The sequence below is a fragment of the Phodopus roborovskii genome, unplaced genomic scaffold (assembly GCF_943737965.1).
Source record: "Phodopus roborovskii unplaced genomic scaffold, PHOROB, whole genome shotgun sequence".
NCBI lineage: Eukaryota > Metazoa > Chordata > Mammalia > Rodentia > Cricetidae > Phodopus > Phodopus roborovskii.
The window spans coordinates 23,114,441-23,238,630 of NW_026125391.1; the positions used below are offsets into that span (position 1 = coordinate 23,114,441).

Below are 124,190 nucleotides of genomic sequence, written 5' to 3' on the forward strand. Positions count from 1 at the left end.
ATATCTATATATGTATGTAACAACAATTTTTTAAAAAGAAGTCATTAATTTGAAGGAGGAAAGGGAAAGGAGAAATGATGTAATTTATTAATCGCAAAACAATTTTAAATGAAAGAGAAGAGGAGGGAGAAGTTGATGGAGGGAGTTGGGAGTGGATTTGATCACGATCCATTGTTGACAGAGGGATTCAACACTCTGGCTTCCTCAGGTACCTAATTCATGTGCATATATGTCTATATGCACATACACACTGTGGCGGTTTGAAAGAAAATGGCTCCCAAAGGGAATGGCACTATTAGGAGGTGTGGCCTTGTTTGAGGAAGTGTGTCACTGTGGGGGTGGGCTTTGAAGTCTCCTATGCTCAGGATACTGCCCAGTGTGTTAGTCTACTTCCTGTTGTCTGCGTACCAACATGTGGCAGCTCCTTCTCCAGCACCAGGTCTGCCTGCATGCCACCATGCTCTCTTCCATGATGATAATGGACTAAATATCTGAAACTGTGAGCCACTACCTCAAGAAAATGTTTTCCTTTATAAGAGTTGCCATGGTCATGCGGGGTGGTGGCAATGCGCGCCTTTAATCCCAGCACTGGGGAGGCAGAGACAGTTGGATCTCTGTAAATTCCAGGACAACCTGGTCTACTGAGTGGGTACCAGGACAGGCTCCAAAGCTACAGAGCAACTCTGCCTCGAAAAACAAAAACAAAACAAAACAAAATCCTGACTAAGACACACACACTAATAGTTAAAGAAATGAATTTCTGCTGGTGGAGAACATAACATTCCCTTTGGGCTTTTGAACTATAAATAAAAGCATGTTGTTTTGTGAATTTATTACATTAGCCATAGGAAATGAATACAACTAGGTTTATCTTAGGGTAGAAATGCAAGGATACTTTAACATCTAAAATACTTCACCGCATTAATAGATTTAAAGCAGAAAAGTCTCACGACCCTCTAAAAATGCAAAGTCTATGTAAAAGTGAATTTCAATCATAATTTTTAAAACTGAAAATAAAAATATTTTCTTCAACCTGATAAAAGTATTGAAAAGCAATAGCATAATTACCATAATAGCATAAATCCAACAGTCACCTTTAAGAGGCAGAAGGTTGTTTGGGAAAGGACATACTGGAGGCTCCTAGATACTGGTAAAGAAAAACAAAACTGTTTCTTGACCCTTCTGGGAGATTATGAAGTTTGTTTTACAAGAATTAGCTTTCATGCACTTTCCTTTAACTGTACTGTTCCTTCCCAGAAAGAACCATTGTCCTCTCAGCCCTGGAATGGAACCCAGAACCCTGCCAATGCAAACTCTCTACCACCAATGGGCATCTCCAGCCTTTGATTTTTATTTTATTTTATTTTTATTTATTTATTTATTTATTTATTTTTTGAGACTGGTACAGAGAGACTTGATGGAGCAAGGAGAATAGCCTAATAACCACATGCAATAAACCTTTGCATGGGCTACGGAAGAAGAGTAGAAGCCACCTTTGCTCACACGGCTCACCATCAACACTGACAGGACTTTACAGGAAACTCTTGCATGGGATGATGATCGGTGCAAATAATGTAGTTAAAGAAGATTCGAGACCAAACCATTTAAATGAACATTACAATTTTTTAATGGCTACAGTTTATTCTCTAGGACTGTCTTGCCCTATCTAAAACTCCTGAACAAATTGTACCAAAATTCTCACCTGGTCTTAAGTCTTCTCTTTGGGAAATTAAGATAAACTTCACACCATATCAACATCCTTTGTTCTCCCCATTCTAGAAGCTCCTATGACCTTTTCAGGTTGTATTCTTTCCCAGAAAACGTGAATTTGAGATCAGTCTGGCCTACAAGAGCTAGTTCCAGGACAGCCTCTAAAGCCACGGAGAAATCGTGTCTTGAAAAACAAAACAAAAAACAAAAATACCAAAAACCCAGCCATGTCTGGAGAGGTTCCTGTTCTGCCTGGTCCCTCAGCCAGTTAACTCCAAATAAACACACAGAGACAGTTAACTATTTTGGCTAAGGTTTAGGCTTCTTATTGGCTAGCCATCTCTTAATTATTAACCCACTTCTGTTAATATCTGTATCACCACAAGGCTGCTGCTTACCGGTAATCCAGCATGTTACTCCTTGGGCAGCATGGTGTCTCTTCCCAGCCTTTCTCTGCCTCCCTTACCCCTGCCTTCTCCTGGTCTGGTCGTCCCACCTATCTTCCTGCCTGGCTACTGGGAAATCTGTGTTTTATTCATCAACCAATAAGAGAAACATATGTACAGAAGGACATCCCCCATCCCATATCAGACTTGAGTTACCACAGAGCTGTCTTGGTATTTTCAGTTGTGGAGGTCATGAGAACCAACTGAGGCCCTCACTTCAACTGCATTAAGTTACTTTCCTGACACCAGGATAAAATACATGACAGGAACAACTGTATAGGCGGAAAGATTGCTTCATTTTTGATTTGTGGTTTCCGATGGTTGCAGTCTGTGGAAGCTGGAATAAGTGGAGAGGTCTCTTTGTGGTAGCACAACCTTTGGGTATCCATAGGCTGGTAGGACAGGAAGCCTGGCTATAATCTTCAAATCATCCCTCACCAGTGACCTAGTTTCACTTGCCATGCCCATCCCCCAGAGACACCACCACTTGTCAGGGCACAAGCCTTTAACAATGCAAACCTGTGGAGACCTTTCAGATTCAAACAGTAACACAGCCTGAGACTCCCGACTCAGAAACAGTGTGTCTCTCTGAGGCCCTGGGACCTGGAGTATTTCTGACTGAAAGAATGCATAATGGGAGTCTTGCATTGGGCCCAAGCACCTTTAGCTTTCCTTTTTGAATTCCCCATATAGTGACTCTGTTTTGTCTAATAAGAACATTTTATGATCTTGTTGACTGGCTGGCCTGATTTGTTTCTCTTTAGGATGTCTGCCTTTGTGTGTGTGTGGTGGGGGATATGGGTGCCGGGAGTGTTGAGACAGGGTTTTTCTGTGGAGCTTTGGAGCCTGTGCTGTAGACCAGGCTGGCCTTGAACTCACAGAGATCCTCCTGCCTATGTGCACCAGCACCACCTGGCTGGATGTCTGCCTTATTAGCAGCACTACAGCTTGTTTGTCCCTGTTCCCGCCATTTTTATTGCTTATCCACAGAGATGAGAATCTAGTAGAGAGGAAATGTGTGGATCCGATGTGCCAATCCTAACTTGCCATGGGGCAAATTTTGTCTTTGTTCAAAACTTGAAGAGAATGTTCCTTGGGCTTGTTTCATTTTGCCCATGTACCCTGGAGAATCTTTCCAAATGCTTCTCCTGCAGAGAACTACTGATTGTTTTTGCCTGAGCCTCTGAGACATACAATGCACCGGCAACCAGCTCACCATTTGCAGGCTCTCATGCATTTGTCCCTGTGTAAGTCTCCCTTGCTTCTTTTCTTTTTTAGAAATAAAGTGGTTACCACACTGAACTTCTTATATGAACAAAATTCATCAGAGAGATGATTTAGAACAGAGGGAAACAAAACTGTCAACATCCAGGAGTCTAGAGTTAGGGTTAGTCGTCTTCTCTTTCTTTTTTTCCTTTCTTTTCTTTCCTTCCTTCCTTCTTTTTCCTTCTTCTTCCTTCCTTCTTCCTCTTCTTTTTCCTTCTCTTCTTCTTCTTCTCATTTTTATTAGCATAAGCATCCAGAAGGAATCAGATTCCAAAATTATTCATGAATGGTTCATTAACCAAAGCAAAACAAAAACATAAACAGCAAACTCTCATCTTTTAGGCCACCACACATCGCAGCTCAAACCTTCTATTCTCCTTCCACCCCATGTGCCTCAGCCCTGTCTATCTCTCCTTCTGCCCCTCCTTTCTCTTGGATAGCCAGACACCATTAAAACAAAACAAAAAACAAAACAAAACAAAAAAAAACTTGCCTCTTAAAGATAATCTTTCATCAGAAGAGAAGGGGAAACAATCTCTATGGTACAGTTACATTACAGTTTCATTCATGAATTTAGAATTGTTTTGAGAATGTATCTTTAAGATATATACCAATTAATTCATTTGCTAGTTGGTACTTCTGTATGTGGAGACTTTTCTCTGTCGTAGCCTGGTTCCACCAGTTGGGTTTCTTTCTGCCCACACAGTCCCTGCAGCCACTTAGAAGATAACCAGAGACTTAGTATATTTGTAATTGTTTGGCCAATGGCTTAGGCTTATTTCTGATTAGCTCTCTCATAAATTAACGCATTTCTACAAATCTGTGTATCACTATAAGGTTGTGACTTACGGACGATACCCTGGTGTCTTTCTTCCCGGCAGCTACATGGCATCTCCTCAACTCTCTCTCTGCCTGGCTTTACTCTGCTTAGCCATTGGTTGAAAGAGCTTTATTCATCAACCAATAAAAGCAACACTTATTTGTAGCACACAGAAGGACATCCCACATCATACTTCAAATGCAGAAAGTTCAATGAAAAATCAAAATAGGAAATCTTCTAAAGTGACTTAAAAGAAATTAAATTTTATTTTAAAAAATTGAATTTTATCTAAAAAGTTTAGAAAAGCTATGGGTGTTAGTCAAGGCCTTCAGAAGGTCATCTTCATGTTCGGGTAAGAGAGGAACCTTCAGGGAGAGGCCCTTGGAACCTGACTAGAGAGCATTCAGTAGGTCAGGAAGCAGGTGCATTCTATCTGGTCTGTTTTTGTGACTAACTTCAAACCATAAAGAGAAGATGTGAGGATTTACTATGCAAGCAGAAACTAGAGTGAGAAATAGCCCTATAGCCAGACCTCCCAAACCAGGCAGCGTATTTTAAGAGACCGGGAATCAGAAAAATCACAGGTGAGAGTGTTCACGTTCCCATTTTATCCTTAAGCCCCAGAAGGAAACATGTCTCTAGAAAGATAACCTTACAAATTCATGATTGAAATAGGTACAAATAATAAAATAATCACTCTCCACAGGTCCCAGAGTTTTGCAATTCTTATGTGCTCGAAAACCCTCAACACCTCTATTTTTCTTCTCTAGAGGAAATCAACACTATATATGGGTTTCTGTGCCTTGGAGTCCACTGAGGTACACCTCTCCTTTTCCCAAGTGTCCAACCAAGAACTCAAGGGTTATAATGTTCCCAGGGACTCTTCTTATTCAGTATGTGGGTGACTCTTTCTTGCATCCCCCCAAAGGAGGTGAGCTGTAAGCCTGGCTCATCCCTGTACTTACTTAGAGTGCCACAAACCAGTTAATTTCTAAGGAAAGGCAACATTTATTCCATAGAGGTAAACCCTTCATTCTAGAAAACCAGGCACTGCAAATGTTCTCAGACAAACTAGAAAAAAGACAATGATGAGGATTCTTGGTTCAAGAAAAGTAACTTTTTTGATCCCATCTTTTCAGAATTTTCTATGTTGTTAATTTGACTTAACCAAGTCCTTAGTAACCTTTCCCCAGTGGATACAAGCATATATAGGCTTTCTGTGAGTTAGGATTAGCTCTCGATGCTGTATGTTTCCAGGCCCACCTAAGTATCATAAACCTTTCTAGGTCCAAGTGTATGAGAGGTCTCATCAAGCCCTTACCTTCACAAATACCATCAGTATGCTTTTGCAGACTTCTTTGCATTTCAGGGGCAAACCCTTTTCCTTGTCTAGAGATAGCAGTCAAGTTTGCAGTTACATTGGCTTTCAGGTCTGCTTTAAGTCTTATGCCATAGAGTTTTTGTTGCTCACTAAAAAAGTACACACTTTTGCTCATTGTGGTGGTGCACACCTTTAATCTCAGCTCTTAGGATGTAGACCTCTGAGTTTAAGACCAGCTTGGTCTACACAGTGAGTTCCAGGCCAGACAGGTTCCCTTCCATCCCATGAACTTCATTTTCTTTCTTTTTTCTTTCTTTCTTTCTTCCTTCCTTCCTTCCTTTCTTTCTGCCTTCCTTCCTTTTCTTTCTTTCTGATTTTATTTCTTCCTTCCTTTCTTCTTTTGATTGTCAAGACACAGTTTCTTTGTGTAACAGTTCTTGGCTGTCCTGGAACTCATTCTGTAGACCAGATCAGCCTGCCCCTGGTTCCTCAATGCTGGGATTAAAGGCATGTGCTGCCCCCACCCCTCCCGCTAAGATTTTTGCAGTGTATCCCTGGCTGGCCTATAACACATTAGTGTAGCCTTGAATTCTCTTGATTCCCCCAGCCTCTAGCTTTCAAAAGCTATGATGGCAGGTGTTCACCGACACATCCAACAACCCACCAGTTTGCTATCTGCCTTTCCCCTTGGCAGATGTTACTAATACAGTCCCAGCTGCTCCTTGTTCTTTTTGCTGTAGGCTTTCACTCTCTTGAAAAATGTCGATTAGATCAGGGTCTTGGCTCTGCTGGGAAAGAGTCAGACACTTGGAGGAACACTAGCAATAAATCTGAAGACAGAGCTCCGTGTCCTCCCAGATACCTACACACAAACTAATGGCAGAGTCAGAGAGCCAAGCAAAGATTCTCTCTGCAGCCATTATCTAGTGTTTGCCGTCCCGGTTGACAAAAGAAAGAGGGGATCTTCTTGTTTTTGTAAGACTACCTCCATTCTGCCAATCCTGCTGTTCACTGTCCCTACCCTGGAGGTGACTCCCAGGAACAATCTGCCTGGGCAAATAGTGTGTTCTCGGGCCACCCAGGTCACGTTTTCACTCTCTGCCTCCAGAAATCTAGTTGTGCCGAAGGAACCACCCCAGGTGCGCAGGGCAGCACAGCACACAGGGGCGGGGAACCTTTGTTTTCCGGGAAGGAAGGGGGCTGCGTTTAGATCCCAGGGAAGATAACCGCGGAGAAGCTGTTTTTTGGATAGGGACTTGCGGTGTGATGAAGGGCGTCAGGAACCTGGGCTCTGATAAACTTATGTCTGTCCTGAAACCTGAAGTAGAAGGGCACAAAGTGAGAGGACCTCCGGAGAGGTTTCTGGGAGTCTACTGAAAAGTATGCCTTACCCTCGGAAATCTTCAAACTGGGACACACAGTTAGTGACTTAAGTACTGGTCTTGGGGGTTTCCAGTGTTAGTTGTAGTCTGAGTGACATCCTCAATTCCCATGAAGGACTAACGGCTCCAGTCTCACCGAGCGAAAAGTGAAGATGCAAGCTCGCTATCTGGCCTGCATAGTCCTGGCCCCTCCCTCCAAGCCCCGCCCCAAGTCCTTTGAACTTGTGGGCACTGCTCGCCTTAGAGTCTAGCTGAGCTGAGTAGGCGCTACCTGGAGCTCTGATCAGTTTCTAGACGCCAAAATGAAGTAGCAGTTACTGTTGGGATCCGTGTTTAAGAACCCGGAGCAGCCGGACCGTGGTGGTGGTGCATGACTTTAATCCCAGCACTTGGGAGGCAGAGGCAGGAACCTCTCTTGTGAGTTCGAGGTCAGCCTGGTCTACAAAGTCAATTCCAGGACAAGCTGCAAAACTACAGAGAAAAACCCTGTCTCAAAAAAAAAAAAAAAAAAAAAAAAAAGCAACAACCTAAATCCAGCCACCTACAGTAGGAAGTCCTCCAATGGAAAGAGGAGTCCGGCAGTTAAACACAAGCCTTCTCCAAGCCAGGCGCGTCCGAATAGCCTAGGTACTTGGCCCGGCCGGTTTGTTCCCAGCCCCGTGGGCGCAGCGCGTTGCATCGGGCAAGCTGGGATCCCCAGGAGCTCGGGACCCGGGCTGTCCTGTCGGTCGCTCCTGGGATTTGTGACGTGCGGCAGGCAGCGGCGGTGACGGGGCCAGCACACAAAGCCGGGCGGTCCGGGCGGAGAAGCCCAGGCCGAGAGTCCCTACGGGATGGGGGGAGGGAACGGGGAGCGAGGCGCCCCCGGGCGCCCGGGCTCCCCGCAGCATTAAAGTGAGCAGCCAGACAGCGGCGGGGGGCCGGCGGAGGGCGGGCCGCGATCGCCCGGCGCGCGCCTGGCTGCTGTGGCCTCGCCGACCGCCTGCGCGCCTGGCCCGGCGGGGAATAGCCACGCCCACTCGGGGGTGGAGCCGCGGTCCCGGGAGGCTTCGCAGCTGGCGACGCCCAGGTCCCGGGCGGGGGCTGTGGCAGCAGCTGCAGCAGCGGCGGCGGCGGCGGCGGCAGGAGCTGCTGCAGCAGCGGCGGAGGCTGCTTTTGGATTCTTTGGGGTCCCGCAGTCGCAGTCCCAGTCCAGAAGCTCGGGGCGGTGCATTGGGCGCTGCCGCCGCTGCTGCTGCTGCTGCGGACCCCCGGCCGCCACCCGGGGCCCCGCTGCCACCGGGGCCCCGGATGCCGTCTGCACTCCAGTCAACCCTGCCGGAGAGTGTGCCCCAGCCTGGACGCCGCCCCCGGCCTGGTCTCCACTTCTCCGCCGCACCTCCCATGACAGCTCCCGCACGAAGATGGCTGCGAAGGGCGCACACGGCTCCCACCTGAAGATGGAGAGCGAGATGGAGCGCTGCCGCGCCGAGGGCCACTGGGACCGCATGTTCGAGCTGGTTCGGCATCTGCAGACGCTGGGCATTTCCGGCGGCGGCAGTAGCAACCGGCGAAGCAGCCCGAGCGGCAGGTTCATTTCTCTGGACACCGGTGAGTGAAGGAAGCTGGGCAGGTTCGCCGGCTGCGAGCGCGCGAAGGGCACGGCCTCCTCCAGGAAGCGCTGCTGCTGCTCGACCGACTGTCTCGAGCGCTACCCTCCCGCAGACCAAGCAGTTAGGAAAGCCTTCTGCCCAGATGAGAGAGAGAGAAATGGCATGCAGATTGGGTGTTTGGAAAGAAGAGAGAAAAAAAGCTTGTGCTCTCAGCCCTTTAAGGTTTCGTAGGTAACCCTACGGTAACCTGGAGGCATCACAGAAGTGCATTGGACGGGACTCTTGCCACCCTAAACTGCCTACACTCCCTCATGCTGAGTTTGTTCCTCTGTGTCTTCTCTTATTTTCCCCTCAAATAGAGAACTGAGCTCTGTCCACAGCAGACTTTGACCGAGGCTTGTTGAGCGCGAGGGTAGGTCCGGGGAGAAGCCTGCGATCCTCAGTTTCTTCTCCAGTGGCGGACACTGGCCCTCTCCAGCCCTGGCAGGGGCTTTGGTAGTAGGGCTGGTTTAGCTGGGCTGGGCTCTCTCTCGTGCTGGGGCGGGAAAGCACCCCGCCCAGTCTCCAGCCCCAGATCCTGTTTCGGGTGCCTTGTACTTGCCTTGAGAGCGGTTCAGAGCACCCCCCTCCCCCGCCGCCTCCGCGCGTCGCCTCCCCGCGTGTACACACCTACTTTTTCTGAAAGAAGCCTGGATGTAAAGAGTTTCCCAACACCACCCAGCCCAGGACGCCTCTGTAGGAGAGATGGAATGATTATAATAACAGAAATAGCCTATGCCATTGCTTACTGTGTCAGACGAGTCCTCGGGACTTTAATCAAGCTATCACTCCTCACAACTGTTCCTATTTGCCGTACTCTATAGGTAAATAATTTCATCATCCAGCTAGGAAGTTGTGAAATCTGAACCCGGGATCTTGAGTACATCTTTTCGTTTGTGCTGTGTTCTCAAAGATGCCTAGAACAAACTTTCCACCCTTGCAGAGTGCCCAGAGTGGGTAGCGGGCAGGATGGTGCGCAGTTATGGATTGGACTGTAGAGCTCAGAGGAAGGGCAGCGAGCTTCAGAGAAGCTGCAGATCTTGCAGCAGTCCTGCGTGATGTTTGGGAAGAGCAAGGAAAGTGCAGCATGCAGGGATACAAGCTGTCTGAGCACGCCCATGGGGGAGCCTGTCAGTCCTTCCCTCTTCCAGGGCCCAGCAGGAAAATTGCAGAATCCCTTCTGGTGGGGCTGGTGAGGGGGGGGGGAACTAAGAATTGATGCCCACGGGTAGTAAGGTGTGGGAATCTGAGTGAGGCTGAGCTCCACCAAGCAAGGTGCTGGACCCAGACAGACAGGAAGCAGGGCCTCGGAGGAGTGCTGCTTTAGCCATTCCAAGGGAGGAGGCTCAGCACTGGGCTAATCATTGTCCCAGGAGGAAAAAGACTAAGGAGCCAAGAAGGGAAGGGAATAATGGATTCAAAGATGAACTTTAAAATCAGACAGCAGGACCTCTGGACATGTCTGTAGTCCCACCACCTGGGAGACAAAGGCAGAGGGCAGTTTGATGTCTCTGGGCTGTGTCTTGGTGAAATATTTTCACACACACACACACACACACACACACACACACACACACACACACCTAAGAGGTTGGAGCTGAGTGGTGGAGTCCATGGGTTTGATGCTCAGCATCTGCTCAGCACCGACGGTAACCAGGAGCAACTTTGAATACTTACCAGATTCTTAATGTGCTTGCCCAATGTGAAATGAAGGCAAAGTACCACATTTTCTAAACCTAACCAGATTACCTTCTACAGAACCCCTTTGGGAAATAGATACAGTTAAACTCTTACTAATTACCCTAAAGTTAGGGGTTTTCTCCACCATCTTTAATGTGGGGACACCAAAGGGAAGAGGTCACATAATGTGCACATTGGTAGAGCCTGTTTATGCATGAGTCTTCACCAGGAAGCTGGCATTAGTGGTGGAGTTGGGACCTGAAGCTAGAACTGACCAGTATAAACGGAGAGACTGACCAGTAAAGACACATGGCCTCTCCTCAGCTCTGTCCCAACCTGTGCACATGTGTGCACATACATACATGCGGGCACCAACCAGAGGAAGGAAAAAACAAAGAGCAAGAACATCTTTGGATTGACTGCTATTTCCATTCTCTTTCTGTGGATTTCTTAGCTGCTCAAGAGAATGGGGCCCTATTTAGGGGGAAGAATAATGTTGGTGTTAATCCCCCTAACTGCATAGGAAGGATGATCTTTTTTGGTTTTTCGAGACAGGGTTTCTCTGTATTGCTTTGGGAGCCTGTCCTGGAACTAGCTCTGTAGACTAGGCTGGCCTCGAACTCCTGAGTACTGGGATCAAAGGGCTTGTGCCACCAATGCCCGTCTAGGATGATCTTTGTATTGTTTATTTATCTATTTATTTTGTGGTTGTAATGACATACATCTTTATTCTCAGCACTGGGAAGAAGGCAGAGACAGAAGGATCTCTATGAGTTTCAGGCCAGCCTGGGCTACATAGTGAGACCCTGTCTTGAAAACCAAAAACCAAACAAAAAAACACTTCACCTGCCCTGCCAGACTCTTTCAGTTGCTGACCTGATGGCAACATTATGTGGAAAAGGGCAGAAGGTCCTAAGGGAGGGTGGCTGAACCCCAGAGGTCCCAGAGCTTTCTGTAGAGGCTGAGTGGCCTCAGAACCTAGATGCCAGGAGGTGAGGAAGAGGGTGCTGGCTCCTGGGCAGGCTGGCTGAAGGTGCAGAAGCTGAAACAGAGCACACCCCCCACCCCCCATACCCCCCCCAGCCTTTTTCCTGACCCAGGAGGCTGCTCCCACCGTGGGGAGATGGGGAGGTACTCCAACCTTTGTGTGTGTTCTTCAAACTCACATCCGGTGTCGTTTTGGTGAGCTTAGGAGAGGAACTACAGAGCACCGCCTGTGGCCTGAGGTCTGGTCCCGTGAAAACAAAGCCGCCCTGGTATTGATTTGTTTTTGGGAACAACTCTTTTCATGACTTCATTCAGGTGTGTTTGAAGGCAGAGCGTTCATGCAGAAGCCAGATCCCTTCTTCCACCATTTAGGGTCTGGGGATCTAGCTCAGGCATAATAGCAAGTTTTACTTGAGCTGTCCTACAGCCATCCAATGTTTTCATTTTGTTAACACCTCATTATGAAACACATTTACAAAATATTTTTAGAAAAAAGAAGGAAGCTCATCTTATTAGCATCCAGCTTCAGGGGTTATGAACTCATGAACACTCTTACATTTTAATTTGGTGTGTGTGTGTAGGTCAGAGGACAGTCTGTAGGAGTCAGTTTTCTCCTCCCACCATGTGGGGCCTGGGGATCAAACACAGCTTGTCAGACTTGTTAGCAAGCACCTTTCCTTGCTGAGCCATCTTAATGATCCTGGTGAACTGTGGTTCCTCAGCTCATTGCTATCTCACACTTTACTAATGCAGTATGCATTAAAAAGATAACCACTCTACCATTACCTTCTCTCAAAACCCCCATCTGTTGGTTTTGGGGTTTTTTTTTTTAGCTGAATGATTTTTCTTTTCTTCAAGTTTTAAACAACTGCAGTGTGAATGTATGAGCAGGTGTTCTCTCCTTCCTCTCACAAGGCTGATCATGGAAGAAGGCCCCAGTCACAGCAAGCCTTTGGGTAGAAGCCACAGAAACTCCCTTGCCAGTCGGCTGTGGAGAGAGAGAGGGCTCCCTTGACCCACACTTCCCAGCTGCAAATGTGCACATGTGTTTTCCAAATGTGAGGGCCAGGTAGGAGGCATTGGCTTCCAAAGGGCATCCTGGGACCTGCCCCTTGACAGCTCAAGAAGCCTGGGTGGAGAGCAGCTATCACAGGTGTTCAGAACAGTCAGGGGAGATGTGGTGACCCCTCAATGAGGCTTTCTTGCCTCTGCTAAGGGCAAGCATGGGGTGGGGTTGCCATAGGTCTGTCAGGAAACCAGCTTCATGACCTTGACAAGAGAAGCTGAATGCTCTGACCCAGGCCTGAGCGGGGAGCAGGTTTGGCCTTTGGAGGACAGGTGTGTGCTTATTCACCCAAACTCTCACTTGACGCTGAAAACTGAGGACCTGGGGTTCCCAGGTGCCTTTAGTTTTGTAGAATTATCAGTGAAGAACTGTAGGATGGGTAGAAGGGGAGGGAGCAAGGAGACGAGGAATTGAGCAAAGGAAATAAAATGAATTCTGACCTCCGCTGAGAGAGGAGCTGCTAAGCCAACAGATTTGGTGGTGGAGGCAACTGAGAGGGAGGACCCCTCCCCGAGGAACAAAAGTAGACAGCTAGAAGGGCTGGAGGTACAGCTCTGATAGAAGCTACTTCAGTATCAACCCCTAGCATCACACACAAAAACAACGCTGACTCTGGGTAGTAAAGTGCAAGCTGCTTGCCCCTGCTGTGGGATTTACTACTAGCTTTCAGTTTAATCATGGAAGATTACAGACTATTTTTTAGCTCCGGGGACTAAAGGTGCTTATTGTCCAGTCTGATGACCTAGGTTCTATCCTTGAACATATGTGGTGAAAAGTGAGTCTCAAAGGACTCCGTACAGGTTGTCCTCTGACTTCCACAAGCCAGACATGGCCAAAGGTCACCCCAGTCTATGAGACCACCCTCACATATATTAAGTAAATGTTGTTGTTTTTGTTTTAAGTTATCATGATCTCTGTTCTGAGATGCAGGAGTGACTTCTTGTTTGCCTGTGTTGTGCTGTTGGTTACAACCCTAACAAAACTGCTTCATGAACTACAATGGGGGACTATTACCTACCTTCTAGGGCTATGCAGGTTAAATAAAACTATATGATAAAATGCCTGGCACTTAGTAGGATCACGACAAATACGCAGTCCCTCAGAGTTTAGAGCACCACTCATCACTTTGGAGGGGGGTAGTTTTTGGTTAAGTTTCATCTCCGCTGATCTTTCCCAAAAAACAAGGCTCTATAAAAACGTAGAAAAAAAAATACACAGTTTTTCCACCTTCTTTCTGATTTTTTAAAATAATCATTTGATGCAGTCAATTCAACAGTGCTTTGTCTGGTTTCTACACATGCACTCCAGTTTTCGAACACGTGGAGGGGGTGTCATAAGCCAAGACCTGCACCGGTGCACACCACCCTGGGCGGGCAGTTTTAGAGAGTGCTCCCATTTGTGGAGAGGGGCAGTTCTGGGAGCGAAGAAGCAAGTTTCTTTTGTCGTGAAAGGTGTCCAGATGAGGGGCCAGGAGCTCTGGGACAGCTAGGTGAGTAGCAGAGGCAGCTGGCACTGAGCGGAGGTGCTGAGTTAAGCTTCAGAGGGTGGAGACGCTCCTGGGGCTAAGGGGCGGGGCCCTCTCACCCGGAGAAGGGACACAGCTTGCTTGGAACCCTGCTGTGACTTTCACAAAGCAGGGCAGAGCCCTGAGCAATGTGCGTCTTTGCTAGACTTCCGCCGCGCCTCAAAGCTGAGATTTGGAAATGAAGGTTGCCTTCCAGCCCTAGTTGATTTAAATTTAAATTTAATTTTTGAGTAGGTAGTATACTCACGAAGTTCAAACCTACCAAAGGTGCCCCAAGAGTGGAAAGCCCCACTGTGTCTCCAGCCTGTTCTCAAGGTTTTCTGGTGTGTGTGTGTGTGTGTGTGTGTGTGTGTGTGTGTGTGTGTGTTTCTGTCACTTGAATGGAGAAACAACGTACAGTGAGTGGCTTATGACTACCGGCATTGTTGTGTGCACTCCCTTTTTCTTTTCTTTTTTCTTTTATGGGGCAGGGTCTCACAAAGTAGCCCTGATTGGCCTTGAACTTGCAGAAATCTGATGCTGTTCTGTCACTATCATGACTTCACCCATGTAACTCGTGCTGGTCTTGAACTAGCTATGTAGACCAGGGTGACCTCAGACTAAAAAGAGATTTGCCTGCCTGCCTGTTCCTCACTCTGCTTTGTTAACAGTTTAACTTGAGGTCCCTTCCACAGTGGCACAGACTACGCTTCCTCGTTCCTTTTTTTTTTTTTTTTTTTTTTTTTTGTGGCTGCAGGCCACATACAGAATTCCATTGGTGGACTTACATTTTGTCTACTTTTTTTTTTTTTGTTAGTGTAAATGCTGTTGAGTGAGGAGTTACGAATAGGTTGTTTTACATGTGCAAAGGCATCTGTAGGGTGTTGCCAAGTAGTCCCTTATAGAAGTTTCTTCAACATTTGCTCCATTTGCACTGGATGATAGTTTGAAAGGGGCACATTTATAGGCAAGTTCTCAAAGTGTTAATTTTTAAAATCTTGAAGTTGGTAGCAAAGGGTCTGGTGATGCTAACGACCCTCATGTGACTGACTGTGTGCTAAAGTTTGGGTCAGGTGCGATGTGTTTTACAGGAGATTGAGCAAAGGCAGTGAAGTCTCAGGACAGAGCCAGTGTGGCAGCTGAAAGCAATGTGAAGAGGTTGGTCAGAGTGGATGTTGTTAGACACACTATGGAATTGACATAGCTCCCTGCATCCGTTGGCGTTCTCTCCTGAGATCTGGGATCTGATTCACCAGACAGGCATTTATTAGGCTCTTCCATTGAATAGTTCCTCATCCTAGGCTGTTGGACTTTAAGCTGCACACCAGACATCTGGCTCCCTGGGAAGTGTGTGTGTGTGTGTGTGTGTCTGACTCTGTGTATGTCTGTGTGTCTGTGTATGTCTGTGTGTCCGCCCCTTTGTCATAGGTGGCAGGAGTGTGGTAGTGACAAGATTGGGATTTCATCGTGGTCGGGGGAAAGCACCACTAAAGCTAATTGCCAGGTAATGAGGTATGCACGTGAGCTCCTATGTGTGAGAGGACTCTTGAAAATAAAGTCCTGGACATGTTCAATGACCTGCATTCACTCATTGCTCTGGCTGCTAGGTCACCCCAAGCCATACAAATGTCACTAAAGATGGGGCAAATCAATCGCACTCGACTTCAGAAACTAGGAGAGCGAACTGTGTTGTTAAGACACACCATACAGGTTCCCTCTTCCATGGCTTAGAACTCCCTGCAGTCCTCAAAGCTTATGGGAAATGCATTTCTTATTTCTTGGAACAGAGCCATTCACCTGCTGGGTAGGGGCAGTTAGGGACCACTGTGCACGTTCGAGGACTCAAGGATGTGTCCTGTTTTTCAGATGACTTCGGGAAATTGCTGCGAGCAGAGGCCCTCCTGGAGCAGTGTTTGAAGGATAACCATGACAAAATAAAAGACTCTATCCCTTTGCTGGAGAAGAATGAGCACAGGCTGACCGAAGCCAAAGATCACCTGAGTAGCGTCCTGAACAATGGGAAGCTGCCGGTGAGTCTACAGGTTATCTTGCTCCAAAGGTCAGGGTGGGGCCGGGGTCTCTAGGCACCAGATATGCTCAGGTGGATTCCTCTGATAGAGACGGGGCGGGCAGTCCTGAGGTGCTTCCTCCTGTCGTCTTGATGTTACAATCTGGGTGATCCTTGAAGTCCTGGCTAGCCCAAGTCTGTGGAGATGAGTGAATATTAGCCACCATGCTAACTTCTATCCACTGGGCTCAGGAACTGCAAGCATTTATCAAGGCTTCCCAGATACTTTTTACAATGACATGCTGTTAGCTGGGCTTCTGTGACCTGGGAGAGGCAGTCACGTAGCAAATATGGCTGTATCTGCTGTGACATCTGTAGCTCTGATGGGACCCACTACTTCTGGGTGCTGTCTCCTGGCAAAAAACTAGAGTAGAGATACAATGACCACAAGACTTGGACTAATTGAAGGATGGCTTCTCCAGGCTTCACTTTCAGAGTGAAATGCTTTCTCGTCCGTTCTTTCCTATTGGGCATCTTTGGAAGGGTATAGGGACATGAAGCAGAGACAGGACAGGCAACTAAAGATCTGTTTAGCAGGGAGATCTTTAATCTAAGCTGAGGAAGTCTTACAAGTACCCTTCCACTTGTCCAGGATTTGTGGTTCTGACTGTTTAGGTCAACAGTCCAAGAACACTTCAAATTCAGTCAGGGTAGCTGGCTTTCAGTGTTGCCTAGTGAAGACAAAAACAAAACAAAACAGAAGGGAAAAAAAAAAAAAAAAAAAAAAAACCCTTACGATACAGCAGTGGGGTTGTATGGTTACCATTGCTCCATAAGAGAGAGACAGCTTGACAACAGAGGTCAGGATGGACATACTTCCTGCCATCAAGAGCAGCTTTTACAGTAGTAAATATTTCATTTTAGGATGCTGTCATTTGTGCTCAGGGGTCTACCAGCAGCCACACCCACACATCATGTCCTTTCCAGCAATCACTGCCCATGGCCTGTATTTATCTTGCTCTTCTCTCAGGGTCAGTTCAGAGCTTTGCCCTGCTAATGTCCTTAGCTTCCTGACATGGGAAGCAAGGCCTGGCTGTTATTTTCTTTCCTTCACCCACAGGGAAGATGGGGCTGGGTGCTGAGGACATGAGCCTATAGCTTGAGACCAGCACGTGGAAGGGCAAAGACCTGTGGGCTGGATCCCTCTGGGGATGTATCACCTGTGACCCTAACTGAGGAAGTGGGTGGTCCCTTTGGGGAAACTAACAAATGTCCTTAAAAACAAAAACAAGACAAACCAACAAACAAAAAATAGCCTTTGAGAGTTAACTGTAGTCAGAACAGGATCCTTCTCAAGACATTATGAGGTGTTGTTTGTTTTTATTCTTTTAACTCTTTTTGGTGTTTTGCTCTTTTTGGGGGCCCGCCATCTAGCTTCCACATAAATCACATGGAGGCTTATGTTTTCTTATAAATGCCCGGCCTTAACTTGGCTTGTTTCTTGCCAGCTTTTCTTAAATTATCCTGACTACCTTTTGCCTCTGGGCTTTCTCTATTCTGTATACCTTTCTTCACTTCTCCGTGGCTGGGAGCTGGGGAGGCTTCCAGGAGGAGGTGGGGCTGAGGGAACAAATGACGATGTGGACAGGCATGGGAAAGGTTCTGAGTGAGTGAAGGCGATGAAAGAATTCTCCAAAATCAGAGAGAGTAGTGGGGATGGAGAATTTGGCTTGTGAGGGGCTTGGTTTTGCCTCACCCTGTGTGTCTTACTTGGACTCTGAGGGAGGATGATGCTTAGACTGATGGAGGCATGCCCTGGGATAAAAATACCTTGACTTACCTACCCACTTGCAGACTGGAAATCACCCTCCTGCCAGTGGGGAAGGTTAGGGCCTGGAACCAGAACTTAATTTTCAGAGTGCCCTTGTGCCAAGGGCAATGGCCCAAACCTGGTGTAAAAGGCCTGCTGTGCACAAGGCAAGCACTCTTAAGAGGTGGAAATCTTCAGAATAGAATAGACTCACATCTAAGGCTAGAGCTTATCATTCAGGGCTCCTGGCCAGCCAGACCAGCTTAGCCCCTCTCAGTCAGCACTACTGGCTGAATTAACAGTGACATCCCCTGCTAGGATAGTTTAGCCAGGGCCAAGCAGACCAGCTGAGCCCCTAAGGAGGCCCTGAGAGTCCTCTGAGTGGGTGGAGACTTGCATATAAACAGCGCTCCAGAGAGCAGGGTTTGGATTAGGTATTTTGGGTCTCCCAGGCTCCATACTTAGCCCTACTTCTGATAAAATGAGCATGGTGACCCAGCAGGTCTTCACCTCTTGTTGTCTGTCCTGTCTGCTAATGTCGCTGGTCCCCCTTCTAAAAGTCCTGCTGTAGGGGTGTAGGTGCCAATTTCAGGGTCCTTGTGGACTCTTTCTAAAGCTTTTCACCTAATTTCAGCTAAAACACACCACACACACACACACACACACACACACACACACACACACACACACACACACACGCCACAGTGTAGACAGTGGACTCAGCAGCTGTGGAGGCCATGGGCACAGGCATCATGGAGGACTTCATGGAGGAGGAAGGAGAGCTCTGAGCAAGGTCTTAGGCAGTAGGATGGCATGGTAGAAGCTTTGGAGCAGAGACCGCTAACGCATCTTTGTCCTTGCAGCCACAGTACATGTGTGAGGCCATGCTGATCCTGGGCAAGCTGCATTATGTGGAGGGCTCATACCGGGACGCCATCAGCATGTATGCACGGGCTGGGATTGATGACATACCCATGGAGAACAAGCCCCTGTATCAGATGCGGCTGCTGGCAGAGGCGTTTGTCATCAAAGGTAGTTGTGCACAGCTGTTTGGATTCCCTCACTGCCCAGCTGGTCCACTCTGGTCTCAGGTGTGCTAGAGCAGGCAGCGGCATTGGGCGGTGGGCCTGCAAGGTGGCACCCGATGTTAACCCCAGGCCGTGGCTACACACTGCTGTTCAGGGAACACAGCCTGGGTCTCAAGGGATTCTGTGAACTCTGGTTCTTAACCTGGGCTTTGTTGAGAACTAGTTATCAAACTGGATGCCCTTGGGCAAATTGCCTCTTCACCTTTCCTGGCTTCTGTTGACTTATTTGTAAAAGGAGGTTGCATACCAGCCCTCCCAGGGTTCTCATGACCAGCTGAGTTGTGTAACCAGGTCAAGAAGAACCTTACAGGGTGTGCCAGTTCTTGTCAGGCCTGCCCTAGTAACTGACACTGCTGGAGTCTATCACTCTCCAGGTGTGGGGCCCCTGTTGTGAGCAGAGAGGGGCTGCTGCTGCAGAGATCCAGTGATAAGGGCTTCCTGTCCTGCAGGAGTTCTCAACCCTCCCAGGGCAAAGGCCCAGGATCAGTGAGAGGAGTTTCATGAAGGGGACTGGCTCCCAGCTGTGTTCTCTCTCTCTCTCTCTCTCTCTCTCTCTCTCTCTCTCTCTCTCTCTCTCTCTCTCTCTCTCTCTCTCTCTCTCTCTCTCTCTCTCTCTCACACACACACTCTCTCTCTCTCACACACACACACTCTCTCTCTCTCACACACACACACTCTCTCTCACACACACACTCTCTCACATACACACACTCTCTCTCTCTCTCTCTCACACACACTCTCTCACACACACACTCATCTCTTTCTCTGTCACGGACACACCCACACACACTTTCTCACACACTCTCTCATCCCCCTCACACACACATATAGCCTGTCTCTCTCTCTCTCTCTATCTCTCTCTCTCTCTCACACACTCACACACACACACACACACACACACACACACACACACACACACACACACACGGCACACTTTGTGCCCTGGGAAAGGCCTGCTGTTTGTTAGTCGTAGTGAAATCCCTACCTCCCAGAGTGCTGATGAAATTCTGGGATGTTTGACCATCTCTCTGTTCCAGTAAAGTCAACCCTCAGAGAAAAGTCTAGAAAAGCCACCTGTATTCCTATTGGATTTGGAGCCTGGCACTGGTAGAGTAAATGTTACTGTAGTTCTACACGGGGAAACTGAGGCCTAGAGAGGAAATGTACCTTGCACAAAATTCCCCAGATGGATTGAGGACCAGGACCTCCAGTCTGTGATGCTGGCATTGGAAAATGAGTGTTCCCTCCCTGTCCAGACACAGGCACGCTCCTCTGTGGGCTTTGGGTCCTCATAGGAGTAATTGTAGTATCTATGGACGACCTGGACTCTGGCTGGAGGGACCCTGAGGTTTTTCTTTCCCTACTGAGCCCACATCATCCTAGAAAGCCTATGGCGTTGTTCTCCCTGGGCAGGTGGGCTGGAGGGCAAGTACCCGCATAGTAATGCCCAGTCTGAACTGGTCTTTATCTCCTGCTTGCTCCCCTCCTCTGTGCCCGTGGCACTGGCCGGTCTTGGGAAGGAGTCACTTTCTGGTGCTCCGGCCTTCGGGGTCTCTTGGGAACCACCTGAACTGTGGGTGTTCTGACTGAACGTTCTCCCTTGGGGCTCCTTTTCAGCCCTGTCTCCTATCAGCCTTGCTCAGTACATATTGCTCTGTGTCCTGCTCTCTACTCTAGCATGCCTCCAGCTTCTTGGGGGAACACAGTCCTGGTGGTCAGAGGTCCTGCCAGGGAGGTAAGGATCCGCCATTGCTCTCATGGGCTGCATGTGTCCCGCCCCTGCCCCTGGCCTGACTCCTCTCTGCTTGTCCTCCCTGTCCTGTTGCAGTGACCACACCTGCTGCTTGGCATGTTGGGGTTCGCCTGAGTCTGTGTGCCTGAGACCATGCACCAGGCCATCAGTGTGTGCATGCTGTGACTTAACCCAATCTGTGGGGTCTGGTGGGTCTCTTCACCCAAAGGGCACCAATGAAGATGGGAAGGGCTGGTTGTTGGGACTGACTTCATTTGCAAATATGAGTGTATTGACTGCAGGAGCTCCAAGCGCACTGAGTAGTGTACTAATAGCTGTTGCATCCTCACTCCAAGTCAGGGATGGCCTCACATGAATCTGCGGACCTCTGAGTCAGTGCTCTCTTCTTCCCATGTTACATGTAAGGAGCTGAGGTTGGAGCAGGTGGCTCCTGTCAGAGCCCCCAGCAGAGGATTGGAACCTGGGCAGCCAGGCCTCCCAGACAACCAACCCCTAGGTGGAAAAAGGTTAGACCAAATCCTTGTGTTAAGAGTTAAGGAAACAGGTTGATGAAAAGGAAACTGTTTACGCAGTACATCAATTAGCGTCTATTGGCAAGCATCTTCCATGCCCCAGAAGCCTATCAATTTTTGCTCTTTCTGATTCTGGGTGACCTCTGAACGAGCCACCCTGGCCCAGTTCCAGGACTTGTGGCTGTCAGATTATAGTTTTTTTTTTTTTCCTTTTCCATGTCTTTGTGCTCGTGTTCGTGTTATATGCATGCATGTGTGGATGTATGTTTGAGTGTATGTGGGTCTTCATAAGTGTGTATGCATGCATGTATATGGGTCTCTAGAGTTAATGGTGTTGGGAATCATCCTCAGTTGCCATTTTCATGGAGGCAGGGTCTCTCAATTAAACTCAGAGCTTGCCCTGTCTCTACCTTCTGAGATTGGGATTGCAGGCAGGCTGTCATGCCCACCCAGTCCTTCTGTGGGTTATGGAGATCCAGACGTTGGCTTTTATGTTTGTGCAGCAAGTCCTTTAATCACTGAACCAGCTCTGCAGCCCAGGACAACACCCTCACGACCCTTTTGAGGGGCTTCCATTTGGTGCTCCCCAGTGCGTGCCTGGCTAAGAGGGAGAGCACAGAGCTTCTGTGTTAGAGGGGAACCTAAACTCACCGGCCTGGGAGACTTGATGGGGACAATGAGCTGCTGGTCTTCTGGGGTTCCAGACAGGCTCCTGAGCTCTCTATCCCATCCTCCAATTGTGAAAGCGCACCCAGAACTTTCCCCTTCAGAGCAGAGAGACTTGGCAGTTTAGCCTTCAGAGCATCTAGGATATGAGGTGCACCTTCTTATCAGACAGAGGGCTCTTGTTCCTGGGGAGGTAGAGATGCTGACCTTAAACCTCACTAGGGACCTTGAGAGAGGGCTGGTTGTAGTAGTCTTGTGTTTCTGTTGTTCAGAGAGCAGCATGTGTAACACATAAATGTCTGTGGGATGGGGAATGCATGGCCATTCAACTTCTCTAAGGGTAATCTATCCATGTCAGATTCATTTAGGAACAATAGAGGACTGGTAAGGTGGTCCCTCTGGACTTTTCTATTGCCGTAAAGAGACCATGACCAAGGCAACTCTTACAAAAGAAAGCATTTAATGGGGGCTGGCTTACGGTTGTCATCATGGTGGGAAGCATGGCAGCAGACAGTGGGCTGGAGAAGTAGCTAGGAGCTACATCCTGACCCTCCGGACAGAGCCTGAGCCCAGCATGAGCTTTTGAGACCACAAAACCCACCCCCAGTGACACACTTCCTCCAACAAAGCCACACCTCCCGATCCTTCTAAACCTTTCAAAGAGTTCCACTCCCTGGTGACCGAGCATTCAAATGTGAGCCTAAGGGGGCTGGCCAGTCTTATATGAGCCCCGACAGCTGATGCCCTTAGTTTAGTCCTGGGACTCCCATGGTGAGAGGAGAGACTGCTGACAGTTGTCCTCTGATTTCCATGCTGTGTGCACACAGATGATTAAATGTGTAAAGGAGCCAAGAGCGATACAAACATACATTTCCTCCATTAAGATAGAAGGGTGTGTTGATGGAAAGAGATCCATTTCTGAAACTGTCCTTTTGCTTCCTCTTGAGTCATTGTCCCTGCCAGTCACATCCTTCTCTCTTTACGTTATGCATGAACCCCAGCATTGCATTTGGACAGTTTAAGTGCCTTCCCCCACCCGCACAGGAGTTTCCTGGGTCATTCAGCCTATAGCCTCTCCTCCACCAAGCTCATTTGGAACCTTTCGTAGTGTGTTTACCCTCCTCTGTCCTCTCTGTGGGCTCTTTCCTCTGGCCCCTACTGATGTTTCTTGAGGTCTCTGGCGCACATCCCACTAAGGAAGTATTACTTGCCAGCAGTTGATTAAGCAGGTGCCTGTTGGAGATGCCACAGGTGAACAGCTGGGTCCATTCCCTTGTGGGGACAGTGGGCAGGTGTGATATGCATCCTAAGAGGAGGAAAATTTGCCAGAACTGGTGGCAGGGACTTCCTGGTGCCACTCCTTCCTGCCCAGTTCTTAGCTTAGGAGGTCTTAGTATCAGCATCGGGGAGTGTGCCAATTCTAGTAGAGAGTGGGAAATAGAAACCCCAGAGAAGGTTGTCTGTAGATTATCTGTAGGTTCTGCATGGCCATGATGTCTTGGCTACTTGGCTGCTCCCAGGCCTGGTTTCATGAGAGCCTATGCCGTGACTCTCAGCCTTCTGGACATTTAAAGGGACAGTTTGTGAAGGGTGGGCTGCTGATGCTGGGAGGCTCTCTTAGTGTGGATGGAAAACCTCTGATGGTCTTATGGTCTCTGTGGAGGCCTTGTCTGCAATTTGGGGACTGTATGGTTGGCCTTTAGCAGTTGGCACAGGATCCATGGATGAGAAACCCAAGCCACTGTCTATGTTTCTAAAGTCTGTTGGATCTATTTCAGACCAAGCAGTCTGCCTCAGCAGCAGGCCTTGGAGCTTCTCTGAGCCTTTAGCTCTTGCTTGACTACATAAGCTAAGGCTGGGACTAGAGGCACATGCCCGTTTGCCAGGCTCCTTGGCTTCAAGCTCTCACCTATAAGTAACAGGGGCTACATGTCATCCCATCATACTGGGGCTATGTATCTGGAATTCCAGTGGCTCTGTTCATGATGGGATTGGGGTGGACGGTAGGGGTCCTTTAGGATCAGCACTGCCTTGTGTTTAACCAAGCTGGCTTCATCTTTCCTGTCCAGCTTTGGGCAGGCCAGCTTGTCGGCTCTGAAGAAATGTGACCTTTGTTCAGGTCTAGTTAACTTTGGGGGAGGAAGGGGGGAAATGAAGCAGCTGTGAGGGCTCTGATGCCTGGGCCCTTTTTCCTCCGCAGGGTTTTAGGTGTGGCAATGGTGGTTTCTATTCACCCTCTGCCAGGGCAATCCTAAAGCACTCTGTTCTCATCAGGGATTTTATTTTATGGCTTATTAAACTTTTTGAAAATAAAAGAGCACCAGCTCCTCCCGGGCCAGGGTATGGTAGCATATCTGGTTTTTGTTTTGCTGTATTTTGCCCTGGTATGGCAGGAATTAGGTGTTGGCTTTGGCTCCTTTCCCAAGGTGTAGGCTGTCTGGCTTGTGGGGAAGAGATGCACCCTGTGTGCTGCTGCCAGGGCCCCAGGCTGTGGGCCTCAGAGTGAGAGGCTGGTTTCCAGCTGCAGAGGAGGCATCTCGGGAGAAGGTCGGGTGTGTTCACTGCTGGTTCTCCAAGCATGCACCAGGCACACCAACTGGGCTGAGACACCACAAACAGGGTAAAGCTGCATCTTCTGCTGACCATGGTAGTTATGGCAAGATGGCCCCACAGGAGGGAGGCCATGGGTTGGGGAGGCAGAAGCTATGCAGTTTTCCTGCACTGTGTCCTGGCAGCCCCACAGAAGCAACCTAAGGGAGGAGGGGTGTGCTTTGGCCTCTGGTATGAGAGGGTGCAGCCTGCCACAGGAGGGATAGTGTGGCAGAGCAGCTTGGTCCATGGCGGCAGGGGCTTGCTTGCTCATACTGTAGCGGATCAAGGGGTAGAGAGCTGGACTAGAATTGGTGCTAGGCTAGAATCCTGAAGGCCCAGCCCTAGTGGTCTGTGTCTGGCAGCTAGGAGCCATTTCGTAAAGGTTCTACAACCTCCTGATGGCACCACCAGCTATGGAGAAGTGTTCAAACACAGGAGCCTGTGGGGACCTGTCACATGCAACCCATACTCCTGTTACTGAAGCCTTCCCTTGGAAGTAGTTGGGGGTGTGGATATAGACAGGGCTTAGGGCTTGCATTTGAGAAGTCAGCATGCACACATGGACCTTCCCCACCGGCAGGGTAGACAACTGTAACTCAGCTATCAGATGCTCAAGTGATAGATGGAGAAGAGCCTGGAGTGGATGCCACAAAGGAAGACACAGGAGCTGAGCTGAAGGCGGAGAGTGTTAAAGCCAGAGGACTGGTGTCTCCTGTTTCTGGCCCTTGGTCTTGGAATGAACCTGTTCCCCCCTGAGTTAGGGCTCTCACCCATGGGCCTGGAGAGCTGTGTGCTTCCTAGGAGGACATTGTGAACACCATAGCAAAGCCTCTCTCTTTCTTATTCTTTTTTGGTTTGGTTTTTCGAGACAGGGTTCCACTGTGTAGCTTTGTGGACCACGCTGGCCTCGAACTCACAGAAGCCTGCCTCTGCCTCCTGAGTGCTGGGATTAAAGGTGTGCACCACCAACATCAAGCTGCAAAGCATTTCTTTATAATACTTCATTTGTTTACTCAACATGGCTTTGATATGAGCTAGGCTTTATTGGTAATCCCCCCTTTTCTTTTTGGTTTGGATAAACTAGGACCTCAGTCTCTCTAAACATTTTGAGAAATATCCTTCCAGTCTCTTTCCCTCACAGATTTATATTTATTTTGAAAAATAAAAGCAAGTCCATAAGCTGTGCTTTGACAGCTGCTGCTAAAAGTTAATATTTTACAAGGTATGGTGGTCCTTACCTGCAATCTCAGTTGCTGGAAAGGCTGAGGCAGGAGACTTGCAAACTGTCTGAAGATTAGTTTAAAAATATTTTGTGAGAGACTGGGGAGATGGCTCAGTGGTAGAGATCACTGGCTGCTCCTGCAGAGGACCTGGAGTCTGTTCCATGCACTCACATGGTGGCTGACAACCACCTGTCACTCCAGTCCCATGCCCTCCTCTGGTGACCACAGGCACCAGACATGCTTATACTACATGCATGTAAAAACATTTATATACAAAAACCAAAAATAGATACATCTTTTAAAAAGTGATGTTAGGGCTGGAATGTAACTAACTGTTGGTAGAAGGCTTACATAGAGGCTCAGGTTTGTTCCCCAGCATTGCATAAGACCGGATGGGCATGGTGGCACATCCTTGTAATCCCAGCACTTGGAATGTGGAACCAGGAGGACCAAAAGTTTATGGTCATTCTTGAGGCTAGCCTGGGCTACCTGAGCCAAAAGACAATATACGAATTATGTTAAAACACATTGGCGCATACACACACACACACACACACAAAGACACACAGATGATAGTTTATATGTTCAGTGGTGGAGTCATACTTAGCAAGACCATGGGTTTAATTCCCAATATCAGATATAAACAGGTTCATATATATCATAAAAATTCCAAAGGCATGATGGCACACTTTTGTAATGCTAGCATTTGGGTGGTAGAGGCAAGAGGACCAACCAGGGGCCCAAGGCCATCCTCAGCTACATAGCAAGCTAGAATTTGGGATACAGAGACCCTCTCTCTCAACATTGAAAACCCAAAGCATGCATTTTAGTGTCAGTCACACAGTGCTATGCAGCCGATCTCTAGAATTCTTTTCCTTGTAAAACTGAAACTATGTGTTCATTAAACACAAAAAATAAGAACCCAGAGGCAGATACAGAAGCTGATGATCAGAAAAGCAAAGCAGCCGGTCACTAGCTCTTACCTCTACCTTAACTTGAAAGGGCTGTCCTGTATCCATGCATCCTCAGAGGGAGGCCAAAGCTCTCTGATCTTGTTTTCTCCTGCCTTATATTCTTTGTCTCTGCCTCCCTAGTGCTGGGATTAAAGGCATGAGCTATGTTACTCTTCACTTTTCTGTAGGTCATGGTGGCCTTGAACTAACAGATCCATCTGCCTGTCTCTTGAGTCCTGGGATTAAAGGTGTGTGCCACCACTGCCTGGCTGTATGGCTAGCTAGTTTGGCTGCTGGGATTAAAGTCGTATATCACTATTGCCAAACCTCTACAGCTTGTGGCTAGCTTTGCTTTCTGTAGCTTCAGGCAAGCCTTAATAAATCATTAATATGTCACCACACTTCCTCTTTTCTCCCATACTCCCTTCCCCACCCCCATGAACATTCTTTTATTTATTTATTTATTTTTATTCTATGAATTTGAATTCCCTTGAGTAGAATGCAAAGTGTGTGTCTTGTCTGTTTCTTTGTGTGGAACTAGCTCTAAACCAGGCTGGCCTGGAACTAACAGAGATCCTCCTGCTTTTGCCTCCCAAGCACTGGGACTGAATAAAGGCCCTTGGAGAATTTCCCCATTGGGGCTTTTATAAGCAGTAGTGCTATGAATCTGGATATATAAAAATTTCTTCGAGACCCAGCTCTCATTTCAGTTCTTTTGACTTTGCTCATGCGGGCAGACTCCTGCGACCCTGGAGTTTGTAATGCTACTTGCTAGATAGGCGCCTCATCCTATTTTCTACCATTCCATACTCCCACAGTTGCCCACCTTTTGCTTTTGTTTCTTTGAGACAGGGTTTCTCAGTGTAACAGCTCTGGCTGCCCTGGAACTCACTTTGTAGTCTAGGCTGGCCTTGAACTTACGAGATCCACCTGCCTCTGCCTCTGCCTCCGTCTCCCAAGTTTTGGGAATAAAGGTGTGCACCACCACCACCTGGCAGTTGCCCACTTTTGAGTGTGGTCTGTGACAACCATTACCCACCCGACCTTTAGGTTAAAGAATAAATTAGGTTTCTTTTCCTCTCCCCAGCCACTCAGGATGCCTGTGCTTGGTTAAACCCAGGATTAAACATCTTCTGTACATACTGTGGGTACTCCCTCACTGGCAGAGTGGGCGAATGGAGGCTACCTGTAGCTGGATTTCCTTGTCCTGCCAGGTCCCGCTGCTTCAGCCCCAAATGAACATACAAAGACCAGGGCTAGCCCAGTGGCTAGGGCTTCTTATTGGCTAGCTCTGTCTTAATTATTAACCCATTTCTATAAATTTATGTATTTACATGTGGTCTTGGCTTACCAGAGAATGTCTGGTAACAACTCCTGTGGTGGCTACATGGTGTCTCTCTCTCAGTGCCTCTCTTCCTACCTTTCCCAGAATTCTCCTCGTCTCCTAGTCCTGCCTATCTTCCTGCCTCTATTAGCCAAACAGTATTTTATTCATCAACCAATAAGAGAAACATACATACATACATACATACATACATACATACGATATCCCCCATCAGCTACCTTTTTGGAAAGGGAGTTTATTAGCAAAGGAAGCCTCCTTTGCTCTGCCCTCCACTTCTGTATCCAGGCCCAAGGCTTCAAGGCTCCAAGGGCGGGTCTTGTTGGAAGGGCTGCTACAGGGATGAGATGAGTCATCTCAGACTGAAGGCCCTGCAGCCAGCCCGATGCTAACGCCAGGGCTGGACCTGAAAAATGGAGGGCTCACAAGTTCCTTTGAAAGGGAGCGCTTTCCTTGGCTTGTTAATGTTTTCTTCACAGAAAGTCCCCATCCGCCAGTGGGCACAGGAAACAGTGTCAGGGAGCTGTTGACTTCCTGCTTAGGCTGCGGGGTTGGTCCACAACCACCAGGAACCTCTGAGGTGGGTTCAAGAGCTGCCTGTCTCCATTTGGACCTGGTGCTGTGCTGTTGTTTGACCACTGTGCAGAAGGATTTATCGGGCGAAGGAGAGAACTCTCAGAACCGGTGTGGGTTTCCAAACATTGTGGGCAGGAAGTAGGCCTTCTTGGCAGGTAGACCTAAGGATTTCTGGCTCTGGGAAACTTATTGGACTTAAGCATGTTGAAAGTTATCTTACAAGGGCTGGAGGGAGATGGCTGAGTGGTTAGGTGTGCTGACTGCTCTTCCAGAGGACCCAGATTTAATTCCCAGCATCCACGTGGTGGTTCTTAACCATCTGTAACTCCACTCCCAGGAGATTTAGCACCCTCTTCTGGTGTCCCTGGATACAGACATACATGCAGGCAAAACACCCATACACATAAAATACAAATATTATTTTTAAAAAAGTTATCCTACAAAGGATCACCTCAACGAACATATCTGCTTGACTTCCAGCTTTTATTTCTTTTTTTAAAAGATAGCATCTTTTCATTTTCATATAAAATTGCATATTTGTGAGCTCATATGGATTTTAAGTGTCTAATTTGATGATTTGGAGCTATCAGACTAGTGAGAATACCTTCTACATAGCTAAGTAGAACATTCCCTCCACCCTAGCAGGTTTCCTAGTACCCCTTCCCAGCTGACCCCTGAAACTCTTTTACTCATATACTGAATATAATACAAGTGAAATCATCTTTTTGATGGCTCACTCAATTTGAATATTATAATTTATAAGATATTAATCTGTGTGTGTGTCTGTGTTTGTGTGCATGTGTGTATTTTGTGACTGCACGGGTGTGTTCTGCAGATGCGAGTGCATGCCAGGGGACAGTCTTGGGTCTTAATTTTTAGAGACCATTTACCTTTTTTTTTGAGACAGGGTCTCTCACTGGTCTGAAACTCACCAAATAGGCTAGGCTGGCTGGCAAGAAAGCCTCAGCCATCTGGCAATTTGTTAGTGAGTTTGTCAAGAAGTGGTTTTTAAATGGAGGGCGGTGCCTCTCCCTGCCAAGGGCTCTACACTCAGCATGCCTGACTTTGCTCATTTCCATGTACTTTCTAAACAACAGGCTTTGAGCTGTCACTGGGCTGGAAAGATCAATTAGAAATAGCATGGTGACAACCCCAGGGTAAAGGTTTATGAAAGGAGATATGGGGCTGGTGATTTAGAGCATGGCTGGAGCTCCTGCCTTGAGTGCACCAGTCTGAGTTCCATCCCCAGAGCCACCCAAACAAATGAAGCACAAAGTAGGAAACACAATTAAACATTCTCTGCTGAGTCAGAGGGAGGGGAACTAAACAGCCAGGAGAGGGTATTAGTTAATGCTTTCCTCATTGCTGAGCCAGACCCTTGACAAAAGCAACTCAGGGAAGGCGGGGTTTATGCCAGCTTAAGGCTTGAGCAGAAATCCACCGTGGCAAGGGAAGGAAGGCATTGCTAGTCATGTCACGCCCTCTGTCTGTAACCCCAACCCATAGAGCAGCCCTGCCAACATCTGGAGTGGGTCTTCCTACCTCAGTTTACCTAGTCCAGAAAACCCTTTCCACAGACACGCTCAGAGGTGTGGGTAATTGTCCATCAATACTAAACATCACAGAAGATCTTGGGGAGGAGGTAATTTTGCATTGAGCTTACTAGAAAACAGGGCTTAGAATTCTTGGGAAAGCATGGTGGCAAGCTCCGCCTGGATAGGGAGATGGAGGTTGGGGGAAGAAGGCAATGGGGACAATTGTAGCACAGGGAGGAAGGTGGGGACCCACACCAGTGTCCTCAGTTCACCTTTGCAGCAGCCAAACCGTGGGAGACTTGAGCCAGCAGCCTGACCGAGAAGTATGCAGAAGGTAGGTAGTCCACTCTAGCTCATCTCGGAGCAGATCCACTCTACCTCGTGGACTTGGCTGGGTCCTGTCACCTGCAGCTAGTCTTCTGGGCTGAGCTTCTGGAACAGCTTTGTTCTTGTTCCACCTTTTTGCATGGTGACATGCAGCACACCTGGGGGGGCAGGGGGGAAGGTCTGGGCCAGCTGTGGAAGAAGGAGGTTGTGGAGCATGCCTCCTACCTCCTCTTTCTGTTCCTCCTCCCTGGTCCTGCAGAGTGAAGGCTTTCCGTTCTCCATAGTGAGTCACTTGGCAGACACCATGTTGACACTCAGTGACCTGGGTAACTGGGTCTTTGTGTTGAGCAATGGTCTTCACATTCTGTGCCTACCTTCCCCCCGCAGGCTGAGGCTCCTGGCCTTTGGACATAGTCACACCCCAGCCTGGCAAGAGAGCAAGGTCACTGAATCTGTATGTGCTGACATAGTAGCCAAGAAAAACAATGTTAATTCCTTTCCTTTTATTTGGAGAGCACTTTGTACTCTGTCGGCCATAATTGGGCTGCTTTTTTCTGCCCAGACAGCCTGTGCTTATCTGGTACCTACTATGTGTCAGGGACAGTTGGATACCATTAAGCAGGTGTTAGAAAGAGCCTGCCATCTATTTTAGAGGTCATATGAAAAATGAACATAAGAAATAGTGAGACATGAGAAGTATAAGCCAGGACCAAGAGGAGAGAATGGTTGGTTTGTTTGGAGGGTCCTGGGAGAGGAAGTGGCATTCAGTAGGTCAGAAAATGATTGGTAACTGCATGGCCTTTGTAGGGTGGGATGCAGGAAGCAGGTAGGGTAAGAACAGAGAAGTTGGAAAAGTGATCAGGATAAATCTTGATGGGCATGGGGTGAAGCAACCCTGGTTTAGACCTTCTCTGTAGCAGGAAGCACCTCTGAGGACTTTGGAAAGGTCCCCTTGGAAGCAGTGTGCAGTTGGGGTTAGAGTAATGTGAGACCATGGGTAGATTAGGCCACTGTGGCCACCCTTTGGAGAGATGCAGCTTGGAGAAGGGGTGGGAGTTGTGTTCTTAATCCCTTCCATGAATAAGTTGTCTTCGGTGTCTGTTACACACAAGTTAACGTGGGGCACGAAGATGAGGGACACATTGGTTCTGCCCTGGGAAACCCTAGTTGCTAATCAGGTCTATGCTAGCCTCAAGCAACAGAAATAGTTCACTAACCTGACCTCGACAAAGCCAAGGCAGGAGAAAAAGGAGTGTATGTGGGTGGGTGGGTGGATGTTGGCTCATACATGGACATTTCTAGTAGGTAGAACTTCTGAGACAGTAGCATCCTGGTGGTCCAGCACTGTACTTTGGAACCTAAACTTTCCCATCATTGTCTGATTGTTATTTTATGTGAACTTTCTCCCTCCCCCAACCCCAATACATCTAACAATGCTTTTCCTTCTTTGTTTTTTTGCAGATTGGTTTATTAACTTTTGTGTTTGGCCCTTGGAGTGATATGCTTGTTAATTTAAATACATTTTAACTGCGCTAAAGAAAATGACATGACAAAATTTTGTCATTTTAACATATGTGGTGGAGTAGTGTCATTTATATTCACTCTGTGTGGACGTTATTTTGGTTGTTGGGTTTAGTTTTCCTCTTATCTTGAGATATGAGGTCTTAGTAAGTTGTCTCAGGTAGCCCTCAAACTCCTGATCCTCCTGCCTCAGCCTCCTGAGCGCCAAGATTACAAGCATGTGTCACTAAGTCTGGCTAGATGTTAAAAGTTTTTTAAAAGCGTCATTTATGATTTTATGTGTATGAATGTTTTGCTGCATGCATGTCTATGTTCTGTGTGTGCCTGGTACCTGCCCACTGATGTAAGAAGAGGGCATTGGCTCCCCTGGGACTGGAGTTAATAGAAGGTTGTAAGATGTCGTACAGGTATTTGAATCAAACCTTAGCCTTTTGGAAGAGCGACAAATGCTCTTAACTGCTGAGCCAAAGTTCCAGCCCCCCCCCCATATATATATTTATTTTAAGGCAGACTTTTTGCTAGCATTTCCAGGTTAGCAGCTGGCGTCAGCTTAACAATGCCAGTGACATGAGTAGCACTCAATGAGACTGGTTTCTATTGGCCCACATTGGGCCATGCTGCTACCCCTTGCTTGTCACCATGTCCTCATGCTGAGACAATAGAGGGTGGTCAGAAGAAAAGTGGGGTGTTGCTGCTGACAGACAGAGGCCAGAGCAGCAGGGACCCACTGCAAGCAGATAGCTTGTCAACACAGATCATGCCCCGAGGCGACAGTCGGCTGCTTGGGACTGGTCTTGTACTGCAGGGATGGGCAGGCGTGGCACAGTGGGACTCCTCTTGTGGGCCCTGCGCCTTCTCTTGGCTCATCGCTTGCTGCCAGCTGCTGCTAACACCACTGTTGCTTCAGCTTCCCCCTCCCTTCCATGGGCTTCAGCCTCCCACTGGCTGCTCCATACCATGCATCCCCTCAGGTGCACCTACCCTGTGCCCACGGGAAGGGCCTGGAGTCCAGGCCTCAGCAGGGCGGGTCTGAGGCTCTCTGTTTCTCCCGCAGGCCTCTCCCTGGAACGCCTGCCCAACTCCATTGCCTCCCACATCCGCCTGACTGAGCGGGAGGAGGAAGTGGTTGCCTGTTTTGAGAGGGCCTCCTGGGTGGCTCAGGTATTCCTGCAAGAGCTGGAGAAGGTGAGCCGGGAATAGGGGTGCTATGCCAATGGCTGCGCTCTCTTGGTCACAGACCTCTTACACGTCTTAGAAGGCGGCACCTCCTCTCCCAACACACTACTTCTTTGGCTGGAGAACTCAGGTGCGCCGGTTTTGCTAGAGACTCTTTACCTCAAGAGGAGACTTTTAATCTAATAGGTGGGTCCACAACATATGCGTGGGAGCAGGAACCCCATGGTGAGCTGAACTTGTAGGCCATTTGTGACAGCCCCTGTTTGTACCTTTTCACTTGATCACGCCTGACAACAACCCTGGGACAGATAGAGGCGTCCCGGGGAGCCCTGTAGCAAACGAAGCTTAGCGAGATCAAACCGCTGGTCTCTTGGACAGCACAGGGTCAGGCTGAGTCTTGCCCTTTGTCACCCTTCCCTGCCTCCCGGACGTCAGGAGAGAGAGCTTCGCTGAATTTCCAGGGAAGCTGGGCAGTAGGACCCATTCTCCAAGCCTTTCGGAGGAGGCGAGCAAGTCCTCAGCCCCGCAGCTCCTACCTTCCCATGGTGGGCCTCCACCCCAGTGTGCCTCCTGGAGGGTCTCAGCTGCTCCCTGTATTCAGGACCTACGTTCATGCCATGCCGTGCTCTGAGGGACTCACGTGCGTTCTGTCACTTGACCCTCTCAATGAGGGAACAAAATAGGTGCGGCTGTTATTCCCATTTTACCCATAAAGAGGGTTGAGATTGGAAAGAAGTTACACAGCCTCCCAAATTCATGTGATCATTGGCAGGAGCACCAATCTCAAACGTTTGTGTGCACCTTTTTTTTTTTTTTTTCCGAGACAGGGTTTCTCTGTGTAGCTGTAGCTGCCCTGGAACTCACTCTGTAGATCATACTGGCCTTGAACTCACAGAGCTCCATCTGCCTCTGCCTCCCTAGTGCTGGGATAAAAGGCATGTGCCACCACTGGCTGACAGGTGGAAGGTTCTGTGGCAGAGTGAGTTAGAATTGGCATACACAGGAGGGGGTGGATGGGAGCTGAGAGCCATGATAGCCCAGAAGACACTGAAACTTTTTTGCTGTGTAAATGACAGCGTTAGCTGCTCATAATGGACCCTCCAGAGCAGTTCCCCTTGGGCCAGTCATGTCACTAATCAAGGGACTTTTGTCCTCAGTGCTGCTGACTTTTGAGGCTGAAATTTTCTTTGCTATGAGGGCCACACTGGTATTATATGATGTTAGCAGCTCACACCCCAAATTGGAACAACTAGATACCCTCTGAGGGCCAAATCACCCCGTCCTGAAGCCTCTCGGCTTGGTTGGTTATTGGTTATCAAGAAAAGAGGAGAGATTACAGTCAGGCCTCAGTACTCGTCTTCTGGCAGAGGCTGCGTAGAGATTTGGTTGAGTTGACCCTCGCAAAGGTCACTGGGATCATTGATAGACAGCTGTGTCAGGAGCTCCTTACATGTCTTTTTTCCATAGAAGTCCACTCCAAGCCGCATGCTTTTCCAATGTAGAGAGCACTCGTAGATGACCGCTGTCCCTGTACTCTTCCTCCTCAGGCCTCAAACAACAGCACATGGAGGCACCTCAAAGGCAGTCCCTCAGTTGACTATGAACTCAGTTATTTCTTGGAAGCTGCCCTCCAGAGTGCATATGTGAAGAACCTGAAGAAAGGGTAGGTGGCTGTTGGCCTAGGAAGCCCCGGAGATTCTCTCTGAGCCTGGACTTTCCACACTGGCCCTACTCTGTTCTCTCTCTCTGTGTGTGTGTGTGTGTGCGCGCGTGCGCGCACGAGCGCACGCCCCCCCCCCCATGCGTGCGTGCGCGTGCCCACTCTCATAGAAAATTGTATAGAACTGGCTTGCTTGGGTCATGCCCATGTCAGATGGAGTGTTCAGAGACCAAATTGTAGGAGCAATTGAAGCAATAAAGCCTGGGTATGCACAAGAGGAGCCCAGACAGGCATGGGTAGAGAATCAGGAGTGGTTCTCTTCAGAGGGACCAATGGGAGCCCAAGACCTAGAGACTGGTGGTGAGGGCAGAGAGCCAGCCCGCACTGTCCCCATGGTGGTTACTGTGAAGTTATGGGCGAAGTCATTTCTTTCTTGTAGGTTGGTTCTTGCTCACTTTACTTCTCAGCGGATCATGAGGCGTGAAGGGAGGGACAGCCACAACAGAAGCTCACATCATTTGTCAAAGAGGGAGCCTTAGGGTCCCACAATATCAGTCTTTGTCGTCATCTGCTTGTGTGCATACTGAGGGGGTGGCTGGTGTTCTGTGCCAGACTGGGAGTGCTGCCTTCTGGGGTGCTGTGGGTGACCCTTGTAAGGGAGGAAGTTGTAGGCTCAAGAACGTGCCCTGCAGGCAAGCATGACTCATAGGTGGCCTGCAGGCTTCCGCTCATGTGGAGCTAGGGGTTGGTTCCTGGGTGCCTCTGCTATAGAGATTTGGGGCCCCCTCAGCTCCTCTCTCTGCATCATTACCATCCATCCATCCATCACTGTAGATGCCGATCACTAAGAGCAGGTGCCAGGTTACCTACAACCTTTATCCCACAAAGCTGCAAGCTACAGCTTCCATGGCCTGTTCTCAGGTTCAGTGATTTGCTAGAGCAGTCCAGGAACATAGGAGTGGTTTGTTCCTAGATTACCTGCTTCTCACACAGTGATCCAGAGGAGCAGATGCATCGGCACGGCCTGGAGGCTCCACACCATCTTGACAAGCCACCCTCTGTGTGTCCTGCAGCCTGAAAGCTCCTTATTTAGTTCTGTTGTGACACCAGCATCCTGGTAGGTGCTCACTTATGGCTGATACCCACAATGCTTTGAGACAGGCATGGCCCTTCCCACTATTTCACAAGCAAGAGAAACCGGTTTGGCGAGCTTGGGGACTTGCCCAAGAGTGTGGATTCTGGCTGTAGGGCTGTACTTCCCACCCTGGTGCCCTGCCAGGCACGAGGAGCATACCAAGGTAAACTGTTTCCACCTGAGACCCCTGAATCCTGTTCAGGAATTCATGCAGTACTCCCCTCTCATCAAGGGGGGGCATAGGTCTCCCTAAGCCCAGACCACTTGCTTGCCTACATCCATCTCAGCTGCTTCTACATCTTAGGTGTCTGGCCTTACTGAGCCAAGCTCCAAAATCTGGGAAAGGACTCTCTCTCTCTCTCTCTCTCTCTCTCTGACAGTGTTTCTCTGCATAGCTCTGGAGCCTACCCTGGCACTCACTCTATAGACCCAGCTGGCCTCAAACTCACAGAGATCCTCCTGCCTCTGCCTCCCAAGTGCTGGGATTAAAGGCGAACGCCACCACCGCCCAGCCTCTATTTTTTCTTATTCCAGGCACTGAGGACAGAATTCAGAGGCATCCCACATCCTGAAAGGGATGCAGTTTTGTGCAGGGCTGCTTGTTTGAACAGGGATACCCTTGGACAGAAACAGTGACCCACTGCTGTGCTGCTGGCCCAGGGTACTTGGAGCATCCATGCACCAAGTGATACCTGCAAACAAGAGTGTCTGGAGATCTTTACAGCCTTTGCATCCTCCCCGAGGTCTACCACCTGCTCTGTTTGGTCTCTAGTCTCAAGAGTCTGTGTCTTTCAACTTATTGTTTCCTAAGCTTGTGTAGCCAGAACCCTTTTCCTTGAGATAGGCTGTCCCTGATTCTTGTGAGCCTCTGCTTAGGGCCTAGCTAAAGCCTGCTGTTTCCAGCCGCAGGCTGCAGGCCGCAGGCCACAGGCCGCAGGCCATTGTGCGTCTGTGTTCACCTAGCCCTGGGTTGACTCTAGTAGTATCGAACTCAGTCATATTCCCCTCCACCCCAACAGTAGGCAACTTCATGAGAATGGAAGGTGGCCAGGAACACGAGAGGCTCACTCACAGCTACGAGCAGCATGTACTTCAGTATTTTGTTGTTTTTAAAAGGGGAAAAAATAAATCTATACCTGTATGTGTAGGTAGGATTTTCTGTCCCACCAGCCACTCCCTAAATAGCCATACAGAGACTCATTAATTATAGAGGCTCATCCAATAGCGTAGGCTTGTCTACAGCCAGCTCTTATAATTTAACCCATTTGTATTAGTCTATATGCTACCCCATCTATGTTTACCTCATCTATGTATTTCCCATATCACTTCTTCCTCATCTGGCTCACGATTCTCATGACTCCCTGATTCTGCCCTTTCTTCTTGCCAGCGTTCTCTCTGCCCCCAAAATCCTGGCTAGCCATCGGCCAGTCAGCTTTCTATCAACAGTGAGAGCAACACATCTTCACAGTGTACAGGATTATTCCACAGCATGTATCATACACAAAAGAACTCAAAATACCCTAGTGATTATCCAGGGCAGGGGCCACAGGTTTTCTCCGTCAGTGAGAGGCTGAAGGTTGAGTTGATCACCAGTTTTGACCAGTCATGCTTGTTTAATGGACTTCATAAAACCCCCATCCCTGGAAGACAGTCCACACGCTGCAGCCAGAGCTCTTGTGGCCATGAGCAAGCCTCCTCTCTAAACCTGTTTCCCTTGCTTGTAAAACAGTGGGGAGGACCATGCCCGCCTTGCAGCATTGTGGGTATTAAACCACAAATGAACGCCTGCCATAAATGGTATCACATCTGCCTAGACCATCAAAACCAGGAACACCGTCTGCTGTTTTTAGTATTTTTTTTTTTTCCAATTTGGTTCATGGTTGAATAGGTTGCTAGTGTAAGTATAAATCTTACACCTTTAATTTTTCTTATTTTAGTCTTGGGAATACAAGGCCAGGCAGTGTTGGTGCCCTCATTTGACCACAGACGTGTGGATCCGAAGACCCAGAAAACCCAGGCAGCTCATTGCTCAGGGTGTGGCTGCCCACGGCCCTGGACTCCCCAGACCACCTGTGGTGGCTATGGAGGGGCCCCCAGAGTACACAGAGACTCCGAGGCACCCAGTTGTCCCCACCCGCCACCACACCTGTTTTTATTTTTTTGGTCCCTTTTTCAGTTGCTGATCTAAGTTCAGAGAGAGTGGCATAGCCCTCTGCTTCCTGTTTTTACTGCCTAGAGATGTAGCTTGGGTCTGCTGTTGTCCTGGCCTTGCTGTGTCTGGAGTGTGGCCTGACATCCCTCCCCTCTGGAGCCTCTCCAGTTGCTAGTTGGAAATTCTCAAGGGCAAGAAAAGACGATGCCACCTTCAGACCCCTGCCTTGGAGATACAAAGGGAGTTGAGGGTCATTTGTTTCAGGCTGTGAGCCCCTTATGAAGCTCGACAGATTGACTATCACCTATTTCTGTAAATAAAGCTGTCATTAGAATAGCCACACTCATTCATTCATTCATTCATTCATGAGTTGTCTCTCTGCACAGACCTTAGATCAAACCTGTATTCACCATATTTATTTATTTATTTATTTATTTATTTATTTACTTATTTATTTTGGTTGTGTTGGTGGCGGTGTTTCAAGATAGTCTCACTATGTAGCTCTGGCTGTCCTGGAACTCCCTATGCAGACCAGGCTGGCCTCGAACTCACAAAGATCCATCAGCCTCTGCCTTCTGAGTGCTGGGATTAAAGGCACACACCACCACTGCCCAGCTAACCTGACCCTTGTTAAGTGCTTGCATGGTTCAGTCCTTGTAACAGCTCTCTGAGATCATAGTTAGCATCTCTACTTCCTCATACAGGAAACTGAGGCAGAGGGCAAAAGTAATTTGGCTGAGATCTGTATGACTGATATTTGGAGCTGGCCTTCCTTTTGAACTTTATGCAGGTGAGGATGACCTTGAACTCCCGACCTTGCCATTTCCTCATTCTGAGTGCTGGCCTTAACAGGTCTGTGCCACACACCCAGTTTATGTGACACTGGGGTCCAACCCACTGCTCCATGCCTGCTGAATGAGTGCTGTACCAACCGAGCTGCATCTGCAGCCTGTAGCTGGCACTCTTAAAAGTAGGCTACACTCCTGCATCTTAGTGATGGTTTCCCAGAGCCTGCCCATGCTTGGCTGTTGCTGCTGCTGGCGTCTGATGTGAAAAAATCAGTGGGTGCTAGAGAAAGTCATGAGGGGACTGGAATTCAAAGGCCATGATTTCCTTCACTCTCTGTCTCCACTCCCTACCTCTACTCCTTTTCCTCCATTTGTCATCTGGGGACTGTAGGGGGTCATGGAGAGGGAAGGAAGAGCCTTATCTGGCTGGGGAGGTACTGCTGTTACCCCCCCCAACACACATATACTCCATGATATCCTTCCTCCTCCCCCATTTCTGCAGGTGTAGAGAGGTTAAAATAGTAAGGACAGCAAGGAAGGAAGGAAGGAAGGAGAAAGGGTGTGGCTGCAGGCTTCTTGTCCTGCCTGGTCCCACCGCTCTTGAGCCCCAAATAAACAGACAGATGCTATATTAATTATAAAATTGTTGGCCGATGACTAGGGCTTCTTATTGGCTACCTCTGTCTTAATTATGAACCCATTTCTATAAATCTTAGTATTTCTACATGGTCTTACCAGAGAAGGGTCCAGACCTCTTATTCCTTTGTGATCCATGAGTGGATCTTTGGTGTGCTAACTTGGTTCCTTTTGCTGCTCTGTGACTGGGTCACGTGATCAGAGGATAGCTCTGGCTGCAGGTCCTCCCTTCTCTACCATACCCCAGTCACGTGTTTGTTCCCATCTGCATTCTGCACACTCAGGCAGGAAAACAGAACGAGAGCATGCATCCGAGATGCTCCCACCGCAGGTGGAGGCGTTAAGTTGTCCACACTCCCTGGAAAAGGGCAAGTCAGTTCACATGTTTTTCTGTTCTGTGGAACTCGGCTCCCCTCTCTTCATCACTTTTCCCCCTGAAGCACACATGGCAGTTCTAGAAGCCAAGACACTGGCCCCACCCTAGCCACAGCACATAAAGAGGAATGGAAACTAATCGTCATTCCGTGCCAAGTAAACAGCCGGAACGTTTAAAGTTTCTGAGTGTGGGTAGAAGTCCCCAGGACATACGGCAGTTACTCATTCCTCTGTCAGTTTCCTGTGGCCTCATGCAGACCAGCCATGGCATGTGAATTACATTTAAAGCAGGGTTTGCAGCACTCTGGGCCCACCTGGGTTACAAATTATTTCTTGAAACCCTTTCTCATGCTATTAGCTAATGTTTTCCTCACTGCATGACAGGCAGAACGGTGTTGCCCTTCTGTGTAATCTTGTGAGGGAAGACCAGATACAAATGCCCGTTTTACCAAAGCAAAGAGGAGGGGAGGAACTTGTGTGAAGTCATAGGCCATTGATGGCAAAGCCTTGGAAGCGGCATATCACCTAAATCCATCCAAACCCTCCACCTACGACTGTGCTCGTTACATAATCCCAACCCAGTAGTCTGCATCAGACCTTTGTAATTACCAGTTGTTGTCAACCTTTGGTCAAAGAACAAAGGTTGTATGCTTGGGGAATCACCAGTATTAATTTTGTTCTTAGCAAATATATGTTCCCTGAGCCCAAAATTTCTCTGCCTTAGCACCGTTTTTGTGTTAGTTTTGGGGACTGTCTGGGCTATGGTAGGTTTTATCAACATCTCTGTCTCTGGCCTTTTACCCGTTAGATACCAAAAGTATCCCCACCAAGAATGACAACCAAAAATGTGTTCACAGGCATTGGTAAATGCTGGGGTGGGAGGGCAGACAGTCTCCAGTTGAGAACCATTGTCTTAGCTTGAAGTGCAGAAGTTCTAGGGTCGAGGGGTAGCTGGATTGTACTACAGCTGGTTAAATTATAGCCCTGCAACATGAATTTGTGGGGTCTTTGGAAAATAAGAGACATCCTTGTCAGTGTGCAGGAGGGTCCCAGACCAGTGGAGAAAGGGGACTAAGGTCCCAGGACAGTACAGAGACCAACCCAGAGAGTCCCTGTTACCTGCTGTGTGTAATGAGTCTTTGTCCCCCCAGCCAGCTCCCAAATAATGACATGGAGACTTAATATTAATGATGAAAGCTTGGCCTTTAGCTTAGGCGTGTCTCAACTAGCTCTTATAACATAAATTAACCCACAAAGCAGCTGCCTCAGGGGAGTCCACCCTAGCCCCGCCAAGGATTTGATATTATTCCCGAGACTGGCCTTGTCCGCTGCACACAGTAGGTGGTATTCACTTGATCCCCACAGTTTCCCTTAGTCTGAGCTTGCAGAAGCCCAGGCCCTTTTCATGCTGGCTAACTCTCATGTGTCTGAGAGAAAATCACTTTTTCCAGGGCCTTTGCCCTGTTTATTTAGCAGCTAATTCCTCCAGGTGATCTTTGTGCTATGGTGATATTGTTCCTAACCAAATGAGCTAAATTAGAAAACCGGAACTTACAAAGGCAGTGTTAACAGGGTGGGAGCCAGGAAGCCTGGGGCCTTCACTTCCCCCACTCAGCCACTGGAGGGCAGGCGTGGATTCCAGTTGGCGCTTGGCCTCCAGGAGGAGGGCACTGATGGCCAGCCAGACCCAGAATTCTGCCTGTAGAGGCAGCTCAGGAAGGAGCTTGGGTCTGCAAGGAGCAGCTTCAGTGGGGAGGCCGCAGAGGACAGTGGGCTGGGCAAGGTAATGCAATGAGAGCCCAGAAAGCTGAGCCATAACAGGACTGAGGACCCCAGATACTTGCCAAGAACAGGAACTAAAGCCAACTGGGCTCCGTCACGGGTCGTGGACAAAGGGCCATTTCTCTTTGGGTTGGTGTTTCCCCTTCTGCCTAGAGCTGGCAGAGCCCACTCTCTGCTCAGAGCTGGGGTGAGTTTGAGCCACGCCGGCTGTATGCTTTGTGCTGATTCTCTATAATGTATTGTTTTCAGTACTAAGGCAACATACACGTAATCAATCAATCAATCCCCTCTCCACAAATTGCCTACCTTGTCTGCCAGGTGCTAATTTGAAGGCAAAGTGTCATTTTATTTTTGTTAGTAATGTTGTTTGGTTCGCAGCAGCCACGTGCATACCTGTAACTGCAGGGCCTGGCGGAGGGGGGCATTGTTATCAGTGACCTAAAAGGCCCAATGCCGAAGCCGGTGCTGTGTGCCCCAGCTCTGCTCTCCAGGCACAACTTTCATTTGTTGTTTGTGCCCACTTCTGCAACCTCCCCCAGCTCTCTGGAAAAGAAAACTCATCTGCCTGGGTGGACTCTGAATCCGCCATCATCTGTCTGCCTTGCTGGGCCTGACTCTGAAGGTGGAGATTGTTTGCTTTGGAGGCAGATGGTTTGGGTCTGTGGTGAAAATGAACAGCTTGGATAACCGTTGAGCTTCACCTGACCTTGTTCTTGGTGGCTGGTGGCTGCCGCTTTGTCACGCTCTTCTGGGTGCTTGGCTGGGACTCTCTCATGTGTAATGCCAGCCCTCAAACGGGGACTACATTCCAGCTGTGTGAACCACTGTCCTCTCAACCAGTCCTATCTAGCTTGTCACTTTATTTCAAATCAACGCCCTCATCACTAAGCACCTACTATGTGCAAGCCCTTTTGGTAAGCTCCTAGAAAATCAAGAGAGGTTAGTTTAACAGGCGTGGGTGCCTTATATGCAAGGCCATGGGTGAGCTATTCATTCACTCAGCCTGTCTTCCTTTACGCCGCAATGATTTATCGGCCACCAGTTACAAGCAGGACAGCTGACCAGGTACACATGCAGAGGGCACTTTGTAATGACGTAGTGAACTGAGTTCCAGAAGTTCTGGAACTCAAATGGCCAGGGGAGGAAAGTGTGAGTGTACAGATAAGACAGATGCTGTCTTTCTCCAGGGTCTGAAAGTGCTGTGTCAGCCTATGGCCTTGGCAGGCAGTGCCCAGAAAGACATGCACCTTCTAGGCTTTCCTTTCCCATTAGAAGGGGTTAGAGTGGGTTATTTTATTTATATTAGTTATATTTGATGGTGTGGGTAATTTCTTTTCCTTAAAAAAAAAAGTTAACTAATTAATTACTTAATTTGAGACAGGGTTTTTTCTCTTCCTGGCATTAGCTCTGTAGACCAGGCTGGCCTCAAACTCAGAGATCCTCCTGCCTCTGCCTCCTGAGTGCTGGGATTAAAGGTGTGTGCCACCACTACTGCTCCCAGTGGAAATGTAAGGACATTGAATACGGCACACGTCTGTTTAAATTGGTGTGATGTAGTCTTGGGAAAATTTGTGAAGACTGGTGGTCACGGTCAAGGGCTTTGGAAAACGTGCACCACCGCTGAGTAAGGTGGGAATGGAGGGCCTTGCTGGTCTACACAGTCCCCCTTCCACCTGGAGTCCTCTGTAAGCGGAGCTGTTATCCCCTCCACTCCGCCTCTCGGCCAATTGGACTTGACTTTAGTTGGAATAATTGGCTTCCTGGCTTCTCCCCATGCAGCCCGTTTCTGGGCCAGGGTTTGTTTGAGACTGTTTGGATATTGTTAAAAGTGGGCAGCTTAGCTCAGAAAGGTCAGCAGGAGAGATCAGAACAAAGAGATCTTTCAAGCTGTTTTCTCACGGGGCAACCAGAAATGGCCCGGGAAAGCCCCAGTCCCACCTGGCGCAGGCAGCTGCAGGCTGTGCTGGGATTGCTCAGGTTGTGGCCATCTGGGCCATTTGAGAGCCCCCATCTAGACATTTATTTCTTAGAGGGGCAAGCTGAGGCAGAGCCAGGCAGCCTAGGCTAGGAATTGGGACTTTCCCTGTGTGGCCATGGCCATGGGAACCTCTTGTGTGGATTGTTTCTTTAAAGACAGTCAATAAAAATTGGGATTGACTCAAAACATGCCTGAGGGTGATGATTTACTCTGCAGAAGAATTCCCGGGAGCCAGTTCAGATGCCCAGATCCCTAACAGATCTGAGAATGATTGAAAATAAACAAACCAAGAACTTGGGAATACAGGATCATGTTAGAATGCAGTACTAGTTTTTTACATGTACTGGAGTGGTCAGTGCCTGGGCACCAGTGTCCCTTCCCCCGCTTCCAGGAGTGGCCTCTCTGCGGCTTGAGGGACATGAAGGCTCCTTGGCAGTGACAGAGATGACAGTCCCTCCTGTGGCAGTAGAAGGAGCATTAGGCACTCTTGGCTCCAGCCTCCTGGTCACAGTCTGAGCCAGGCTGCCTGGGAAGAGGCTGGCAGGTCGCCCATAGAGTGGAAAATCACCCATGGCCCCAGGAGTGGCCAGCCTCCTCTGGGCCTCAGGGCCCTAGACAGCCCTGGGGACCAGCCTGCCTCAGCCTGGGGGCTTAGCTGTCAAGATGGTTGTCTCCTCTATGCTGGGAGGAGACATCCTCTTTGTGATGGGGAATCTGTTCTGCTGGGGGCTGGGAGAAGGTGGCTGTGTGCCGAGGTCCTATCCCTCAAGCTCCTCTGCCTTCTACTAGTAATAATTATTATACTTGAGCATCCATGTAAAGTATAATGAAAGTGACAATGTCAGGAACCCAGACTCCTTCAGAATCCCTGTTAGGAGAAAGGAGAGTAACTCACAGTGTGACCCCTGTACTGCATGCATTGGTATACTTGTGCCTGTTTTACCACTTCCTCAAAAGCTCTGGAGACATCCTGGCCACCTCTTATTCTCTGGGGTGTGGCATTTCCCTGTCCAATTGCCCCTTCTGGAACCTGGCTCCCAGATTAGGAGAACATTGGGCCCAACGCAGCCAGTGGGTCTCAAACTTGAATGTCCCCTGGTTTGATCAAGGCCAGATTCCCACCCGAGTCTTCCATTACAGATTGGAATGGGGCCTCAGAACTTACACTTCACACGTATGCCTGCATGTATGTCTGCATGCTTGTATGTATATGTAATATTTTTTACTAATTTGAGAATTTCATACATACATATAATGTATTTTGATCTTATTCACCTCCTCCTCCCCTAACTACTCCTAGGTTCACCCTCCTTCCTAACCTGATTCCCACTTCATGTCCTTTTATTTCTTTATGATCCACAGAGTCCAATTTGTATTAATATATTCTCCTGGGTGTGGGAACAAACCAGGAGCCACACCCTTAAAGAAAACTGATCTCCAGAAATCAGCTGTCAATAACTCCTCAGTGGGGGGGGGGGATCGTGGACTTCTCCTCCATCCGTCCCCCATCTATTATAGAGCACTGACTGGCTTGATCTTCTGCCAACAACCACAGCCACTGTGTATCCTTAGTGTAGAGGCCCTGTCATCTAGAAAACACTGCTTTGGTTTGGTCCTCCATGACCTCTGGCTCTTGTGGTCTTTCTGACTCCTCTTTGGCAATGGTTTCTAAGTTTTTTGTGGGGTAGGGTGGGGTGGAGTAGCATAGGACTTGCCTGCCTGTTTCTTCCTTTCTTTGTTTCTTTTGTTCTTCCTTTTTCCTTTCTTCCTTCCTTTTTTTAAAAATTTCTTTAGATTTATTAATCTTTGAGTGTTTTGCCTGCATGTATGTATTACCCTGTGTTAACCTATGGAGGTCAGAAAAGGGGGCCTGATACCCTGGAGCTGGAGTTATGGATGGTTGTGAGCCACCTGTGGGTACTGGGAACTGAACCTGGGCCCTCTGCAAGAACAAGTGTTCTTAACCATTGCACCATTTCTCTAGACCTTGAACTGTCATTGCTAACAAGTTCTTGGGATGCTGAAGTTCCTGGGACATTGAAAAGCTCTGATCTGAGTCCTCATTTCCTAGCTGGAGGCTGAGGGCCTTTAGTGATAAGCACAATGGAATTAAGTAGTACACACACTAGCTTGTAAAAATTCTGTGCTTAAAAGTACTTCTGTGCTTAAAAGTACTTCTGTGCTTAATGTATTTTGGAAAACAAAAACAAAAACAAAAACCCACAAGGGCTGGAGAGATGGCTCAGAGGTTAAGAGCACTGGCTGCTCTTTCAGAGGCACTTGAGTTCAATTCCCAGCAAGCACATGGTGGCTCACAACCATCTGTAATGAGATCTGGTGCCCTCTTCTGGCTTGCAGGTACACATGCAGACAGAACAGTGTATACATAATAAACACATAAAAATCTTTTTAAAAATCCACAAAAACCAACTAGCACAACTGTAGAGAGACACCAGTGCCATTCCCAAAGATGGCGCCGGTTTCCTGTTCATAAGCCAGCAAGGCGCGATTGTGCGATCCACGTCATGAGGTGACCGTTACGAGCGTTGCGGGCTGCACCTGTCAGTAACGGACACGACTCCTCTGAGCATATATAAGCAGAGTTCTTTTTCCTCCTCGGGGTCTTCCCTCAACTTGCTGTAATGAGCTGCGCAATAAACATAGCTGCAAAAGAATCCTGTTGTTGAGCGTCGTTCTTGCAGGCAAGGCGATAGCGCTCGACACACAACAAACCCGTAATTTTAAGTATTTTAAATTAAAGTGAGATATCTACTAAGTAAAAAGAAGATATAAGCAAAAGTATTACAGAAATAATAATGGTGATGAACTTGTAGTAAAATCTGAGAATGTGGCATGCCGATAAGGAGTCCGTAGACACTGAACTGAGCATAAGCCCATGTATGCAGATGAGACTGGGGGCCACAGAGACCTAGGACTGAGGGACCAGGAGGCTGATGATCCTTGCCTATTCTATGCCCATTTCTTCTGTGAACAGGGCAGGTTAGGGGAAGTGTGTGTGTGTGTGTGTGTGTGTGTGTGTGTGTGTGTGTGTGTGTGTGTCCTGACCTTACTCTAGGTGTCTGTCTACATTTCGAGGCTCACAAAGGCCTGCATTTATAGCCCTGGGAGTGTGTAGCTTTCCGGGCTTCCCTGAAGGCAAAGGACTTGAGCTGCACCGTCTTGTCCTATTGTAGTTTATTGTAGTTCCCAGGCTACAAAGCCGGGAGTGGGTGGGGGTGGGGGTGGGGGTGAGAGGTGTATGGCTGAGAAGTTGGGGCAGCAGTGGTTTTTCCTGGCGACCAGCAGCAGTTTGTCAGTCATCAGTCCTAGGCCTCCAGGGTCCTGGAGTTACAGCTCTGGCTTTCATTCCACTGATTGACGGTGCTCAAAGAAAACCCAAGAGGATGGGCCACGTGGTAGGTGCTGGATAAGAAAGTTATCTGTGGAGCTTGGTTAGCAATGATCTCGCTTTTGCTGGCCTCTTCCAGGAACATTGTGAAAGGCATGAGAGAGCTCCGGGAGATTCTAAGGACTGTGGAGACCAAAGCAACGCAGAACTTCAAAGTGGTAATGTGACTGACTATTGGCTGTGGCTGGTTTATGCAGAGCTCAATTTGGGTGGGAGATAACACAAGCCCTAGCAAGACCCCTGGCCTAAGAGATATCACATGCATGCCTATGCCCATCCTCCTCTGCTCCCAGCAGACATCATTAATTGATCCCAGCATGCTTTCCCACCAAACTCCCTGTTCAATCTCATCTTCTTCATCAGGTCACTGAAGATGGCTCCTAGCATTAGAACAGAGTTGAAATCTACCACCAACCCTTACATGAGCAAAACTATCCTAATCGTGTGTGGCATTGTTCATTTCGTCATGATCATAATAAATGCCATTGATTCCCCTTTTGTGTCCCAACTCAGGTCTGTGTTAGACCTTTGTTCCTCCAAAATCGGAGCCATGGCTGTGTCTCTCACTAGGATTTTGGGTTGACTGTCAGTCACCAGAAGGTGTCTGGTAGGGAGGGAGCCTCCTGTACCTGTGGCCTTCTGCCTTCTCCCACCTGGAAGGGAGCCAAGAGAGAAGAAATGGGGTAGACTATGCAAGGCCATCCATGGCAGAGGTGGTGGGCTTCCATGATAGGGGGACTGAGGAATGGAGCTGTGGGGCCCTCCAGAGGCCCAGCACTGCGTGCAGTGGGCAGATCTGCTAGTTAGGAACCACATAGGCAAGCAGAAGAAGTTTTACCCGCAGCCTGAATCTCTCCCTCTCTGCCAGATGGCGGCCAAGCACCTGGCAGGGGTTCTGCTGCATTCCCTGAGTGAGGAATGTTACTGGAGCCCCTTGTCCCACCCGCTGCCTGAGTTCATGAGCAAGGAGGAGAACTCTTTCGTCACCCAGACCCTTCGGAAACCTCACCTCTACGAAGGAGACAAGTGAGTGCTGCCTGCCCTCACGCACCTGCTGGTGGCTCTTCACCGTACCCTGCGTGCCTAGCCTCCACCATGCCCAGTGCCAGGCTTTCTTAGAGACTAAGGAAAGATGGTCTCTGGGGGAAGGGGGTGAGGAGAGAATTCTTCATGACTCCCGGAAGCCACACACTTGGAGCTTGCCTGTCTTCCCAACACACCTCCTTTGATGTGCCAGTTGAAGGTGGAGTCTATAGTCACCATCAGGGGCCTCTTGCTTTGTCCCCATGCCTCATCCCAGGCTGGGGATGGATGGGCCCTTTCTTCTGCAGGGTGGGAGCAGCCTTTCAGGTTCAGAGGGGCCAGTTAAGAGCTACACATGGTATTCAGTACCTGTGAATTATGCAGAAGAGGAGTCACCTTACCAGGCTGATGTTGACTCAGGACACAAACTGTCCCAGGGGCCCAGAGGTGCTGTTGGTGTGGGCTGGGCTGCAGCCAGGAATGCTGTTGTGTTTTCCAGCCTCTACTGCCCAAAAGACAACATAGAGGAGGCGCTTCTGCTGCTGCTCATCAGTGAGTCCATGGTAAGCCCGGGCTCCACTGACCCCAGGGGATTGGGGCCGTGGAGAGTGTTGGGATAGATGCAGGCTATCCATGGCCTAGTCAAGCTCTACCTGCCAGGGATGCCCTGAAGGTGTGAGCTTCTTGGCCCTGACCCCTCTCTCTCTCTGTCTCTCTCTCTCCAAGTCTGGCACATCAGTCTTGGGTTTGACCACACTAGCTGTGCTGGGCTATGATGAGAGACCCGATGTCTGTCTCAGGTGGGTAGGGACTGAGTGCATATGAAATCATCTTCTGGGATTACAAAAAATTGATCATCACAAGTCAGCAGTGAGCATTGGCCAACTAGATGCTGTGACTGGTGTGAGAGAACAGACAAGGCCAAATATTGCATTTGGAGACACAAGACCTGGATTGTGACACGTTAGCCGAGGGTCGGGGACTCAGCAGTCATTCTTTCTGAGATGATGGTAACTCGGAAGTAAGTTTGTATAGAATTCATGTTCTTGCAACAACTATTGATTATCTGTCCTGTGCCTGGTTCCATTTTACAAGCCAGACATGTGGCTGTAAGTGAAATGGAGGCAGGGCCCCTGTCCTTATGGAGTTCACATTTTGGTCAGGGGTGGTAGTAATGAAGTAGTAAATGATTCCAGTATCCAGGCTGTCTGTGTTTGCATTTGCATACTATGAGAAAATAAGACAGGTACATATGCGAGAGTGTGCGTGCATGCATGCCCATGGTGACTACAGTTGGACAGTGTGTCTTCAGAGTGCTTTGGAGTTGCTCCTGGAAGGAGAGCATGGTCGGGTAGCCGTGGAGGTGTGAGTTGAAGGGTAGACCTCTTGCACCAGGGGAAACCCATGAAGGGAGGAACATGGATTAGAGAGGCCAGGAATATAAGGGGGTGTGTCTGCATAGCTGAGTCCAAGTCCTTCAGCTCTGGAGTCCATCGGTGCGCAGCTGAGAAACAGTTCTCTTAGACGATGGATCTGAGAACTAAAGGTTAAGAAAGCGACATGCCCTAAGCTGGACTATTCAGCCATCACAAAAGAGTGTTTCTTTGGTTGTCTGTGTGGATAATGCCGGGGCTTGTCTGATACACTTGGGTGAGTGACCTGTGGCTGCACACGTCTCCTGGTAAGTAGACATGAGGAGGGAGACTGCCCTTCCTCAGCCATGGGAGCCATTCTAGATCTGAACGTTACTGCCTAAAGGGCATTTGGAACCTGGGTGCCAGCTGACAAGGCATTGTCATAAAAGCCATGCATACTTGTGCAGTGGGCAAGTGTTGCTTCACAGGGAGGGACACCGAGCTGTTAGCCAGATTAGCAGTCAGAAGTACCAAGTGTCAGGTTTGTTCTTTGGGGAGCTGGAAATGGCTTCTTTCTCTGACCAGGGACTGAATCTCAGTTTTAAATTTTAGGGTCTTGTGTAGAACTCTTGGAGTCCCCTCCACCTGGCCATTGCATCACCTGTACCCTCCTGTGAGACTGACTACACTAGGGTCACCTGTCTCTGGGGATGTGGGCAAATGTCACCGTGTATGCCAAGGAGTCCAGTGTAACTTCTATGTAGACAATAAAAAGGTCAAAATAAGACCTTTCTCTGCTAGGGGCCAAGGTGGCCACCTCACTAGGTAAACATTATGTTGAAGTATATGAAATTACCTATTTTCAATTACTTACGGCTTACAAAAACAAGTGCCGGGGTTGGGAGTGCCCCTCTGTTGGTAGAGTGCTTATCTAGTATTCACAAAGCCCTGGGTTTGTCCCCCAACATGACATGAAACCTGGCTTTTGTCTATTTTCTCAGCCCTCAGAAGGTGGGCTCAAGAGGGGCAGGAGGATCAGAAGTTCAAGGTCAGTCTCAGATTAAAACAGAAAAGGGGGGGCTGGAGATATGGCTTAGGGGTTAAGAGCAGTGACTGCTCTTCCAGAGGTCCTGAGTTCAATTCCCAGCAACCACAGGGTGGCTCACAACCACCTGCAATGAGTTCTTCTGGCCTGCAGTCTCTGTATACATAATAAAAATAAATCTTAAAAAAAAAAAAAAAAAAAAAAGAAAGCAAAAATTTCTTAAAAAAAAAAAAAAAAAAAAAAAACCAGAAAAGGGTTTGGGGTCAATGTGGGCTACCTGAGGCTCTGGCTCCAAAAGAAGGAGAAGTAAGGGGCACAGATAGTTTCACGCAGGTCACACTAATACTAGTGTGTCCCCATTTTACAGACAGAATGAGGGAAGGGCATGGATGAGCATGCATGTTGGTCAAGGTCACACAATAATCTTTGTTTTTGTGCTATGAACCATGTACCTCTAACTAACAAGTTTCCACAAACATGAAGGCCAGGCCCCAGGTCCCTGGATTTTAGTCACAGGTCTGCTCATTAGCTGCTCTGGTCCTTGTTTCTTTCGCCCATGAATGGGCCAGTGAGGTAGTTTTGAAAATGCAATGTATGAGGTCTTGGGGGAGTCTGTTGCCAGGCCTGGGCCAGAGTCACTGTTGTCTGTGTCCTCAGAAGAGAGTAAGGCGATTGGTTTGGCCAGCTTGACACAACCCAGAGTCATCCGGGAGGGGAATCGCAATGTCCCGATCAGAGTGGCATGTGGGGAGGTGGGGTGACCCGCCCATTGTAGGTGGCATCATTTCCTGGCCAAGGGGTTGAGGGCTCTGAGACTGAAGCAGATGAGCTGAGCTGAGTGCTGACAGGCATGGGTGTGTTCCTCAGTCTGTCATGACTGTGTGTGTGTGTGTGTGTGTGTGATGTGACCAGTTCCCTCAAGCTCCTGGGGCTCCAAATTCCCTACGGTGATGAAGGTCTAACTACTATAGCCCTGGCTGTCCTGAAACTCAACTCTGTAGACCAGGCTGGCCTCGAACTCACAAAGATCCATCTGCCTCTGCCTCCCAAGTGCTGGGATTAAAGGCGTGCGACACCACACACCACTAGCCCTCTCTCTCTTTTGTTCTTGTCACTTACCCCCTCCCCCAACACACACACCAATGGCTTCTTCTGGATCAGAGCCCAGGACCAGGGTTCGGGTGGCTGTCTCTTTAAGGTTATTGGCGCCACTGGCCCAGATACCTTAAGCTGCCCTAACTCTCAAAGCAGAGAGTGGCCTGCTACTAGACTGTGGCCCATTCCCAGAACCTGTGAATTTCCCTGCATATAGACCTTTTTCCAAGTGTTGCCTTGAGTGTAGCTTGCTTACCTGCCCTGGAGACACAGTGCCCCACACTAGCTAGCTTGTAGCATGCTGGGTAAAGAGGCTGCATGGTTTGACTTGCATGGTTGCTAGGAGGAGGTACCTCTTTGGCTTGGCTGGTTTGTTTCCTCTTGTCCACAGCAACCCTGCCAGACATTTGGAAATGAGGGAGTTGACAACCTTCGTTATCATATCTACTGAAACCTTTCTCCCTTCCCAACAAATCTGGCCTCTGGGGCTCAAAGCGGGTTCTCAGAGACCAAACCTGCCTTTCTTTTATACCTTCCTTCCCTCCAGTTATGTTCTTTTCCTTTTGTTTTGTTTTGAGACAAGGCCTCACTCTGTAGCTTTGACTGGTATCTTAGGGTTTATTGCTGTGAAGAGACATCATGACCACAGCAACTAAAAGCATTTCATTGGGGCTGTCACTGTGGGAAGCACGCAGGCAGATACGGTGCTGGAGAGGTAGCTGAGCGTTCTACATCTGGATCCACAGGCAGCAGGGAGAGAGAGTGACACACTGGCCTGGCTTGAGCTTCTGAGACCTCAAAGCCCACCGCCTAGCGGCACACCTCCTCCAACAGGGCGACGCCTACTCCAACAAGGCCACACCTCCCAATAGTGCCACTCCCCATGGACCTATTGGGGCCATTTTTATTCATAACACCACAGCTGGGTTGGAACTTACTATGTAGACCAAGGCAGGCATTGAACTCACAAAAATCTGCCTGTATCAGCCTCCTGTATACTGGGATGAAAAGCATGCACTACCATGCCCAGCACATTCTTTTTTATTAATTACCTTATTTTATGTATGTGGGCATGCACACATCATAGTGTGATTAATGGAGGTCAGAGGGTAACATGTGGAAATCAGTTCTCTCCACTGTGTGGGACCTGGGAATCGAAATCTGTCATCATTGCCAGGCAGTGGTAGCACACGCCTTTTACCCCAGCATTCGGGAGGCAGAGGCGGGTGGATCTCTGTGGGTTCAAGGCCAGCCTGATCTACAGATGGAGTTCCAGGACAGCCAGTGCTGTTGTTACACAGAGAAACCCAGTTGTGGGGGGCAGCATCAGTCATCATATTTGGCTGCAGGTGCCGTCTTGTCTCCTCCAGCTGATTAGCGAGAATGTGAACTGAACTACGGGTTCTATCAGCTCCTGCTCTGATCCCTCAGTTCCATTCCCTAAGGTTCCACGAACTTTTAGCATGGCCTCTGTGCGTGAGGGATTTTCCTCATCACTGCAGCTGGCTCGCTTTAGCTGTGGATGACAAGCTTGTAGACAAGCCTCTAGAGCAGCAGCTGGCAGCCTTGGCTGTGACTCTGCAGTGTTTCGTAGACTGCGGTAAAAGCTGCTCCTGTAGTGCCAACCCACAGCCACTGTCGCCATTGCTCCTCACCTCCGGCATGTCCAGAGCAGCCACCTGGCAGAGGGTATTTGTGGATCCCTGAGTGCCGTAGCCCGCTTTTATGGTTAGAAACTCAGAGTAACTGTATGGGGTCTGTGTGTATGTCTGGTGCCAGGATATGGCATTTGTTATGTGCTAACCCAAGTGGTCAGATGATGGAACGTGTCTTCCAAGCGATAAACAGAAATCACCAATGTTTTCCCAGTAACATAAGGGATTTGATTTATAACTGATTAAGATCTATGTTTTGGGCACACTTTCTTATCTTGAGGGCTGAAAGAGCATTTCAAATTCTACTCACTCATATCTATACATCTACCAGACTACCCACCAGTCAGTCTCTCATCCATGCGGCATGTTTGCCTGCCCACCTGTCCATCCACTCACCCAACGTCTTTCCAACAATCGGTTTATGGATTCAGCACTGCTTGTCACTTAATCTCACTGGGCAGCGGTGCTGTGCTGGACTACACTCAGCACCGTATATAAAATAATAGCCTGAAGCCCTTGTCTCTAGTGCACTCATATGTAGTGCAGGAGTGAGGGAACCAGCTAAATCCTCCATCCTTTTTTGTTGAGCCTGGAAAGAATTCATTGCTGGTGTGGCCTCTCAGAGAGGTACTTGATATGGAACAAGTGTGGGAGGTTGGGGGTGTCTCTGGGACTGGGACCCTGCGCCTTAACTAGCTCTGCGCTGTACTCGGTACCAGGCACCTGGCTCTGTACTTGTCACTCATAGCAGAGCTAGAGTCTTCTCTCTGTGAACTTGTTTGTTCATCTGTGAGATGGAGTTAATGAGGCCTCTGTGGAAGGAGTTTGGGTGGATAAAGTAAGAAAATGAACACAAAGCTATCTCTTTGGGTTGTTCGATGCATGTTTTTGTTCTGAGGGCCAGAAAAGGATTGATTCTGACTGAGTTGTCTTTGAAAACATGTAGCTTGTAATCTAGTTGGAAGATTGAGGGCATTGGTCTGCTATTTTAAAGAAAAGGGCTTCTTAGGCATGGCTGCATTTGGGACTCAGCAGATAAAACACAGTGTCCTAGCTTTTGGTACCGGCTTTGCTCTGACTTAAGGCCTTGCTCTGCAGAAGGCTGCCATCTCAGAGCCTGTGTTTCAGTACCCATGACAGGAAGACTGTGACATCTGCCACAGGAACTGTGTCGCTGGGTAGATGAAGCCTGTCACAGAGCATGGTAGTAGCTCTTGGCTCTGTGAACTGGCTGTTCAAGAGCTGTTGGTAATCGTGTCTGCCAGTGGAGGGCGCCAGCAGGAGCCACACATGATGGTCCTCCAGGGAGGGGGAGCCTAGCACTGGACACACAGATGCTTCCTAGGTCCTTCTTTCTGGGGTGACTGTCCGGGGGTCGGCAGGCCCTGAGGCCTGCTTGCTTGATGGAAAGGCTGTCTCTGTGAAACCTGAGCAGGGCTTTGGGCATCTTGCTTCAAGAACCTATTCTTTGCAAAGAGACAGCACCCAAGACTTTACTGGGGAGACCCTGTCTGCATTTTGCTTTAGGTGCTTCTCCAGCCTCTGATGGTTATCAGTCAAGACTACCAGATATGCTCCCAGAGGAACCTGGAATCGGGGAAGCAGCCAGGGTGAAACCAGGATATCTGGATTTCAGTGAGGTCTTTTCCCTCTGTGTGTGTTGGTCAGTTTACTGCCGCCTCCCTCGGTCTCCTGTAAAATGAGAGTAGACAAGAGGGTGTGGGAAGGATCAGATGCTACTTTTCTGAAATGTTCCATTCCCCCATTTTGATGGGGACTCTAGCTAGGTCCAGGATTAAGTGGAGGACGGGCTCTGCAGGGGTGCCAGCTGAGCCGCATCTGGTGGAGATTGGGAACTGTCTGGGTAGTTGATCTGGTGTGCAGGAAAGCCACAGGGCCTTGAGCTGGCTCTGGATGTCCATCTCCGAGGGCTCAGAGCCCTCCCCTGGGAAGGTCTTACTGCACTACTGTTGGGGTTCCTGGGCCAGATAAGTTGACAGGTGTGAGAATTCCCTTCCCAAGGCCTGCACCTAGGGAGTGTTCCTCAACAAGGGTGTGCCTGCCAGAGGCAAGGATGACTCCTGGTTTTGTCTGGGGACATTTGTCCAAAGGTTAGTGGTAGGAAATGGTGAGGGTGTTGAGCTGTTAGATGACTGGAGTGTGGCTGGTCTCTTGACAGTTAGAAAGATCTAGTCTGGAACAGATTACCCTGGGGGAACCACCAGAGGGACAGAGGTAAGGAATAGGGACACCTCTGGGGGTCCTGCTGGGGACCAAATGCTTGACTTAAATAAGGGCAGAGCATCCCATAGCAGAAGCCAAAAGCTAGGGCACAGCAGGGCGAGCAGGGAAAACCCAGGGAGAATATTCGTCCTTCTCCCAAGAACAGCATAGGGGACGGTGGGTGACAGTAGGGAGAGCACAGAAGGCAGCTCGGTGGCTTTGTACTTGCTCTAACGGATGCGTTCACGTCACTGCTGGATCCGGAAGTCTCTTCCTGATGAAAGCAGGAGTCTGAGGTCATGTGTGTGTGGAGCAAAGGGAAAGAATGTGGTTGGGACTAATGGACAGGCTCCTTGTGAAGCCTGTGGGCCTGTGTGCCCTGAGGGCCATGAGCCCAGGGAAGAGGGTTGGGGAAGGCTGGGGCGCCGCGGGGGAGGAACTGTAAGCTTAGTGGTAGTGCCCCCCTGACTCCGAGGTTTGTTCTGGCTTCAGAGCCACGCATGAATTCATGCCCTGTGTGGCTTACCAGCCAGCCCTAGGACTTCCTTTTTTCTACCCCAGTTTCCCCACCCAAACCCATTACCATGGTTACATACACAGGCACTGCCCAGCAACCAACACTAGGGCTTTTGGTAACCCTGCCCCCCAAGCTATGATAACAGCTGGGCAGACTTCTGCTTCAGGCTGCCCTGTGGGAACCATGTTCCCCTCTTGTACAAAAGCACTAAGGACCCCTCAGAGCATGCCCTCACCACTGTCTGTCTGTTAAGGGAGCAGGCCATCCGGAGGACTCGTCCTGCTTATGTTTCATGTGCTCAAATAACACCCAGTTCTGAAAATCCTCCCCTCCTTCCCCCCAGACACACCCAGAGGCCTGTCCTCTTAGAGGGCAAGGCCTAGGGTAGACAAAGAAGGAGTTTCTGGGCCAGCCCTCGGCTGTCTTCCTGGGCTGGCACACAAAGGTGGATTTATGAAGCGCTTTAACGATTCGAGGAGCTCAGTCTAGAAATGGCATGCCCCGACACAAGGAGTGATGAGCCAGCCGGGGCTGCCAGGACCCTGGAGTATACCCGCGCGGCAGAGAGGTGGGTGGGCTACAGGACAGCAGCCACCCGAGCTGGGAGTGGCTAGCAGGCTGACACAGAGGGCTACAAAGTGCCCAGACTCAGTTGAGCCTTGAAGATAGGAAACAGCGGGGCAGGCTGTGCAGCCAGTGAGAAGTCTCTTAGGAGGGCAGCCAGAGAAAGGAGTTTGTCACCCTGAGGGAAGTAGTGACACTAGGCTCCTCACTCTCCCACCCCCACCTCCTCCCAACATGGCTTCTGTGCAGGGTGAATTCCTCAGTTCTTGAATGTGCCCACCAATGCCCCCTCCGCCTCAAGCCACCTGTGCAGAACACCTGGCCTATCCCTTCCATCCTGATTTCTTCCTCCTACTCAGAGTCTCAATTCCAGTATGCACACGCAGTTGCATCCCATAGCCCCCCACCCCAATCTCTGTTCTTCATCCCCTCCTTCCTTTCCCGCTGCTACCTGGAGGAGCCCACTCACCCACGGTCCCTGCTGGGTGCCTGAAGCTAAGAGCTGCTGGAGATGGAGGAGTGGGGAGGTATATTTCGAGGGTTAGAACGCAGGTTGCGTTCCCACTTGGCTGTGTGTGGGTGGGACTCTCCGGGAGGGAGAGGGATTTCTTGGCGCTTTTCCTTCCTTTACTGTTTGCAGCTCCTGGCTCGGTTTATCAGGTTGGCTCTAGCATTGATCTTTCTGAGGGTTTCCTGCCATTCCTGGCATTCTATCCCAGGCATCCCCTCCTTGGCCATCTGTTTCTTGAGGAGGAGGAACAGCGATCACAGTCATGGCTGAAGAGGAAGCTGTCCAGAACCATTGCCACCAGTTTGTCTTTCTGCCTCAGATGTCCCTAAGGGTGTTAGTTCTTTGGGGCCAGGGGGGCCTGTTAGCTTTCAGGAGCCTCTAAGGGACATGTTTCATCCTAGAGTCTATAAGTAATGGGGTTTCCGTGTCCTAACTCTGCTGGCCCATGAGAGCTCCAGCCTCTTGTCTGCAGGAAAGAGGGTGGCTCAGGGCAGGAGGAGGCTGTGAGGACAACTGGTGGATGGTGCCCTGGATCTGGTGGAACCCACAGTTCCTTTTTCCTTCTGTCCAGCAGGCCAGTTCTTGGTTGGTAGTCTGTGAGGAACAGAGCAGACTCAGGCAGGGAGGATGATGCTTGCTAGACAAGGGCCCCTTAGGCAGGGGAGAGCGGTCAGAGAGGAGCATGCTGGGAGTCATCAGTGAGAGTGTGGGGCCAGAGCTCAGCTCTGCCAGGCCTAGCTATGAGACTGTATGAGAGTCATTTCAGACCCCAGGATGTCGCTTTGCCCTGCAACTATTGGGGCTGATCAGTTACCCTTAGCTCCGGGAAGAAGGAAGAAGGAGCATTAGTGAGAGAAGGCATTGATGATAATAGCCCGAAGGGAAGTGGGGTGGGGGATGCTGAGTGTCAACAGGGTATGTTTAGGTGAAAGGCATGTAGCCATAGCATTTGCAACTGCTCCCTAGGTTAGAAGTCTTGCAGCGTTCCAAATGAATACCAGGCCTCCAGCCTTAGGATGACCCCAACCCCTCACCCCACACACACCTGGGCCAAGGGTCTTCTGTCTTTGGAGAGAGCTCTGTGGGGAGAAGGGAGGTCATTTCTGAGGGTGTGGTCAGTTACCTGGATTGTGACAGCCATGAAGTGTGACTGTGAGTGGCTTTGCAATATGGGCCCTATGATGCTAGGTCCTTCCTTACCTTGTATCTCCATTCCACCCACAGGCAACTAGGGATGTGGTGCTGAGTCGGGCCCCAGAGCAGGAGGAGGACCGGAAAGTGAGCTTGCAGAATGCTTCAGCCATCTATGACCTCCTGAGCATCACACTGGGCAGGCGGGGCCAGTATGTCATGCTTTCCGAGGTAGGGCCAGTCCCCCAACCTACCTCACTTCTTGGGAGTTGGGTCCTTCACAAAGGGAGTCACATGAGGTGATCATTTCCTCACTTGTCACTTTCTTCTCAGTCTGGCCTGCCTTTTACTAGCTTTGTGACCTTGGCAAGTCACCCTAGCCTCAGTCACAGGCTCACTATCTGTGGAATGGGGTTATTAGAAATCTCACCTCAGGGTAAAAACTGAGAGCCCTAACGTGTCCCATAATAAACACTAGTTGTTATTTTGTATTTTGGTGTGTACTTGAAAAACATTTCCACAAATCTGGTTTCAAATTTGCATGTCAAAATGGCCCTATGAAATCATTCACGTATTGCGGAGGCAAGAACCAAGGACTATAGAGACAACTGTCGGGCAGCCTCACACAGCATCACACAGCATGCCGTGGCAGGGACTGGATTACCCCTGTGTTTCCCACTGGAACAAAGCTGCCCTGCAGCACTCTGAAGGCAGCAACCTGGGGAGAGGTTACTCTGTCAAGGGAGTGGGCCGCTGCTGACCAGTTCTTCCTCCCCAGTGCCTAGAACGAGCCATGAAGTATGCATTTGGAGAATTCCACCTTTGGTACCAAGTGGCCCTCTCCATGGTAGCTTGTGGGAAGGTAAGGCCCTGGGCTGTGTGGGTGGGATTAAATGCCTTCTATGGATCCTGGGGAACCTCTCATCCCTCCCTGGAGTGATTTGTGTTGACTGGGAACTGACCCATTGTTGGTATGACTCTATGAGCGTGGATATATAATATGTGCTAGCAATGGCAGGTGTGTCCACATGCGGGTGTGAGTTTGGATGCTTCTCTCTTCCAATGGTCCACCACAAGTCTACCACATCGATTCTACTGGGCTGGCTCTAGGAGAGAGGAACACTGTTCCTGCCCTAAGTAGGCCTGCCTGTGAGTTGGGAACTTCCCTAGGAGGAGAATCTCTAAGGTGGGGTACAGCAGCAACCAACCACATGGGGATCTGGGTGGCAGACTGTGTGATGGATGGAGTTAGAGGTACCTGGGTGGGGACAGCAAAAGAGGCCAACCAGCACTGCCCAGAGCACGCTGCACCGGGTAGGCATTTGCTTTCCATCTGCCCGGCCCCTGCTCCGGCACCCCTCATTTTCTCTCACATCATGACTACACTTATGTAAGTCTCTATTTTAAGCATCGACATGAAAGGAAAATCTTTCTGGAGAAGGGAGCCGAGGGAGCTGGGGCTGAGGACGCTGTGAATGCAGGAAATAAGGTGACATGAGCTTGCAGATGGTTCCAAGAGCTGTAAATACCCAGGGCCCTTTCATGGGGCTGAGGGAATCCCTCGCCCCCCGGCCCATCTGTGTCACATTCCATTTCTAGCCCCACAGCCATCTCCAAGGAGGGCCCTCCCAATGTGCCAGTGCCGCCTGCCTCCACGCATGGAGGAGTGCCAAGCAGCACTGGGTCTCTGCAGTAAGACAGGCCAGGGCCTGGTGGGGACAGGGAGGAGGACCAGGTGCTGTAGTCTTGTCAGATTGCAGGGAGAGGCATTGGGGGAACAGCCAAATTCAGTGGGAGCCTCTTTGAGCATCCTTTGCTGGGTACCTGTCTTTCCAGCCCCTTTTGTATCACATGGACTGCATCCCAGAGCATCTTGAAGTCACAGCATGACCTACTGGCTCTTCCCAGCAGGGTGTTGTTAGATCTCAAGGAAAACTCAGAATACAGACAGGGCCCTGGCCCTGCAGCATCAGAGATACTCCCTGGCACCAGGCAGGATCAGATAGTAGCAGAGCTGGGAGGACAGCAGAACTCCGGGCAGAGGGGGCAGTGTGAACCAAGGGGAGGGGCCAGAAAGATGAAGCAGGAATAGGTGTGTGGGACTTGAAGGTAGCTGCCTGCCTGTTAATCGCCTAGGTGATAACGGTAGGCTGGGGGCGGGGGTTGTGACTGGTGCTTATGCGGATCCTCTGCCTACAGCATAACAGCATTGAGTAGCTTCTTCCTGCCTCCCCCAAACAGGAAACACCTTAGAACAGCAAAGAAGAAACGCCTGGAGTAGTGCACTGTTATGTGGATAAAAAAAAAAAAAAAAGCTACCCCCTTTAAAACAAACAAGCAAACAAAATAAAAAACACACATCTATCCACAGAAGTTAGCTTTTTTGAGGGAGTTTCTGAAGGATCGGGCCTCAGGACAAAGCACCACAATTGTCTGGGACTTAAGGGGTTTTCTTCCTCCTTAGGGGGGAAGCTGGAACCTAAGAGGTCCAGACAGCTTAGCATCCAGTCTCTGGGAAGTCATTCCCTGCTCTGGCTCCCTCATGATCTCGCAAGGTGGGCACAGGGAATTGGAGTGGTCAGTGAATGCCTTAGATGCAAGGCTCCGCCCAACCAGGCATGCAGTGCACTCTGCCTTTTCCAACTGCCCCCTGGGAAGTCTGCATGCCAAAACCATTTGCCTGACTGCCCTGGCAGACCTCAAAGGAGTGGCCAGAGCCTGCCTTTGCCGAGCCCAAGGTGGGAATCCAGGTTCTGTACCTTCCAGAAGGTGCGGCTGGGTGGATATAAATATGCCTGGTGTTTCACCCCACAGGAATAACAGATGAGTTCTGTGGCATGATTTAGGTCGTTCCCTCTCTTGGTCTCCATGCGGCAGTTGCATTGGCTGCGTTGCTAGGTAACCAGCATGACAGGGGGGGGGGGAAGAAGCCTGCTGCTCCTACTGCTGGATCCTCAGACGGCTTGGCTCCTTAAATAGCAGTGTTTTTTGGTCTGCGTGGGGGGTGGGGAGGGAAGGGGTGGGGTGGGAAGGAGTGGTGGATTGTGGAGGGTCAGGACTAAGAGAATCCTGGTTTCAGGATGCAAAGGTCAGCAGCTAAGGAAAGCCGGGGAGAAACCTGAGGCTTGCTGGGGTGTGTGGGTCAGGGACAGTGGTGAGGGACTTAGTGTGGCGCTCCCAGGAGAGCGGCTCTGTGGGGCCTGGCGGCTCTCACACAGCTTCCTTGCTGCAGTCCACACTGGGCACTCCCAGCAGGCCTGCCATTTCTGGCCCTTTCTTGTGCTTGCCCTCACTGCTGCCCTCCTCCTTTCTGTGGCCTCCTTGGAGGTTACGTCTAATGCCACTGCCCCACCCCAGTGCAGGCTGGGATGAAACCACCTACAATTGGTCTGTTTTCTGATAACTATAATAAAACAGCCCAGGTGAAAGCATTTATAATGAAAAGAAGCTGCTTTGCCTTAGGGTTTTGGAGGGCAGGTTGTCAACACTAGCTTCGTTCTGGTGAGGACCTCAAGGCAGATGACATGGCAGGAGGGTGGGCAAGTGGGAGAAACTGTAGCAAGACAGGAAGACAGACAGAGCAAGCCGTGCTCATTTTATACCCATTCCTTGCAAGACCTAATTATGAAGAAGCCCAGTCCTTTTAGGGCACGCACAGTGACCTAACCAGACCCCACTAGACCCCATCCCATCATGGCTCTGCTAGTCAGGGCTAACCACTCTGAGGTTCAAGGGCCAGCACATGGAGTCTTGGAGAACACACTCAAGTTTATGCAAACTATAGCTCAGAGCCCAGGGAAATCTGTAACCCTGGGTGGAAGAAAGTTCTTCCCTAAATGGTGGGGAACCGAGAGGTAAGGTGGGGGATGGGGACACGCACATTCCAGTCATATCCTACTGCAGGCAGATGAGCCTGCCAGAACCCTCTTTTCCTTCCTGGCACCCCTAGAGTTCCTAGGGAAGAAGGAGGCTAAATTAGAGTGAGGAGCTTAGTCCACAGTGGGACCCAGGACATGGTAATTGTCCTGAACACACCACACACACACACACACACACACACACACACACACACACACACACACACACACACACACACACACACACACACACACACACACACACACACACACACACACACACACACACACACACACACACACACACACACACACACACACACACACACACACACACCTACCGCTCCAGGAAACCAGCTTCCTCTGGCAAAGGTCATCACCACAGAGGCCACACAGGGGAGTGGTTAAGAGTTAGGCCCAGGCTGTGTTCAAACCCTTGCTTGGTCACTCTCAGGCTCTGTGGCTCTGAACAAACTGCCTGTCCAGCTCTCTGCTGTAAAGCTGCCTGTCTGGTAGGGATGTTGTGAAAATCCAACACTCTCACAGAGGAGTTAGCAGACTTTCTGTAAGGGGTGGGTAGTGGTTGGTTTCCACCAACTATTAATAGCCAGCTTCTCGGCCATTCCACCAGCATGGCATCACAAAGCAGCACAGATAGGACGTAAACGAATGGGCCTGACCGAGTTCCAATTAGACCTTATTTACAAAAACAAGCAGCGGGCTAGATTCAGCCTGCAGGTTCTTTTGGCAGCCCCCGACTTAGAAAGAAAATGCCTGGTACGTGATAAAATCTCCACTATTATCTGTCTTTGCTCTTGGTATGGGTGACACACCTGCCCTTCCCTTCTGGCCCTTACCCGCCTATCCTCAGTGGATCCTGGTTGAGTCCTGGAGCCCTGTGGGTCCTCAGCTTCCTGTCTGGAGGTTCTCTCTGGCCCTCCCATCTCTTCACCTTCCCAACCTTTGCACATCTGTCTGGTCCTGTCACCAGCTCCAAGTACAGGTTTAGAGATTTCCCTGTCTGTTTCTCAAACCTCTATGGTTCTGATTTGCATTCTTTTTGGAAAGCTTCTGTTTGTCATGATGTTAGTTGTTGTCAGATCTCCAGAGGGTGAGGTTCATGATCTCATTCTTCAAAGGTGGGAAACAAAACTCAGAGGAGGGCTTGCGGCCAGGGACTGTCAACTGGCGTCCTCCCGCTGGGCTCCCTTCCTGGATCTTTCAAGGAAAGGGGTACAGAGCGAGCACTGTTGGGAGCAGAGGACACCCCAGAGAATGGGGACCTAAGGTGGCCAGTGATTGTGTCCCCTACCCTTGCTTTTGCAGTCAGCCTACGCTGTGTCGCTGCTTCGTGAGTGCATGAAGTTGCAGCCCTCGGACCCCACTGTGCCCCTGATGGCTGCCAAGGTCTGCATTGGGTCCTTGCACTGGGTGAGTGACCTGTGGGGGTAGGGCAAGCATGGCTCAGATTCAGTAACCTCCTGGGGGAGGGGGGACAGGGGACTCCAGCAAGTGGGAACCAGGTGAGGGTGTGTGCAGCAGAAGAAAGGGCACCACCTTGCGTAAGGACTCGAGGAGAGTTCCTGAAGACCCACCAACCTTGATCTTGGTATAGCCCTTTGCATTATGGTCTCCAGAGACTCCGACAGATGGAAAATAGCAGGGGTAGAGGTGGTAGGCGACCTCAGTTACCTAGACTGGCCTATCAGAAAAGAGGCTTCAGATGACTTCATATCAATAGAGAAGCGGAGGGGTCAAACTCCGCCCTCGCCTGAGACAGAACAAAGATGGCCTCCTTGCAGTCCCTTCTTTGTTCTTATTGCACCTGTGAGGACTCAGGCATTACGCTGCCCTGCCCCTGTCACCTGGCAGAATGCACTCAGGCAGTGCCCTGGTCAGCCCAGGGTTCCATGAGTACTAGTCTGCTCAAAAGTGCAAAGGACCCTTTAAAAGAAAGCACTTGTGTTCTCTTTCCTGCTGTTCCGGGGCAGACAGGACTTTTCCTGTCTCCCTCTTCTCTTCTGTCCTCCCTGTCTCTGTGTCTGTTTACCTCTTTTCTCTTTCCTTCCTCTCCCTTTCCCTTTCTAATAAACCTTCTCACTAAACACTATCTGCCCAGCATATTGGTGGCTCTGCCTCGGTTACTCTCACCTGCCTTGGAATCCGCCAAGGTTCCCCTCATGCTTTATCTAATGGCTTCCCTAGGCTTCTTTCTGGGTCCTGCTGTCTGCTCTTCGTTGTCTACTGAGGTGGCTCTTAGGAGACTCTAGCTCAAAGGGTACTTCTTCTCAGCTGATGGCCTTTACTGGGGATTAGTGAAGGTACTCCCAGAAAATCAGTAGCTTAAACAGTGAGAAAACCTAGCCTGGAGCCCTGAGCCCTGAGCCCCTGGTGTTTGATGAGCTCAGACCCAGGATACTGGATCCTAGGGAGTACTACACTAATATTATCTCTAATATGCAGATAATCTTTGCTTGCTTTGGTCCCTGTCAGCTTCCCAATGTCAGGGGGAGTCCGTTTTCTATGCTCTGAGTGACACAGAATGAGTTCCTCATCCATCTCACTTGTCACCTTGTACCCCACGTTATCCTCTCCAACAGGCTAAGGAGCCCCCATTCCTTCCTCTGCATTCTAGATCCAAAGCAAGCACCCACTCTGTTGTAGGTGGCATGCAGCTGCAGGCTGCAGCAAAGAGTGCTGGGAGCTGGAGATGCCAGGGCTGTTACCCAACCCCTAGCTCAGACTCCTTCTTATTCCAGGACCCTGGAGAGGAAACCTTGGGCTCATTCCTTCCTTAGTTGAAGCCCAAAATACCCATGTTTCTGAGAGCAGGGCTGGGGAGGGCATCTGTGCTCCCCCGAGCTGCCAGCTCCAAGGAGCTGTGAGTCCACCCAGCCAATGGCACCCTTGCCAGGAAGCCCTAAATTTAGGTCTTCCCACCGTGGAGGAGCCGTTTCCCTCTGCAGCATAATTACAGTGATTATGTGCATTCAGATTACATGGTAATAAAATTAGGATCAAATCAGTCCAAATTGAAATCAGATGAGTTAGGAGCAAAGTAATCAATGACAACATAAATAGAAAAGCCCAAAAGGAAGCTGAAGCATGCAGACTTGTCATCAGGAAAGGGGAGAAAGGCGGGCAGTTACCAGGGGCTGAGGCTAGTCTGAGTGTCAGCCTGGTCCGAGTTCCGTGAGGAATTAAGACAGGGTGGGAGCAGGGAGGAGGGCGAGCTTCTAGAGACTTAGATCCCCTCCCCACTCCCCTCTCTTCTTTCCCTAAAATTAGTTTTTCTTCGTTTCTATTTTAAGTGACTAAGTGTTCTCCTTGCATGTATGTGTGTGTAAGGCCCATAAAAGCTAGAAGGGGGTGTCAGATCTTGTGGGACTGGAGTTAACAGGGTTATGAGCCACCATGTAGGCCCCTGGAGTCTAACCAAAACCCTTTAGAAGAGTGGCCAGTGCTCTTAACTGCTGCTGAGTCATCTTCCTTTTTCTTTGTTTTGTTTTGTTTTTTCAAGACAGGGTTTCTCTGTGTGGCTTTGGAGCCTGTCCTAACACTCGCTCTGTAAACCAGGTTGGCCTCGAACTCACAGAGATCCGCCTGCCTCTGCCTCCCCAGTGCTGGGATTAAAGGCATGCGCCTTGGACCTCTTAAAGTCTGGTTTGTACTCACCTTGGACATTGATTGAACTGTGGTATGACCCTCTGTGCTTTTCAGGGCAGAGCTATGTCTTCCTCAGGCCTGTGGGTGATGCTGGAAAGAGCTTATGCCCCTGCCTTCCAGGAACTCTGTCCTTCATTGTGAACTTTGTCTAGTGTGGGCTTTGTTTCCAATTAAGTACCTTCTCCACTTCCTTTGCCTTATGCTCTGGCCAAAAGGCAAATTTGGGAAGCAGATAGAAAAGAAGATGTAGATATTTTCTTGGATCCCTCCAAATACAGTTATTTAAAACTGATTTAATTTAAAAAGTTGGAACCCCTTCAGGAGGCGTAGAGGACAGGGCACGCTTGTATATTGTGTGCCACACAGACAACAGAAGAGGTAAAATCAGACATAGGTGAGCTCGTTGTGCAAGGTTAGGCTTAGGGTTACTCAGGGTTAGGCTTAGAGTTACTCAGGGTTACCGTTACTCCTGGGGGAGCAGCATGGGTACTGGAAAACGCATAGGCTGTGGAGAATAGATAGGGTTCAGTTCCTTTAGTCTGCTTTACTCACTAGTGTGTATGACTTTGAGGGAGTGGTTCACTCTCTCTGTGCCTCAGTTTCCCTGTCTATTATCTGGGAAGAGATGTGCCCGCTAATAGGATAGCTGTGAGCCTTAGGAGGTGGTGTGTCTGCATGGCACTTTGTAAGTCAGGTATGTGACAAATGGGTGCCATTATTTTTCATAGTACCCCGTAAGCACTTAGGAAGGAGATGCCTTTGCTTTCACTTTTCAAATCCAGGAAGATGGATTGTTCACAAAGCAGGGAAGAACACCGGCTCTTTGCCTCCATCTTGCAGAAGCAAGAAAGTGCCTATTACTCTCTGAAACAAAGAAGCAGATTTTCCACAAAGTAGCTCTGGGGTCTACAGGAAGGGACCCAGGAGAAACTGGAGGTCTTTAAACAGAGGACAGCTGCTGGGAGCTCAGCTCAGGTGGAAAACCTGAGGCAGGACCCTCTGCTCAGTGCAGGTGTACGAATCTGCCCAGAGATGGAAGGCAGCCCTGAGCCCTAGCAAGTGCTCCAGCTCAGCCGAGTCCGCTGTGCAAGGACCAAATTAGGAAAGCCTCAGAGACCAAGGAACTTGGGAAGGCACAGAGTGTTTCCTTACTTACGAAGAGCAAAAGCAAACCACCGAAGGGGGTTACGCTGTGTGGTGCATCATTCTTCCCAAGTGTCAGAGGGAGGAGAAAGTGCAGAGGCCAGCCATGGCACTCTCAGACCTGCCTGGACTGGGGTCATAGCTCCACCACTGGCTGAATGGCCAACTGTAGGGGTGGGGATGTCACACAAACTCCCTGTGACCCGTGACCTGCCATGTTCCTATGACATGGCTGTCAGGTCTCAGGCTGTTCAGAAACAGAGCAGGGAGGACATTCCCTAGATGGCAAGATCACCCAGCTGCTCTGTTAGAGACAGTATCATAGTGGGGTCAGGGAGGAGACAATACTGGGAATCCATCACCTAGATGTGTTTTGATGAGAAAGGGCCTCATGCCATAATCTGAGCTGGTGGCAGAGACTACAGTCTCCAGGAGGCTACGGGAGGAAGTGTCTAGAGTCTAGTCCTAAGGTTCCCAGGGGGAGGAGACTGGCAAGGGGACTTGTTAGAAATAGTGTTGGGTGGCTGAGAACCATCAGATTGAAACTGCATTTTTAGATTATGGGTCAAGGATTCAGTGGGTTGTGGAATAGAAAAAGAATAGATCATAAGAGAATGAGGTGGGAAATATCCTGATTTATTATCACCTATGCAGGAGGTGAGTGTATAGTAGGCAGTCTTTGGTTGCTTATCTCAACCTCAGATGGGAAGATTTGCCGGGTACCCACTTGTCCTGTGTAATCTCGGCTTTTCTGTGATGAACAGCCAGGCCCAGAGACAAAAGGCAGGCAGTACTGGCATCCTCTTTTTGGATTCCAAAGGTCCTTTGTTGCACTTGCAAATTTTCCAGGGCAATGATGTGTGATTAATATGGACATATACACACATATATGCGTAGTAATCGAGTCATATGGTCACTGCTATTCATCTCTGACAATTAGTCAAGCACAAACCAAGCATTCACATCACATCCATCCCGCAGCAGCTCCCTGAGGGTGACACTGTTGTCCCCATTTTACAGGAGAAGGCACTGAGGCCCGCAAGATAACCCCAAAGGAATGGAGCCCACGCCATGTGCTGAGCTTTGTCCTCATCACCACATTGCCCTGCCTCTCTGAAGAGAGCTAACTTAGGAGTCAGGGGCTGGCTTGGCTCAGGGCCTGGTTGGGGTTCTAGCCCTTCAGAGCCAAATTCTGAGGCTTTCAGATCACCACACCTGCTTTAGTCGAAGGAAGAGACAGTGTGCCTAGTACGATGTTTTGCTTTTATTTAGTTTTCTTTGTTGTTGTTGTTGCCATGATAACGTTCTCCCTATTTGCTAGCTAAAGCACCCATGTCTATTAATACCATGTGTAATTATTGTATTGTGCATTAACTTACTCGGAATTAATACTATTTCTCCTTTATAATTACTGCACTGAGTCCACATGCAGAAGGGCTGCTTTGTGGGTGGCAACAGAACTCAAAATAGTGTTTGGCCTTGTGGGGGACGTGGTACATTGAGGAGTCTTAGTCTTTGCACAGTGTGTGCTCTGCTCCTTCAGGTGTGTATGTGGGGGTGGGGGTAGTTGTTTGTTTTGTTTTGTTGCACATGGCTCATCATAGCTGTGTCCAAACTGGGGCCTCAGCCCATTCACTGCTCCATGGCCTCTATCTCAGGCAGTAACACAACACTCCAGGGAGAGAGACTTTGCCTGTGCAGCCTCCTTGGCTGTGGCTATGGTCAGAGCTACCCTTCTCCTCCTGGGAAAACCAGCTTAAGTGGGGATATGAGTAGGGTTGGACACTGCCGGAAGCCAACATGAGTGACTCTTGCCTCTACTGGACTGCCTATGTAATTCTCTCGCTGGAGGGGTTTAACCCGAGCTTGGGCCATGGTTGTCTGTCTGTCTGTCTGGTGGGGTGGAAGTGGTGTGTGAGTGGGAGGGAGATGTTGAAAGAAGAGTCCTGGATGATTCATAGCATTCATTCAAAGCATTCATATGCTTTACACCTAGCAGGTCAGGCATGTAGGGAAGAGTTGCTGGAGCCCTGAGAATGGACACAGGCTTGGCCCAAGCCCTACACCCCAGCCAACCTCACTGCTATGTAGCCCACAAAGTATCCAAAAACTCCCCCTCGTGTAAACCTTCTCCTTGCATCCCGTGTTGTATGTGATGATGTGTGCCCAGATGGCCCGTGCCAGTTGGGCCTTTGCCAACTGGAACAGTCCCCCTGCTCCCAGGACAAAAACAGCCCAAGGCCTTTTTCCCCTGAATGTTCAAGTTAACTGGCTTCCTGCTCAGGGAGGGAGCGACTAGCCTGTGTGGCGGCCTGCCTACTCTGCAAGGTTGGCCATGTTCAACAAGGCACATGTTCTCAAGGCCCAGCCAGCCCTGGCTCCCCTCTGTCTGCTGAGCAGGCCCTGCCTACAGAGACCATGTGAGGAGGGAGCTGCACATACTGGTCTGTTTTGAGTTCATGTGTTGGGAGCAAGCAGAGAGTCTCTGTCTCTTTGTCTCTCTGGAAGAGCTGGCACCTGTGACCTTGAACGCTGGCTCCTTGGAGGGGGTATAGGTCCAGGGAGGCACTTTCTAGTAGAACAAACAGCTGGCTCTAGTGCTCAGTATTTGTCACGTGGCCTACAGTTCCAGTGTAAGGAATTGTTCTGTTTATGGTTGGGGCTGACACCGTCCCAGGGTGGTGACTGTTCCCTTTCCTGCTCAGGACAGTGAAGCCCACCCCAGTGACCACTACCTTTCCTCTTTGCAGCTGGAAGAGGCAGAACACTTTGCCACGGTGGTGATCAGCCTTGGGGAGGAAGCAGGGGAGTTCCTGCCTAAAGGCTACCTGGCCCTGGGTCTCACCTACAGCCTGCAGGCCACTGACGGTGAGTGCTGGCCCCAGCAGAATCTGCCTGTAGACCATGCCTTAGGATTCCCAGCTGCCTACAAGGTGTCTCATTCCACTAGTGATCTCTCCTTGCTGCTCCCCACAGACAGGAATGTGTGTATGCATATGCATACCCACCACACATGCATGTGCGGGCACGCACGCACGCACGCGTGCGCACACACACACACACATACACACACACGTCCCTCAGTCCCAAGAGTTTCCACTCTTGCTTAGACACCCACCTACCCGCCATTCCTCCTCATGGGCCAGGTCTGTCACTATGTAGGTCCTGCTGAGCCCACACTTTCCCTTTGTGACGCTCCCTGCTATCTGCAGTACCATCAACCCTCCACCCCATCGCAGCAGCTTCCTTCCACTTCTCACAGGCCCGCTTTTACCCTCAGCTCTGCAGCAATCCTCTGCGGGCCTTGAAACCCCCCACACATGACACAGTACCAAGTACTACAGGATGAGTGGTCCTTACCCTTCCTGCCCTGGGACCCGTGTTTTGTTCCCAGCCCTTCTGGTTCAGCCCAGTGCCTCCCCCATTGAACAGGCAGACACCTACTTTTGTGTCCTTGAAGTCTGGAAGGGAGGGAGCTATGTCCTCCACCCAGACTTTGCCCATGTCCCCTAGTGCCTGCAGCTATGTGTAGGCTCAAGGGACCCTTGAAGCCATAATAGGACAGTCTGGTACCTGTTGTCTTTTGCCCTTCACACCCAAAGTCATGGGATCTTCAGGCACTGTCATCCTTGCTTGGGCTAATGAGGTGGCCACCAGTCCCTTAGTTATAGTCCACTGTTACAGCCATCTTTTGTGCCTTGAGCCCCGTTACTGAACCTTGAGGTTTGCAAACAGGACCCTGATAGGCTCCTTTGCACTAAGTCCCTATGCCCTGGGGATGGGCCAGAGAGAGGTTTGCCCTTCTTTAGTGACCCCCAACCCATTGTGTCTCCTGCAGCCACCCTGAAATACAAGCAAGATGAATTGCACCGCAAGGCACTGCAGACGCTTGAGCGGTGAGGGGATTCCTAATCTTTTCTTTTTCACGCGCAAAGTGATAACATGGAGGGTCCCACAGTGAAGTTCCACCCTCGGAAGAGGCTGTTTCTGTCTTTCCTTTCTCAGATAAGGAAGCCACATTGCCAGATGGTTACCCAGCAGGCAGGAGTGGGTTGTTGTGTCAGGTAATCATGCCTTCAGTGCTAGGCACTGGGAAGCCCCGTGGTCAGCTCAGAGCTGGGCCACTACAGATGCCAAGCCCACCCCTTGCTCCTGGGCCTCTTAGGATCCCACTGGTACTATGACAATGGACAGAAAACAGGAAAAACAGTGGTTCTCAACTTGTGGGTCATGACCCTCTGGGGGAGTCACATACCATATATTTACATTACAATTCATAACAGTAGCAAAATTGCAGTTATGAAGTAGCAATGAAATCTTTTATATCTGGGGTCAGCACAGTATGAGGAACTGTGGTAAAGAATCGCAGCCTCAAAAAGGTTGAGAACCACTGCTATGTGGTGTCCTGCAGGTAACAGGGCCTCCAGAGTGATGTCATTATCCTCCAGCCTGACCACCTCAGAGCTCCAGGAACTTCCCACCCACAGCCTCACAGAGATTTCCTAGAGTCAGGGATGGAAGAAGGTAGTGTAGCTCCTTCCTCAGACCTTGCCTTGCTGGGACCCAGCCCACATGAGCCTCCCTACCCTGGCCTAACCCACTAAGCACTCACCCCCCACACTGAAGTGACAGAGGGATGTTACTGGGGAGGACCTAGGATTTCGTGTACTACTGGAGCATGTGACCTGCCAGCCTCCCTTTGGATCAGGTTGTTCCCCAACCTGGGGCTTCACCTCTTCCCACCAGTGTTGCGTTCCTGAGGCTGCTTGTTCAGATTGGCAGTTCAGAGGCCCTGCATCCTCCTCAGGGCAGTGTGAGTGCCCTTGAGTCGGAGAGCCATAGTCAGGCTAACTGATGTCCGCAGACAGATGGCCAGGCTGCCGTTCACAGGTGTGATGCTATCTTCCCCCACCCCTGTTCTACCCTTCCTTTGAGGTCTGTCACCTTGGAGATGCTCTACCTTAGCTTGTGCCAGCCCTCCTTGAGCCACTGTCCTCTACCATGACATGCCCGTGGACCTGTCTGAGCCATCATCTACCACCTGAGAGGGGCTGGCACAATCTCCCACCGTATTGCCCACAGCACCTAGCACGAGGCTGGTATTGCTGCTCTACAGACAGTAACTGACTCTTGGCTCCTTCTCCCCTGCAGAGCCCAAGAGCTGGCACCTGATGACCCCCAGATTATCCTCTATGTCTCTCTGCAGCTTGCCCTCGTCCGACAGGTGTGTTGTCACAGTTCCTAATCCTCAGATCTGGCCTCCTCCGTGTGACTGTCTGTCCCTCAGTGCCCTTGTTGTCCATGGGAGCATCTGTGTGTGAGGGGTCTAGCGAGTATTCGGTCAATGTGGTTATACCTCAGCCCACCTATGATGGGCACACAAAAACAGCTATTCAATGCCCTGACTTCCCTTAGGATTTTGCAGTCTCATTTGACATGGGTCAGTGACCACTGCATCTTCTGCTTGTGTTCTGCCGGCCCCCCAACTTGGGGAAAGTGTGATTGGCACACGGGGCTATTTCTGGATGGGCTTCTGTGTGACCCCCCAAGATTTTTTTCTGACCTCGAAGACATCACTCAGGCTCCTGGCCTTGGGGGATTTAGTAGGGTAGCCTCCTTTGCCCTACCAAGACCATCACTGCCACCATCACCTACAGCTCTCCAAGTAGAACCACTTTTCCCCCACCGTGATCTGCGAGGTCAGTGCTCCCCTAAATCATGCCTGTCAGAGTCTTTTCGATCTCATGCACCCTGCAGCCCTCAGTCTTGACCCAGTATAAGCTGACTCTGATACACCCTGACTGCTTGGGTGGGGACTGGAAGGGGCCTGGGATCTCAGGACAGCTCTCCTCTCCTGCCTCTGGGAAACTATCTAAACTGGAAGCTGCCTCACAGGCCCTGTCTACAGCCAGGTGTGGTGGTGCACACCCATAGTCCCCACACTTAGAAGGTTAAGGCAGAATTCTTGAATTTAAGGCCAGCCTAGGCTACAAAGTGAGTCCTAGGTCAGCTTGGGATATGCTAGAAGACATTGTCTCAAGACGGACGCTAAGCAAAAGAGAGAAAAGAAGTCCACATGGACAAGTGAAGTCCATGCATGGACAAGTGAGGTTAGCCCTGTGGTGAGTGGGCACTGCTTCATCTCCCTCTTAAACATCCCACTCAGGGACAGCATGACCCCCTCATTACACGCTTTGGCCCAAAGTTCACCCTGTCCAGCTAAGAGGCTCCTGGCCCATTTGGAGATCGGGCCGTGGGTACCTGGATCCCTGCCGGGAAGCTGGTCTCATTATCACACCTGACCTCCGAGCAGCTCTACTAGCGGTTTCCCCTGACCCAGGAGCAGCGGGATCCTGTCTTCTGCCCTCCTCAGCTTCCCCCGGAGCCCATATGCTCTGGACTTCTCACTGCATGGCAGCCCCCACTACTGAAAGCCCTTCCTTCTCGCCTGACACCTAGACTCTTAGCAGTGCTTGTCCAGGCCTACTTGTCGGTGTGAGTCCTCCATCTCTATCCGAGCCCTCCTACCCCAGCTGTGTCCTACGCGGTGGCCCTGCTGTCATTCCTCCTGCTTGCTGCTCCTCTTCTCCCTTCCTCTCACACCACCTCCTCTGGGACTCATTCATCACTCCACCATGTATCCACAAGCCTGACTCCCAGGCCCTGGGCTAGGCCCTGCTCACTGTACGCCTCTCCTCTAGGAACATCAGTCAGCTTCTGGGAACAGACGGAAAGTTCCCCGAGACCGCTCTATTCTTAGCCCCTCTGAAAAGGAACCTGGTGCTTTCCTTGCCGATTATGTTCACGATAACCCTTCCGTGATGGATTTTTTTTTTTTTTAAATCTCTTTAATTATCCACCCGTCTTTGGTGAATAGTGCCCATCTTCCACAACAATGCTTGTTAGGCTCGTGGAGTCCGGTGCTCAGTTTTCTTGGGGAAACCATGTCTAGAAAGTCCCTGAAGGCTGAGGGCCTTGAGTGGACTCCGAAGCTAGTATTCTCACCTATTTGGGTCTCTGTGACCCTTCCTTCTGGCTCTTTCTGCCTAGAGAATGCTGGCTGCCCTGCGCTGCATAGGGGTCTGGATGCCCCTTCCAGATTAATGGGGTGCTCTGGTGAGGACCAGCCCTGGAGAGTCTTATATGCTAGGGAGGTAGCCACACTGATCTTCGCTGCTTCTTCATACTCTCCTTGACCTATGCATGATTCTGGGCCTGCCTGGTACTTAGTGGCCAGAAGGAGACTGTGTGAAGGGTCTGGCACACTAGGAATGCAAAGTGCCATAGAGCACGTAAGAGGCTAGTGTCTTAAGTCTGCTAAGGAGCAAGGCTCTTACAGATGCAGTGATAGAGCATATACGCAGCATAGGAAAAGCCCTGGGCTTAGTCTCTGGCACTGTACTAATAAGTAAATAAACCTGATCAAAGAGCCCTGATATGGACAGAGTTGCCAGACGAATGAAGCTGCCTTGAGCGCATGCCCTTGGACTAGGAGGAATAGTCCTACAGTGCTTTTGTTTCAGGGTCTTGAGAAGCTTAGTGGGGAACGCAGGCTTTGGGAAGTCCTCTGAGCCGGAGCGCTGCAGGATGTGCTTCGTACCTAAGCCTTGGAGCAACCACAGGAGCCCGACGGCACCCTACTACAGAGCAAATGCAGATCAGAGAGGTGTTTCTGCCTTGCCCTAGGTACCAGCAGAGCAGTGGAAGAGCTGGGGTATACACACTCAGGAGTGAAAACTTTTGGCTCTGTGAGTAGGAAGGGTGTTTCTCCATTGGTGTCCAGTTGGGGACTGTGGTGTGCATGAAGACTGACAGAAGAACCTGGTCTGTACTGGACTTGTAGCTAGCATGTTGTCCAAAGAGGCCATCATCCTTAACCCTCCCCTCTCCTGCCTGGTGCTGCATCTCCCAGCCCTCTCTCTGGTTAATTACGTAGTCACAGCCTCCACATACACCAGGGGTGGGTGACTGAGGGGAAGGCAAGGGAACTAATGAGCGTATCCACAGAAGCAGGGCCTTGGCGATGAGGATGTCACTTCCTGAGGCAGCAGGAGGAAGCAGCCTCATGCATTCTGGGTAACTGAGCTGAGTTGTAATGAGGACAATCTGAGGACAGAGATGATGGGCCAGACATTACGGTATTGCACTATCTACCTGCTGCTTAAGGAGAGTTGGCCTACATCAATGGTTTTCAATCTGTGGGTCACAACCCCCAAAAGGAGTCACATATTGGATATCCTGAATATGAGACATTTAACATTATGATTCATAAAGCTAGCAAAGTTACAGTTATGAAGTAGCAACAAAAATAATTTTATGGTGGGGGTGATGGGTTCACCACAGCGTGAGGAACTGTATTAAAGGGTCCCAGGGTTAGGTAGGTCGAGAACCGCCAGCCTACACTGAGCCCCTTGCTCACCCAGTGTAGCATTAGCAGGCCGTGTGGGCTTAGCTTGTGCTAACCAGTGTAGAGACGCCAGCCTCTCAGGATGGGGATGTTTGAACAGACAAGGGTTAAAAGGTATCGGAGCCTGTCCAACTGTACGGACCCTGCCAGTTTAATCCATCTCAGGTAAGCCATGTGCCTGACCTGTAGGACATAGAATTCTGAGAGGCAGGGGCTCCCAGGGACAAGAGACACAGATCTTTCAAATTCACAAATAAGGTGATGCTTTTTCTCTAGCATCCCACTAGGCCCCCAGAGAACATGCTATTTTGATTCAGGTGGCAGGTGGCTGGGAACAGGAGATGACTGTCTTGCATGCCTTTGCTGGAAAAGGAGGCGGCAGTGAAGGGGATGCAGGGCCACCTGGCGGGTCACTTTGGATAGTTAAGGAGTCGCCGCAAATGCCACGACAACCCAGCCTCCTCTGAAGGAGCGTGTTTCCGTTGGTGACAACTGGAATTTCTTTCACTCTTCCATACTTGTGAAAACTCCCCAGACTCTGCCAAACATTCGCAGGCCAGGCCAGGCCAGGCCATGCGGGGAGAGTTCGGAGAGAACTACTGACCTCTGTGGTGCAGCAGGGCCTGGGAGGAAGGACTCAGGTAGAATCGAGGGTGAGGAGAGCAGGGTTCAGGACAATCTATTGATCCACCCTGAGCCGTGCCATACCCCATACAACTTCTTCAACAGAAGACATCAGATTTTTCCCAGGCCCAGCTGGAAGCAGGGGTTTGGTAAGACAGCAGGACCAGGGGTGTGTCATCTTCCTCGCCAGTCTGCAGGACTCTCAGTGCGGTGGGAGCCTGCCCTCCTCCACTCAGCACCAGGAAGGAGGCAAACCTGAGCCCTAAACACAGGCTCTAGATGGCAGCAGGTCTGCCACACCCAAGGGAAAGGCTGTGTTTCACCCTAGATCCACATGCAGTGGCTTCTCAGATTTTTACAAGTGGCTTTCTTCTTGGTCCTGTGTGAATTGGCTTCATCCTCCCTATCTAATCTCACTGTAGAGCCACCTTTAATAATTACTGAGTTAAAAAATGTATGGCACAGAAGCCATGCCTCTAGCTAGCCTGCACACTGGCCGCCTTAGAGGACACTCCCTCTTGTCTGTGTCATCCCTGCTGCCTTCCTGCCTTTGGTCACGTTGTACCTCCTTCCTAGAGCACCCTCTTCTCCTTACCTTCCCCTTGAGTGGGACTCCGAGCCCTGTTAGCAAAGCTCTGGGAAGGGGCTCCCGCATGTGGCAGGCAGTCTATCCCCGAGGCTCCCAGCTCCCCCAATTCAGATTGCTTACCTTTGTCTACCCGAATCGCTTGCCAGGCTGTCTGACAGGAAATGCTTTATGAGTGCCCTTGCTTCCACTGCCTCAGCCTCACGTGAGTGGAGCTGAGCCATGGCTGGAATCTGAGGGGGTGGGGTGGAGACGTATGGTCCCTAAGCTGGTGGTCTCTCTCGGCAGATCTCCAGCGCCATGGAGCATCTTCAGGAGGCCCTGAAGGTGTGCAGGGACGATGCCAATGTCCTACACTTGCTAGCACTGCTTTTCTCGGCCCAGAAGCATAACCAGCATGCCTTGGATGTCATCAATATGGCCATCGCCGAATACCCTGAGAATTTCAAGTGAGTCTGCTGAGTTCAGTGCTGGGTGGCGGGCTGGCCATGGTGGCTATTGCATAGTTGCCTGTGCCCACCTCAGCTCGTCACATTGTAGCCAGTACACAGAGTGTAGTGAGATATTCGAGTGTAAGTGTCCACTGATTAGACACTTGCTGGGTAGAGGGACAAGGTGGGGTAGGAATGACAAGGGACTGTGGCAGTGTGCACACAAGGTGCTTGGTGGATAGTGCTCCTGGGCCCAGAGAGGAAAACTGCTAGGTTGTGTATGTACAGTGCTTCCACCCATCCCTCTAGTCCACTGAGGGTACCACTGGGTAAGGCATGTGCCTTAACCATGACCCTGACACAGCTAGCCAAGGATGAAATTCTAAAACTAGCTGGGTCGACAAAGGAGCTGTGCCCAACTGCATCCTAGAAGCCGGGGAAAAAGTATCTTCCTCCAGGGTGACCCTGGCCCTTCATGTTTATGACACCAATCCCACACCCTGCTTCTTAGAGCAGGTTCACATTGCACTGGGACAAGGCAGCAACAGGTGGAGAGGACCGGGTCTCCTCCCCCTGCCTACCACAAGGGACCTACTGCCATCAGACCAGGGCAGCAGATCTAGTCAAGGCAAAAGCCACATCATGGCCATGAAGGGATCCAGGGGGAGGTCATGTTTTGATGACCCCTGGGCCTCTCCCTGCTTCTCATTGCCCAGACTGTCTGCTATCTGCAGTCTAAACTACCCCAGCCCAATCCCTGATCCCATCTGGTCCTCCTCACATACCCCACTACCCTGCCCCAGTGGGTCTCAGCTGTTCACAGGCAGGTATTAGTATTTATCCACTTTGATAATCCATCCTTGTATTGAGGAGTAGCCCTGATTCTGAACCTTGCTCCAGTCTTGGAGAAATGATTATTCATTTTATACGGCACAATTCCAGAATTAGAAAACACAGGTAGATCAGGTGTGGACACAGGGGTCCCAGGGATAATGCAGAATGCAGCAGTAGCGGGTGGTCATGTTTTATTTTTAATTAAAAAATTGCAGTTATATGGGGTGTGGGGGTCAGAGGGTAACTTGAGGTAGTCAGTTCTTTCCTATCACATGAGTCCTGGGACTAGAACCCTGGTCTCTGGGCTTGGCAGTGAGTGCTTTCACCCACTCAGCCATCTTCCCAGCCTCTGCTTTTCACAGAGGTACCTTGCTTTTTCCAAACTCCATCAGGCAGGCCCTGACTCGATGTTGCTGCTGGCTTGCGTGCCAGCCTGTGTGTTGTCTACATGCCTGCACGTATCTGTGTGTGCCTGTGCACACATGTGTATTTATTTACTCTTATCGTTTGGGCTAAATGGGAAAGGAAATGCTCAAACCAAGAAGCTTTGAACCCTAGGGTAAGAAGAGAAGGAGCTTCCTGCCCACTGCCAGGGCTGAGCACCGAAGAGACAAGATGCAAGGAGGGCCGTGGCACTAAATGTTATTTTAGCCACAAGTCCTTTCCAAATGAGATCTTCCATGGAAACCTCAGTGTGATGCAGGAAGGAGCAGGGTCACGCCCTTCCATTCCTGGCTCTCCCACTTTGCTCCTCAGCATCTATCTCTTCATGGTTTCACATGTCCTTCTAGTCCTGTGTGCCTCACTGACATGCTCTGATGGCTAAGGCCCTTGCTGAAAGTCTGACTGAACCCCAAGCAATGTGAAGTGTACAGGGGTATAATGGGATTCACCCCTTTGCTGCCCTGGACCACCCCAGGAAGATGCTTCCTCCCAGTGGGTTCTTTCCCATCTCCCTGCTCCCGGGCTGGTTTGGCAGCCTCCTCACTCTGCTTGCTTGTGGTATGAGTGGCTCTACATGGTTGCACTCTTCACACCTTCCTTTCACCTCAGCTAGGTGTGCCCTATTCCCCCGAAAGGTCCTTACCATCAGATAGAGAGGTTTGGCTTTGAGCTTGGTGCAAATCCAAGCGCACACCACATCTACCACAACCCCTTCGAGAGGGACCCCTTGGGTGTACATGAATGAGAACGTTTTCTACCTGCAGGCAAGGAGGTAGCTTTCAGCGAGTTCCTGGATGGGCCAAGACCCCAGAGAGGTGGTGGGGGTGGGGTGTAGATTATACTGTTTGCCTTTTCGAAGCCTAGCTTTGCCCACTCCCTGGAGCTTCCCTTTTGTTACTCCCTGCCCTCATGCTTATGGGGAGTTGCCTGGAAAATAGTGCCTCTGCTTCTGCAGGCAGATCCTTAAGGGGGCAGCCTATGCCATGGGAACTGCTCGCCTCCAGAGACTGCATTAAGGGACAACAGGAGCCCTAGGGTGTGAGAACCTGCACATTACTGATCCTTGTCGGTACAGAGTGTTTGCAGAGTTGTAGGGAATGAGTGCATTCTTTCTACCCCGAAGAGAATTCCCCCACTTAGTGTGCTCAATTGGGGGGGGGGGTCCGATGAGGCAGAGAGGTCATTTTTTAATCTTGAGCCCATCAGTTCCCAGTCTCAGGAACTCTTCTTTGATCTGCTCTGGCCCTAGAAGGTTACAAAACTAACCAGAATAGGAATATGCGCAATTCAGGCCATCAGAATGTGAGAAAAGAAACCTTTCTTATAGGAAAGAAAAAATATATATATACATACATATGTATATATGTATGTATGTATACACACACACACACACACACACACACATCCTGAGTCTGTTGAGTGACCATATCCCTTTGCAAATAAGTCAATACTGTTCCCCACAGATGAAACCCTGGAGTACAAAAACCCATGGATCAGCAGGAAATGTCATTGAGTCCATTACGGGTCAAGGATCACTGAAAAATGTCATTGCTCTTCAATGGACTGTGAGCCCTGCCTTCTCCAGCCGCTCCCTGAGCTGGGAGCGAGCCATGTGTGGCTCCAGCTGTTGCTAGCAGTTAATTAAATATCGCTCAGCAAAACAGCACAGACCAAACCCCCTTGGCTGACCTCATTGTCCCTAACCAAGTCTATTCTCAGAATACTCATAGATTCATGATATAAGTTGTCTCCCACCGAGTACCTTGCAGCCATTATCCTGGTGGCCAAGCCACCTAGAGACTTTTCCCTCTGCAAAGCCATCAATGCAGCAGATTCAAGAACTGTCCCCCAGGGAGGAAAGCCAGCAGATCCATGTAGGGCTACCTGCTTTGCCACTGCTTGGGAGCAGCCTAAGCAAAGGAGGAAGCTGGCAGGTAAGTGGACCCCTAGCTTATGAGTGTATCCTAGTAACAGCTAGTTAAGTCATTGCCCTTGAATTACTTGTTACTTACCCGTGCCAACCACAGCAACTTGTGCCCCCTTAAAAAATCGGCCCTGCCTCTTCTGCTTCTGAAGTGTACTGTGAGACACAGACTAAGAAGGCCATGGGCTGATGGACAACTGTATCTAAGGTCAGAGTGTGGAGGGGGTGCCACACGCAGTCCCATTGACACCTGGGACTGAGTGTGTGGAGTCAGGAGCTGAAGGAAGGTGGGACAGGGCTCAGTGATGGCACAGCTCTGGGGAGCAGGTCCAAGTCTTTATGGAGAGGTCACTGTTGCCCCATGGGCAGCAGGCACTGTCTAAGCATGCAGAGCAGAACTTTTGTGAAGTCCATCGTAGAGAGATTGCTGTTCCCACACAGGCACCATCTAGGCATGCAGAACAGAACCCAGTCTTCTTGCGTCCAGCTTCTGAAAACCCTTCTGACTCAGGGACTAGGAAGCAAAATGCAGGGGACCTTCGGTTCCATGCTGTAAGATGGCCTTCGTCTAGTGTGGCTCAGGTTTAAAAAGGCAGAAACGTGATGAGACAGACACGATGCCTCGTGGGGACAGTGTGAACCTGGTATGGCAGGAACCAGATACCCCCGGCAGCTTCCTGAAATCCCATGGGCTTCCGACTAAGCCCGAGCCATATGTGTGCCAGCTGGCCAGGAGACCCAAGGCAGGCAGGCCACAGGCTTCCTGTGGGGAATGTGAGAATTTGAAGCAAGCCCAGAGTTGTCTTTGCTGGTCCTTCCCTTCTCATGGAAGAGGCAGCTGGGAAGCCTGACCAGGAGGCACAGGGCTATGGGGTGGAGAGAAAGGACTGCTGATGAGTATACTTCCTTAAAGCCATGAGCTCTGGCGGTGGTTTTAGGTAACACATTCCTTCAGCTTGAGTCAGGCCCTTGTAGTGAAGGTCACCATAGAAACCAAACAAAGCTCCTAGGCTAATGATGGGAGCTTTCCAATAACTGAGCTGTCAGTCATTTTTCTTCTGCCCAGCCCTGGCAGAGTGCCAGGCTGACTTTGAGGGCCCAGGGCATACCTAAGGTGACACAGGAGTAAATGTGTTCTCTTCCCTACTCCACAGTGGGCAGGACTACCTACCCACCCCTTATCTGCCAGAATAGGCATTCATGAGAGCCCCTGCTGGCCCAGCCCCTAGACCCAGGAGACTTGCAAGTCCTGAGGGAAGGTGTGTTGGCATCCCAGAGGCACTTGCCAGGGTAGGAACAATATAGCCCTCTCCGCAAGCTACTGCTCGCCCCAGATAAACAAGTGCACTACTTGTAGCCATCTGCCCCCAGGAAACCAGGTCTGTTTTGGAAAATGTTTGAGGTGAAATAACTAGGTATTAGCTGGAGCCAGACTGTAGTATAGCCAGATCCAGTGAAGGCTAAAGTTGAACCTCCAGGGCATTTCTCTGAGCCACCTGGCCCCCTTCACCTATTTTTCAGGTTGCACATGCCCTATTTCTGGAGGTACAATCCACCAAGTAGAAGGGATGAAAAGAGCCCTGGGACTCCTGTTAGCATTTCTGCCTTAAATCCAGTGTGTTTATTTGATTGTTCTGATGAAGGACACATCAAAGGATGCTTGGAATACCGAAGCTCACGGAGGGGGTTGGAATCAAAGGGATTAACACAAACATAGTTTATCACGTTGCTGGGTTCATTAAACATGCTTGGCTGCCACAGTGCATGGGGACAGCAGCCAGGATTCGCTGGCCATGTGGCTGAGGAAGTGCTAAGCCAGGCATAATCACTGGCACCGGTCAGATCCTTCTCAAAGGTCAGCCCCTCCTTGGCTGAGCCGGGTTGACATTCAGCATTTCCCCTCCTCAGCTATCCGGTGAGCACCTCTGTGTCTCCACTCTGTGTGACTTGAGAGGACTCTGCCCACAAGAGCAGGGCTAGCCTGCCTCTTTAATGGGAAGGCAGCAGGCCTTTGAGGGTTGGTGAGCATGCTGGACAGAGATGATACATAAGGAAACTGAGGCCAGACCCTACCCTTGTCCTACCTTAGATCTTCTCAGATGGTCTGCCTGAAATGGCAAGGCCCTATGCTGTGTGCTTTACGTTCAAGTCTGGTGAGGTTATTAGGAATTTGTCTGCAGGTGGCCTGGTGGCGGAAGGAAGTCAAGAGTGTCAGAATGGTCTGATGGGGTCCGTCTGAAGTTGGCAGTACACACAGATGGGAAGAGCCTGTGCAGGGCATGGTGTGCCTGGTCTGCGGCCCGGGCTCCTCCCAGGTGGGGCAGGGCCTTTGAAGGGCAGGAGCTACTTCAGGAAGCTGAGGCTTTTGGGCCTCTGCTTTTTAAAGCTCAGAGTGGGATCGAGTTAAATTCATTAAGAGGTAGAGGATCACTGTGAGCCTTCAAGGATTAGAGAACAGGGACCACAGTAATCCTCCACACCAGGGAAAAACCATTAGCTTTGGGGTGAAGAACCGCTAAAAAGGGTCCCTTGAGTGTTAAAGATTAGTTTTGGGGAAAGTAATAAAACTAGGATAGGGATGGCCCTCCTCCTTTCTGGGAGGCTATTCCTGTTAAAGTCCCTATAAAAACTCACGTCCTTGAGAGAGAGAGAGAGGGAGAGAGAGAGAGAGAGAGAGTGTGTGTGATCAATCCCGTGCCCTCATGGCTTTCTTTCCCAGTGGGATTTGGAGGATCCGGGGAGCTCTGCATCATTTAGCATGATCCTGGTACCCTAGACAAGATCTGGGCTTCCTTAAAAGAGCCAGGTGATTACAGACTGACAGAGGACTGGCTAGTGCTGTGGGTGGGGAGTACAGCTGCTCCCTGTCACCGTCATGTCATGAGATGGGGGGCCTCTGTGGCTACTCCAGACCTTGATACCTGCTTTTTGGCCCTCCCAGTTACCCTCCTGACCTGTCGGGCATCCAGATTTACTCCCCCCCCCCCTCCGAGACTTCCTCATCCTTGAGCTTGCACACTTCAAAGCTGAGCTACTCCACTGAAGACTTCATGCTGGCCCTTCCTCCCCACATCATTTGAGTTTGAGAGTCCTCTGTGGGCTCTCCTTTGTCTCCTACGCTGATGGAGGATGGAGGATAGATGCAAGGCTGGACATGTGTACACATCAGGAGACTCTCAGACTGGCAGGAAAGGGAACTCATGGTGAGGGAGGAGGAAAAGGGAGGGAACATGAAGGATTTGGGCATCTCACAGCCCTGATCCTGCTTAATTGTTTGTTTGGTGGTTTCTTGTTTTGTTTTTGTTTGGGGTTTTTGACTTTTTGTTTGGTATTATTTTTAGTAAAACAAGATCTCATGTAGCCTAGACTAGCCTTGAACTACTGACCCTCCTGTCTCTACCTCCTAAGTGTTTGAATTAGAGGCATGCATCACCACACCCACCATGATTTGACCTTATAGCTCTCATATGAAGAAATTAATGGTATGGTTAGATAATATATTAATCAAGATTAAATACCCAGTGAGGGGCAGAGGAGGGACTAGAACCTGTGCCAGTGATAGCTAGATACTATGACATGCTATAAACCGATGGGCATCCCATTCTTGCACCATTCCTGTTCCCCTCCCAGCAGCCCTAGGAGTGACAGGAACTATTGCCATTTCTCGGGTGAGGCTCTGAATGCAGGTGTCTTACCTCAGGCTCCATGGCTAGAAGCAGGGATACTTGAGTCATCAGTCGGCGTGGCTTTCTGTGTCTGGGTTGGGGAAGCCAGGGAACCCTTCACGTGGATCCCATGCTGTGTGCAGGCTCTGGCCTGAGGAGTTAGACTTTACAGAGGTGTGGCCACCTCACCCAGAGAATAGCCTGCTTTTTCACTCAATTATATGTTTTCTATAAAAATAGAACTCTTCATTAAAACAGTGTAGCAGGCCCAGCCAGAATTACTAATTACTGTCCTTTAAAGAGATAATGTTCCCTTCCTTATACTTGCCGCACCTGCTGCCACCCTTTAAGGAGCCAGGGAGAGCAAGAAAAATTTCCCAAGACCTCAAGAGCACAGCGGGGACCAGTGGGCCCAGGGAGAATGGAACGTTCTGGAAGCTAACCCCAAAGGCTTGCTCCCTTCAAATTGCTCAGGTCCTGGGGACATCCATGGCTTTCTAGGCCTTGAGAAATCCTTCTGGCTCAACTACATTGTTTCGTGCTTTGGCACAGGTTTGTTTGTTGGGTCTGAATGAAAGGCACTGGGAGATAAGAGCGTAGCCCCAACCTAGACAAACCCAGGTCTGGCAGGAAGACAGGTCTGAGAACAACAGCTAACAGTTCTCAAGGGGAAGCATGAGCAGGCACTGGAGGGCCTAGGTCATCCTGACTCAGCTTCCCAGCTGCGTAGTCTCATTCAGAGAGGCTGGGGTATTCGCAGAGAGAGAACACAAAATGAACTGGAAAGAATGAAGTTCCCCCTGATCCCATTTGGCAGGAAGTGAGCCAGGGCCAGGGTGACTCCCTTACCGTAACACGGTCCATGAGGTGAACAGTTAAGATGTTTGTGAGGGAGCCTGAGCCTGAGCCACGCTCAGGAGAGCTGAGCTAGACAGTGGGCTTCTGTCTCTAGCTCCCTGCTAGGACCAGGCATTTGCAAGAGGTTTATCACAACTAAGGCTGCTTTCCAGTTCATCACAGAGGCTACAGAACAGGCCAGGAAGCTCAGGCTCTTTCCAAAGCCTTCAGAGACAGCTGGCCTAGAAATGTCTTCAGAGTCTCATAGGGTTTCAGCTTCCAAGGAGGAACCTGCCTTGAGCATCAGGCAGGCTGAGCTGTGGATAGCTGGGTGCTTCCCTGGGGTTTCTCAGTTGCTGCTCCTAGCTCATCAGGGCTCAGCCTCTTGGGGAGTGTGCGAGTAGGTGATTTCCCTCCTGTTTTACAGGTCTGGAACCTGTGACATGCTCAACAGAGATGGGACCTTGGTCCAAGTTTCCATCGCCCAGGCCAGTTTTCATGATGCAGTTTAATGACAATAATGTGGCCAAAGCTGACCCTCCCTCTCCTGGAATAGCTTCTGTCAGAGTGCCTGACACATTTTTGCCTTTGACCCCAGAGAGGAAGGCCTCCATCCCCAGTCAGAAAGAGCCAGATACCCATATACCACACTTAGAACCCACAGCACTCCTAGAACCCATGCGGTACACCTGAGACCCACTCAACACATCTAGAACCCACAAGGCACACCTAGAACCTCCCCAGAGCCTGTCCTGTGAGGTCAGACCTGTTTGTGAGCAGTTTGGGCTGGAATTGACCAGTATGTCGCCTGCCTGGTGTTGTGTGTTCCTCCCACACTGCAGCTATAAGAACTCAAGTGATCAGACTCCCAGGCTAAGTATACACTGTGTGCTAAGTGCCCACCCAGGAAGTAGGGAAGCCAGACACACTGCTGCTCCATGAGCGAGCTGGTAGAACTTCTTGGCCATGTTGGCGCAAGCCAAGGGGACACAAAGATAAATGGTGACTTTCCTACCTACACCAGGACTGGCCACACACTTGTTCCTAGACCATCTGGCTAAAACAACTTCATATGAACCTATCTTTATTATTAAATTTTTAAGCAAGAGAGAGAGACATGGCGTGTAATTAAGTACCAACTGAATACACAGTCTACCTAGGGGCTTCTTGAAGGAGGACCTGAGCCTTGGAATTTTTCCTAAAGTCTTATTACTTATTCAAAGACTTTTTAGACTCATCTATATGGCGTGTGATGGGCCTGAAGGTGGGGGAGAGCCAAACTTGTTCTCTGCCTTACCTGTACCCTAGAAGCTCCCCTGGAAGCACAGGGTTCTGATGAGGCCATGACCATACCTCCAACCAGTCACAATGGTTGGGTAGGGAATGATTCATTTTCTGGGCTAGATACAAATGTCTTTGTGAGAAGAACTGGATTCATATTCTTTATGAACCTGAGTTGTTAGATCCCTGAGTTCGAGACAGGCCAACAGTGTGCACTTCCAGACATTGTGAAGGCTTAAACTGGAAAGGGGTGCGTACAACTTGTGGTGGTTTGAAAGAAAATGGCCCCCGAAGAGAGTGGTACTATTAGGTGTGGCCTTGTTAGAGTGGGTGTGGTCTTGTTGGAGGAAGTGTGTCACTGTGGAGGTGGGCTTTGAGGTCTGATGGATGCTCAAGATACCACCCAGTGTCCGAGTTGCCCTTGGATCAAGATGTTGCATTCTCCAGTACCATGTCTGCCTGCCCACTGCCATACTCCCAGGCACCACGTTGCACCGTGATGATAATGGATTGAACCTCTGAACTGTAAGCCACAACCTCAGTTAAGTGTTTTTCTTTCTAAGAGTTGTCGTGGTGTCTCTTCACAGCAATAGAAAGCCTAAGACACAGCCCCATGGAGATACTGAGAAAGTTGGAGGTGACATCCGTGTAGGAGATGTGGCAGGGGGAAGGGTGAGCCCCAGCAGAGGCCACACTGTGAAACAAAGCAGGAAAAAGTGTCAAGGAGTTGTTGACACCAATGCCATTAGCCCAAGGTCACAGGGGAAGAAGCCACACTGGTGCATGTGTCCTGATGGCGTGGACATCAGGCCAGACAAGTTCTGTTGTAAGATTCCTCTGGCAGTGTCCAACTACCTACCAAGGAATTTTCCTCAGGAGCTAATCTGGAGCCTCGGGCCCCTCAGCCTGGGGCTCACACTCAAGGGTGATGTTGGAACCTCTGGCCCAACCCAGGGAGGATGTGGTTGGGTTGAGAAATTCCACTCCAGGTCGCTCATGCGAGTGGAATGTCAACCACCAGCAGGACATAGCCTGTGTTGATAGAGGCTGTTTGTCCAGCTCAGCTTTGTCTATCCCATGTGCATGACACTTCTGGCCTCTCCCAGGAACCCTCCTAGCTCTGACACTGGGATTTCGGTATGACTTAGTGGCAGCAGTGGGAAGGGGGCCCTGGCTGAGAAGGCTGTCTGTGGAGAGTCCCAGAAAGCTGGGGGCTGGTCAGCCCTGGTAACTGGCCTAGAACTGCTGTTCTGGCTACCTAAGGGAAGGTTGGCCTAGGCTGGCCCCCACCCCCACCAACACCCTGGCTCTAAGTGCCACTCACTGTCTTCCTGCCCAGTTCAAGTTCCGATACTCTCCCACACTCCTATACTCCCAGCTATCTCCACCCAGCTCCAGCAAGACCCCCTTCCTTGTTCCTTCCCTTACACTGGGGTCAGATCCAAACACACAGCATTTTAACATTTATAGCACTCTAATTATTGCCTTAAGGCAGAACTTACTTGTCTCTCCTACTTCATATTCCCGAAAGCAGAGGCACCTCCTAACATTGGCATATTGGGCTCTGTGGGGACCTGGGAAGGAGAGATGCTAGTGGCCCCCATTATCCCCGCAGCTGTCCCCTCAGGGCTTGGCCCTGTTCTGCCCAGTTCCTGCCCTCAGGACCTCATTCACAGAGCATGGGTCGTGAGCCGATGTTCAAGAAGGGTTGTAGAAGGGTTGGGGAAACTGGAGCTTACAGTCTGGGTTGAGCTGGGCGTGATGGTACATGCTTGTAGTCCCAGAGACAAGTGGTTCATCCACAACTTCAAGAACAGCCTAGTCTACATGAAGAGTTCTAGGTGTGCCAGGTCTCCATAGCAAGACCCTATTTCAAGAGCCAAACCAAAAAACAACAAAAAATTTGGTAGGTGCTTTTGTAACATGCAAGAGGCTCAGTGTAAATCTCTAAGATCACACAAAACAGTGTTGACATTAAAAAAAAAAAAAAAAAAAAAAAAAAAACAAAAACCATAGCTCTTGTCTTAAAGGAATAAGAGCTAGTTTACTCTGGAATCATTTTGAATGACCACTATAGACAGAAACTTTTCTGTTGTCCCGCCCAGTCCCACAGTAACTTATAAAATAACCACTCAGAGGCTTGATATTAACTATAATTGTTTGGCCAGTGGCTCAGGCTTATTACTAACTGGCTCTTACATTTAAGTAAACCCATTTCTATTCATCTGTGTATCACCATGTGGCCTGTGGCTTACCAGTAATGGTCTGACATCTTACTCTTCTTACAGCTGTTGGCATCTTTCTTGACTCTACTTTCTTTTTCCTTGTATTCCTGCCTAGCTATATTCTGCCCTGCCATAAGCCAAAACAGCTTTATTCATCATCTGATAAAAGCAACACACATTCACAGCATATAGAAGGACATCCCACATCAGACCGCAGTCCCGGGAACACAGATTTAGATTACCCCAAATACCATGTTCCAACATGGAAGCCATTTTAAAAGGTTTTAGAGTTGTGGCATAACAGAGAAAGTCATAAATCTGGGCATGTTTAAAATACACTGGTGGGGCTGGGCTGTGGTGGGACACGCCTTTAATCCTAGCACTCGGGAGGCAGAGGCAGCCCGATCTCTGTGAGTCTGAGGCTAGCCTGGGCTACAGAGTGAGTTCCAGGATAGACTCCAAAGCTACACAGAGAAACCCTGTCTCAAAAAAACCAAAATAAATAACACTGGTGGGTACATCAGAGAGGCAGGGACAGCGAGATGTGGGAAGCTTTTCTATATGTTCTGGGTGCTATCTGATGGTGTACTTGGTTTTGGGATTGTTAGAAGGTAGTTGCTTGCTAAGTCACTGTGACTTAGTTCCAACATCGATGTAGGCAAGGAATGGCTTTTCAGGAGGGCCCAGAACTTATTCTAAGATCAGGTAGTTAGCCTCTGGACCTGCAGTATTCCATTCTCCATGGTCCTGACACTGATCAGCCAGTCAGCCTCGGCAGACGGATTCCTTCAGGAGTGTCGGTTCACAGCCAGATGCAGCCTCTTTTAAGAGGTTTGTTCATGCAGGCACATATCTGCATTCGTAGCACATGGTTGGCAGAGGTGGGAGGAGCCGAGGGTCGAGGCCGTTCTCAGCTACATGCTGAGCTCTAGACAATCCTAGCTACATGAGAGCCTATGGAAAACACAACTCAGCTTTCCTGGAGCAGGCATGCTTCAGCACAGATAGTGACCAGGTCTATGTCGTGCTGATCATCTCAGCAGTGGGCCTCACTGCTTGCTGAACACTCTGGGAACTCAGCCAGCCATGTGCAGGTCTCAGTGGTCCAGCCGAGATTCTGCAAAGGCTGCCCCGGTAGCTGCTGTATAATTGTGTTGCCAGTGTGCTGATCTGGAAACACCGATACACTGTGGTACTTGCATGCCGCCTGGTCCCCTCTCCCAGCACAGGTGGGCCTCGATAACAAGGTAAGGCTAGCACTTGACCCAGCAGGGCTTCCTGGCCCTTCCTAGTCCTTCGTGAACCAAGAGTGCTAATGATCTGGGTTAAATGCTTTGGCCTCTGCTGATGTGTTCAAGGTAGTGATCCGAAGCTGCTTTCTGACTGCAGGGGTGTGGCCCAGTCATCCACGCACAGCAAAACATCCATACACAGGAGATAAAAGACTGTTTTCTAAGAGTGGTTCTCACTGAGACTCCATCCTGTGCCTTGTTGGGCACAGAAGTAGAAACCCTGGCCATATGTTGGCAAGACTCAAGGTGCTTAGCTCAGCTTGTAGGGGAGAACACACCAGGTGGGGCTGGGAGATACGCCCAACAAAGGCGGGCGGTAGGGTGGACAGGGCAGGCACCAGCAAATGCTGAAAGGTATCGTCTCATTGTTTGGTATGAAGAGGGGAAGAAACTGAGGCATGGAGACAAGTCTGATGGGCATGGCAGAGGCATGCCTTCTGTGAGCTGGGGAGGTGGTGAGCATGTGGGACCCCCCCACACACCGCCACCCTCCAGCTTCACCCTTGGAGGGCCTGCTGACTGGCTCTCCTTCCCCATAGCCTGATGTTCACCAAGGTGAAACTGGAGCAGGTGCTGAAGGGTCCGGAGGAAGCCCTCGTGACCTGCAGGCAAATGCTGAGACTGTGGCAGACCCTCTACAACTTCTCTCAGCTGGGGTAAGTGCTATCCTTGCCCCTTGGGTTGCCCCAGGGTAGAGGGCAGGGTTGGCAGGTGACAGTTTTCTGAAAGGCCTCAGTGCCTACACAATGTGGTTGTTGGTTTGGATGGAGATTTGGGACTTGGTGTTGAGGGATATTTTATATCCTTGGATCAGTTTCAATCCCTCAACAGTCTTGTGTACCACACACAAAACCCCGGTTAGATTGAGCTCAGGGTGGTGGGAAGGTAGAAAAGCCATCACTCAGTGCCTGAGTCAGGTCCCAGGCTTCTTACTTTATGTGACACATCAGCAACCCATGTCCTCTGCATTATCAGAGGCTGAGGTCTGGAGCCTTTGTTTAATTTGCCAGTTGCTTACCTATTGAGTGAGCCCTGAGTCCCAACCATGGAGCCTATGTACAGGGACCTAGAAGTCCTCCATTCTCCTTAGAGGAACCTCTCTTCTAGGGAAATCAGGAGACCCAGGAGATGGGATGGAGTCAAAAGCCTCAGTCAGAGTCAGCCTTCCCTTTGCAGGCTACCGGGCCTGGAATATTCCAAAGCAGGGCTGAACTAGTCGGCAGAAACTTCCAGAAAGCTGTAGCTGATGGATTTTTTACACAAGGAGTAGCCCAAGGACCATGCTCTGATACAGGTGGATTTGCATTCAAATGCCTTTTGCTGGAGTAGGTTCACAGCCTGGCTCAGTTTGCACAGGAGTTGCCCTGGAGCTGGCTGCTCCTGATCGGGCTGGTGGATAGGCTGCACATCCCAGCGGCCAGTCTAGACAAGGCCCCACAGAGTGGTAGCTTTGACTCAGAGCAGCAGCCTGTGGAGCTGCCAGGTATTCTCACAGGGGCAGGGACAGGTGAGCTTACCCTGATGTTCGCAGTCAACACACACAAGCTGGTCCATTCCGAGAGGTGGGAGGAGCTGACAATGCAGAGAAGCCTCTTCAGGGAACCATGCAGCTCCCTGAGCCCAGCATACAGCAGGACCAAGCCACTGCTTGGCCCACAAATCTGGGTCCAGCACCTCGTGGCTGCCTCAGGAGACAGACAGGAAGGGGTTTTCTTTGAAACTTAGAGCCATAAACCAGAAGCCAGTGCTTATAAAATCTAATCTGGGGCAATCATAAACTAAGACCAAAATCCACAGCATGAGTATCTGATCTACCCACCGCGGACCCAGCCAGCCTGCAACACTCCCCGCCCAATGCCCCTGTGTTCTGCTCAAACCACACTGCTGGTTCCCATCACCCCCAGTCCCTCCTTCTTGAAGCTACTGCCACCCAGCAGCCACTCAGCTGTCCTTCAAAGTAACATGTGACATGTTAACCATAAACTATGCGGAACAGTCTCCCCAAGGCAGGCTGTTTCAATGCCTCAGGAGAGGCTCTCATGGGAAAAGAGAAAAAGTATGCTGGGTGCCTGGATGGAAGTGAACACTGATGTAGGCTTCTGTGCAGGTGTCTGAGCCTCGCCTCCTGCTTGTTTTCAAAAGAACCATGAGAAAAATCAGAGAGGCGGGAAGGTATAAGACATCATCTCAGCCTTTTGTCTCAGGCTTATTGACTTCCTACTGAGGTGCTTTCAGGATTAGGGAAAGTCTGGGTCACTGTTCTATTGCTGTGAAGGGACACCATGGCCAAAGCAACCTTATAAGAGATAGCATTTAATTGGGGCTTGTTTACAGTTTCAGAGGCTTAGTCCATTGTGATTATAGCAGGGGACAGGCAGGCAGGCACAGTGCTGGAGCAGTAGCTGAGAGGTACATCCTGATCTGCAGGCAGACAGGGGAAGGGGAAAAGGGAGAGGGGAGAGAGAAAGAGAGAGGAGCAGAGAAGAGATAGACAGGGCTTGAAACCTCAAAGCCCTCCCCGAATGACACACATCCTTCAACAAGGCCACACCTCCCGATTCTTCTAATCCTTTCAAATAGTACCCTTCAAATAGTGCTAGCATTCAGATATATGAGCTGTTCATATTCAGCCCACCACAGTGGCAAAGGAAAGGACACCCCTGATCTGCTATTCTTGGAGAGGTGGTTTTCTTTGAAGCCCACTCAAGATGGCTGAGCAATTACAAACCATGTCAGGACCAGTGTGAACCCGGGTCAGGACCACAGAGATGCCCTGGCCTGTGACACCATCACCTATGGAGCCAGCATCTTAGTGTACCTCCAATGGGAAGACACCTCTGGCACCTTTCCCTCCTGAGTTTCTTTGACCATGAGAAGGTGCTGACCAAGCGTGCAACAGCCGCCTTTCTGAGCAAGGGCTCCCTCTTGGCTCTCCCACACTGAGAAAATGAAAGTACCACCACCACCACCCCCCGCCCCCGCATGCAAAGTGGGGTGGGAGATGTAGGGACCTAGAGAAATGGATGGAAAACAAAAATGATACCACGACGGTTGTTTGTCTGTTGGGGCTGCCCGTAGTCTGAGCGTGGCAACTGCACCTTCACCCAGGCTGTCCTTAGACAGAAGCCAGCCTGCAGTTCCTGTGCCTGGAGGTAGAGGCCTCACTTTCAAAGAGGGCATGGATACGGTGGTGTGTTCCTGTCGTCAGCCTGTGTGTACAGGACCCATGCTGGTCTGTCTGTCTTTCTGCTTGTCTTTCCCTGCTACTCTGGCTACACCTCAGACTCTGGCCTCAGAGTCTGCTGAAATGGGATTGCCTCGTGCTCCCTGCTGGCCCTGGGGATGCTAGACCTCTGCATCATGGAGTCCTGCCCTCCTTTGCCTTCCAGAGGCCTGGAAAGGGATGGTAGCTTTGAAGGCCTCGCAGTGAAGAAACAGAACGGCATTCACCTGACCCTGCCAGATGCCCATGATGCAGACTCTGGTAAGACCGGGGTTGATCTTGGCTCTGGGTGGGGCTGGCAGTTGGCCCACAGATGGGTGGTGGCCACCCATTGTGGGCAACAGAAGAAGGTCCATACCTCCTAAGCAGAGTGGGGAGAGGAGTGGGAGAGAATGGAACAGAAATATGGCCTGGACAGAGACTGCAGCTCCTCAGACCAAAGCCAGAGGCTGGGGGGGGGGGGGGGTGGCCAGGGCACAAGCAGAAATGAATGGGCAGAGCTCAGTTTGGTTCAAAGCTCAAGGTTGACTCTTAAAATTTATTTATTTATTTATTTTTATTTTATGTGCATTGATGTTTTGCCTACATGTATGTCTGTCTGTGGGTATCTGGTCCCCTGGAACTGAAGTTACAGACAGTTGTGAGCTGCCATGTGGATGCTGGGAATTGAACTCAGGTCCTCTGGGAGAGCAGTCAGTGCTCTTAACCACTGAGCCATCTCTCCAGCTCCTCAAGCTTGACGACTCTTTACTAGAAAAGCTCACCCTGAAACCCAGGGCTCATGAAATTCAAATGAGAATCAGGAATTACAAACTGAGGACCTGCTTCCAGCAGAACACCTTGCTCAATGACACTTGAGAAATTAGTCACAGAATGGAAATGTGAGGGCAGTGGGACTTGGTAAAACTGTTCTTATCCCTGCCGACCTCTGGGAACCTGAGTTACACTGTGCTTTGTTGTTAAGAGAGATGGAGTGGATTTCACTAGCCAAACCCAGGGCTTGACCCCAGAGTCACACTGCAAGGGTGCCTGGCTGCTTGGGGAACCACCATCCCCAAGGAAGGGCATGGTGTGTGTAATTAAAGAGAGAAGAATTGCATCGTTATCAGGGCTTCCTGTGTCCTTGTCTCATAAACCGGTCATCTCTGGTTTGTCTCCAGGCCTCCTGAGTTTATTGGGGCCTTTATTGCCTCTGAGAAAGAGAAAGTGCTCGTGTTTCACCTGCAAGGGAATTTCAAATGTCAACAGCCTATATATCCTGAGTCTGGCCTGTACCACCCACGGCCACAGCCAGAGAGGTTCTCCAAGGGTATAGGTTAGCCATGAGCCATTGCCCAGGGATCTTTTACCTCCCAGTTATAAATGGGTGGGGTCTTAACATAAGTGAAACAGTGTGTACTATGGAAACAGAAAGTCAAAAATCACAAAAGAAGAAAGATAAAAAATCACCCCTCCTCCGTTTACCATCCAAGGAAAGGCTTTTTAGCATTCTTCCCATGCACACCCATGTTTAAGTTGTTTTAATGTGATTGTGTCCGTTCACCTGAATAATGTGAATGCCTTTTCATACCAGTGCCACACAGAGTGTTGGTTGTAATGTCTTCGGAGCCTTGCATGGCCATACTTTCACTTGTTTTTACTCAGCCCCTGTTGTCGAACATTGGGTCATTTTTCTATTTTTCTGCATTAAGGCAAGAGTGAGATGAGCATGTTTGCTGCCATTTACGGCGATTTCCCCTTGGAGAGGAGCGGGCAGAAGACCCTCCCTAGGGTCCGCGAGCTGCTTTTTGGCAGCTGCCCTGGATGCCTTCTGCCGTGTGCTGCTGGGCATTGACTGCTGCTAGGCCAGCAGCATGTGGTACCCTGACTTCTGCTCAGCCCTATGCCCTCTTATTTGGCAGGCTCTCGGCGGGCGTCATCTATTGCTGCCTCAAGGCTGGAGGAGGCCATGTCGGAGCTGACCATAACGACCTCAGTCCTAAAGCAGGGCCCCATGCAGCTGTGGACCACGCTGGAACAGATCTGGCTCCAGGCTGGTGAGTGTCCCCTGATCCACTGACATGCCCATCTGCATATGAAACCACCAGATGCCCAGATGAAGGTGGGGAGGTGGAGATTTCTGATGAGACTTAATAGGCTTATACTCCTGAGTATAGTTCTTTTTCCCAACTTACCTCTCCCCCGCCACCCCGAAAGTTCCCCATCCCTGCTCAGAACTCAGATACTGAGATCTTGTCTAAGTGCCTCAGGAGAAGAACAAGACTACCCACCTCCCTTCCCCTGAGGTTTCTGCTTGTCTTGACTGGCTGGCTGTGGGGTCCCTTCTTTGCCCAGTGGGGAGAATGTCTGCCTCCCTAACCTGAGAGGTTCCTGGTGGCAGTAATGTGAGTGGTTTGAGGTCGGGAGAGGCTGCTCAGATAAACAGTCCAGAGGGCTAATGCCATGGAGACTGCTGTCCAGGTGACATACCTTTTGATCCCCAGCCAGCACTGTTCCCACAGGCAAATGAGTGCTAGAGGATGGGTTTTTGGAAGCCCTGGCTGGAGTCATGCAGGCTGATACCCGGCTAGCCCTGGGGTGTAATAACCGATCCACAAGTGAAAGCAGTTAGTATGGCACATGGTGGGTTTTCGGCCCCTAGCACATGGCTTCTGTAGCCACCCTGTGGCCGTGGGCCCCACAGAAATGCCGAGGAGTGACTTGCAAGAAAGTGTTTGGAGACTTAACCTGACCGTGGAGTGGTGGGTGACAGGGAAAAGAAAATCCAGAATGAGAATGAACAGTAGAATAGAACATCTTGGGCCAAGTAGAGGATGAGAGGAGACCTGAACCTATACCCTGCCTTTGGTCCAAAAACTGCCAAAGACTGGGCTCCAGGGCCGTGTTTCCCCTGGGTTTGTCTCACCCTCCTCCCTGTCCTCATAGGAATGGGCTATCATCTCCAAGGAGGGGGATGGAGTAGAAAGCAATAGACGATCAGTTCCCTGGATAGGTGGTATTGGCAAGTCAGAGCTGGGATGCTCATTAATGAGAACCCAAGGCTACTCACGGCATGCTTTCCACATATGGACACATTAGTATGCAGCCAGCCCCCGCACTTCTTGCCGTGGCTCTGAATCTGAAGGGGGAAAAATGGACCAGGATCCACAGGAAGCCTAGATTGACAGCATTGCAAGAATGCAAATATTGCCCCATTTAGCATCCCTGGACTCCTTATGATGCTCGGGGAGCCGGGGTTGGGCTGCACAGTAAGAAAGGGAATGCTGAAGGAAGTGAAGGTGTGATAAACAGTGATGTTCCTGCTTTCTTCCCTGCCTTCTGAGAGGCATACCAGAGCCTCTGCTGGGAGTCAGCATGGTCATGGGAGCTCCAAGGGCTGCACCCCTGAGCCCTGCCTGTAGCTCTCTAGGCCTTTGTTTTCCAGATGTGTCTGGGATTTGCACTTGGATGCATCTGAAACTGCCTTGTGTTTCTTGGGTGCATTGCCTTATACTGGGATAGTGGTGTGTGCTGGTAATAACTCCAAGGAAAGTGAAAAGCCTTCCAAAACCTGGAGCAAAATTTGGGTGTGTCACTATAAACATACCCTTCAGTAAGTCACTTTCTGCTTTGGACATTATCATAAATGTCCCTGCACAGAGAAGTCTGAGAGCAGCCTATGGATACAGGTCAGAGCTGGGAAGAAAGCATGGTTTCAGCAGACGGATCTGGTGTGGTCACAGATCCGAAACTGGGGCGTCTTATACAACATTTATTTCAACAATACAGAAACTACAGCCTCAGGCGATGCCCGCCATCTCTAGGGTATCGCTCACATCTGTATGGTTCACAGTGGTTCCTTGTGACACTCCCATTCTGAGACAGAAGATAAACATGGAGGGAAAGGGCTCTCCTTCTTCCCATCAGGGCACATGGTAGAATTTGCATGCATCGCTTTCACCTCATGATTCATTAGCAGGGGCTCCCTTATTTGACTGTCCCTAATTGCAAAGGACTCTGGCATTATTCTGCATGTCCCTGTGCCTCACTAATTCATGAGATCTGTCCTCCCAGAAGCAAGGGATAAACAGAGGCACAGCTTCTATGGACAAGAAGGGAGTGAGAGAATGTGTCCTAGGTCCCTCGTCTTGAACATATTGGGTCCCATTTGTATCATCTGTCCCTGGGCTGCCATCTTCACCAGAATGTACTGAGTACCTATTGGAGGAAAAGCTTCCAGGACTGGTCACCAAGGCCACAACTTCTCCCCAAAGTGCCCCACCTGACCCGGGCTAAGCATATAGTGATCAGCACCTCCCCCAGCCCGCCCCCCCCCCACATACACACGAATACTAACAGGTGCTATGAATGTGCAAGGAAGAAAAGGATTCTTCATCGTTTCTGAATGAGCTAATCTCCCGTTTGGTTCGGGGTGAACTGTAGCCAAATCTGGTCGGTAAATTCCATTGAGAAACAACCCTGGCTGGGAATGCCTTGCTCCTTCTCTCCCACACTTACTTCTCCTTCCACTCCCTCAAGCCTCCAGGAGGGTTTGCACTGAGGCGAGCGGTAGGGGCCCTGCTTCCAGGGCAATGGGTCTGTGAGAATGGGAAAGCTGCGACCAGGCCCATGTGGAGAGTTCCTTTCCAGAAGAGGACATGGACACACGCACGCACGCACGCGCGCACACACACACACACACACACACACACACACACACCTACCTCCTTCTCACTACTGATAACATCCCTGACAGCTTACAGTGTGTACCAGAGAAAAGGGGCATAGACACGAACGAGGACTTCCCCTGCCCTGGAGGTTCAAGGACTCCTGGATGGCTCTCTGCTCTCTGGGTTTGTAGGACGTGGACCTGGTCTCCAATCCCCAGTCAGCCAGAGAGCTTTAGGGGCCTCATCCTGTGAGTGGAAGCCACCCTGGGTGTGTGTGTGTCTGGGCTGATGTTTACTCTAAAGTTACAACAGAGCTCTTAGGAGGGACCCTGCCTTTCAGGGCAGAGGTGGGCTGACAGCACAGGATAGGAAAGGATCACAAAAGCCATCTGGCATCCACCCTCTTACCTATCTTTGCTCTCCATTCCCTTCCTGTCTTTTGACTTTTTGCTGGGCTCCTACTTGCTTGCTCCTCCTGTGTTTGATACCTTGGAGGACCTCTTCTACAATTTTCCTCTCCCCTGCTTCCCAGTCAGGACCAGTGAGGTCCTAGGCCCTGGCAGCCATGCTCTCTGGGACTCAATGCTGGTGCCCCACTGACCTGTCTCCACCCTATTCCCACTGTCCTTTTCTCTCTGCCCTTATCCTGAGGCCCACAGCTCCTGAGGGCCTGCTTTGTGGGAGCCACACTTACCCCCTTTGATATGGGTTAAAATGTCCTCACTATGGAGGTCAAGGCCAGGCAAGGCAGATTCCTTCTAGAGCAGTGGTTCTCAACCTTCCTAATGCCATTTAATACAGTTCCTCATGCTGTGGTGACCCCAACCATAAAATGATGTCATTGCCACTTCTTCATAGCTGTAATTTTGCTACTGTTATGAATCATAATGTGAATCTCTGATGTGAAAGGGTCGTTGGACCCACGGGGATCATGGCTCACAGGTTGAGAAGATCCTCGTCTATTTCCTGTCCCAGACCCTGCTCAGTTGGCTCCCTTTTCTGAGGTCTTGGCAGGTTCTCACCTGGGAAGGCCCTGAGACCCTCTGGAAGGGCCCCCTGCTTCTCAGCCTTGGGCCAGGCTAAGGACAAGACCCCCCCCCCCCATTGCACAAGAGTGTGGCAATGGGCCTCAGGGAGTGAACTTAGCCAGTCTGGGGCCTAGAGCCCTGGTCTTGGCAGGAGTGGCAGGGCTACTGGAACCATCTCTGGGTGCAGGGTGAGGCCAGGATGTCTCTGAGAAGAACAATAAAAGCTACGCTTGCAAAGCTCCATTTGTACCCTGTGGAGAGGAAGCAGAGGAGAATAGTGAGGGAACCAAAGGAGGAAAACCAGAAACAGACTGACGAGGAGGCTGAGATGGTGGCAGGGGGGAAGAGGGACAAGGGGCTGGGGGAGGGGGAAGGATGTGCTTTGACTCTCAGGATTCTAGAACAAAGGTTTGCTAGCTGCCCTAGATGAGGCTAAGCTAGTAGCAATGAGTGCTAGCCCCGCCCTGGTCAGGGGAACGCATGGGTGTGGACATGGCGGGCCTGACAACCGGATCTGAAGGAAGAAGATCCAGGCAGTGGTGGGCACCATGCCACCAGGTTCCCTCTGCAGTCGCAGTTGGCTGGCCGGCCCGCCGGCTGCCTGGGCGGCTGCCTGGGCGGCTGGCTGGCTAAGAGCACCATGTTTGGTAAAACAGCAAGCTGTAGCTGAGGGCACCTGCCCAGGGACACGGAGCTGAGGAAGATATGGCATACCGAAACCCCCAGGGCTGTGTGGCTGCTTTCAAGTTGGGAGGCCTTGCCAAGGAGCCTGGGCCAGAGCCCTTGGGAGACCTGCCTCTGCCTCTGGGCCGTGTCACCTGGCTTCCTTCCTGTGTGGTAAAGACCCATCAGAGAACAGAGGAGCCCACTTCCTAGGGAGTGTTCCTTGGGATGTGGCTTCTCAACTGGGCCCAGGGCCTCAGAAAGTCAGGGTGGGGTTGGGGGAGCACTAATTGAAATCTGTTGATGTGTACACACTGAGTGGTACCCAAGGTGGGGACCAGGGACAGTCTCCCAGGGGCTTGGAGGCACAGGGCAGCAAGTTGTAAACAGCTTAATGAGTCATGACAGAGCCAAGTGGGCCCAGCCTGGGGGCTGCTGAGTGAGGTTTAGGCATTGAGTCTGACCCTAGCTCCTCAGAGCTCCTGTCCACAGAGAACTCCCCGACAGGGGCTGGTGTGTGTGTGTGTGTGTGTGTGTGTGTGTGTGTGTGTGTGCGTGCGCGCGCGCGCGCGCATGTGTGGTGGGCATCCACCCTCCACCAAGCCTCACACGGCACCTGTGTCTCCGCTGTACCCTGGGGGTTTTGCCGCAGCGGAGCCTGCCTGCAGGTTGGCCTCCCTTGTTTCTACCTGCTCAACTGTGAACCCCTCTAGAAAAATCTCCTTGACCACACCACTGTGGCCCTGACCTGACCCACCCTGTACCTGTAACACCCAGGAATGCTACCTGTCATGTCACTGTCCTCGGTCGCCACTGCCACTTCCCTGTTTTCTCTCCTTATGGGTGGGCTGAACATGTAGCCGGTATTCAGTGTGGTTGTACCTTATAGACTCAGTTGTGAGCACAGCCTGTGCAAAGGCTCAGCAGAAGAGTGGAAAGGAGGCCTGATGGAGACAGCCAGCTCCCTGACCACTGGCCAGCCTCACCCTGTGAGGTCCTGGCTGAAAGCCCCCATCTCCTGATATCACTTTGCCTCTAAGGACAGGAGCCTTAGGTGTTGACCTGTCCCTCTAACCACAGCATGAGAGTTTGGCTGCTCCGATTTCTCTTCTCAGATTATCCCAGCTCCTTCACCACCATTAGGAAACAGTGCTCCAAACGCTGTGATATTTTGGGATGAGGCAAACTGATTGGATTACACAGTGAGCTTTAGGTAGCCTCCCTGCCTAAAAACTCCTCCTGACAGGCAGAAGGGATGCCTGAGTCAGGTCTGTCCACCTCTTTCTGGGAGTTTCCATTGGAAATGTCTGTTACCTTCCCCACCCCAGACATGCTCTGAACTGGTGTAACCTCAGCATTCAGCCCATGCTAGGAAAAGCTCTTGGCAGAGCCACAAGCCAGACTCTGCTGGCCTCCCGCGCTCCCCATCTGTGTTGCCATCCTTCTGTGACTTCCGCATGGGCACCGGCTTCTGGAGGGAGCGGCCGAGCCCTGGGGGCTGCTTGGAAAGAAAGGCAGAGTGGGCCAGCGAGCGGCATTTCTAAAAGCGTCTGTGGTGGGCGAACGCCTGTGCAGTATGGGGCTGAAATGCACAGTTCTGGCAGCTGCCTGGGGATGGGAAGAAACTGCACCTCTTCCCCTAGATCTATCTGCCTGAGGATCTGATGCTGCCTGCAGGCCACAAGGGGTGTGTATGTGTGGTGTGGTGTGGTGTGGTGTGGCGTGGCGTGTGAGCATTAGAGAGAGGCTATGGGGGGGAGGGTGTGTGTATGGGTGCATGTGTGCGTGTGTCAGCTTTAGAGAGGCTGGGGTGGGCGGGCGGTCCGCAGTTATCCTTTCTTTAAGAGGGCTGGAGCAAGGCCCTCCCTGCCTCAGCTTAATGTTTTATAGTGAAGATATCGACTACCTGTAAAGATTAATGAGACAAAATAGCTTGTGAAGTTGTGGTTTGCCTCCCAGTCAGCTTCTTTAAATACAGGTGGTAGCCATGTCACTGTACCACTTGGTTTGAGCTGTGTGTGCCTCATCAGAGGCCCCAGATCTCTCCGCCCCCATCCTTCACAATACTCTGTTCCTTCCTGGGCTCCAAGCACATGCCAACTTCATCTTGAGCATGTCAGGGCCTAGTAAGTCCCTCGGCTAGTCTGCTGAGGCTGAGAGTCACTAGATCTGTCCCTATCCCGCCATCCACCCAGAGAAGCAATGAACAAATACAGTGGACAGACACTGAAACACACGTCTCAACAACATGCAAGCAAGCATGCATTCAACCCTGAGCCACACTATTCCGCACTGCCGGGTCTAAAGTCAGGCGACCTGACACAAACTCTATCAGCTTCTCTCTGTGTGGTTCTGCGTTTCTAATGTGGGGTGAGGGTGGGAAGTACTTTCTCTGGGGTTTCTGTGGCATTGGCTGAGGTGGTGTTATTACCCAGCATGGTGACTGACAAGAGTAGGCACTTTGAGCAGGATACCCAGTGTTACCCTAACCCTTCACAGCAAGGTAGCCTTGTGTCATGACTCCTGGGCTTAGCGTCAGCATTCTTGGCTCAGGGATGTGGGCTGGGGCCTTTGACTTAACCACCACTCACACTTCCCTTGGCCCCTCTGTCTTCACAGCTGAGCTGTTCATGGAACAGAGACACCTCAAGGAAGCAGGCTTCTGCATCCAGGAGGCTGCTGGTCTCTTCCCCACCTCTCACTCGGTGCTCTACATGCGAGGCCGGCTGGCTGAGGTGAAGGGCAACTTAGAAGAGGCTAAGCAGCTGTACAAGGAGGCGCTCACCGTGAACCCGGATGGCGTGTGCATCATGTACAGCTTGGTGAGTCACCCTCCCCTCCCGCCACCTCCCTTCACATCCCCTAACCTTTCATGCCAGCACCTTTGCTGCTGCTAGGCATCTCTAGGAAGTGGCACCCCGGCAGCTCTGCTGTGAGAGACATCTGTAGTGTCTTATAGGTGTGAGCTGTTTCCCTCCTATCAGAGTCTACTTTGGTGGGGGGACGGGGGGGAGTCTAGAAGGGTTGGCTGGCTTTTTTTTTTTTTTTTTTTTTGTGGCTTCCATGTTGCTATGAAATTCTCTATGTGATCTTCTCCCAGTGATTCTGAGGCCACTTGTTAGAGCCTTACCCTGTGAGCCAACCCAGACTCTAGGCATTTCCCCAGAATGCCTTTTGTAAGGGTCTTCAGTCTCTCCTCAGTCGTTGGAGATGACTTCCATTCCATGAGAACCTTGAGTCTCCTTGGGGAGGTTCGGTAGTTGAGAAGCGGTACCTTCTACCTTGGGAGAGCATGAGTAGGTGAGTCAGACTTGATTTGGCTGAGCTGTCCAGTGAAGATTCTGTGGTCCAGGAAGCATCACTGTGTTTCTGTCTGGTAGAATAAGACTCTACAGATGACCTTTGCCCCTGCATTTCATAGCTGCTTCCAGAGAATGGAGATCAGGACAGAGTAGCATGAAGTTAGCCCCCACCCCCCTGCAGAGGCATGAGTGGTCTCAGGAGGACCATTTCGGAGCCCACTGTTAGCAAAGATGCCCCCTCACCTTGGGAATGCTATTGCAGTCTCCCTGACATCTGGCACAGGGAGAGCACAAGGATGGGAATCGCTCCATGTGGCCAGAGGGTTTCCATTGCCAAAAGGGGACTTAGCCACAACAAGAAGCCATAGGGGTTGGGTTTCAAATTGGGTTAAAGAGTTTAAGTATATACTCAGAAATCATGTGAAAGAATAGGGGAAAGGGCTGGACCAAAGCATCTTTATGTCCTCTCTAAACCCAGTAGTCCTTGAAAACAGAACCAAGCAAAGATTCCCTGCTCAGCCCTCACTCCTGCTACCAGGTTTCTTCCTAAGCTGTTTGTTTGTTTGTTTTTTGTTTATTTGGGTTTTTTAGCCCCAGATAAAGGAATCATAGGTCACAACATCACACACTGTCCCTTCCCATAGCTGCCTCCTGTCCTGTGGTCAGGACAGCTAGCGTTTGCTGTTTTACAAGGCACCCCCTCCCCCCATTCCTCCTGCATTTCAGACATCAGCTTTGCTGGTTAATGCCTCACTAGGGGTCATGTCCAGAAAACTTGATTATTGAGGAGGACCCGGCTGGCATGATTCATGGATCTGAGCCTGCAGTCTCAGCCCCCAAGCCCAACAAAATCCAATAACAGGTACAATTTCAAAGTGACGGTGTACCATTTTTTCATTTATGCTTATTATTGTTTATAGCTATTTTCTTGAAATTGAAACGGTTGCCAGCCATGGGTTTCCATGGTAACAGAATAGCTGTCCAGAGTAGCTCCCTGCAGATGTTACTGACATGGTCCCTTCTCTCTTCCTGGGGTGCCTTGCTGATTTAATGAAATTGGAGCAAGTCGGAGCCAGGCCTGCCCACTCTCGGTTACCAGCAAGCAGAGGGGCAGTCGGCTCCCGCGTGGGCAGCCCATCCCCTTTCCACAGGCTTTGTTCCTGCCAGCATCCCACGCACATGCATAAAGAATAGCAAACTGCAAGGCTGGGAAAGATTTACTAAGCATATTTTCCTAAAGACGTGTGAATGCTTTTAGCATGTTGATCTCGAGTGTTCCCTTCATCTAAATATCCTCCTTGTGCTGGCCTGCGACTCAGGACATCTGGGCTCTCATCCTGGCTCTGGCCTTGGTTAACTTAAGAAGAGACTTAACTTCCATGTTCCTGATGTTCCCTTTTGTAAGTAGGTAGATAGTAATTGTCCTGAGACTGCAGTGTTTTTCTGATCAAATGAGATCATGCACATGGAAGTCTACAGTGAAATAGGAAAGGAGGTTAAGACAGCATACAGACCACTCTTCTCCAGCCTGCTCCACTGACAGACATTGGTAATCAATCATAGCTCAGCTTTCACTGAGCACCAGTGGAGCTTGGGATTTTTTTAAATGTGATATAACACAGTGGGAAATACTTCTAGCAGGTTGGGTCAGCTTGTTATTTCTGCCAATATTTTGTGTATTCTTGGATAGATACATCCCTTGAGAATTATCCAGAGAAAAGAACTTAGAGAGGTGTCTCCACCACCATGAAGTCATTGCCAAGGCAGGTTCCTGGGGAAGACATTCTAGCTATGCAACACCATCAAACCTTTATGAAAGCACAACCTGTAGTGGGTGCAAACAGGAGAGCTATCCTTCCCCAAGGGGTTTCAGCCACATACAGGCCTGGGCTAGAAAAAGCTCAAGTCATGGGGAAGTCCCCCTTCCCTAGGGGCTGGAAAGACGAGTGTGGGGATATTCCTAGGGTACTGTACAGGAGGCCGCGTTTGGCCCAGCAGTCACAGAGCAGGGCTGGCAGCACCAGGAGAAGAAAGCTCACACATGCGGGGGCTGGAGGGTGGGGCGGGTGGAAGGCTGCAAAGCTTTCTAAGATAGGGACAGGTGTTCTGCTCCTGTGTTCCTCCATCATCCTCCCTGGATGCCATGGGGGAGCTGAGCTCTTTCTGGTTCTAACTTCACTCTCCACGGTGCCGGTTAGAATTCCACACCAGACCAGACTACAAGGCATTGCTTCCTTAGTGGTTCTGTGCCAAGCAAAGGAAACAAAACAAAGAAAAACTCTCTACTGTGCCCATAGCAGAATCCAGAGCAGTTTGATGCATGGTCCCTCTAGTCCTGGAGGCTGTCACCTATGCCGCATTCAGTGGTTTCTGAACTGAAATCAAATCACAGGAACAGGCACTGGGAGTGTCTGCCAGGCAGCATCTGCCTTCCGCCGCCACCGGAAACCCTCCTCAGCTGAAGCGCTTGGATTCGGTGTGTTGGTGGTAGGATCTAGTTGAGAAGCCTGACATTGTCTGCCCCACAAAGCGAAAGTAAAAAGGCAGGGTCTTTGTCAGCAGAGGAGGAGGATTGATGTTGGGGGGGGTGGGGGGACTCCAGGCTCCTGCCCTACATCTCTGTTAGAGAACTTCTCGGCAGCACTGGACACCTCCAACACAGATGGAAGACAGGAATGTCAGTGAGGGCCCTCCCAGGACTGTGTTCCTATGGTGGTACCTTAACAGGGAGGCTGAGGTTGAAGTCTGACTCCAGCATTCTGAGTTGATGCCAGTCACTCCCACCCGGCCCCACCGGTGAACAGCAGCAGTAAATGAATGAGGATTCGGGCAAGATGACAATCTCCGGGGTAGTCTGGAGCACCCTCCTAGACAGACTTCAGCAGAAAACTTAAGAGTTTTAGAGAGGTGACATGACAAAGGGGTAGGAGCTTGGATCTCTAGGGATAGCCGCTTCGGGGACCCTAGTGGTGGACAGAGGCTCATGGTCAACTCTGCTGTGTCCGTTCTGGGGCCTACAGGGGCCTGGCGTTGACTTCTGAAACCAACCTTTGTCCCTCTGGTAGAGACGAAAGGGGACTTTGTAAATGTCTTCATTTGCTTTTAGGCAAATGGGCAGAAGGCAGAGTTTTCCCTGTGTCTGCTTCTTTCCCGTTGCCGTTAGCCCTAGGTCGCTTTTGAGCTATGTAGGGAGCTGCAGCCCTTCAGCTCTCCACAAGGGAAGACCCAAGCTCTGGCCACCCTTGACTGGCCTAAGGAGTGTAAGGTGTGTCTCTACTCCCCAGACAACTTGAGGCCCTCGGCCCTATGTGGGCGTTCATGGGCACGCAAGATATTGCCTTGCTTTTTCAGGGACGGACTCCCAAAACACAGATTCCTGCTCTCTTCCTGGGGATTAGCTACACGTTCTCCTGGAAGCTCTCCTCATTGGGCATTGCAGCCACAGTGGGAAACCCTTCCATATCGGCTTTGGCTTGTAATCTAATGCCCAGGGATACAGTTTCTGAGGTTGTCTCTCTTCCACGTGCCCTGGGAAGGTGTGGGGGTAGCACTGTTGCCCCCTCATTCCTCCTCCTTGGTAGCAGAGTGGCTTCAGCTATCCTTCGTTGGCCCACGCAGTGGTATAGCGTGCAGCGACTGCACGGGGGGGGGCAGAAGTGGCTGCGGCTGCAGGGGGGGGAGTCAGAAGTGGCTGCGGCCCCAGGGACACCTTTGTGCACCTTTCACAACCCTTGCTGCCTCCCACCTCCAGCACTGAGGACAGGTTCCTGAGGCCAGAGAGGTGGGCTCTGGCCATGAAGGCCCATGTAGCATCCCCACCCACCCAGCCTTCCCAGTCCTGGAGGAGTGGTACTAGATTCTGGTGGCCAGCCTTGCCCACCAGAAGGTTATGGGAGAGATTGGGCTAGATTGTTTTCTTTCTTGTCAAGGGGATATTTTTTGGCCCTGGTGACTTCAAAGCATGTTTTAGGGCTCAGATGAGCTGAAGGCTGCAGGATCAGTGTAGGGTCCCATAGTGGCAAGCAGCCTGAGCTCTGGCCCTACCTTTAGCCACATTGTTGGGCCACATCGTATCAGTGTGGGGTAAGGGTCTTTGGTACAAACTGCCTTGTAGTTCCAGGGGAAATTATCAGCAGGGAGCTGAGGAGGGAAGGAGGAAGAGGAAGGCCAGAGGAGGTCAGAATTCCCTTTGGGGTTGCTTCTAGCACTGGCTAGCTGGCAAATGTTTTAAGAGAGAGTTGGGCAGAAGTTGAACATGGCTTTCAAGTCCACCTGACCTACGCTTGAGGTCTGCTTTGCCTTGCTCACTGTTTAACCTCGGCCAGACTTCCTTCCCCTTTTCAGAGGTTTCCATGTTCCTGGCTGGAAAATGGGGACGGCTATGCCTAGTGGGTAGGGCTGCTGTTACAATGAGGCTAAGCAACTGTGTAAGGTCACAGGCCAGTGGCTAAGGTCATCTGTACCTTTCTCACTTTGAAGTGAAGCTCCCGGGCCACGTTCAGCTGCTCTCAGTTGAGCCAAGCTCAAGGGTGTGTTGCACCCAATCTACTGTTCACCCAGTCCCCCAGAAATAGGTGGCCAAGGCACAGATACTCAGGACACGGGCCCTACGTGCCTTGTGGATGGGACCAGATGAATACAGTGCAAGGCCACACTGACCTTAGCTAAGGGGAGGAGTGGCTGCCTCCCAAGATGATCCAAGCAGAGGGAAGAGGGGGGATTTGCGACCTTGTCTTGCAGTCTCTTATGTTGGCTGGTCTGAGGTAGTTGGAGAAGCGCTGTGGTGACAGGCTTTGGCGAGGCTCTCTGTAGGCTCAGCTGGCCCTGCGCTCTGGGCTGTCACCCTGCCAGGCTGGTTCACCATCTGTTTGCTGACATTACACAAGGAGAGTGTCCTGAGAGGCTGAGAAGTAAAGCTTGGTGCCCTGCCGTTTGTGAAGGTTCTCTAATGTCGGCAGAGTGATGGATGACACACACAGCAGCCAGACAAATATGTGCCCTGGGTCGCGGGGGCTAAAGCAGGGTGCTGTAGGCTCCTGAGCTGAGCTGCAATGGATGGCTTGAGAAAAGTAGGCCACTAGGGAAGTGGGTGGGAGGCCAGACATCTTGTCTTTTGTGGAGAATGGGGTTGGGGAGGTGTGTGCATTGATTGAAGTTTTTGTCTGTCCGTCTATCTGGCAGACAGGTCCTGGCCATTTGGTCCCCAGATGAGACAATTTCATTGGGACTTCCTCTCCACTTCTCCCTGGAGGAATGTTCCTTGTGGCAAACGGAACTGGAGGCGGAAAAGAGCTCTGGGCACTCCCTAGGTGGTAGTGCAAGGAGCTACCTACCACCCCAGCATCAGACAGACCACCCCCAGCAACCACCCTGCCTGGCTTACCTGCTGAGCACAGGTTCAGATAGTGGTGACAGTTGGGCATGGCTGACTTGATTTCACTCCAGAATCCACTTTATCAACAAAGGAATGGGAAAGATTATCTGGAGACCTCCACAGGGTGCAACCCCTAATGAACCCCCGTGTCCAATAAGCCACCCTGTCCTCAAATGGCTGTTGTCACTCCACTAAAGTGCAGCCTCCTACTCTGCCCCTGAGGACTTAAGAGGATAGGTCACGGCCAGCCTTGGCCAGAGGTGGGCCTGGCAAAGGCTTCAGAGTCACAAGATGTGTCCTGCCTCTGGGCAGTCCAGTGTTTTTGGCCTCTTAGCCCAGAGCCCCCTTTGAAAACAGGTAGTCCCAACCAGTCAGAGAAGCCAGCTGGGTCTCTAGACCATTACACTGTACACCAGAGACCCACAAAAAGAAAGGAATGGGCATGGGTTTGGCAATACAAGGGCAGCAGTCACCAACTACCCTAGAAGCCCCTCCTAGGCTGGGCTTCCAGGGAATTTGTGTGCCTTCTGAGCAAGGGCCTCTTCAAAAGACCCAGGCTTAGTACATCGACTGGGCACTAGGCAGGTCTGGAAAGAGTCCTGTCCTTTGCTTCCAATGGGGAAGTACAACTGGTCTATGACTCTAGTGGCCATGTTCTGGAAGGGATATGGGACTTCAGGGTGTGTCCCCAGTCTAGTTGGACAGGTTGAAAGTGACACACTTGATCAAACCTGGAGCCAGCACTGGCCTAGAAGCTTGCAGCTTCCCCAGGGCTCCTGAAGGGGAGCCTTCCAGTCTAATGGCTTTTCTGCGCCTGCGGGTGCTGTAGTGTCTTCACACAGGGCCTCAGGGGACCTGCTGTGTCCCGGCAGCCTCCCAGCTGATTCCCAGCTTCCCAGATGGAAAGGCTGTTACAGAATCCCAGGAATGTGCCTGGAGCTCAGAAAGAAAATTCCCAAAATAGCTTCTATAAATACTTAAGGGCAGGGGTGGGGAGGAATACTCACTTGGCCCACAGCTAGCCAAGAACTAAGTACTGCTTCCCAGGGTATGCTTCCCCGAAAGATGATAAAGCTGCTCCGAACTCCATGCCTTTCTGCTGTTTCTCTGCTCTAGGGTCCATCCCCGGGGCCCTGGACCAATGGGGGTGACATGATGCTCACAAGACACCCTATTCCAACCTGTAACCTCAGTAACTGGCAGCTTAACAGAAAACGTGGCTCCTAACCTGGAAATGCCCCCATACCCCACAATCTGTCTCCACACTGACTTGAGCAGACCTCAGCAAGGCAGGGCCCCTCCTCAGACCTGCTTTGGGGGCTCTTGTTGTCCTGAGCTACTGGAGAGGCAAGCTTGGTCCAGGAAGCCCTGAAGGCAGGGTCAGGTGTCCCTGGCTCTGTGTTCAGGTCCCTCCCACCTGGCTTCAGCTAAGCCACTCGCTGCCCAGCTTAGAGTAGAAAGGTGACAGAAAATGGCGCTGTCCCTCTTGTCCTGGAGTACAGGCCAGGGAGGGCACACAGCCCCACAGTGACCTAATGTGACCTGGGGGCTATGTCTACTGAGGCTTGCTGTCCTTGGGGAAAGCTTCCTGGGAGAGCAGAGTCCTGAAACATGGATGTGGGCAGGTGTCTGCCCTGAGAGCTGGGGAAAGAGGGACTAGAAACAGGGATTTCCGGAGACCTTGAACATAGGCCTCTCCCTCCCCAGAGGTGGCTGTGTTTCTAGCCCAAGTGTGCCTTGCAGCTATAGTGTTCTGTGGTCCCAGATAACTTGTCAATGGCTACCAAATCCCTGTGAATGGCCAGCCCGGTCGTGGTACCACAGTCAAGTATCATCAGAAGCTAAGGGCCTCTTCTCAGAGCTAGATCCCTCTGAGCACAGGAGGGAGAGGGGACTCAGTGAGGACATGTGGATGGAACTGTGTTCCCACCATCTCCCCAGAGACCTGTTCTCACGGCCAGCACCAGGCTGGGGACAGCAGGTGAGGCCTCGCATATTCCTGTGGTTGGGTCCCACCCAGTTGTCAGGCAGCAAACAGCACCAAGTTGCTACCAAACACAAATGCTGCTGGTGTCAGGGACAGGTGGCCACAGACCCTGTCATAGGCCCTGGGCCTCCAGACCTTAGCCTGACCCCAGCCTGGCCTGGTGTCTTCTTTCAGGGTCTAAGGTCAGTATGTGGGAACAGGAGGACATGAGCCAGATACACTGCACGTCCCCTCCTAACAGAGGACCCTGCTATCTCCCCACCTCTAAAGACATTGATGGGCCTTGGAGCGCCCCCGCCCCCAACCCCACCCCATGCTGCTCCTAGAGAGGCTGCCTGCCTGCCCTGTGGCTGGCTGTGTCTTTTCTAAATCCATCCTTCCAGAATTCTCAGTGGTCCTGTGAGGAAGGACTGTCCCATCCCCCAGTTGACAGATAGAAAAAGGGTGGTGACCGTTTGCTGGAGTCACAGTAGATGCCAGTGGCAGAGCTGGAATTCAACCCAGCCGGTGCTGCTGAGCCCTGGGCTTTTGTCCTGTCCCGAGACACACGCTCAGCCTGTGGACACAAATGTCTCCTTCCCACACACCCATACCTTTTCTTTTCCTCTCTTTGTCATCCGGGGATTGAGTTTAAGGCCTCCCACACACTAGGCAACGGTGTACCAGTGAGCTACATCCCCCCAGCCCTCTATCTCAGTATGGTCTCACCGAGTTGCCCAGGCTAGCCTAGAACTTATCCTCCTGCCTCAGCCTCCCAAGTGGCTGGGAGGACAGGAGTGCACCAGGCTTAGCTAGGGATCCAGGGGGTTTCAGACTCCTTTGTGGTAGGTCCCTTCTTGCTAGTAAAACTTGCTGCAGAAGAAGATGCCACCCCTGCTGACCACCTCCGGCATCTGCCACTCCCTGTGGTCAGCACCCACAGGCTTCCGACCTCCTGTTTTTGGTAGCCACCAGCTAGAATCTCTTCATCCCCTCTACCTTATGGGCCCTATTCCATTGTGAGCTACTCAAGGTCCCACCCTGGGCCATGTGGGCAGAATAGCCTGGCCTGGAGCACTGCTGGCCAGACAGACACTGCCCCTGGTTCTGATGACCCTGAGTCAGCATGCTGTGTGAGTCTGGTCAGGCCCAGAGCCCTTGGAGGCTGCGCCCTGCCCCCACCCACTCTTTACAGCTTGAGGTTCTTCGAGCCCAGCGCACGGAGTTGCTCCTTCCAGGTGTCTATGCTTAGGGTCACAGGAGGGTGCCATTGAGAAGTCACTTCTGCCTTCCCTGCTCTCTTGCCCGAGGCCCTCCAGCTGCCTCTGGAGACAGCCTCTTCCTAGTCTTCCTGAGTGCCATCTTTCTTGCCTAACTGGTCATGTTCCAAGCCCTCTTAGGACTTTATGAAGTCAGCCATGTTCATCTTATCTAGTGCGTCTCCATAGCAACCAAAGGCCTGACTCTGGGGAGCTTAGGGAGGAGGAAAATAATCCAGCTAAAAATGTACATGGCCGTTAGTGGGCGGACTGCAGAGAGGGGGCTTCAAGCACAGAGACAGCTCCCAGCACCCACCCTGGTCCCCTGCCCACCCAGGAAGTCAGAGTTGGAGGTTACCTTTGGAACAAGGGAAGGGCCGAGCATGTTGCGATGCCTTCAAAGTTTGGCTGAGAGATCAGTGCAGTGACACACAGTAGCCTTCCCGTGCCCCACCACCCTGTCCCTTGTCCCCAGTGTGTGTGGGGTGGGGAGGATTGCAAGGCTGTAGTTTCACTTCCCACCCCCTTTGGGAAGATTCCTGGTACTTCCTCTAGTTTTGGTTTAGTTGAGCTAAACTGCAAGGCCATGCTTCCCGCCTCCTAGCCCAGATAGGGTCTTACATCCCTCAGCAACTGCCATCCACCTGGACCCTCCTCTCCCTCCCGTGCCCCTCACCTGCCAGCATGGGCTCTGCCGGGTGCTTGGCTCTCAGGGCCCAGCAGTCCCCAGAGAAGTGCCCCCCTCTGTCATAACCTGATGCCTCAGTGCTCCTGGGGGTGCAGGGCAGGTCCGTGCTGCATGCATGCCCCTGGCCTGTTTCCTTGCACAGCCTTGCATCCACTTCAGCTGCACCATCCTAAGTAGCCATGCTGGGGTAGTTTTCATGAACTTCCCTCCATTCGTTGGAGAGAGAACTGAGGGCCCAGAGTCCCCCACATGGAACCACTGGAAAATCAGGTCTAGACTTGAGTCAGACCTGTCTCTTAAAGGGAAAGAGAATCTGGAGCCTACAGGGCTGAAGTAGGGCTTGGTTGGGGACAGGTAGGTTTTGCATGAATAAAGGGCATGGTCATTTGTCTGTGGCCAAGCCAGAGCCTTTCTGGCTTATGGCCAGGAGTGAGCTGCTGCTTCTGCTGCTGCTGCTGCTCTCTCTCTGGTTGCTAGGTTCCCCCTGCCCAGGTCTAGTTAAAACCCTGCCTTGTGCTTTGTTTCTAGGGTCTGATGCTGAGTCAATTGGGCCACAAGAGCCTGGCCCAGAAGGTGCTGCGGGATGCTGTGGAGAGACAGAGCACCTGCCATGAAGCATGGCAGGGCCTGGGTGAGGTGCTGCAGGACCAAGGCCAGAACGAGGCTGCCGTTGACTGCTTTCTCACTGCCCTGGAGCTGGAGTCCAGCAGCCCTGTGCTCCCCTTCTCCATCATCCCCAGAGAGCTGTGAGCCTCCGTGCACACAGCAGGCATAGGCAGGAGGCGGGGGTGGGGGCGTGGGCGTGGGCGGGGGTGGACAGCTGCACTCAGGGGTGGGGCCTCAGGGAATAGATGATCAGTGAACACTTCCATAGGCCGTGATGCCAGTTCTCCCCCCACCCCTACCCCCCACCCGCTGCGGGGCCAAGTAGGCCTGAGATCCCATCTAAAGCTGGACAAGATTTGCATCCAAAGCAAATGCCTTGCTCCCTGGAGGTTGACACTGTGGTGTTGCTGAGCATGGGGCCCCTTTAGAAAAATGGTGTGTTTGGACCCAAGCCCTACCCTCAGCTTCCCTGACAACCCCCGCCCCCCAGATTTCCTGGTTTTTGATGAACCAGTCTTGACTTGGTATACCATAGAAATGAACCCACTTGCTGCCTTCTCTCTGGCTGGGCCAGGCTTTACCTGGCCTTTCCTGGTGCCCTGGGAGACAGACAAACTGGCTTGAATCTAAGTGACTTTACATGACACGCTGGAGAACCACAGATTCACTTCCCCCATCCAATCAATATCAGGGCAGTGCAGGCTTGAAATCCGTTCTTGGGCCTTGCCCAGGACATCCACAGCTTGAGGTCCCAGAAACACAGGAAAGTGCGCTCCTGGGTTACACTGAATGAGTGTCGTTAGGTGCCTGGGTTGCCTCTGTAGGGAGGTTTCCTAAGAGCTACGTGTGCTTTCTCTGCTACCACGTGCCTTTGGGGATCACGTAAGGCCAGGCCTCCTAAATACAGTTCCTAAAGTCTTCCCTTTTCACTACTCCCATCTCTCTGGAAACATTACCAGCCAGTAGAGCTCTAGGATAGGCCTTGGAATACAAAGCAGGGTTCTGACCTAGCCACTTCTAGTACCTTGCGTACATATTCCCTACAGCACAGGTCCCGCTGGAGTGACATCAGCGTGACAATTTATAGGACTTACCCCAATACACATCATCCACACAGCCCAGTTTCACCCAGATTCCCCACAGAGGCTGTGGAGGGAGGGACGTGACCTAGCTCCCCTTGCTGTGTGCCCCTGTGCTAATTGTCAGGGTCCCAGCTGCTGGGCAGATGTCCTTCGATGGCTTGTCAGTCCACCACTCTGCTCTGGAACTTTAAAGTGTACAAAGGGGTGGGGGGCTGCCTGGTTTACCATCCTGACGGAGAAGACCGTTGGAGCCTGGCACCATCCTGTACTGCATGTCCCCTCATGTCCCCAGGAAGCTTGCATCTCCTGCCACAGCCCCAGGCCAGAGGGAGGATATCCAATCCTTGGTCTCTTGGTTGAAGGTCTCTATATGTGTGTATATAAGTATAGATATATGTGCTAGAGATCTATATTTTTTATGGAATTCTGTTAGAAAAATTAAAAAGCAAGCAGATACTACTGTTGGAATGGCTTGAAGAAATGACCAGTCCTGGCCGTGGAAAGACACCAAATGCTTTGTGAATAAGCATTCCCTCTCTGGGAATGGGGGACAAGGCCCAGTATCTGACAGCGACCTTGGAAACTGAATAAAAGACCCTTGAAGGGGAAACAGGACTGTCTGGGCAGTGTGTTCCTTTATCTGGCACGCAGCACAATGGAGGAGAGGGCTGGAGCTGGAGCCTGGGAGGGTGGAGAGGAGGGTGAGGAGGAGGAGAGAGGGTCTTGAGCTCCAATAGGAGAGCCCTGTCAGGTGAGCTGGGACAAGGGGCAGGGCTAGTGCCTGGGAGTGCTAGGAGCCAGAGGGGTCTAAGCCAGGGCTGGCCTGCCCACTGGGCCACATCCAGGTGGACCTGTCTGCTGAGAACCCACTGCAGTGCATCTGAAGTGATTGTGTCTCCGTAATTAGAATTAAATTATACAAATATAAGCTCTATTACAAAACGTTAGCCAGCTTTTCAAAGGATGATGTCAGTCCTCAGGGAAGTTCCATTTTATCATGACCCCAAGGGATTGCCTCCTGCACCCCAAGAATGTCGGGCACCCCCTCACCCCTCTACCTCTGCCACCCCATACTTCAAGGACGGCCATATGTGACTTCCCCAGAGCCCTCTGCTGCCCCAGGTTCCCCACTGCAGCCAGCCTCCATCCCTACCCTTGCCCACGTAACATGACATTGGTAGCCTAGGGAGGAAGGGCTTTTTGGGGAGCCCAACTGTTTGGGGCTTTTCTCCCCATTCAATTAGTGGTGGAGTTGCACACTGAACCCAGGCCCTTAAGAATGGCAAGCATGGAGCTGGAGAGATGGCTCTGAAGTTAAGAGCACTGACTGCTCTTCCAAAGGACCTGGGTTCAAGTCCCAGCTCCCACATGGCAGCTCACAACTGTAACTCCAGTTCCGAGGATCTGACACCCTCACACAGGCATACATGCAGGCAAAACACTAATGTTCATAAAAGATAAATAAATAAAAGAATGGCCAGCGTGTATGTGCCTTTTCACACTGAGCTACATCCCCAGCCCCCTCCCCACATCTCATGTAGCTCATGCTGGCCTGAAATCAGGATACTCCTGGTGCAAGGATAACAGGCATTCACCACTGTGCCCAGCCCCCAGGACCGGTTGCCTTAGCTCTTCCATCTTCAGGCAGCACACAAACTTTAGTGACATTTACTATATTGCTTGTTACACACCTGAGCCTTTGACTGTCTGCCCTTTAAGCCTGACATAGACACAATGGTGGCGTCCACCAGTCTAGGAGAGGGGCTAGAGGGAAGGGCGGAAGAGGCTCAGCCTTCTGCTTGAGGAAGTGTTTACAAGACATGGTTGGAGGGGTCAGGCAGTGGAGACTCACTGAATGCGGGCATTTTCTGACACCCCACCCCACCCCTGCCCCATTCCAGTCTACAGACTGTTTCACAAGCCCTCGGAGAAGAAAGCCAACTTCCTGTCTAAACCCACTGGGCCTGCATGAGGGCTTAAGTATGGGGACAAGACTTGGGCTGCCTGTGCTCCTTCACTCTGACCCTCTAACCCATCTGCCACTTTCTACGTCATACGCCCCCCCCCCCCACACACACACAGTGTCAATCTGTAGAAAAGAAAATGAATGGAATTTCAGCTGCCACTACTCCAACTCTTCGGGTGCCCAAGTGCTCATTGTTGTACAAGCACCCTGACCCAGGACTCAGATATCACCACCGTGCAAATACTTCCTGGCCTTGGGAAGCCTCCTGCTAAAGGAGCCTCCCATTTTCCCACCCTACCTGCATACTCTTCCTCCCCACTGCCTGAGCAGCCTGGAGGCCTGCCTCACAGTGCTGAGCTGAGGATCCTGGGGCTCTAGGGGGGTGCCTGGAAAGTCCCTGCTGTGCCCTGCTAGGGATGCTCTGGAGCTATCACCAAGTGCTTTGTGTTGTAAAGAAGACAGGTTCCCTGAAGGTAATGCCACAGTTGCTCCTGGGAGCCCGAGCAGGTACTTGGGACCAGACCTGGGACCCACCCTGAGAGAGACAGGACAGTGACACTGTAATTACCAACTGAGCTGGAACCTCTCTGTGTCCTCCACTGGCTGGGTGACCTTGAGCAAATTGCTTAACCTATCTGTACCTGTTTTCTCACCTGCAAAAATAGGGCCTGCTTTGTGGATTATTATGTAAGGACGTTTTTGAGGCCCCTGGACACCACCACAGTGGCCCTCAGTCCCACTGTCCCCTGCCCTACTCCTACAGCACCATGCCACAGAGCAGTCTGTTCTTGGGCAAGAGGATCTGCTTGGTCCCACGTGTTGTATGGGTCACTCGGCATCCTAGACAGGCTTCCCTTGGGGACGTGCGTTGCCCTGATCCAGTCAGTTGTGACAGAAGCCACAGGCCTCGGGACACAAAATCTAGCAGCTCATGTAACTACAATTCTATCCCTTCTGAGATAGTTCTTCCTAATTCCAGGCCCCTTCTGTTTAGTGGGTACAGCATGGATCCCTCTGGAGCAGACTGTAGAACACACCCACCTTCATTACCTGTGGAGCGTGGTGGGTACTTCTCCTAGGTCTTCTCTTGGGATGAAGATGACAATGACAAACCCTAATACACATCCATGCCCAGCACTTGGTCACTTACATGACATTGGATTCACAGTCAACTCCCAATCACCCCTTTTGGTAATCCACAGCCTTGGTATGGGGAGGCCATGTCCCAGAGAAAGACTGTCATGTCTTACCCACCCTTGCCTAAGGATACAGGGTTTTCCTCTGTCCTCTGAAGACACAAAGAGCTCAAGGGCCCTGGGAACAGAGACAAGCAATTTCTCACTGGCACAGTAGGAAAAAAAAATGCACTCCTGGACACTGGCTGGCATCATAGGAGTCTTTTCTGATGGTGTCCTGAGAAGGCCACACCAGTCGAGGGGTCATGAGCACCCAGAAGTGGCCCCATCACCACCACGACCAGTGTCACCAGGCTGGGGACAAGACAGAGCTCAGTGCCCGCTCATCACCCAGCCCCTCTGAAGCCAGAACAGTGGTTCCTTAAGCAAAGATCACTCAGGGGCTGTGGGTCCCCCAAATACTAAAAGTACAAGATGCCGGCCATCTGGGAGTATAAATAGACTACTGTGGGACTCCAAAATCCTGATGTCCAGCTGACTGGATGGACTGCGTACACAGACACGTGGGGGGAACCTATCCAGGTGCAGATTGTCATTATCCTTTTGTTCCCCATCTCTGACCATCCCACTGCCTCTCTCATTATTCCCTCAGACTTTGGCAAGCTGTCCTCTAGTTCTCCATCTCTGATCATCTGTTCCCTCTCTCAATGCGTCCTTAGACTTTGGCAAGCTGTCATTCATCACCTTCAAACCTACTGTTCAGTTTTGAACCGTCTGAGTTTAGCATGTGTGGAGGCTGTGGCCCTTTACTCCTTCACACTTTGGGGCATCTTTCAAACCAAAGTTTGCTGTCTTACCTTTGACCTGATGCTCTCAGCTAGCTTTGTCCATCACCCGCTTTGTACTAGTTAGTGCTCTTTATAGCAGGGCTTCCTGGTGGCCAGGATCCCAGAATCCCTTTAGGCGTCCCCTCTCTAGTCTGTTAATCAATACAGTTCCTCTTCCTCTATCTCCTATGGTTGTTGACATCAGCAGAGGTGGCAGAGATGACCTCCGTGTAGCCAGAAGACGAGGAGGGAAGCTTTAAAGCAGCAGAAGCCATGGTGGAGGGCATAGCGGAGAAAGAGCTGCTGTAGGGGAACTGGGAGGTGGAAGCATAGTGACCTGAGGGGTGGATTCCGACAAGGTGGAGCTCTTGGGTCTGGAGATGGCTGCCTGCTTTCAAGGGCTACAGGAGGGCAGGAGCTCAGGCTCCGCTCCATCCCCTGTGCCTCTCCAATTCCAGCACCTGACCTGGCTTTTGAGGATCACTGCAGTGATGCATGAGCCTGGAAAGCTGAGTGTCTGTTCCCAACGGGCACAGGAGACTGCAGATCACCCCTGTGGTGGTGCACAGACTTGGGGGGATCTCTGTCCCCAAGAAAGAGATCATTTTTGCCTTATCTCCCAGTACTTAGTGTGTGAAGAATAGAGGGCCTGTGTGTTCTCATTCTCTCCTCTCTCTCTCCCTCTCTCATTAAAAAATTTAATCTAGGACCTTGTACACGTTAGATAAGTGTCTACCACTGGGCTACCCTTAGCCCTTAGTATTTATTTTGTGATAATGTCTTAACTGAGTTTCCTAAGCTAGTTCTTGAACCTGTAAGCATCCTGCCCCAGCCTCCTGAGTGGCTGAAACTACAGACCTGTGCCGTGAGACCCAAATCCGTTATGTTTCTCATACAGTTACACATCCTAGTCTATAAACTACAGTAGAAATGTTTACTGTCACTGCAGAACCTTCAACAGCACTGTCACCATCACAACCTCCATCAGTGAGACACCATGACCATGGCAGCTCTTATAAAAGAAAACATTTAATTGGGTGGCTTACAGATTCAGGGGTTTAGTCCATTATGGCAGCACACAGGCAGATGTGGTGCTGGAGAAGGAGCTGAGAGTTCTACATCTGGATCTACAGGCAGCAGGAAGAGGAAGTGGCACTGGGCCTGGCTTGACATCTGAAACTCAAAGCCGGCCCCTACTGACACGATTCCTCCAACAAGGCCACGCCGCCTAATTGTGCCCTCCCTATGGGCCTCTGGGGCCACTTTCATTCAGACCACCACGATATGACAAGATACTTCAAGCTGCCACCTTGACTTCACTGAGTTGAACCATGCTTGAACTATGAGACAGAATAAGACTCTTTTTCCCTTAGTTGCTTTTCTCGAGGTACTTTATTACAACAACAGAAACATAAAAGGCACTCCCGCCAAAACCTAAAGGAGCCACCCTGCAGCAGGATCTGTAAAGACACCCCAGGGGATTCTAATATGCAGATCCAGTTAAGAACACCTTTAGTCCCAGCACTAGGAGGCAGAGGCAGGCAGATCTCTGTGAGTTCGAGACCACTCTAGTCTACAGAGCTAGTTCTAGTTCCAGGACAGGTTCCAAATCAATACAGAGAAACCCTGTCTCAAAAAATAAATTAAAAAAAAAAAAAAAGCACCTCATTCAAGCTAAAACAACCCTTAAAGGGAAGAATAGAGCTAGAGGATCACATGTTCCGATTTCAAAATTGCTACAAAGCTGTGGAAATCAAAACAGCCAGTTATGAGCTTAGAGACAAGACATATATATGGGCTGGTAGATTAGACTTGACAGCCTACAAATAAACCCTCACATACATGGCCAAGCCAAGACCATTCAATAGGAAAAGGACTGACGGCCCAACAAACAGGGCTGGGGAAACTGGATAACCCTATGTAAATGAATGGGGTTGGACGCCTGCCTAAAACCATACTCAAAATTAAGTAAAAATAGCTCAAAACCTAAATGTAGGACCTGAAATATTAAAGTCCTAGAAGAAAACACAGGGGGAAGGCCTTAGGACACACATTCTGAAGAGTTCCTGGGTGTGGTAACAAAGGCACAAGCAATAGAAAAAAAAAAAGACTATCATAAATACTTAAAAATCTTATATAGAAGATATCAACAATGTAGAAAAAGCACCTCATAGGAGGAGAAAATATTTGAAAACTGTATTGTTTCTATTAAGATACTACAATCTGCTGGACAGTGGTGGGTGCATACCTTTAATCCCAACACTTCAGAGACAGAGAGAGTGTAAATCCCGCCAACTGAGATTAAGCCAAATTTGAAGCAAGCCTTAATGAAATACTGGCTAGGTGGATGTGTTCTGGCCAGGTTCATATCCCGGTTCCTGGGAAATGGCCCAAAATCAAGTATGGCAAATGTTTAAGAAGGAAAACCCATAATTCATTGCATTTCCTATCATGTCCAATCAGGCTCAAGCACACATCCTGATGTACTACTACTCCCTGCCTATGAACCTCCCGCCCGTATGCGATCAAGCACATCCGGTGCAGATGGGTCAAACAAACTGGTTTAGGGGAGTGAAACCGTGGGGCTTGTTCTCTCTCAAACAATAGCCTGCAGCACTTCAGGAACTGTCTGCCTTTGGGCAAGGGGCTTGCAGATCAGAGGCATCTTTGCTTCATGGGTCTCTAATGTAACTGGCTCTCTCTGCAGGCAGATCTCTGTGAGTTCAAGGCCAGCTTGGTCTACAATGCCAGTTCCAGGACAGCCAAGGCTACACAGAGAAAAACAAAACAAACAAAAGAAAGATAGTACAATCCAGGGCCTGGGGATATAGGTTAGTGGTAAATCTCCTGCCTGAGATGCATAAGGCCTAGAAGCAGACTATCAAGGAATTCTAAAACACAGTGATAACCCGGAACCCATGGCTTCCTTTAAAAATAGGCAGAGGACTTCTCCAGAGTTCTCTGCAAGATTTGTTAATGGCCAATAAGTCTATAAAAAGATCTATATCTATATCTGTATCTATAAAAAGATGCCCAACATCACTAATGATTAGGAGGAATGAAAATCACAGCTATATAATAGGTACCACTTCACACCCATTAGGATAGCTAATACCAAAACATAAAGTTGTTTTGGTGAGTACATGGAAACTGTAAATCCTTATGCACTCTTGGTGGGAACATAAGATGGTTCCACCACTGTGGCAAACAATATGATGGTTTCTCAAAAAAGTTAAAAATAGGATAACTCTGTGATCCTCAAGTCTACTGGGATTCCCCCCAAATAATTGAAAGCTGGGTCCCAAAGGGAGATATTTATACATTCATGTTCATAGCAGCATTGTTTACAAAAGCTAAAACCATGGAGGCAATCCACATGTTCATTGACAGATGACCAGGTAAGCTAAGCATAGTGCAGGAACGTGCATGCACGGGCACGCCACAGGCAAGTGACATCTAGCCTGTTACAGATGAAGCTGGAGACAGGGCTGGTCACTCAGGCAGCCTGTGGTCCTTAGCCTCAATGTTTATCCCTGTCACATAGCCACCCGAGTGGAAGGAGTTATGCCTGTGGGTCCAGAGAGTGGTGACAGGACAGGGGTGGGAAGGTGAGAAAGGGGCCAGGCTGTCCACTTCGGTGCTGTGACTTTTGACATCTGCTTAATGAAGAGGAAAGGTCACACGAACAGCATGAGGCATTTGCAGCCAAGAAGACATATCCCCTTTGGTTGGAGCCAAATTCACGGAGATGCTAGAGGGGTGGCGGTTAGGGAGGAGAGAGCTGCTCAGGGGAACCAGGGCAGGCACCTAAGGAAGCTACCGGAGGAGGGGAGGCAGGGTTACCTACTTAAAGCCCCAAAGGAAGACCCTTGGGGATTTAAGATGGGTTCAGATGGGTGGGGAACAGTTCAGGGAGGTCTGTAGTCCCTTAGATTTATAGTGCTCTGTGGAGAGTCTCCTAAATCAGACTTCTCAGACAGCTGATGAGCAGGATGTTCTTAGGGGCTAAGTATCACTGTTCCAATAACCCCCCCAATCTCTGTCTGTCTGTCTGTCTGTCTCTCTCTCTCTCTCTCTCTCTCTCTGTGTGTGTGTGTGTGTGTGTGTGTGTGTGTGTGTCTTTCGAGACCGGGTTTCTCTGTATAACAGTCCTGGCTGTCCTGGAACTTGCTTTGTAGATCAGGCTAGCCTTGAACTCAGTGAGATCCACCTGCCTCTGCCTCTCAGTGTTAGGATTAAAGGTGTGCACCACCACCCAGCACAATGTCCCAATCTCATAGCCAAGCTCAATGTCTTTTTCCCCCACCAAGACAAGGTTTTACTGTGTAGCCCTAACTGTCCTGAAACTCACTCTGTAGATCAGGTTAACCTTAAACCTTAGAAGATAATCTGCCTGCCTCTGCCTTCTGCCTGTTTTTGTTGCTTTTCTGTTTTTCACCACGCTCAATGCCAAACTAGATCTATCCTTTTCTTTCTTCATCTTGGAACTGTAATGCAGGAACTTTGGCCCATTTAGAGAAACTTGAGACTTCTGGATGGTGCTGGCCCATGACTTTGATTCCAGCACTCAGGAGGCAGAGGCAGGTGGAGCTCTGAGTTCGAGGCCAGCATGCTCTACAGAGTGAGCTCCAAGACAGCCAGGACTACACAGAGAAACCCTGTCTTGAAAAACAACAAACTTGAGTCTCTCTGCCCTTCCACTATGTTCTGATCACAACAGGCAAGGACTCTTGACATTCCACATGCCCAGGATAGTTTCACAGGTGGGAGGGGAGTTTCTTCCCCAAAGGTGAAGACAGAAAGAATACATCTTATAAGGGCTTCTAAATCCTGAGGGGTGGTGTGTGTGTGTGTGTGTGTGTGTGTGTGTGTGTGTGTGTGTGTGTGTGTGTGTGTGTACTTTTTTTCCCACTCTTTAAATACAACAAAGTAAAAACATCTTTTAGTTTTGTTAATTTTTAGAGTATTTGCCAAACTCCAGGCTGTTCTTCCTCTCTGAGCCCTACTGTCCTTTACAGGACCTGTCTGGTAATCCTCCTGGGCCAGGGAAAGAACTTTCTGGTATGCAGGCTCACTGTCCTGCTTTCTGATAACTGCGCCCCCTCCCACACCCTTCCCCCATTCACCTTCTCAGAGCCAGACTTCCTCTGCTCCCTCTCTCAACTTGTGTTTATCCCTGCCTTGGGCCTTTGCCCAGATGGATGGTGGCCCTTCCCCCTGCCCAGCTTTCCTTTCCTCCCTGCTCATCTCAGCCTCCAGGATCCCTGGGGTATTGGACAGGCTTCCTGTTTGGGGCTTGACTCTCCTGCCTTCTCCCTCCACCAAACACATGTGGCAGGTCACAGCCCTCTTCTGGGCACTGGCGGTGATCTGGCATCTTTCAAAGGTTAGAGTTGGTCTTCGCATTAGAGCTGTCACCTGCATGAGGACATTCTTGGAGCCTCAGACCTCAGAGATCTGCCGGAGCTTCTTAGCATAGCTCTTAGACTTCGTCTTGGGCCTGGTCTCCCTTATTACCCTGCCAAATTCAATCCCATGATCCTTCATCTCTGTTCCAAGCCCTTCAATACCGGCACAGCACCCAATACATAGTAGATATTCAAGATTCCATTGACTTGGAATCAGAAACATAAGTCACGGGCACTTAATGAGGATATATACACTCACTAATTGATTTTGCTATTGCATGCAAACATAAACATAGATGTCATGATATATATATATATATATATACATATATATATGCATATATATGGAACACCTATGAAATTGGTACAGCTTATGCTTTTAGAGCCATGATGAAAAAACATGAGATTAAATCAAGTACAAGAAAAAGATGCAATCAAAAGTGAATATAAGATGCCTGAGTTCCTGTAAGTGTAACATAGTCTACTGGGGTATTTGTATGTGTATGATGCTTGTACATGTGTGTACACCAGTGTGTACAGACACACAGGCCCATGCCTGCATGTGACATGTGAGGCCATAGGTCAACTCTTTTGAGTGCCCCCCTCTATCATTTCCATAATAGTTTTTGAGACAGTGTTTCTGAGTCTGGAGGCAGCCACTTCTCCCTATCCCATAATATACTGTTTTACTGTGGCCTTGCTTTTTTTCTTTTGCAAGCAAAAGGTACATACTCTAATGACAAATGAGCCAGGCTGAAGCTTGATGATAAAACACAATGCCCTGGGTGTGACTCCTAGCATGCACACATGCACACAGTTTAAACAAATAGAAGCTGGGCAATGGTGGCGCATGCCTTTAATCCCAACACTTGGGAGGCAGAGACAGGTGGATCTCTTTGAGTTCGAGACCAGCCTGGTCTACAAGAGCTGGTTCCAGGACAGCCTCCAAAGCCACAGAGAAACCCTGTCTCGAAAAACCAAAAAGAAAAAAGAAAAGAAAATGATAACATGGCAAGAGAAAAGGGCAAAGCCATAGCATGATGGTTAAGCCAGTAATAGAGCCACCTATTATCAAGCAGTTTGCTCTTTACAGTAACTATAGTGTATCTCTGGCTAAAATTCCTTCCTGAGGAAGACACGATGTCTACCCTGCCTCTTCCTAAGGTCCCCTGACAAACTAAGGCATAATCTAAAGTTTACACTGGGAAACCAGCAAGTTTATTAGGCTCACTTACGGAGAAAGGGGAGAGGATTTATGAGCAGAGCGGAGCATGAGTGGCCTTAAGGCAGCCACGTTGGAAAGTCTTCCACCAGCGTGGATGATAGCCCCATGCATGGCTGTGTAGATAATGACTTCCTCCCTAGTCCTTCCCAGCCTACACACCTGGAGCTCCACACTGAGGCCATGGACAACCAGGACAGACTTGCATGTGGCTGGCTAGATGGCATGGCTGGATACCCAGGTGACCCATGGCCAGGCCCCTCCTTCTGAGGGAACATCAACAGTCAACAAGCAGATTGTAAAGGTGAGTTTGCCCAGAATTGTCCTGTAGAACAGTGTCAAGCTTCCACACAACAGACAGGCTGATGGCTTTGTTTACGATGACGACACCACAAACTTGTACTACCTTATCCTACAATGCCATCAGGCAATGGAGGGTTTTTTTGCATTGCCCAGAGACCACTGTCATACATGTATCTATCTGTCACTGACCAGGATGTCATCTGCTGTGTGATCCTATACATGGTTGAGTCAAACTTTTCTTTTCACGAAGTTGAAAAAGAGAAAAGTGCCACCTTTTGGGAGCCTGCCAACTCTACCTGTGGTTTGATGCAATTGACTCATAGAAGCCTTCAAGGGGATCTGG

The 124,190-nt window shown here is 50.3% G+C and overlaps 1 protein-coding gene across 2 annotated transcripts; it reads left to right on the forward strand.

Annotated features, from left to right (window-relative positions):
- Positions 1-8,148: 8,148 nt before the first annotated feature.
- Positions 8,149-112,086, forward strand: Ttc7a (tetratricopeptide repeat domain 7A). 2 transcript variants are annotated; one of them, XM_051175222.1, is made up of 20 exons: positions 8,149-8,535; positions 15,680-15,843; positions 18,495-18,663; positions 32,774-32,904; positions 34,443-34,558; positions 46,890-46,968; positions 47,679-47,836; positions 48,333-48,396; positions 58,023-58,160; positions 58,708-58,791; positions 63,113-63,217; positions 69,346-69,463; positions 70,434-70,491; positions 71,747-71,819; positions 76,501-76,661; positions 89,685-89,801; positions 92,535-92,629; positions 94,270-94,404; positions 101,328-101,530; positions 111,826-112,086. In XM_051175222.1, exons 1-20 carry the CDS (start codon positions 8,349-8,351, stop codon positions 112,045-112,047), a joined length of 2,577 nt encoding a protein of 858 aa, XP_051031179.1. In that variant the 5' UTR covers positions 8,149-8,348; the 3' UTR covers positions 112,048-112,086. The 2 variants fall into 2 exon arrangements, with proteins under 2 accessions (XP_051031179.1, XP_051031180.1); XM_051175223.1 differs by lacking the exon at positions 8,149-8,535 and adding an exon at positions 20,397-20,454 and having other exon boundaries at positions 15,695-15,843.
- Positions 112,087-124,190: the final 12,104 nt, after the last annotated feature.

Coding starts and splice junctions, on each gene's coding strand:
- Ttc7a (XM_051175222.1), top strand. CDS start 8,349: ATGGCTGCGAAGGGCGCACACGGCTCCCACCTGAAGATGGAGAGCGAG. Junction 18,664..32,773: donor AGAGGCGTTTGTCATCAAAG/GTAGTTGTGCAC, acceptor TTTCTCCCGCAG/GCCTCTCCCTGGAACGCCTG. Junction 32,905..34,442: donor TCCTGCAAGAGCTGGAGAAG/GTGAGCCGGGAA, acceptor CTTCCTCCTCAG/GCCTCAAACAACAGCACATG.